The sequence below is a fragment of the Solanum dulcamara genome, chromosome 2, assembly GCF_947179165.1.
Source record: "Solanum dulcamara chromosome 2, daSolDulc1.2, whole genome shotgun sequence".
Lineage (NCBI taxonomy): Eukaryota > Viridiplantae > Streptophyta > Magnoliopsida > Solanales > Solanaceae > Solanum > Solanum dulcamara.
In genome coordinates this window covers 26,924,492-27,068,670 of record NC_077238.1, presented here as the reverse complement: position 1 = coordinate 27,068,670, position 144,179 = coordinate 26,924,492, and the positions used below count along the sequence as shown (strand labels likewise).

Genomic DNA, 144,179 nt, shown 5'->3' with positions numbered 1-144,179 from the left:
TACCATAATTTGAGAGTCTAACCCTACATAAAACACATAATCTTCGGTACCTCACCATTTATCATTCAAACCAAAATCAAACCTTCAGAAAAGTCATTGTTACATCCCTCATAAGTCTTATTTCTTCTCATTTCTTAGATGCTTTCCATGACGCAAATTCCAAATACCTTGAACTATCCATTATACCAGGCTCTTGTTCCTTTTGCTAACTCGTTTACCAATCTTATTCTTTGACCAACAACTCATGACATTTTACCTCATGTTCTAAATTAAAAATTTAAGTGGAGAACTTCCTTAGGCCCCTTAACAATCAAAAGTAACAACCTCTAAGACCCAAACCCTGCACAAGTATTTTCAATTGCTCAATATCTGATGTGATCGATCATTTCTCAGCTTACTAATTTATACCTTGACGAAACCTACTGCCATAATGTAGACTTACAATGAACAAATTGAATTTTGAATTCCAACCAGGTAACCCAATTGCCTTATCTATCAACATTAACTCGTACCTTGAAGATTCTTATGAATTCACATATTATAGATTATATTGATCTCCTCTCCATCGACCTCACCGTATTCTTTGTTAAAAATTCAACTGTACCAGTTACCAAAATCAACACCACCAAAGAACTTATTACCACACTCGAGTCAAACGTTTATAGAGTTATTTCTCAAATCTTATTCAATAATTGTTAACCCATAACACATAACACTGCCACCATAAACATAGCAAAATAAACAAAACCACATGTCACTAAATTTAATTCTCCCTTCTCTCTGAAGATACATTCGGCCCTTACAACCAGAGTAAATATCATTGTTCTCTCCTTGTTTCGAAGGCTAAACTACATTTCATTAATTATTTTCATTTATGAATCTAGATTCTTTCAATTCTATCAGAGCGGTGTCTCAACATATTCTACGACTTTTCATACAACCATGCCTCTCATCAAATAGTAAAAAATCGCAATTTAGATACCTGCAAGTCATTATTATCATATCGAATCTATTTAACCAAAAATCCTTAACGTATGGTTGTGTCCTGATCATAATCCATCACAAATTCTTATTACCGTTATGCTCAATAACCATTGCCATCATCTCGATGTCAACCTTCTCAATCGACAAGATACCTTAAATCCAGTTATACCAACCAAATCCAATGGAATAACCCAATTTTATGCACACTCTCACAAAAATTCTTAATTTCCTTCACACAAGTATACTCACTGCTACTTCCTTTATCCATAAGCTTATCATTCTGTTATCAATCCACTCCCTTGGAGTTTACGGTTAAATTATAAGTCCTAACTTAGAATTCTCAGCATACATTTCACAACCTAAACGCATTAATCATACCAAAATCCACCACTAAGATCTTTCCTATAAACAATGCTTACCCCAAGCTTCTGTAGTAACAAACTAATTGGTTTTTCAAATGTGAATGCAACATCAAATCTCATCATAAGAGAAGATGATACAACTGATAACTCCTTAAGTAGTTAGTAATCACACTTGATAATTGATGTATTTGTTTTTGTATACCACTAATACCACACTGTGAAAGTTTGATAGATCCACCACTAGAATACATCATACCCACCTTAAAGATCATACCTAGATAGTCTACACCTTCCTATCCATTACATAACTGTCATACATTACCAATGTATTTTAGTCTCCAGTCAAAATTGATATCATATTTCCGTAGGTAAGGTCAATAGCCGAAGCAACACAACCCATAACCCTAACCAAATAATCACAAATATCGTGGTAGTAGACTTATAATAACCCTTCCTGATATACATCCACCTATCAAACCATTGTAGAAATTTTGATCTCGATTGGCGCAAAATCATCCTCATCACACACTACGTAACTCATTCTTTCACGTCGAACTTTACGATCTGTAGTCTCCGAAGGCACAGTGCTCACAACATAGTCATTCCCCTAATTATACCATTCTCAATTGTAGAACCACTTCAAACATCGGGATAGGCCAAACAAGCATCATTCTCGATGCTTAACCACTATCCAAAAATATAAGACATTCATATAATCCTCTAAACCACTGTTCCTCTTCCTATATCATATCCTCAAAGTACATTATTGAACCATAACCTTACTCACTCTTTTAAAATCATCGTGCATTACAAGTCTCACCATACATCCTTTCCATAAGTCTATTACCTCCACCTCCAAATTAGATCTAGACCACGTGATGACATTTAAACTAAACGCGTATAGAATCAAGCAAGAGTCACCACTATATGTGAGAGAACGAAGTGAGGCAATAGAAAATAGATCGGATCAAAGACGCACGATAGAGAATCAAAAGGTGAAGATATTTTCTAACAGTCTTCATAGCCTCTCGAAGATAAGTACAGACGTCTCCGTACTGATCCTCAAGACTCTACTTAGACTCGGCTTGTATACACGTGAGACCTATGAACCTGGGGCTCTAATACCATTTTTTTCATGATTCAAATCTGGGTGTGATGACACTCATCTCAACCCACCGAGATAAGTTAGTCTAAAACTCAATGGAAAGTGAATGCGGAAGTAATTGAGATAAAGCGAGGCTTAACTTATTCAAAGACAAATAAATAATCGCAAATTCCCCCAAGACTGATTGCCACATATACAAGCCACTAATACATTGACGAAGTAAGAAAGGAAAATACAGCCACAATGTATTTGTCTCAAGAATAGGACTAAAAACATATTAACAAGTAAGAGGTGTTCGCTAGATGGATGTAACAGCTACCTCAACACTCGGTATGATAGTCGCGGATGTAGTAGAAAATAGTAGGAGATCAAACAGGTCCGGGCTCACAATCTACACAAGTGTAGAAGCAAGGGGTGAGTACCAAACAACACGGTACTCAGCAAGTGGATAACTAAACCTAGGCAAAGCTTAATAGATACAAGTACTCCTGTCCTCCCAACCGAATCTTCTTAACTACAACCTGCATAAAATCAGCCTAACTCTACATTGTGCAATAACAACAGTAATACAGTCCATAAATTCTCATCAATAGTCTCATCAATGAATCATACCAAGTCAAGTTCAACATACACAGAGCAATATAGGGGTGAACACAAATTCACAAATGTCAGAAAGGTGCAATGCAATGCAATAAAATGATGCATGCCTGTCCTATCGGTACACATCCGCTGAATCACAGTTCGGAACCTATGGGGGACATTTCTATCCATGTAACCTACCACGGAGCGTGTGGACCGACCCCTTAATATATATTTCCTACGACGGAGTGTGTGGCACGACCCCTTTGTTTCATAATATCTGCCACAGAGCGTGTGGCCCGACCCTTTTTATTTTATATTATTTTCAGTCTCAACACAATATGTCAGAATCAATGCAATTAATTCATGTTCATATAATTCACGATAATAACATGACAACAATAATAATTTTTCTTATCTCACATCAACATAGTCATTTCACATGTCCAAAATCAAAACATATAAATTCCACCAAAATATGTCATTAGATCACCATTATATACCCCTCATCTCCATTTTTAAGGCCAATCATACAATCAATAACCTAGTTTAATTTTCATCACTCTCAGTACACATAACACGGAAATACAAGCATCTACAAGCTTAAACTGAGGTTTAGAAATTCACTTGCCTTAATTAATCAAGCAATTACTCCGATACTTGAGCCTTCCTTTTTCGTTGGGCCTCTAAATAATTATAATCTAATCAAATAAATAACCACAATAAGATTTTGAAACTAACAACACCCATATTATTATATGTCTAGCCTAGACCCAAAACCTACCCAAATTTATAATCAAATTTCTAATCTTGATGTCAAATAACATGTCAACTCTCATATTTCCAAATTTTAAGCCTAGGGTTAGGTTCTAATTTTCCCCAATATCATAAATTTAATGGAATTCATAAAATATAATATACCTAATATTTAATTATCTATCTCAATATATCAAAAATTCGGGAACTAACTCATTCTATATCATTGAAGTCAAATCTGAAATTTTCTTTTCGATTATGTTCACTCATGATAAAATAAACTCAATGTTAAATTTCAGCTAAAACAGATCGTTATTCGACCCCCAAATCAAGATTTTATATGAAGAACTCTAGAGTCATATTTTCTTATTTCAGCATTGTTTCTCCACCAATATACCCTAAAAATATGTTCATAATCACATAAAAATTTAATGGAAAAGATGAGAATAATTATCTTAACGCTTTGGAATGAAAATCCCTATTTTTCTCTTCTCTTTTATTTTTCTTTTCCCCTTTCTTTTCTTTCTTCCTCCGTTTTTTTTCTCCAGTGTTCGTCGGCGTCGACGCTGTTCTCCTTTCTTTTCTTTTTTCATTACATCTGATGGCATTAAGCCATCAGATTATATATATATATAAATTATTATTTTTTTCCTTTCCTCTTCCAAACTAATTATGTATTAAAATTTACAAACCCTACTAACCTATTTTAATAAATATAAGAAAAGTGGTTAGGGTATTAAATAAATTAACACTTTAATCCATCAATTAAATTAATTCTCTAAAATTATCCCTCAACTAATTAATCAATTTACCAAAAGGTCCAAAATTTACAACTTAAATTTATGAAAAGGGGTCTTCTATGAAAGGAGGAGGACTCGTTCTCAAAATGACCTAACGGCTCATTACATTGGATAAGGTATGGAAGCGTGTTGGACCCTTGACTTTTTATTTAAGTTAAGATGTTATACTGTTATAATATTAAATTGTTCAGGAAAGTTACTAAATTTTTGATATTATGATTTCTTTAGACATAACATATTCCCCTTTAGGAGGATATAATAATAATAATAATAATAATAATAATAATAATAATAATAATAATAATAATAATAATAATATATCACAACCAGGATTTAAAAGACTGGCAGTAGTCCGCGCGCTTATCCAGATATTGCTTGAAACTATATCCTTAAACTTGTAGTTAGCAAGAAAATTTTATTTAGTTCAGGACTGTATGGAAGCTTTCACCTGAGCAAGGGGCCTGTCAGATATTCAGATACATACTATTATTAATTCGACAACTAGCAGTTCTAATAGTGTGAAAATACTGTCTCTTTTTTCTTACTTTTAACGTATCATAAATATTTAAACTGTATATTTCCCGTTGTAAAAAATCTACATATTTTTGTTTCATATGGATTAAAGCATTTATGTCTCTAGTAACTGCTCAGTTATGAATGAAAAAGTTATTTCTTTATTTTTATAATTGACAGTAAATTCTTTTGCATCTATTTTTAAAAAAGAATATATTGTATTAATAAAAGGAGTTCCAAGTATAATTGGAGGATATATTTGGTCTTTTAGTAATAAAAAAAATGAGGAATACAAACCTTATTTTGGCAAATATAAGTATTAGATAATTTATATTTTATATCTAAAGTATGTTCAGATGCAGATTTAACCAAATGAGTAGTTTTTTCAAAATATCTTGATGGAATTAATCCTTCTTGAATGCAGCTAACATCTGCCCCACTATCAATCATGGCAGTGTTAGTAATGGTGAATTCATTATTAATAAGAATGGTATATTTAATATACCAACGATGAGTTGTTACTATCTGAAGCATTCCTAAAAATGAATTTTTTTAGGTGAAAAGTCTTCATTATAACCTTTACTTAGATCTAAATCAGTGATTTTTTCCTTCTCTTTATTAATGGAAGAGGTTTCTGTATCATTAGTCTCTAATTGGGAGATCCTATGATCATGAATTATTTGATTATGTTTAAGAGATTTAATTTCTTTTTTAAGCTTTTCAACTTTAAATTTTAAATCATCTAGAGAAGTATCTCTTACTGTAGTATTAGTCTTTGTATCAAGACGAGCCAAAACTTCTGTTAGGGAGTATGGTTTTGAATCAATATCAATTTTGGATTTAAATTTATTAGACTGAGAGCTGGTTGCAGAAGTCATATTAATGATTTTGCTCCTAGTTTCTTCATCAAAAATTTCTTTCAGTTGTTCAATTACATTATCAGAAGTAATAGTATGCATATTCAAATCTTGAAATTGAGATTGTAGTTTATAAAACTCATCAGTTTTGCAAGAGCAGTTATTATCTGTGCAATTAACACCACATTTAGGAGAAACTTCATTCTCATTATCATAAAAATCAATGAGTGCAACTTCACTTTCAGATTCTTCAGTACTTGATTCAGACTCAGAGGAATAATCTGATTCAGAATTAGAAGTGTATAATAAACCATAAACTTTATCGTGAATATCTTCAGCAAGGTCTAAGTTAATGAGTTACTCTTATTACTAGTTTCATGATGATGTTATTGATGATGCATTAACATTTTTAATGAATTCTATTGGGATATTGACTAAGCACCGAGAGAACTTTTAGGTGGGTTTTGGTATGGTAACCAAAGATTTGTTACCCAAGGGAATCCTAGTAGCAACCTAATGTCCCAAATTGCTTTGCCCCCATAGTTTGCCTTTATGGACTAGCTAGTGGACCCACATATAACTCATGATGTTAAGATGCTCTCACGGAGTCTATCTTAGCAAGTAGCCTATGTCTTCTCGATATGGGAGCTACATCGAATTCCATGTTATAGCTCGCATGGTCTTAGATGTCGGTTAAAGGTTTTATTCCGCACAAGTTATATGAATGATGAAAGTTTTGCTATAAAGTTTTATGATGCATTGACCACAAGCTTTTACTATGATTCAAAATGCTTTTTAAGTCTTACCTATGTTGTCATTATATTGGTTATGCATCCTATGCCATATTGATTATGCTCTATTTCTTGTTCATGCATATCTTACATACGTAGTACCTTTTATGTACCAATGCATATTTTGCCTACATTGACTCATAATATAGGTACGGACGATCCTCACGCTTCTCACACTTGTGGCTAGAGTTGATATAGTATTCTAGGAGTGTTGGTGTGTCCTCATTCATCGAGGACATGGCTCTTCCTTTATGTTGCTACTTGATTCCTCTCATGTTAAGGTGCGATAGGAGCTTGTCCTAAGGGCCCGTCTAGTTATAGAGGCATGTTTAGACATAGAAATTGATGTAGCCCATTTTGTACATGTGTTTGAATTCCTTCTATCCTTAGACTTTCATGGTTATGAGTTGATATTTCGCCTGATTCATTATATTTATTTGACCTTACGAATGTAATGTATGCTAAGAGGCTTGGCTGGGATCTTTCGGGTTTCTGATCGTCATGTCATTTTTAGGGTCCAACTTAGGGTGTGACAATTACCTTTAGGTATCTAATAAATTTGGCAGTTCATGAAAAACATAAAATGCGTCTAATGGATGTTGTTACATCCTATTTATATGGCTCATTAGACCATGATATTTTTGTGAAAATCTCTGAAGCATTCAAAGTGCCTGAAGCATATAAAAGCTCACAAGAAACCTCTTTGATAAAGCTTCAGAAATCATTGTATGAATTGAAACAATCAGAGAAGATGTAGTACAATCGGCTTAGTTAATTTTTGCTAAAGGAAGCGTACAAAATTACCCCATTTATACTTGTGTTTTTATAAAAAGTTCTATATCTGAATTTGTTATAATTATAGTTGTGTATGTTGATGATTTAAACATTATATTATCACTCCTAAAGAACTTTCAAAAGTTGTTGAGTGTGTAACAAAAGAATTTAAAATGAAAGATCTTAGTAAGATAAAATTTTGTCTCGGCCTGTAGTCTGAGCATTTGACAAATGGAATATTTGTCCATTAATCAACATACATTGAAAAGGTTTTAAAGTGATTTTACATGGATAAATCACATTCATTGAGTACTCCAACGGTTATGAGATCGCTTAACGTAATAAATATCCATTTAAACCTCAAAAAAATGATCAAAAGCTTCTTGGTGATGAAACTCTACATTTTAGTTCCATTGGGGCGCTAATGTATCTTTCCAATAATACAAGTCCAGATATCTATTTTGTCGTAAGTTTGTTGGCAAGATTCATCTCCTCCCCAATAAGAAGACATTGAAATAGGGTCAAACCTATATTCAAATATCTTCGAGGGACTATTGATACGAGATTATTTTATTCTAATAAATTCAAGTTAGAAATAGTTTGGTTATGCATATGCAGGTATTTATCTGATCCACATAAAGCTCGATCTCAAATAGGCTATTTATTTACATATGGAGGCATAACTATATCTTGGCGTTCAATGAAGCAAACTTGTCACGATATGATTTCTCAGGTCATGATGGCACCTACTATCACCCATCAATAGGTAAGCCTAACCCCATAGTCTGGAACCCTAGACAACAGACCATCACAAGCGAAAGGAAAGAAACAAATAATAATAGTATTAATAATAAGAAAAGAAGAATGATAACAATACAACAAGATAACCCCCAAGATCTAGTATCAGTCGGTAGTCGAGCTACTAAATTAAATAAGAAAGTACAAGGTTTATACAGATATAATGATAATAATAGTAATACAGACTATCTCTGAATACAAAATAAAGACTAGTCCAAGCCTAAACAGAGGGAGATAGGCAACTCTAATCTATAAGAGCTCACCTAAATCTCCAAAATCCAAGAGTTGCTCCGCAAGATATCCAAATCAGCAAAGAAAACCCATACTATGATCTACATGGTGCAAAAGTGTAGTATAAGTACCAACAAGTGGCACTCACTAGACATCGGCAGACTGAGCTCTAAAGATAAAATTAGTATAAAGAACATGTAAGCAAGGAGTATGTATCACAAGAAACTAAAAACAATAATATGTAAGCTTGCAATAAGAAACATCTGATACAAGGAAGGGAGAAGATAGGGAACAAGCAAGGAAACAACGGACGTGCCTGGTGGCGCCAGCTCAAAACGTAAACACGATAACACACTATGAAGGAGGACAACTAAGTGACAACCTACTAACAAAAGTAAACACATATATCACATAAAGGCCCAAAGGACTGTATCAACTAAATCTTTTCACAAAAAGGTTAGATAAATAAGAACAAAGGCAGTAACTACCTTCAAACAAGAGACCACCCTTTCTACCGCCACAAGTTTGCAAATAATCTGACAATACCTCTCGAGCCCTGTATGCCCATGATGTTCACTCAAAAATAAGTAAACCCGCATGGCATCTCATATTACCGACAGGTACAAACAACTATGCTAATGATAGGCAATGCATATATGAATGAGAGCCATGCAATAAAATCAGTAGTACCATCAACGCCAAATGCCTCATACCAAAATATATACACCTACTTCCAGTCCCGCTAGGAAGTAGGACCCATGTGCCTCTCTAGATCTTCATGGGGGGCTCAGAAATGCCCTTATATACCTATTTGATCCTAATTTAGGTTTTATATCAATATAGATATCAAGTTGTATATCCGATCATCTAGAATCCACTTTTTTGTGGTGATCGGAGATAAAAAGTTAAATTAGTATAGAAAGGGTTGGGACTCTATCTAGCCGAACCAATATAAGAAAATGAGTGCATCCTTAATGCCTCTAGTCCACTGTAAATAGTAGTAATAAAGGTAGTACGATCCCTTATTCAGAAAATCAGTATAAAATAGTTTAGGTTTCAACCCAGCTTTCTCAAATCAATGCCAAGAGCCAATGCATGCACCAGAGTCGACTACATTCATGAGAAAACAAAAGTCCAATGTAATGCATGCCATTACCAGTACCCAAACACGTACAATCACATACAATAATAATTCCACAACAACCTTACACTCTAGAGCATAGAAACAGGACTATCACATGCAACTGACCTCTAACCAAGGCCTAGAGCTCAAATCTACTCCTCTAACTCAACAACAAGGCCCAAAAGGGAGATCAACCCTATATGGGTAATAAGAAAGAGGATATGAGCAAATAAGTGCTTAACTAGTCAATCAATAGCTCCAAATTCAACCAAAGTACAACCTCGAGAGTACAAACACAACTAGCCCCGCCAAATGGCAACAAGAAAGCATAGAGGACTCTAACTCTAGATCTAGAAGTGGGGCCCAACAGTAATTCACAAGCCTAACTGGTAAAAAGCACTATACCAAGGCTCCCATAGATGCTATAAAAGTGAAGGATGCTAAGACTCAGAAATTCCCGCCAACAATGACTACATCAATTAAGGACAAACCGAAACTCAATTCTACGGCATAATTTTTCCAACCACCATAAATATCTCACAAGCCACCTAAAATAGGCTAAACAAGGCCAAACTAAAGCATAATCCATAATCTTACCAACTAGACTGGAAGTCTTATAAGGGCAACCTAGCCTAAAGCTCATACCGGCACAAAAAAGGAAACTAGGAATTGAGCCCAATCCATCACATACAATCCAAACCACAAGAAATAAATATTATAAAATACCTTATAAAGCTCAATCAAAAGAAAGGATACCGTAGCCTACCTCAAACACAAACACGCACGCTTCAAGTCCACTTCCTAGTAGCTTTCCACTCCAAAACAACTCCAATTACCTCTACGCTATCAAAATATTGATCACCTCATCAATACGAATGTTTTGACACTAAAATTGTATATTTCGAATACGGTTTCAAAATTATGTCAAAAATGAGATTGTAGGACCCACGATGAAAATCCCAAAATTAACTTCATAAAAAAGTTCTATATGTATTATTGAGATTGTACCCCAAAATGGAGTACAAATTGATGCTCATAACAGAAGAAATTAGCCCAACAATAGATTCACCATTAAAGCATTAAAGCTAAGGTAGGGAAGTCCCTTTGGGGCAGAAAATTACCTCAAGCCACCGCCTTGCACACTTCTCCGAACACTTCCACACATAGCCACGATCAATATGAACCCCCCAAACTTAGAATCACTCAAAATGGAGCTCTCTAGCTCCCAAAATCAAAGAAAAGGAAAGGGGGTTTTCACATCTGGTCTCAAATTAAAAGACCATACAAACAATGCATTGCGATCGCGGAGCACTAGGCTCGCGATCGCAAGCTACAAGGAAATTGCCTTTTGCGATTGCGGTAGTGACCTTGCGATTGCAAAGGCCTAAAAAGGAGAGCGTCGCGATCACAGCAGAAGGCATCACGATCGCGAAGTCCAAAGGTGGCCTGCACCAGCAAGGTGCTGCAATAACATTTTTGTCTAAGTCCAAATTCTCCATGGGGTGCTCGGGATTTGCTTGGAATTCTGTGCATGCAAATGAACTATGCTATCCCTCCAAATTCGATGTTTCAAACTCAACGGCGAAGTCAAAATTTCCATCCAAGGTCATATCGATAAAAAAATGGATCCCACACCCAAGCGCTATTTTTGTCAAATCTACAAGAAGGCTTGGAATGAGACAGGAAGCCTTGGAACCGCATGAAAGGTTGTTTTAGACCAAACTCAATATTTTAGAGCTAACCGCGCTGATAGAATTTCAATTTGAGTGCGTTAACCAAGAATGTTAATCAAAGTCAACTTTAGGCTAAAGCTTAAAGGATAAAATTCCTAATGGCTCAAACTCGTACCGAAAGGCTCGGGACTCTAGCCGAATATGCTACTAGCCTAAAATGACCATGTCGAAGCTGATGAAACCATCAAAATTCCATTTTGAGGTCGTCTTCCTAAATTTTTGACCAAAGTCAACCATTCAAACTCCAAGAGCTTCAAAATAGGAAAACGGGCATAAAACACAATGAACGACCAAGAGACCGAACTGTTAGTGCCAGCAAGTCATAAATGACTTGGGGTCGCTACATGAAAGCTCTAAATGCTAACAAGATCAAAAAAAGATAAAAATGACCTGGAGGGTCATTACAAAACTTTAGCTGCTACTTCTTCAAATCATGCAGAAATAATAGTCATCCACAAAGAAAGTTAGGAGTGTGTTTTTGAGCCGAGGGTCTCTCGAAAATAGCCATCCTGCCTCGGTAGGAGTAAGGTCTGCGTACACTTTATCCTTCCTAGATCCCACAGTGTGGGACACCATTGGGTTGTTGTTGTGTGGTCTTTCTTTGAAAAAGGATATTCCGACTATATTGTATGAAGAAAATATTGCAGGTATAGTTTAACTGAATGGAGGATACATTAAAGAAGATAAAACAAAACACATTTCACCAAAACTCTTTTTTACTCATAATCTTGAAAAGAAAGGTGAAATATATGTTCAACAAATTCGCTCAGTTGATAATTTAGCGAATCTATTCACTAAAGAATTACCGACCTCAACATTTGAAAAGTTGGTATTCAAGATTGGAATACGTCGTCTTCGAGAAATTAAATGATGTTTGCATCAAGGGGAGTAAACTACGCACTGTACTTTTTTTCTTTGACCTAGGTTTTATCCCAATGAGTTTTCCTGGCAAGGTTTTTAACGAAGCAACAAACAATACATATTACAAGATATGTGTACTCTTTTGTCCAATAGAATTTTTTCCAACAGGGGTTTTTTCCTAGTAAGATTTTAACGAGTCATATTATCTATCAATGTTCATCCAATGGGGAGTATTGCAAGCAATTTGGTGGTTAATGGATGACAATAAATCCTAAGTTAATTCCCTCCATAATTTGGTGGTTGAATGAATGACCATAACTCCTAGGTTATTTAGGTATTTATATGTCACGACCCAAGCCTAGGTCCTAGACGTGACATGGAGAATGAGGAACCCGAAAGTAACTCAATCAAGCCTCTTAGCATTCTTTTAGCCTTTAATAGGTAATGATGATAAATAAACAAGAGGAAATCATAATAGTAAATATTCAACTTACATATGTCCAACAATACCTCTAACTATTAGATTTAACGGGGCTAATACAAGTCCCTATCTCACCCTCAATCATAATAGAAGAAATGCCAGAGTAAAATATCTTAGCATATCATAAGCTAGAAAGATAAAGGAGTATTATTCCCGGAACATGGGAACTCACCAAAAGTAGTCTTCAATGGAATATCAACTAGCCACGTGGAGAAGAACGAGGAGGAGCACTGGTCCCTACATGGTGATATCATGTAGGTAAAAGAGTATGTGTTAGTACTTTGAATGTACTAAGTATGTAAGATTGCATGAACATTGAGAAAACATTAAAACATTTATGTAATATGGAACATAATTTAATGTATGCATAATAAATCATATAGATATACTTTAAAACATTCATTTTGTGGGAAATTAACCATAACCGACATTTAAGACCATGCGAGCTATTACATGGAATCCAACATAACCCTCTACGTTGGTCGGGGAAACTACTTGCCAGGTAGAACTCCGTCAACTTCATTTATTACTTTAATTTTAACTTTAAGGGCTATTTATGGATCCATTAGCCTAAGCCTACAAGGGCTCCTATGTTGGCACATAGTTAATGAGACAAGGGGTTGCTACTAGGATTCCCTTACCGAATCCCACCTCAATGTCTCATTCGGTGCTAAGTCAATCCCACGGAATAGTTTAATACTTCAAAATATTCATAGGATATAATTTGAGAATTCAAACATCATATTCGGTAGAATAGCTTATTAAAACATTTGATAATTCAAATATGCAAGAATTGTCCTTATTGCATAAAGAATCCATTATTCATATCATTTCATCATTCTTTCATTTCATAAGACTCCCTTTTTAATCATAGATATTGCTTTCATAAACATTTATTTGGAGTCAAAGCTTTCAAGTCAAACTTTATTAAAAACATAGTAAAACTAGATGGGTTCAAATCACTTCAACTTGCAAATATGTATTTAAATAAATATACATAAATACTTTGAAATCCATTAATTAAAAATCATGCTTTAAACAACCACCATGAATTTCAAGAACCTTTAAATAGATAAATAGAGAAATTACTTGTAAACCATCAATTCATACATATGAAATTATGTTGCATCAAAATAGAGCAATAATCATTAGTTTAACCATGATTCATATGATTAAGTAAAATTAAAAATTACCATAAAAAAATATTACTTGAAATCAAGAGACTTAATTGAAAGAGTTTTTGGACTACATGGGTGGAAGAACCCATGGATAAACACCCACATAACTTAGAGTAAAGCTTAAAGAAAATAAATATAATTTATCATATAATCAAAATAATTTAGACATGAGAGTGGAAGGAATACTCTCATTGAAGTCTTACATACCTGGAATCCGAAGCTTTAGTCGGTACCGAAAGACTTAATGAACACTCTTGAGTCCTAACTTTTCTCCCCGCCGAAACGTTTTGTGTACTACCCGGAGTATATGAATCACCGGAATAGTATTTCTTCACTACTAAGAACTAAAACTATATTTGAGAATGTGTAAAGAAGTGTATAGAGAGAATACTTGCTTGAGAAAGTTTGATGAATAAAATGAGAAAATAAGATGGGTATTTATAGGTGGGAAAGAGGGACCTAACAATAAATAAAATAATTATAAAGAAAAAACTGGAAATTTAATGAAATATATTGATGTCATGGATGATGTTAAATGGAGGACAATTTATGTCATGAGTGATGTCAAATGTATCTAGATCTTTCCATGGTAGGTGAGATGAGTTCTTTTTAACAGAATACTCTTTTTTGGAGCTGCGTTTGAATAAGATAAATTCCTTATTAGGATTTAGTGTCTTCATAAGAATTGTAGATATAGAAGTCTAGTTTCACATCGTTCAAGAATCAATCAATTTGGATAAACTTACAGGGAGATATGATATTTCTTCTATAAATACTCCTTTCCGTCACAACATTCTATCTTACAACAATTAATTTATTTGACCTACTTAACCTTCGAACCTTAAAATATGGTCTTCACAAAAGTTGTAGGTAATTATCTTGTGGTTACTCATAAATTTGAATCACCCAATTTAGACAGCCCTATTAAAAGTTATGCCCAAAATATAGAGGTTGTATCATTTTTAGGCGAGAATTGAAACATCGTAGACAACGTTTTTAGGGGATGTTACATTATCTCCCCCTTAGAAACATTCGTCCTCGAATGAGGAAAGACTTAGCTTGACTAGAGTAGAGTGTAAACCAAAAACCCATCATTAATGCAATAGTGTACTTTAAAACATCGTTTAAAACATATTTTATAATTTTTCAAGCATATGACAAGAAAAGTTGAGATACAAGGATAAGTAATTGAGCAAGGACAACTTAATACCTTAGGTTTGGGTAGAGGGGAAAAGATGAGGGTATCTCTTAATCATATCCGCTTCCGCTTCCCATGTTGCACTTTCTATTTGTTGATTCCTCCAAAGGACTTTAACAGATGCAACTTCTTTGTTCCTCAATCTCTTAACCTGTCGGTCCAAAATTTCCACAGAAACTTCTTCATAGGTCAAGTTTTCTTCAATATTCACTACTCCCATAGGTACAATGGAACTAGGATCACCCACAATGTTTTTCAACATAGACACGTGAAACACCAGATGAATCATGGCCATTTCCAATGGTAATTCCAACTCATATGCAACTTTACCAACACGTCTCACGATTCTATAAGGTCCTACATACCTAGGGCTCAATTTCCCTTTCTTACCAAATCGAACCACACCTTTCATGGGTGAAATCTTCAGATACACCCAATCGTCCACATTAAACTCAAGATCCCGTCTTCTAGTGTCAGAATAGGATTTTTGACGACTTTGAGCTGTCTTCAACCTTTCTCTAATGATCTTCACCTTCTCCAGAGCATCAAGTACCAAATCGGGGCCCAACAAGGTTATCTCGCCTACTTCGAACCAACCAACCGGTGATCTACATCATCTCCCATATAAAGCCTCAAATGGCGTCATCTCAATACTTGAGTGGTAACTATTATTATAGGCAAACTCGATGAGCGGTAGATGATCATCCCAATTTCCTTTAAACTCCAACACACAAGCCCTTACAATATCCTCTAGTATTTGAATCGTCCTTTCGGCTTGCCCATCTATTTGCGGATGGAATGTTGTGCTCAACTTTACCTTAGTACCGAGGCCTTTTTGAAATGATCTCCAGAAGTGAGAAGTGAATTGGGTACCACGATCCAAAATAATAGATAACGGCACACCATGCAATCTCACCAACTCCCGAATATACAACTTGGCATAGTCTTCGGCACTATAGGAAGTTTAACCGGTAGGAAGTGAGCTGACTTAGTCATTCTATCAACAATTACCCAAATCGAGTCATGACGCTTTCGGGTATGAGGCAAACCCACTACAAAATCCATATTCACATCTTCCCACTTCTAAGTTGGGATTTTAATGTCTTGGGCTAGGCCACCCGACCTTTGATGTTTGGCCTTCACTTGTTGGCATTTCGTACATTCGGACACAAACCTTGTTATGTCCTTCTTCATGCCACCCCACCAATACAACTTCTTTAAGTCTCGATACATTTTCGTTGAACCGGAATGAATAGAGTATGTAGAATTATGAGCCTCCATCATGATCAAACTCCTTAGGCCATCAACATTTGGAACACATATCCGACCTTGATAGTATAGTACCCCATCTCCCCCTTGGGAAAAGACCTCTATCATCTTTTCCTTTACCAACTTCTTTAACTCGATAAACTTTGGGTCAAGATCTTGCTTGGATTTAACATCCCCCACCAAAGAGGATTCAGACCTATTTTGAACAACCATACCCCCATCATTAGTACCACACAACTTCACCCCTAATCTAGCCAATCGGTGAATATCTTTGACCAACTCCCTCTTTCTTTCATCCACATGGGCCACACTCCCTATAGACACTCTACTAAGTGCATCAGCAACCACATTAGCTTTACCCGGATGATAGTGCACACTCATTTCATAGTCCTTAAGGAGTTCTAGCCACCTCCTTTGCCTTAGATTAAGATCTTTTTGGGTGAACACATATTGAAGACTATTATGATCAGTATACACATCCACATGCACCCCATAGAGGTAATGCCTCCAAATCTTCAGAGCAAAACCAACGGCTGCCAATTCAAGGTCATGGGTAGGGTAGTTACGCTCATGCACCTTTAATTTCTTAGAAGCATAGGCTATGACCTTGCCATTTTGCATTAAGACACAACCTAAACCAATCTTTGAAGCATCACAATAAACTACAAACCCTTCTAATCCTTTTAGGAGAGTCAAAATAAGAGCAGAGGTAAGTCGATCTTTTAAGGTCTGGAAACTCTTCTCACACTCATCTGTCCATATGAATTTGGATTTCTTTTGGGTCAATTTTGTCATAGAAGATGAGATGGAAGAAAAGCCTTTGACGAACCTTCTATAGTACCCGGCTAGACCTAAGAAGCTCCTAATGTCTGAAGGAGATAATGGTCTAGGCCAATTTTTGACTGCCTCTATTTTTTTAGGATCAATCTTGATCCCATCACCGGACACTACGTGACCAAGAAATGCTACCTCCTTTAACCAAAATTCACACTTACTAAATTTTGCAAATATTTGCCTATCCCTCAATGTTTGAAGCACAACTCTCAAGTGATTTTTATGTTCTTCCTCACCCCGAGAGTAAATTAAAATATCATCAATGAAGACCACCACAAAGGTATCAAGGTAAGGTTTGAACACCCTATTTATCAAGTCCATAAACACCGCCGGTGCATTCGTTAACCCAAAACTCATCACCACAAACTCATAGTGACCATACCTTATTCGGAAGGCCGTTTTGGGAATGTCACACTCCCTCACTCGTAGTTGGTGATAGCCGGACCGAAGGTCGATCTTGGAGAAGTGACTTGCCCCTTGCAATTGATCAAACAAGTCATCTATTCTAGGGAATGGATACTTGTTCTTAATGGTCATCTTATTTAATTGTCGGTAGTGTATGCACATTCGAAGTGACCCATCCTTCTTTCTCACAAATAGAACAGGAGCACCCCATGGCGAAATACTTGGTCTTATGAACCCCTTCTCTAATAAGTCCTTTAATTGTTTCTTCAACTATTTTAATTCTGTCGGGGCCATACGTTAAGGAAAAATAGAGATAGATTGGGTATCGAGGAGGAGATCGATACCAAAATCAACTTCCCTTTTGAGAGGAACACCAAGAAGGTCTTCGGGAAAGACATCGGAGAATTCATTGACTATAGGAACCGACTCAAGAGGTGGACTTTTGGAGTTGACATCCCGAACCCTCACAATGTGGTAAATACATCCCTTAGAAATTATTTTGCGGGCCTTAAGATAAGAAATAAATGGACCTTTCACCACCGAATCATGACCCTGCCATTCAATAGCAGGCTCATTTGGAAATTGGAATTTGACTCGACGATTCCTACAATCTATGGAAGCATAAGATGCATGTAACCAATCCATCCCAAGAATGACATCGATATCTATCATGTCAAGCTCAATGAGATCACAAGGAATAACTTTATGCAAGATAGACACAAGGCAACTCCTATAGACCTTTCTAGAAATATTTGACTCACCAACAGGGGTAGACACCAAATAAGGCTCTAATAACATTTCAGGTAAAACATCAAATCTATTAGCAAGGAATGGAGTAACAAAATATAAATTTGCACCCGGATCTAATAGTGCATACACATCAAAAGAAAAGACCTTTAACATACCGGTAATGACATTGGGTGCATCCTCAACCTCTTGTCTCCCATGCAAGGCGTAAAAGCGGTTGGTGCGTTGGACACCTCTTTGGACTTGTTGACCATGAGCAATTTGTCCTTGAGTCCTACCACTACCATCTCTACAATCCTTAGCATGGTGGCCCAGTTTGCCACACTTAAAGCATGCATTGGAGCCGACTAAGCATTCCCCTTTATGAGTCATTCCACACTTCTTGCAAGCGAGGAAAGTTTGAGTAGCAACATTCTCTCTTGGAATCATTGGTTTACCACTCTTATCCTTGTTGAACTTTGGAAGAGGAGTATTGGTGGAACCTTGTCCCACAAATTGTTGCCCACCTTGGACTTTGCCATTGTTACCATAATCGGACCTTTGAGGGTTAAACCCTCCACCATCCACTCTAGCCTTTTTGAACCCCCTTGATCTCTCTCTAAGCTTCTCTTTTTCAATTTGTTTTGCGTAAGTCATTAACCGAGAGATATCCATCTCTTTGACCAACATGGCCGTTTTGCACTCCTTGGACACCAAGATTGACACACCGGAAATAAACTTGCTCATCCTAGCTCTTAGGCCAGAGACCATGAAGGGAGCATACTTGGACAACTTAGTGAATTTGAGAGCATACTCCCTCACGCTCATACTCCCTTGACGGAGGTTGATGAACTCTTGGATTTTGGCCTCCCTTAGCTCCAATGGGAAGAAGCGGTCTAGGAAGGCACCTTTAAACTCTTCACATCCTATCGACCCTATTTCTTCATCCCTCTCAACAACCCATTATTCATACCACACTCGAGCCACACCTTTGAGTTGATAGGCTACTAGCTCGGCCTTCGCATTTGGTGTCACACCCATGATAGCCACAATTCGGTACACCTTATTAATGAACTCCATAGGGTCCTCATCTAGTTTAAAACCATCGAACTCAGGCGGATTCATCCTTTGGAAATCCCGAATTCTAGAGGCTGAATTTTGCATTGGGGGAGGAGGAACACCTAGATTCCCTTGGTTGGCTACGACTTGAGCTAACAAAGTAATAATACTGCGAAACTCAGCATGGGTTACCCCGTCCTCATGATATTGGGCATTGGGAACCGAAGGAGTTTGGTCCTCATCGTCAACCCTTGCTCTTCGAGGTGGTCTTCCACGAGTCATTATCTAAAGAACACAAAATGGGTCGTTAGTTAAAGGAAAGCTTAGGACACTCTAAGGCATGACATGGATTTGAAAGAAGTGAAAACTTTCCTAAACGCCTCATAGTTTCCTATTCATAATTGTGGCGCGCTTCACAACTATGAACAAGACCCTATTTGATGCAGTATGTTGGACTTCCAAGGATCATTTAAAACCTCGGGTTCTGATACCAAGTTTGTCACGACCCAAGCCTAGGGACTAGACGTGACATGGCGAATCAGGAACCCGAAAGTAACTCAATCAAGCCTCTTAGCATTCCTTTAGCCTTTCATAGGTAATGATGATAAATAAACAAGCGGAAATCATAATTGTAAATGTTCAACTTACATATGTCCAACAATACCTCTAACTATTAGATTTAACGGGGCTAAGACAAGTTCCTAGCTCACCCTCAATCATAATAGAAGAAATGCCATAGTAAAATATCTTAAAATATCATAAGCTAGAAAGATAAAGGAGTATTATTTCCGAAATATGGGAACTCACCAAAAGTAGTCTTCAATGGAATATCAACTAGCCACGTGGAGAAGAATGAGGAGGAGCACTGGTCCCTACATGGTGATATCATGTAGGCAAAAGAGTATGCGTTAGTACTTTGAATGTACTAAGTATGTAAGGATGCATGAACATTGAGAAAACATTAAAATATTTATGTAATATGGAACATAATTTAATGTATGCATAATAAATCATATAGATATACTTTAAAACATTCATTTTGTGGGAAATTAACCATAACCGACATTTAAGACCATGCGAGCTATTACATGGAATCCAACATAACCCCCTACGTTGGTCAGGGAAACTACTTGCTAAGTAGAACTCCGTCAACTTCATTTATTACTTTAACTTTAACTTTAAGGGCTATTTATGGATCCATTAGCCTAAACCTACAAGGGCTCCTATGTTGGCACATAGTTAATGAGACAAGGGGTTGCTACTAGGATTCCCTTACCGAATCCCACCTCAATGCCTTATTCGGTGCTAAGTCAATCCCACGGAATAGTTTAATACTTCAAAATATTCATAGGATATAATTTGAGAATTCAAACATCATATTCGGTAGAATAGCTCATTAAAACATTTGATAATTCAAATATGTAAGAATTGTCCTTATTGCATAAAGAATCCATCATTCATATCATTTCATCATTCTTTCATTTCATAAGACTCCCTTTTTGATCATAGATATTACTTTCATAAACATTTATTTGGAGTCAAAGCTTTCAAGTCAAACTTTATTAAAAACATAGTAAAACTAGATGGGTTCAAATCACTTCAACTTGTAAATATGTATTTAAATAAATATACATAAATACTTTGAAATCCATTAATTAAAAATCATGCTTTAAACAACCACCATGAATTTCAAGAACCTTTAAATAGATAAATAGAGAAATTACTTGTAAACCATCAATTCATACATATGAAATTATGTTGCATCAAAATAGAGCAATAATCATTAGTTTAACCATGATTCATACGATTAAGTAAAATTAAAATTACCATAAGAAAATATTACTTGAAATCAAGAGACTTAATTGAAAGAGTTTTTGGACTACATGGGTGGAAGAACCCATGGATAAACACCCACATAACTTAGAGTAGAGCTTAAAGAAAATAAACATAATTTATCATATAATCAAAATAATTTAGACATGAGAGTGGAAGGAATACTCTCATTGAAGCCTTACATACCTGGAATCCAAAGCTTTAGTCGGTACCGAAAGACTTAATGAACACTCTTGAGTCCTAACTTTTCTCCCCGCCGGAACGTTTTGTGTACTACCCGGAGTATATGAATCACCGGAATAGTATTTCTTCACTACTAAGAACTAAAACTATATTTGAGAATGAGTAAAAAAGTGTATAGAGAGAAGACTTGCTTGAGAAAGCTTGATGAATAAAATGAGGAAATAAGGTGGGTATTTATAGGTGAGAAAGAGGGAACTAACAATAAATAAAATAATTATAAAGAAAAATCTAAAAATTTAATGGAATATATTGATGTCATGGATGATGTTAAATGGAGGACAATTTATGTCATGAGTGATGTCAAATGTATCTAGATCTTTCCATGGTAGGTGAGATGAGTTCTTTTTAACAGAATACTCTTTTTCGGAGCTGCGTTTGAATAAGATAAATTCCTTATTAGAATTTGGTGTCTCATAAGAATTGTAGATATAGAAGTCTAGTTTCATATCATTCAAGAATCAACCAATTTGGATAAACCTACAGTGAGATATGGTTTTTCTTCTATAAACACTCCTTTCCGTCACAACATTCTATCTTACAACAATTAATTTATTTGACCTACTTAACCTTCGAAACTTAAAATATGGTCTTCACAAAAGTTGTAGGTAATGATCTTGTGGTTACTCAGAAATTTGAATCACCCAATTTGGACAACCCTATTAAAAGTTATACCCAAAATATAGAGGTTGTATCATTTTTAGGCGAGAATTGAAACATCGTAGACAACGTTTTTAGGGGATGTTACATTATAGTAATTATATCTTAGTCCTAGATAATTAGCTAATTAAATTCTTATTTTTTCCTTTAAACTCATATTATATTATCATAATAATTAAAAAAATATTAGAGATTCTTATAGATTCAGTTATCCAGGTTGTCCTTATTTGGAGTAAGTATTAGTTAATTATTTTATTTTTCTTATTTCATGTTAAATATCCCTAAAATTAGAAATTGAATTATTTTGTTTCCCTTATTTCACTTATTGGATATTCCTAATTTTAGGTATTCAATTATTTCATTTTGTCCATTTTAATTTGCAAGTTACCAATTTGTTAGGTGAATATAAATTAATATTTACTAAGGCAAATTTATATAGATACAATGCAAATAAATGTATATCAATTTATTAATGAATATGAATCAATTATCCAAGTATAAATGTATATCAATTTATTATGTAATACGTACCAATGAATATAATTTGCAAATAAATCTATACAAATTTATGAAGTGAATACAAATCAATGCATACCAGTGCAAAAAAAATGTACAAATTCATCATATGAAGAACTAGTATATATCAATATACAATTATAAAGATCATTTATACATAAAAATCATGAGTGTTGATATGTGTAATCATAATGAGAGAGAAGTTGGGAGTGTGCGAAATTTCCAAAAATGGACTCGCTGGATTGGGAAGAGTTCATAGTCACCGGAACTTTCTAAATAAGACCCACTGAGAAGTTGTCATATCTTTGTAGACATCACTGACCTTGGAGATGCATGCCTCACAATTTTCACCTTCTGATTTTTTATTTATACCCTTTTTCCTATACGTGTGCTACACATATATATCAAATTTTGGTAATATGTTGTGTTTTAAAATAGTACTAAATTTTTAAAATTAATTTTGAGAAAAATAATAATTTTTGCATGAAAGAATAAAGTAATTTTTCTGTGAATTATCATAACGTAAATCGACATATGGTTATTAATTTGTTAATTTCATGGTGTGCATCTACATAGAAGTAATAATTGTTTGTGATATAAAATTCTCATTTCGGGAACCCTTAGATTCCATATCGCCTCAATACCAATGATAGCATGCCCCGCATATACACACATAAAGTGCATTATCGAGATAAGAAAATAAATTAGCGATCAATTAGAAGGCCAAATACATCAGGTATCTAAAGATAGAGCAATCCATCCTCAAACAAAAAACTCAACTCCAATGGTTTAAGGAAGGGGATGCCAACTCCAATTACTTCCATGCTATCATTAGAGGGAGAAGGAGAAGACTGTATATTCACAAAATTGAGGATGATCAGGGTAATAGTATTCAGGGAAATGAGGAAATTGCCAAGGCTGCATGTCATTACTTTGAAAAGATATTCACTACAGACAACAAGAAAATCAATGAAGATTTCCTTAAGTACATACCTAGAAAGGTCAGTGACAATCAAAACCACATGTTGCAAAAGGTACCTACTAAAGAGGAGTTACAGAAAGTGATTTTCTCTATGAGTGGTACTTCTGTTGCAGGTCCTGATGGGATGAGTGGCAAGTTTTTCCAGGTATGCTGGGACATTATCAGTGAGGACCTTTTGGAGCTGATTCTGTTTTTCTTTAATGGCCATGACATCCCAAAATACGTCTCCCATGCATGTCTGGTTCTAATCCCAAAAGTTGAACATCCTAATAGATTATCTGAATTCAGACCTATATCTCTCAGCAATTTTAGTAGCAAAATAATCTCCAAACTCCTTAGTAGCAGACTAGCTCCCATCCTTCCACATCTTATTTCTGATAATCAGTCTGGATTTGTCCAAGGAAGGAGCATATCTGAGAACATTATGCTAGCTCAAGAAATTATACATAACATAAACAAACCCAAAATTGGAGATAATGTGGTTATTAAACTTGACATGGCCAAGGCTTATGATAGAGTCTCATGGTCCTTTATCTGTCTTGTCATGAGAAAGATGGGATTTGGAGAAACCTTCATAGACATGGTATGGAGAATAATGTCTAACAATTGGTACTCTGTCATCATAAATGGCAGCAGGCATGGTTTTTTCCACTCAACAAGAGGTCTCAAACAGGGAGACCCACTCTCTCCTGCTCTCTTTGTTCTTGGTGCAGAGGTGCTGACCAGAATGTTAAACAACCTTCATCAGCACTATCTATACACTGGTTTTCAAATGGAGAAAAGGGGCCCTCAAATTAACCATTTGAGTTTTGCAGATGACATTATTATTTTCACCTCAACTTCCAAGTATTCTCTTCAACTCATCATGAAGACTCTTCAGATGTATGAAGGCATTTCTGGGCAGCTTATTAATAAGGACAAAAGCCAAATCTTAATCCCTACCAATACACCTGTTGATATAATGGATAGAGTAGTGACCATCACTGGTTATAAATGCACTTATGGGCCTATGACATACTTGGGATGTCCATTGTATATAGGAAGACAAAGGGTCATATATTTCACTGGTATAGTTTCAAAAGTGATTGCTAAAATTCAAGGGTGGCAGACAAAGATGCTAAGCTATGGGGGGAGAGCCACTCTGATCAAATCAGTGCTTCAATCACTTCCTATACATCTGTTATCTGCCATAACCCCTACCAGAACCACTTTGAAACAAATAAAATGCCTTATAGCTGACTTCTTCTGGGGTTGGGATAAGGAGAAAAGGAAGTACCACTGGGCCTCTTGGGAAACCCTTAGCTTACCATATGAGGAGGGAGGTATTGGTGTAAAAAACTTGGAAGATATATGCCTGGCAATGCAATACAAACATTGGTGGTTGTTCAGAACTAAGAGATCTTTATGGGGGGATTTCTTGAGAGCTAAATACTGCCAAAGAGCTCACCCTGTCACAAAAAAGTGGCATACAGGTCAATCTCTCATGTGGAAGAACATGATGAAGAACAAAGGTGACATAGAACCTCACATTAAGTTGAACTTATGTTCAGGAAACTGCAGTTTCTGGTGGGACGATTGGCTGGGTATTGGCCCTCTAGCCAATCACTATGAATATATTCCAAGATTCAACAACTCCACTGTCTCCATGTTCATGACAAATGGAAAATGGAATGAAGAGAAAATCAGGCAACAGGCCCCTCAACACATGATACACACAATTCTCAATACTAAAATCATGTACCAACAAAACACATTAGATCAAGCTCAATGGAAGCTGCAATCACGTGGAAATTTCACTTGTAAATCAGCTTGGGAAAATGTGAGAAAGAAAAAAAACAAGACATTGATAGATAGGATGACATGGCATGCTAACATCTCTTTCAAGGCTTCATTCTTGCTTTGGAGAACATTGAGACACAAACTGCCAACCAATGATAAACTGATTTCTTTGGGGAGAGAAACCGCAGAGTGCTCATGCTGCTACAGGCCTGGTTTGGACAACATAGATCACATATTTGTCTCTGGAAGCTTTGCTAAACACATCTGGACATATTTCTCCAACTGAGGGGGAATCAGGCAGGACCACAGCTCCATTAGAGACATCTTGATGAGATGGTGGACCTACAAACCAAACAATGCTGTACATAAACTCATGTTGCAAGCCCTCCCTATATTTATTTGCTGGAATGTCTGGAAGAACAGGTGTGCAAGTAAATATGGAGGAAAGAAATCTAGTACTACTAGGGTGAAGTTCAATATAATCAATGAAATATACATGCTTATTACTACAGCTTTTCCATATATCCAATGGCCACCAGCTTGGAAGGATCTAATTATTTGGATAGAAAACTGTAAGCATGACATAAAAGTAACCCAGGTTAAATGGCTCAAACCCCCCCCCTAACATAGTTAAACTTAACACTGATGGGAGTGCCATAGGCAACCTAGGAAAGATAGGAGCAGGAGGCATAGTAAGGGATCATAAGGGTAATCTGATATATGCTTTTGCCTCTCCTTTGGGAGTTGGAACAAATAATCAAGCGGAAGTGCAGGCAACCAGTTTTGGCATTAATTGGTGCATTCAACATGGTTATAATAGAGTAATATTGGAAGTAGATTCGGAACTTGTGATCAAGTGGCTGAATCTGGACATCAAACCACCCTGGAACATTCAAAACTACGTTAATGAACTCCAACAACTGGTCCAACTGCTAGAATACTTCCAATGCAAACATGTTTTTCGGGAAGCAAATTTTCCAGCTGATACATTATCTAAGTACAGCCATACACTTGATAATACACAACACTTCTACAACCTTCAACAACTTCCACAAGAAACCAAGGGCTACATAAAGCTAGACAAGATAGGAATGGCAAGCTTCAGGAGAAGAAGATTAAAAAGGATAAAACAACCTTCTTGAATATTTTTTTTTATCTCTAATTTTCCTAACTTGGCTACGATTGGTGTTGCTGCAACTTTCCTTGGACCTACTTGGTACGACATGTCTAAAAAGAGCAAAGATGAAAAGAATTTCTCCAACCCATGCGAGATAGAAGGTTCGTATACTTGTTCTTGAATAGGACTAGTGTAGGCTACTTTCTTGTATTCTCATGGAAGGGGAGAGTCTCCCTCATTTATGCTTTCTTAGTTGATTTGTACCGAGAGGAGTCCTCTCACAGGTTTAATGCTTTCTAGTTATAGTTAGTCTCTTTTTTGTATCGGGGATGAGTTAGTCGACCTTAATAGGTTAGCCGATTTATGAACCACCATAGGATCGGAGGTAAGGTTTATGTCCCCCTCCTTGTATTTTATTTTGATTATTTATGTTAAGGCTTGGGGGTGCTGCTCAACCCCTGACTGTGCACGAGAGGTGGGAGCCTCGTGTAGGGTCTGTTCCCATAAAATAAAAAAAAATAAAAAAATAATAATAATAACACAACAATTGCTGATATAGGAAAATAACTTAAATTGTACTTATTTGTGATTTTGATAGTAACATGTCGGAGTTCCATTGCATGATCATTAACATTATGACATTTTTTTCATCAAAGAGACTACATCAATTAAGTGCACGCAAAGAGTGTTGACAAATGATGTTAAAACCAAAACTTAATACTGCTAATGTATGTAAATTGACACAAGACGGCAATGGGTTGAACATCTGAATAATGAAATTTTGAGAATGAAACAAAAATCATAGTTACTTGATTACATTAGTAATGGCATCAACAGGGTCTGATCTGGGTGCTCATATACCAAGTGACTACCTTCAATTGTTTGCACGGTATTATCGTCCACAATTAACCATCAACAAAAAAATGGTAAAAGATCTTTTCACGAAATGCGAATGTACAAGAAGGAAAATATTATGCAATATTGTGTTGATGAGAATTTGAGCAATCATGTCCAATTTTCCTTTCACAATAAAAATGGGTCTCAAATGAATAACACACATAAGTGTCAATTCTTTGTAAATCATAGGCAATTATTTAACATGTAAAGCCGCATCACAACTTCAATAACAACCATAGTCATTTTTTTCATATATGAAGCATTGACATATAATAAAATATTAAAAATAATTAGTAAAACTACAGCATACTTTCTAGGAGTGAGTAATTTTCTTAAGGGGTATACCAAAGATAAAAATAACATTTACTATAAAATGGAGGGAGTAATTAGTAGAAAAGGCCAAAATAAAATATACTTTATATTTATACATGTGTCAACTCAAGTTCCTTAAACTAAACTTTATACTACCAAAAGCATAGATTTAATTTAGTTCCAGTTAGAGATGATGACCGTAAAACTAAGATAATTGCAAAGTATAAGTTAGAAAAAGCGAACTATCGGCCTGAAAGATACAACTATTAGCATTTTCACTATTTTCGAGACTAAGTTTATCGAACCACTTACAAAGAATGTCACCATCCAACTTGTCGATAACTTTTAATACAATGAATAGTCGATACTTGTTTACACTCTTTGAAATCATAACATCTATTTTATTAAAATCGTGCATACTATAAAAGCACAGTGTTTTTTTTTACCAATAGTCACCAACGCCAAATCCGATAGCTATAAAGTTTTAGAATATTGTTGATAATAAGTAAATTACAAGTATCTGTCTTCCATATATATATGGAATGGTCTAGATGAAATACTTCAAAATATTTTAGTATGTTTACCATGAGTGTAAACATATTTAAAGTAACACAAATCAACTCTAAAAAACTGGAAAAATGTAGTATGTTGCTTCCTAAGAAACCCTAATACTGCTGATAGAAGATGAACATTTACAAAAGTCTTTTTTTACGAAAGTTGAATGAGACAAATGATAAGTTGCATCTTATGTAACAGGGAATACCTGTTCTTCTTAACATTTAATCTTTGCTGGATAGTTTTGATGTCACAATTCGAAAACTGGGGACATGATGGCACACATGTAACACCCCCTAAAACGTTGTATGTGGTATTTCAATTTTCTACGAAAATGATAATGCTTTTCTATTTTGGGCATACATTTTCATAGAATAGTTCAAATTAGGTGATTTAAATTTTTGAATAACCCCAACGTCATTCCTACAACTTTCATGAAGAAGATATCTTAATATTCGAAGGATAAATACGTCAAATAAATTAATTTTTGCAAGACATGGTGATGTGATGAAATGGAGTATTTGTAGAATAAAAATTATATCTCCTGTTAAAATTCTCAAAACTGGTTAATTCTTGAGCGACATGAAAGTAGACTTCTAGATCTACAAGTCATATTAATACACCAAATCCTAACTAGAAAGTTATCTTGTTCAAACATAACTCCGAAAAAGGATATTTCATTAAAAGAAGGTTCATCTTACCAACCATGGGAAGATCTAGATCCATTTGACATCACCCATGACATCAATAGTCCTCCATTTAACATCACCCATGACATTAATAATCCTCTATTTAACATCACCCATGACATCACAATCCTCCATTGAATTTTCAAGATCATCCTTTGTAATTATTTTTATTTATTGTTAGGTCTCTCCTCCACACCTATAAATACCCACCTTATTTCCTCATTTTATTCATCAAGCTTTCTCAAAAAACTCTTCTTTCTAGACACTTCTTTACTCATTCTCAACTATAGTTTTAGTTTTTAGTAGTGTAGAAATACTATTCTGGTGTTTTCTATACTCCGAGTAGTACATCAAAATGCTCTGGCGGGGAGAAAATACTAGGGGTTCAAGAGTGTTCATTGAGTTCTTCAATTCGGACTAAAGCTTCAGATTTCAGGTATGTAAGGCTATTCATAGCATTGGATTGAGTTCGTCTATGCGCTCAATATTTAAATTCATCGTAATTTGAGTTATAGTTGAGTTTTACCCTAATCTTGAATTCTAAATAAATTAATTCTTCTTCTATTGAGTTAGATATATTTATGCATTGAGATTATTATTATTATTATCTCTCATATTATTGGAATTATTGTTCATGGCTGCTTTCCCATGAACCCTAATAGATTTGATGTTCTTGAATATTTTTACACGTGTTTTGAGTAAATATGTTGGCTTTTAATATTCATTGACAAAAAAAGTGATTTGAATTAATATTATATATTTATTTTATTGAGTTTTAAAATAGCAAAAGAATTGAGTTTAAATGAATTTGATTAAAGGATGTTTTGAGAAAGATGTTTTGATGAGATGTAAATGATGTTTTAAAGTGTAATGATTGATAAAGAGGTAATGAGATGAGTTTGATGTTTTAAATAAAATTCTAATAAGACTAGATAATGATGTTAATATGAGCATATATTTAAGGAGTAGTATTGAGCACCGAGTTGGATAAGATTTTAATTAACTCAAACCCTAGAACTATGTAGCCAGCGTAGGATGGAGGCTATACCTCTTAAGTCCCCAAAAGATGACTTTGATGATTGGATCCAAGATGGTGATGTCCTTCACCCCGGTAAGGTATTGGATGGATGTGGCAACAACATCGCTTCGTTGTATCATCATTAGCTCATAAGTGATGGTTATCAGTTAGAGAAACTCCTAACTGAGTAAGCATTGCTTATTATTATTATTTTTAAACTTGCATTATATATTGATATTGAGATGATGTTGAGCTTTGAGCTGAGTCTTTCTGAGAGGAGTTTCTTGATATTTGTCCTTACTTTCCTTCTATTTTACATACTCGTACATTCCATGTACTAATGTCATTCGATCTACATTATTTTATGATGCAGATACAGATGTTAGAGATCCTCAATAGACGCATCATTGAAGATCATTACTTTTTAGCTATTTGGTGCATTCTTCTTATATTCGGAGAAACTCTTTATCCTTTTATTATTATTTAGTATTATGTTTCTTTTGAGGTAGTCATGGACATGTCATCGGCACCATCTGATAGTGTTAGAGGCTTCATAGACAAAGTTTAATTATGTAATTGGAGTAGTTCTACTTTGAAACTACTTCTTCTAAGGATTATTTATTTCCTTTGATATTGATGATGGTGAGCCTACATAAGTATTCTTATTTTACTTAAATCTTCCGCTGATGAACAAATAAGTGATGAGATTAAGTGGTTTTCTTAGAGTCCAAAGATGGTTTTTGAGTGCCGATCATGCCTAGGGTACCCTATTAGATTGTGACAAACTTGGTATCAGAGCACAGAGTTCAAGAGTCCTAGGGTGTCTATGAATCCGTGTCTAGTAAAGTCTTCTTATAGGTGTGTCATGCACCACATTTATAATCAAGAGGCTATAAGACATTATGAATTGTTTCTCTTCTTTTATAATCTGAGTTTATGCGATAGAGTTTAACTCTATAAAACTTCCTTTCTAATTCATGCATATGCACGTTGCAGACCATGCCTCTTAAACATACAGCTAGTCAGAGAAACACTGACAGCATTGAGGTTCCACAGTTAAAGATGCCTCCACCGAGAACTAGGGGATGACCTGCAATGTCTATTGAGGTACCCCAAATACCTATTATTCAGACCACTCCTACTTTGGAGGTAGAATTCAGAGAAGCTATTGCCATGCTCACTCAACAGGTAGCTACCAAGATGGGTAACCATAGGTCACCAACTCCTAGATCTAGCTCTCAAGAGTCGTCTTCCACCACAAGGATTAGAGATTTTCTAAGGATGAACCCACCAATCTTTACAGGGTCTAAGGTTGAGGAGGATCCTAAAAAATTCAATAAGGAGATGTGGAAGATCTTGAAAGCAATGCATACTACTGAGGTTGAGGGTGTTGAGTTGCTTTTCTACCAACTTAAGGATGTGGTAAACGTGTGGTATGACCAGTGGGAGAAGAGTCGCGGTAAGGATGCTGGACCTATAGTTTGGGATGAGTTTGAAAATGCTTTCCTTGACCATTTCTTTCCCCAAGAGCTATAGAAAGCAAAAGTTGAGGAGTTTGTGAACCTAAGGATGAGAGAATGACTGTAAAAAAGTATAGTTTGAAGTTTATTCAAGTGTAAAAATATGTCCCACAAATGATTCCTAATATGAGGTCCAAGATGAGGAAGTTTGTCTTTAGCTTAGGAAAACATATAAAGAAAGAATATAAGGCAATACTAATGATTTCTAACATGGATTTTTCTAGATTGATGGTGTATTCTCAGCGGGTTGAGGATGACAAGAAAAAGGATTGAGAGGAACACTTAAGCAAGAAGGCTAAGTCTGTTGGATATGAGAACGAGCAGAAACAAGGGAATGGTAACAAGTCCTTCTTTCAGAAGAGCTCTTCTAATTATGCACCTTCCTCAAAAAGTGTTTTTACACCTAATCAGAGGTCGCTGAGTCACCATAACTATCGAGCTCAAGGTTCTTAGTTCGAATTAAGTGTGGCTCAAGGTTCTAGAGAAAAGCCACCGGGTGCTAGATGTGGGAAGCTTTATTGGGGAGAGTGTCATATGGGCACCAATACTTGCTAAGGATTTGGAAAGACAAGTCACTTCTAAAATGAGTGTCCTTCAAAGAGACAAGAAAATGGAGGTAGTAGAGCTTAGTTTTCTTCTGCAGTACCATCAAATAGAGGTAATCAGAGAGGTGCATCTTTAGGTGTAGGCGGGGGAACAAACTGTCTATATGCTATGGGTAGTCTCTAAGACCAAGAGAATACACCTGATGTTGTTAATAGTATGCTCCAAGTCCTTTCTTTTGATGTGTATGCATTACTTGATCTGGGTGCTACATCATCTTTAGTGACTCCTTACTTAGCTAGTAAATTTGAGATCCTTTCTGAGTGTTTTCTTGAGCCTTTCAGCATGTCTACTCCTATTGGTGAGTCTATCTTATTTGAGAGGGTCTATAGATATTGTACAGTGTCAATCTATCATAGGGTACCATGGCTGACTTAGTTGAGTTGTATATGGTTGATTTTGATGTCACTTGATATTTCCTAGTCCTTTCGAATTAGGATTTCTAAATCTGATTCTTGGCATAGACTGGCTTTATGCTTTTTATTCCTCAATTGATTGTAGAACCTGAATTGTTAAGTTTCAATTTTCAAATGAGCCTTTCTTAGAGTGGAAGGGGAGTTCTATAGTGCCTAGGGGTAAATTTATTTCCTAACTTAAGGCCAGAAGGTTAATCTCTAAGGGATGCATATATCATATAGTCCGAGTCAAAAATATTAATGATCGGGCTATATCTCATGAGTTAGTTCCCATTGTGAGTGAGTTTCCTGAAGTCTTTCTTTAGGATCTAGCCAGAATCCCTCCTGATAGAGAGATAGACATTGGTATTGATATCCTTCCTAATACACAACCTATATCCATTCCTCCTTATAGGATGTCTCCCACTGAGTTGAAAGAACGGCTAAAAGACCTCATAGATAAGGGATTTATTAGGCTAAGTGTCTCACCTTGTGGTGATCCTATCCTATTCATGCGAAATAAAGACGGGTCCCTTAGAATGTGCATTAATTTTTGGAAATTGAACATGGTCACCATAAAGAAAAAGCATTCTCTCCCCAGGATAAATGATTTATTTGACCAACTTTAGGGTGCCACATGCTTCTCTAAGATAGACCTCAGATTAGGCTATCATCAGTTGAAAGTGAGAAAATGTGACATTCCAAAGATGGCTTTCTAAACCCGCTATGGTCATTTTGAGTTTCTTGTTATGTCCTTTGGATTAACAAACGTCCTGCAGCTTTTATGGACCTCATGAACTGGGTATTTAAGCCATACCTGGATACGTTTGTGATTGTCTTCATTAATGATATTTTGGTCTACTCTAGAAGTAAGAGTGAGCATGATAACCACCTTACGATTGTCCTTCAAATTCTCAAAGAGAGGGAGTTGTATGCTAAGTTTTCAAAGTGTGAGTTTTGGCTTGCGTTTGTAGCATTCCTAGGCCATATTCTATCTAGTGATGGAATTCGAGTTGATACTCAAAAGATTGAGGCAGTTAAGAATTGGTCCTAACCCACCTCTTCAACTGACATAAGGAGTTTCTTAGGTTTGGTTGGTTACTATAGGAGGTTTGTTTAGGTATTTTCATCCATATCCTCTCCATTGACTAAGCTAACTCAGAAAAAGGCTAAGTTTCAATGGTCTGATGCTTGTGAGAAAAGCTTTTAAGAGTTGAAAGCTAGATTGACTACTGCTCCAGTATTGTCCCTACCCGAGGGAACAGATGGTTTTATAATCTATTGTGATGCTTCCAGAGTTGGATTGGTATGTGTGTTGATTTATAAAGGTAAGGCCATTTCCTATACCTCTAGACAGCTTAAGACCCATGAGAGAAACTACCCTACTCATGACCTTGAGTTAGTAGTTGTGGTATTTGCTCTTAAGATCTGGCGTCACTATCTTTATGGTGTACATGTGGATGTATTCATAGACCACAAGAGCTTGAAGTATGTATTTATTCAAAAAGAGCTGAACTTGAGGCAGAGGAGATGGCTAGAGTTGCTCAAGGTTTATAACATGTGTCTTCTTTACCACCCAGGTAAAGCAAATGTAGTTACTGATGCTCTTAGTAGGTTATCCATGAGAGTACGACCTATGTGGAAGAGGAAAAGAAAGAGTTGGCAAAGAAAGTGCATACACTTGCACATTTGGGAGTTCAACTTATTGGCTCTAGTGAGGGTGGTACAATAGTCTGGAATAGAGCTAAATCATCTCTAGTTGCAGAGGTGAAAGGAAATAAAGGTTAGGACCCCATTCTCCTTCAACTAAAAGACGAGGTTCACAAGAAAAAGGTAATGGCTTTTGCCAAAAAGGGAGATAGAGTGTCGAGATATCAAGGGAGATTATATGTTCCAAGTGTTAATGGAATTCGAGAGAGAATCATGGAAAAAGCCCATAATTCCAAGTATTACATCCATCTAGGTTCGACAAAGATGTACCACGCCTTGAGAGAAATATACTGGTAGAGTGGAATGAAGAGAGATATAGTAGAGTTTGTGTCCAAGTGCCCAAACTGCTAAGAAGTTAAAGTTGAGCACCAAAGGCCTTGTGGAAGGCTCAAAATATAGAGGTCCCAGAATGGAAGTGGGAGATGATCAATATGGACTTCATTATCAGTTTACCACAAACCCGCAAATAGCATGACTCTATTTGGGTGATTGTGGATAGGATGACCAAATTATCCCATTTTTTGTTGGTTAAAACTACAGACACTGTAGAGGATTATGCCAAACTGTATCTTAGAGAGATTGTTAGACTGCATAGAGTTCCTTTTTCTATCATCTCAGATAGGAGAGCTCAATTCATTGCTTAGCTTTGGAAGTTATTTCAGAAGGGTTTGGGTTCAAGAGTGAACCTTAGTACTGCTTTTCATTCGCAGACAGATGGCCAGGCAGAGCGTACAATACAGACTTTGGAAGATATGTTGAGAGTATGTTTCATCGACTTTAAAGGTAATTAGGATGATCATTTACCTCTTATTGAGTTTTCATACAATAATAGATTTCAAGTATTCAAATGGCTCCTTATGAAACTCTATATGAGAGGAGATGTAGATCACCAATTGATTGGTTCAAAGTTGGTAAAGCTGAGTTGATTGGACCAGACTTGGTTCACCAAGCTATGGAGAAGGTGAAAACCATCCAAGAGAGATTAAGGACTGCTCAGAGTCTTCAGAAATCCTACACTGATGTTATGAGGAGAGATTTGGAGTTCCAAGTGTATGATTGTGTATACTTAAAAGTTTCACCCATGAAGGGTGTAATGAGATTTGTAAAGAAAGGGAAGCTTAGTCCCCACTATATTGGTCCTTATCAGAATGTGAAGAGGGTTGGTAATGTAGCCTATGAATTGGAGTTTCCCCCAGAATTAGTTGTTATTCATCCTGTGTTTCACATCTCTATGCTTTAGAAGAGTTTGAGAGATCCTTCACTTGTTGTCCCGACTGAGAGCATTAGGGTGAAAGAGAGTTTGAGTTATGAAGAGATTCCAGTCCAGATTATTGATCGTTAAGTTCAGAAATTAAGAACTAAGGAAGTGGCATTTGTCAAAGTCCTACAATGAAATCAATTTGTTGAAGTCTACATATAAAGCTGAAAAAGATATGAAGACTAAATATCCACATCTATACGTGCCTTACAAGGATGATGTTCAAGGTAATATTCCTTACTTCTACCTTTGAATTGATGTGTATTATTGAGTTTGAGTCATTGACTATTTGAGTATGTGTTGTTTGAGCATTTGAGTATCGGAGTTTTTGAGAAATGATCCCAATGGGGAATATTGTAACAACCCCTAAAATATTGTATGTGGTGTTTCAATTCTCTATGAAAATGATATTGCTTCTGTATTTTGGGCATAACTTTTCATAGGATAGTCCAAATTAGGTGATTTAAATTTTTGAATACCCCAACATCATTATCTACAACTTTTATGAAGACCATATCTTAAGATTTGAAGCATAAGTATGTCAAATAAATAATCTTTTTCAAAACATAGTGTTATGATGAAATGGAGTATTTGTAGAATAAAAATCATATCTCCTGTTAGAATGCTCCAAATTGGTGAATTCTTGACCGACATGAAAGTAGACTTCAATAGCTATAATTCATATGTAGACACCAAATCCTAATTAGGAAGTTATCTTGTTCAAACACATCTCCGAAAAAGGGTATTCCGTTAAAAGAAGGTTCATCTCACCAATCATTGAAAGATCTAGATCCATTTGACATCACCCATGACTCAATAGTCCTCCATTTAACATCACCTATGACATCAATAGTCCTCCATTTAACATCACCCATGATATTACAATCCTCCATTGAATATTCAAGATTATCCTTTGTAATTATTTTTATTTATTGTTAGTTCCCTCCTCCACACCTATAAATACCCACCTTATTTCCTCATTTTAATCATCAAGTTTTCTCAAACAACTCTTCTTTCTATACACTTATTTACTCATTCTCAAATATAGCCTTAGTTTTTAGTAGTGTAGAAATACTATTCCGGTGATTTCTATACTACTGGTAGTACACCAAAACGCTCTGACGAGGAGAAAAGGCTAGGGGTTCAAGAGTGTTCATTGAGTTCTTTAATTCGGAGTAAAGATTTGAATTCCAGGTATGTAAGGCTATTCATAGCATTGGATTGAGTTTGTCCATGTGCTCAATATTTAAATTCATCGTAATTTGAGTTATAGTTGAGTTTTACCCTAATCTTGAATTCCAAATAAATTAATTTTTTTCTATTGAGTTAGATACATTTATGTATTGAGATTATTATTATTTTTATCTTCCATATTATTGGAATTATTGTTCATGGTTATTTTCCCATTAACCCTAATTTATTTGATATTCCTGAATATTTTTATGTGTTTTGAGTAAAGAAGTTGGCTTTTAATATTCATTGACAAAAAGAGTGATTTGAATTAATATTATATATGTATTTTATTGTGTTTTGAAAGAGCAAAAGAATGGTGTTTAAATGAATTTTATTAAAGGATGTTTTGAGCAAGATATTTTGATGAGATATAAATGATGTTTTGAAGTGTAATGATTGATAAAGAGGTAATGAGATGAGTTTGATGTTTTAAATAAAATTCTAATAAGACTAGATGATAATGTTAATATGAGCACATATTTAAGGAGTAGTATTGAGCACCGAGTTGGATAAGATTTTAATTGACTCAAACCCTAGAACTACTCGCCAGCGTAGGATGGAGGCTATACCTCTTAAGTCCCCAAAATATGACTTTGATGATTGGATCCAAGATGGTGATGTCCTTCACCCCGGCAAGGTATTGGACGGATGTGGCAACAACATCGCTTCGTTGTATCATTACTAGTTCATAAGTGATGGTTATCAGTTAGAGAAACTTCCAACTGAGTAAGCATTGCTTCTTATTATTATTTTTAAACTTGCATTACATATTCATGTTGATATGATGTTGAGTTCTGAGTGAGTCTTTCTGAGAGGAGTTTCTTTATATTTGTCCTTACTTTCCTTTCATTTTACATACTCGTACATTCTATGTACGGACGTCATTCGACCTGTATTGTTTTATGATGCAGATACAAGTGTTAGAGATTCTCAATAGGCGCATCATTGAAGATCATTACTTTCTAGCTATTTGGTACGTTCTTCTTATATTCGGAGAAACTCTTTATCCTTTTATTATTGTTGAATATTATGTTTCTTTTGAGGTAGTCATGGACATGTCATCGGCATCGTCTGATAGTGTTAGAGGCTTTATAGACAAAGTTTGATTATGTAATTGGAGTAATTCTCCTTTGAAACTACTTCTTCTAAGGATTATTTGTTTTCTTTGATATTGATAATGGCGAGCCTACATAAGTATTATTATTTTCAGTTAAATCTTCCGCTGATGAACAAATGAGTGATGAGACTAAGTGGTTTTCTTAGAGGCCAGAGATGGTTTCTGAGTGTCGGTCACGCCTAGGGTATGGTATCCTCTTGGGCATGACAACAAATCCCAAACCCAACCTGATGTGTAAACTTAAAAAGTAATACTCATATGAAACTCCCAAAGGGAAGTTAGTCCACAATTTAATTGAAAAGAAAGGCAATTAAATAATTATCTCAAAATCTGGTGTCATAAGTAAAGAGAATCTAATACAAGAAAATAAAATATAGAGCTAGTGGTGATCCGGACCCCAAAACCTCACCACTAATCTGATAATGTAATATCCATGAGAATATTAGCTGCTACGCGGAACACCCCTGCTAGAATATACATCAAAAGAGACGTAGAAGTAGGGGTGAGTACAATCCACACGTACTCAGTATGTTTAGCCGACTAAGTATAAGGAATTATCAAACCTATAAAATAAACTAAGGAATACTTTCACCTGCATACAGAAAAGTCTCAGTCCGACATCGGTGCTACCAATTTAAATAAAACGGTGTGAGTAAACTAAACATATAAGTACAGTTCAGTATCATAATTAATCAGATAATTCAAGTATCACATATAGAAATGCAATGCAATGCAACGTGATGAAGCAATGATATGGTGGTACAGTTGAATAAAGGTTATCGCACAACCTATCGCATACACTTGTCGAGCTAAGGCTTCTAGAAAATAACCCATGGGGGACTCAGTGTCCATATACTGTATCAAAATCTCGAAATCACATGAACTTTCCACCTAGCTCATGCTCAAAAGTCGAAAAGGTTCTACATTTTCTCTCTCAAAAAGACTTTCACAGTTCTCAACTTCCTAAGATCAATGCTGTAACGAATGAGGATGAATGCAACACAATACATATGGTATGAAGGTAATATTCTACTCAACATGTAATACAAGGTTCAAGTTCTCTAAACTCAACCTAAACATGATATTCACCCTCAATAGATAAAAATGGGAAGGAATATTACTAAAATAAGTGTTCACCCTCTTCCGGATACATTTCAACACTCAATTACACTCAAAATCCCCAACTCAACCTCCGAGGCGGGCATATCAAGTAAAATAGTCTTGTCACACCTCTATCACAGACAATTCATGGGTTACATATTCTCAAAGCAAATAAGATAGCCAACAAGATCCCCTCATGGGGTTCACAACATATTTAAGCCATCACACTGGCATCGCAAAGTAATTTCACAGACCCAATTTATACTACAATCTCATTCCAAAGTCTACAATATAAGAATGATTAATTAACCCATCCCAGTCTCAAGAAGAATAGCCAAGCCTACCTCGAATGCCGAAAACTTTGCACGAATGCTCTAACTGGAGCACCTGCGAATCTCGACTTCGAAAAAATTATCCACTATCAAGAATGACAATATTACATTAAAAAGAGTCTATTGAGACCCAAATAGTCTGAAATTTTATTTTTAAAACATGTTCTACACATCAAGGGGGCATTTGTGATGAAAAACCCATAAACATTGGCCAAGAAACGAGATAGAAATGAATGAAAACTGAATTTGAATTCTTTGGATAAAAACCCCCAAAACCCACCTTGAAATCATGACTTTTAAAAGATTTTATAAGATAAAAATGATGTTACATGATTTAGGAATGAAAGAAATACTTACCCAAATGAAACCCTCATGAAATTCCTCCAAGAATCTTCTTCCCAAAGCTCTAATAGATTAAAAATATAGGAAATGAGAAAATTAGAACTTTTTCCGAAGTTGGACACTATTCTGGCAAAATTTGTGAATTTGCGAGCCACTAACTCTTGCGATTGTGAAGAACTGGAAGCTATACGTCACGATCGCAGACACCCCCCCTCGCGATCGTGAAGAACACTAAAATAGGGAACGCCCTTCGATTGCGGAGCCTCCTCACGATCACAAAGCACAATGAATCAACACATCGCGATAGCGTGACTTTGAGTCGTGATCGCGATAAGTAATTCAAGATGCACCAGAACCAGAAACAGCAGCTAAAACACAACTCAAAATGACTCCAATTGGACCCTAAGAAATCATTTAGGGTCCAAAAAAAATAAATTGAAGTGCTACTACACCGAATTTGACATTCAAGACTCAATGGAATCGTCGAATTTTCGGAAAGAAGTTTTATGATAAAATTAAGCTTCCAAATGCCTTTTTGGCCTAAAATTAAACTTTTAGCCTATTTTTTCAAAATGAAAACTAAGGTTCCGGGCTCTAAATCAGTGCTCAACTAGACCAAACTCGACGTTACGGATGCAACAAAATTGACAGAATTCTCATCCGATACTAAGATCACAATATATTGACCAAAGTCAACCCTTCTAATGAAACTTCCACTCAAGCCCTCGAATCGACAAAATCCCGCCCGATTACATTAGGAACAGTTCCAATCATTCCCATATCACAAAAAGAGTATGAAAGCACTATGAGAAAAGGCAAAATGGTCATTTTTCATAGAAAGACAATTCCTCGAGAATTAGGACATTACATCATCCACCACTAAAACACACGTTCGTCCTCGAATGAAAAAGTAAAGTAAAGTACATGTCGGGGTAAAAAACTAAAGATATCTACAATTCATGTTGGACTCCACATCCGATGTAGCCTCCTCAATAGGCCGATGTCTCCACTGCACTTTCACTGAATTAATATGGTTTGATCTCAACTGTCAATTATGTCAATCCAAGATAGCAACAGGCTCCTCCTCAAATGACAGGTCTGGATCCAAAGAAATGGAGTCCCACTGAAGCACCTAAGAATCATCACATCGGTACCGCTTAAGCATCAACATATGGAACACATGATGAATAGGTGAAAGGCTTGGGGGAAAGGCCAATCTATAGGCCACCTCCCCATACATCTCTAACATCTCCAAAGGACCAATAAACCTCGGACAAGGCTTTTCCTTCTTCCCGAATCTCATCACTCTCTTAGTGGGCAATACCTTAAGAAAGACTCGCTCACCAATAGCAAAAGACACATCACAAACACGCCTATCCGCACAACTCTTCTGCCTACTCTAGGCATTCACAAGGCATTGTTGAATCAACTTCACCCTATCCATAGCATCGCTCAACAAGTCGGTACCCCAAGGTCATACCTCAAAAGAATCAAACCATCCCATCAGAGATCTACACCTTCTCCCATATAAGGCCTCAAAAGGTGCCATCTAAATGTTGGAATGGTAATTGTTTTTATATGCTAAATCTAAAAGAGGAAGAGACTGATCCCAATGACCACCAAAGTCTGTAACACAATCTAGGAGAATGTTTGAAAGCACCTGAATAGTCCGCTCCGACTGACCATCAGTCTGAGGATGAAAAGTTGTGCTCAACTCAAGTTTGGTACCCATTTGCTCCTACATAAAACTCCAAAAATGAGAGGAAAGTTGTGTACCTTTATAAGACACAAGGTAAATGAGCACTAACAGAACTATCTTGCGGATGTAGATTCTAGCCAACTGCTTCACATTGTAACTAGTCTTCACCGGAATGAAATAAGCTGATTTGGTCAACCAATCCACAATCACCTAAACTGAATCACATTTACCCAAAGTCAAGGGCAACCCCGTCATGAAGTCCATGGTAATGTGTTCCCACTTCCACTTGAAAATGGGCATCCTTTGCATAAGACTACCAGGTTTCTAATGCTCATACTTCACTTGTTGGCAATTTAGACATTTAGCCACAAAATCAATAATGTCGTACTTGGAATAATGAGCCTCCTCCAATATCATGCATACCCAATTTCAAACCTTGGGCACATAAATGCAACTGCTAATCCTCAAAACTCCCTCGAGATCAAGAGAGCTTGATTTACCATTACCTCTCACCACTTTGCCTTGAATGATCCTTAACTTGTCATCATAAAACTAGTATGCATGGATATGATCCATCAAGGTAGACCTAGCCTCTACAAAGGCCAAAATGCTACGAGGTGTAGAAATATCAAGTCGGACTAACTGTCTAGCCAATGACTGAAACTCCAAAGCCAAAGGTCTCTTATCCGCCTTAAGAAAGGCCAAACTACCCATGATAGGTGCATTCCAACTCAAGACATTTTCTACCACATTAACCTTACTCGGATGATAAATAATGGTGATGTCATAATCTTTTAATAGCTACATCCACCTACACTACCTCATGTTCAGGTTCGACTGAGAAAATATATATTTAATACTACGGTGATCGGTAAAGACCTTACATGCACACCATTGCGATAGTGCCTCCAGAACTTTAGAACAAATACCAACTCCAAGTCGTGAGAAGGGTAGTTCTTCTTAGGTATCTTCAACTTTTGAGAAGTGTAAGCTATAAGCCTCCCTTTTTAAATTAATACACCATCCTAACCAATTCTCGAGGCATCACAAAATATGATAAAGGTTACACCCTCTTCGGGTAAAGCTAAAATAGGTTCTAAAGTCAATAACTCCTTGATCTTTTGGAAGATCACCTCACACTCATCAGTCCACTGAAATTCCATGGTTTTTTGAGTTAGCCTAGTCAATAGGGCTGCAATAGAAGAGAAACTCTAAACAAACTGACGGTAATAGCCTACAAACCTAATAAAGCTTCGAATCTCGATAATCAAAGTAGGCCAAATCCAATCACGAATCACTGTAACTTTGGCCAGATCATCCATAATACCATCCTTGGTCACCATATGACCCAAGAATTCCATGGACTCAATCCAAAACTCATATTTTGAGAATTTTGCAAACAACTTCTCTTCTATCAATCTCTGACGTACGATTCTCAAGTGACTAGCACGGTCGACCTCATTCTTGGAGTAAACAAAGATATCATCAATAAACACAATCACAAATAAGTCAAAATAAGGCTAAAATAATCAGTTCATCAACGCCATAAAATTCACCAGGGCATTAATCAACCCAAAGGACATAATCACAAACTCATAATGCCTATAACGAGTCTTCAATGAAGTCTTCAGGATTTCAGATTCCCAAACTCTCAACTGATGGTAGCCCAACCTCAAGTCGATCTTAGAGAACATTGATGCATCCTAAAGCTAATCAAATATGTTATCAATGCGAGAAAGCGATACTTGTTCTTGATGGTGACTTTGTTCAACTATCGATAGTCAATACACATCCTCATAGTACCATCATTGTTCTTCACAAATAAGATTGGTGCACCCCAAGATGATACACTAGGTCGAATAAACCCCTTCTTCAACAAATCTTCCAATTATTCATTCAACTCTTCCAAAGCCATCCGATATGGAGAAATAGAGATGGGCTTGGTGCCTGGCTCTAAATCAATAATAAGATCGATATCAAAGTCAAGAAGAACACCTGATAAGTTTGTACAAAATATTTCCATAAACTCTCTCACCACCCTCGTGGTCTCTAAAGGAGATGACTCCTTAGTAGGATCAGGTACACAAGCCATATAAGATAAGAAACCTTTATCCAGCATACGACAAACATGAATATAAGATATTACCCCCTTAAGATACGAACTTGGACTACCCTTCCACAACAAAAAAGGAAAACCGAGATAAGATAATATCATGGTCTTCGCATAACAATCTAATATAGTATGGTAGGGAGATAACCAGTTCATACCCAATATCACATCAAAATCAAGCATGTCTAATAAAATCAAGTCTGCTTGGGTCTCTCTATGAAAAATACCACCATACACCCTCGGTATACCTGATCCACCACCAAAGACTCACCTACTAGGTAGAAATAGTACTAGGCACAACAAGGGGCTCGCACACATAATTACTATCCACATTAAAATATATCGATACATAAGAATAGGTAGACCCTGGATCAAATAATATTGAAGTAGAATGGTGGCAAACCTGAACAATACCTATAATAACTGCATCAAAGGCCTCTACCTCAGATCTACCTAGTATATCATAGCATAGATGAAGGTCACCCTTAGCTGGCGAACCCCCACGAGCGCCACCTCGAACTCCACTTTTGGCACCCAAGTGCATCCTCTTCTATTATGTGAAACACCCCGAATATCTGAAGTAGGTGTAGAATGAGCATTCGGTGTCCTAGTCCATCCAGTAGAAGGATCACGTCTGGGCAAATCTTGGGCCTTATGCCCAAAATCATCATACATATAACAACTTCGAGGACCTAATCCATGTGAAGGATAACCAAAAGTACCAAGACATCCTTTGGAGCCCAAAGAACCGCTATAACTAATCTGACCTGATCTAGATCCACATGTACTATCAATGCCTGAATAGCTACCTGGACAGGTCTACCATGATAACAATAGGTGTCTGGACCCGAATACTCTCTACCTTTGGAGGAATGACCATTAAGCTGACCCTACCAATGGAACCTCGTAGCTCCACCCTTTCTAGTATGTCATATACTCTCTATCATCCTGGAGTGGTTAATAATACACTGAAAGGTACCACTAGATAGCACAAGAGAGGTTGTAGCCTCCTAAACACAGCCGGTAAATCTCTTCACCAGCTTGCAAATCCGCTCAAACTAGGTGGAAATACTTGACATAGCATAAAAAGATTCATGGAAGTGAGCCTCACACTCAGATACTGATAAGGAGACCTACTTTATCCCTGCACAGATTGCGGAGGCTATAAGGCACAAACCTCTTAAGGAAAACCTCAGAAAATTGCTCCCAACTCATCATAGGAAAACAAGCAAGCCTACGAGCAAGAATCGAGCTCCATCATTTCTTTCTACTCTTATAAACTGATATGAAGTATAAGCTACTCCATGTGCCTCAAGAATACCCAGGTTAAACAACCTGTCCTTACACTCACTCAAAAAGTCATAGGCCTTCTCTCCATCCATACCATTAAATTTGGGAGGTGCTAATCGAACTAACCTCTTAAAACTATTCTACTCAGCCACTGACATGGTGGCACTAGCAGAAACTGGCGGAGCTACAAATCTCAAAGGTGCAATAGAAGGAACTAAAGAAGAACCCAGAGTCTAAAATACAACACTAGGCCTCTAAACTGGCGGTGTGGCACCAACTATGATAGGAGATCTTGAAATACCTAAAGAAACACCAGAAGTAGGAGAACCATCCAATCTATCGAATAGTCTAACCAGTAGCTCCTGAAGTATCTGTTCCTCAGTATACTGCTCATAATCATCATCCTGCTCATATATGGACTTAGGTGACGGCTCACTAGCTCATCCACGAGCAGGTGTTGCTCATCCCATTCGACCTTGAATCCTAACTCTACCGCATACTCTACCTCACCCTCAGTGACTCTAGATCTAGTCCTCACCATATGTGCTATAGAAATATATTAGAGGTATACAATACTTGATATGAATAACTCGCACAAAAGGAATCAAAAAAAGGAATTTCTCTTAATAAGTATTTGTATCCCCTCAAAGATAAGTATGGAAATATACGTACCGATCCACAAGACTCTTTTATACACCCTACTTTTTAAATTATGAGACCGATAACCTAGTGCTCTGATACCAATTTTTCATGACCTAAAAATCGGTCATGATTGAACACATTTCAAACTCAACCTGATGTGTAAACCTAAAATGTAAAGCTCATACAAGACTCTCAAGCGTAATCAGGCCATAAGTTAAAAGAAAAGAAAGACAATGAAATAATTATTCCAAAATCTGGTGTCATAAGTGTAAAAAGCATCTAATACAAGATTTAAATCTAATAATACAATATAAGTCTCTGAGTAGTAATAAAGACTGAAAAATGAAAGATAGAGCTGGTGGCGATCCTGACCCAAAGACCTCACCACTAATCTAATAATGTAATATCTGTGATAATATCAGTTACCACGGGGATTATCCTTACTAGGATTTGCATCAAAAGAGACACAGAAGTAAGGGTGACTACCATCAGTAGGTTTAACCGACTAAGTATAAGAAATTAATCCAACCTTTGAAATAAACTAAGGAATGCTTCCACCTGCATATAGAAAAATCTCATTCCTACATCAGTGCCGCCAATATATATAAAACTATGCGAGTAAAGTAAACACATAAGTATGGTAGAATCAAGGCTGCTGCACAACCTATCTTATACACCTATCGAGCTAACACTTCCAGAAAAAGACCCATGGGGGACTCACAGTACATATACTGTATCACAATCTCGAAATCTTATCAACTTTCCACCTAGCTCGTACTCAAGAGTCAAAAAGGTTCTGTATTTTCTTTCTCAAAAAGACTTTCACAGTTCTCAACTTCCTAAGATCAATGTTGTAATGAATGAGGATGAATGCAATACAATACATATGGCATAAAGGTAATATTCTATTCAACATGTAATACAAGAGTCAAGATCTTTAAACTCAACCTAAACATGATATTCACCCTTAATAGATAATAATGGGAAGGAATTTTACTAAAATAAGTGTTCACCCTCTTTTCGGATACAGTTCAATACTCAATTACGCTCAAAACCTCCAACTCAACCCCTCAGGTTGGCATATCAAGTCAAATAGTCTTCTCACACCTCTATCACAGATAATTCATGGATTACACATTCTCAAAGAAAATAAGATAGATAATAAGGTCCCCTCACAGGGTACACAACATAGAAAATCCCCTACACGGGCATCACAAAGTAATTTGACAGACTCAATTTATACTACAACTACATATCAAAGTCTACTACATAAGAATGATTAATTACCTCATCCCAGTCTCAAGAAGGATTGTCAAACCTACCTCGAATGCTGAAAATTTCACATAAACCCTCTAACTAGAGCTTAAAATATCGACTCTAAAAAATTATCCACTATCAAGAATGACAATATTACATAAAAAGGAGTCTATTGATACCCATATTGATAGGTTTTAGCATCGGGGGTAAAATCGTCTAAAAAACTTAAAATTTGAAAAGAGCAAAACTAAAATTTTATTCAAAAACATGTTGTACACATCAAGAGAAGTTTGTGGGTGAAAATCCCTTAAAATTGGCCAAGAAACGAGTTAGCAAGAATGAAAACTAAATTTGATTTTTTTTTGGAGAAACACCCCCAAAACTAACCTTGAAATCATGGCTTTTAAAAGACTTTAGAAGATAAAACTGATGTGAAATAATTTAGGAATGAAAGAAATACATACTCAAATGAAATCACACGAAATTCCTCTAAGAATCATCTTCCTAAAGCTCTAACAGATTGAAAATGGTGGAAATGAGAAAATTAGGCCTTTTCCCGAAGTTGGACACTGTTCTGACAAAATTTGTGCATCACGATAATAAGCCACTAACTATCATGATCGCAAAGCACTGGAAGCTATACGTCACAATCGCAAACACCCCCTCGAGAAAGCAAAGAATACTGAAATAGGGAACCCATTGCGATCGCGAAGCCTCCCTCGCGATCACGAAGCACAATGAATCAACATATCGTGATTGCGTGACCTTAAATCACGATTGTGATGGGTAATTCAGGCTGCACCAGAACCAGAAACCACAGTTGAAACACAACTCAAAATGAGTCCTATTGGACCATTGAAAATTGTTCGGGGTCCAAAACAATAAACCGAATATGCTACTACACTGAATTCGATATTTCAGACTGAATGGAATCATTGGATTTCCTAAAAGAAGTCTTTATGATGACATTACCCTTCCAGATGCCTTTATGGCCTAAAATTCAACTTTTAGCCTATTTTTTCAAAACAAAACTAAGGTCCTAAGGCTCTAAATCAATGCTTAACTGGACGAAACTCGACGTTTTGAATGGAATAAAACAGACAGAATTCTCATACCATGTTTGGATCTCTATATAGTGATCAAAGTCAACTCTTCTAAAGAAACTTCCCACTTAAGCCCTCAAATCGCCAAAATCCCACCTGATTGCATCGAGAACAGTGCCAACCATCCCCATATCATAAACAAAGTATGAAAATACTACGAGGAAAGGCAAAACATTCATTTTCATAGAAAGATAATTCTTGAAGAATTGGGATAATACATTTGAAGAATGTAAAATGATAAGTTTCTTTTTCTTAGCATTTAATCTTTGTTGGATAGTTTTGAAGAGTGTAAAATGATAAGTTGCATTGTTTTAGGGCTTGAGAGTTCAAGGTGATGAATCTAGCAAAAGAGTTTGTAGTGCGGGGTTGTAGTATTTTTCCAACGATCTCCTGCACCAAATTCGGTAGCTATAAAGTTTTAGAATATTTTTGATAATAAATAAATTACAAGTATCTTTCTCTTATATATAGAATGGGTTGGATAAAATAAGTCACAATATTTTAGTATGTTTACCATGAGTGTGAATATATTTAAAGTAACACAAATCAACTCTAGAATTATGGAAACAAATGTAGTATGTTGCCTCCTAAGAAACCCTATTACTACAATACAAGATGAAAATTTACAAAAGTCTTCTTTTTGTGGAAGTTGGATGAGACAAATGATAAGTTGCATCTGATGTAACAAGGCATACATGTTCTTCTTAGCATTTAATATTTGTTGAATAGTTTTGAAGAGTGTAAAATGATAAGTTGCTTCTTCTTAGTGTTTAATCTTTGCTGGATAGTTTTGAAGAGTGTCATATGATAAGTTGCATCTGTTCAAGGCTTGAGAGTTTGATGCGATAACTTTGACAAAAGAGCTTGCACTGCGGGGTTGTAGGATTGGGAAAGAAATAGCAAGTTAAATTTCAACTAAAGGGGTATTTTTAGTGAGGGTATTTTGGTAATTTACCATTTTAATTTTATAGTTCATGCTTTTAAGGTAGTATAGATAGACCACTAATGCTAAGACATCCTCTGAGTTTGACTTTTCTATCGTCACCGGGGATTGATTTGTGTCTTATGTATTATCATCACTAGAGGAATTTTTTATGGCAGTTAATGTTTTCTTCACAACTTGATCAACATTCTCAATTTATTCTGCTTTTAGGGGCCTGATGTCTTTTTCTATTGTCGGGATTCCTTTTTCTCAAATTGTCTTCTCTTTTCGGACCATCTAAAATAAAGTGATCTGAATTTTCACATCAATACATCTTTTTGTAGTATTTTTTGCAGCAACAACTTATTTTTTGAGACTTTTTGTGTAGGACTGAGAACACTATAAGTACTTTGTATTTGGGTGTGGTCCGACTCCAAAGTTTGATTGATATATTTTTTATATAAGAGTAAGTCATTGCCCTCTAGTTCTTCAATTCAAGTTAGATTTAGTTCAAGACTTGCGAATAACCCAATTCTACTTTGACTTGGTCTTTCTTTTGTTGACGCACATAGGGATTTTGTAACACCTTGTAGACGCGCATAAGGCTTTTGTAACACCTTGTACCTTTGGGATTTTCTTAAACCATTATACATATGCAATTAGATCCAAGCCTAATGAATTTGATAGTACCTAGGTGAGAAGGTCAAGTGTTAAATATGGAAAGTGTGTTTGATATGAATTAAGATTCAAAGGGAACTCTGGTACGAATTTAGGTTAAAAAGATTCCTTACCAATGAAGTTTTCTTATGAGTCTAAGCAAGGTCCAATTTCAAACAACATATTACATGGACCATGACCTACCAAATTAAAGATATTTGAGTCTAGTTTCCAATGCAATAAATCATTTGTAAATTTGTTATTTGTACAAAAAGTAATACGCATTTAAGTAGAAACTGCATAGTGTGCATAATCAGTTGCATGACTACGGAGGAAAGGCAGTGTTACTACCATTACAATGTGATCAGGGCATCAACTACACGACTGAGCACGTGGAATACGTTATAAAAGCATCTTAAGGTCGTGGATCACCCTCAAGTCTGAAAATTTGGCTTAGAAAAAGAAACTCTTAAGAACTCAATTTTTTCCATGGCTCATCCATCATTCAAGGTAAGATTTTGCCATAGAATACTGATGATTTCTTTATCTAACATAAACTACTCATGAATCCATATATTCTTAAGAAAACTTATCCAGAACTCACTCATATAGTTCAAGCCATGATTTTTAGCAAGACTCACCATATATCAAGAAGGTTATAGTTTCTTCCACATCAAGGCAAGCATACTCTCATGATTTCCCACTGATTCTAACATCTGATTATGAATCATAAGCAGGAATCTACAATCAAAATATAGGGTTTCTAAGAAAATTCATCTCAAGGTTTAATTATGGAGTTTTGAAATTCTTGTTTAATGCTAGAGTTTCAATTGGAGGAATTATCTTTTTTCATGTTTTCAGAGTATCTTCCATGAATGAGTTAGGATTAGAACAAACCTCATGTTCTTGAATTGTTATTGATTCTTTATGAAGCCCTAAGAACTCTCTATGAAAGCATCATATTCTCATGATAGTTCTCCTATTCTCTTGATAATTTTTACCCCTGTGAGTTTTACAAGATTTTCTCCATGAAATTATGAATGATTATGAAAGTAATGCTTCATACAATAAAACATAAGTATAATTATTTTTTAGTGACATTGTTTTTGATCAAACTGATAATTTTTTCATCCAACCAAAATTTCCGTACAAGACCAACTAGTTCGTTTGGACTTAGAACTAGTTCTCCGACTCAACTTCCTATACATTTTGCAAATTCAAAGAAGTGAATTGTCATCTATATAAAGAAAATTACAATTTAACAAGGATAGCCTATGATCTACTCCAGGTAAGGCTTCCAATTTTGGTGTCTTTATCCCTCATTATGCATCTGTGCGACAATTTCCTTCAATTTCTGTGCAATGATGATTTTTTAAGTGTTAAATCTCCTGTTGTTCCTTTCATTCCATATGTTATAGATGGTTGCTGCAAAACAAAATCCTATTATGCCTGCTCTTAGTCTGCTATTTTTTATCCTGTTTATCATCTATTGTACTTCAATATCCCAGCTGCTTATTTGTCTATGATAGCCTAACCATCTCAATATTGATGTCCGCATTTGTCAAAAGTAAGAACATGTATAAAATAAGTGATCAAATGTCTCCACTTGGTTAGTACTGCATAGGACACAATCTGTTTCTATAGCTTTACCCCATTTCATAACTTTGTTTATAGTTGAGAGCTTTCTTTGTAATTCCAACCACAATATAAATTGATGACTTAGAAGTACACCCTTCACCTGAGCTAAGTTTTTCCACTCAACCTGAGGGTACGAGGTCTAAGCATCACATAGTTTTTTCAGATGCTAGGGACCGATCTGCTTCTTCTACCAGCCAGCCTAGTGGTATTGGTATACTAGTTCCTTATATCAAACAACTTTCTTATGATCCAACAATCCTGCTTTGGTGTGGTCATATTAGTTAGGTTTCTATCCTTAACATAAAATGTATGCACCCATTCAATCCAGAGCTTATGTTTCTACTGTTCTAGGGCCCATAGTAGTTTAGACAATGCTGTTTTGTTCCATGCATGCCCATCAATTACACCTATACCACCTGTTGCCTTAGGCATATAAATTTTCATCCAAGCTACTAGTGCTTTCCTTGAGCAGTTATTGCAGCCAGTCAATAAAAAAATTCTACAGATAGTTGTTATCATTGTCATAATATTCTTTGGCAATAGAAAGATTTTGTCCAATAAGTTTGCATCTCAAAAGAGGACACTTTTGATGAGTTGTAGTCTTCCAATGTAAGAGAGGAGCCTTGATGTCTAGCATTTTACTCTAGCTATCATTCTTTCAACTAGAAGTAAACATTGATGAACTGATAATCTTCTTGTGGGAAGAGGGACTCCTAGATATTTGAACGGTAGCTCACGGTATTGAATTTGTAGTTCACCTAACATTTGGATCCTTATCTGATCATTCACCCCTACTATATAGATAGAACTCTTATCTAAGTTTGCAGTCAAACATGATACAATACAGAAATGCTGAAATTTCTTAAGCATCAATTGTATAGACACCATAACTGCTCTACAGCACATGATCAAGTCATCAACAAAAAAAATATGAAACACCCCAAGCTTTTGGTAGTTAAACTATGGATCATGTCTAAGTTTTTGTAATTTTCTACGCAGACATTCTATTAAAAGCACAAAGAGGTAGGGTAACATAGGGTCACCTTACCTCAGTCCCTTATTTGTCTGAAACACAGGTGTTAAACCTCCATTAATCAGTATAGTATACTGTACAGTAGTCACACATTCCATTATAAGAATCACTAATTGAGTGGGGATGCCATACTCCAGTAGTACCATTTTGAGGAAGGGTCATTCCACATAATCATAGGCCTTTCTAATTTCAACTTTGATAGTGCACCTAGGAGATATATCCTTCTTTGAATATCCTTTGACTAGATCATGAGCTATCATAACATTGTCTAATATATTTCTCCCCTCAATGAATGTAGATTGTGATGAGCTTACAATGTAGTCTACCACAGTTTTTAGCTTATGAGTCAGAACCTTGGAAATCAGATTGCAGATAGTTGTGTAGAAGTCTATTGGTCTATACTCATTCACTAATGTAGGAGTAGATACTTTTGGAACTAATGTAATTATTGTGACATTGATGCACTTTAGCAACTTTCCAGATGTAAAGAAGTGTAGGATTCCTTGAGTAACCTCCTCTCCAATGATGTCCCAATGAGTCTTGAAAAATTGAGCATTGAACCCATCAATTCCTGGTGCTTTATGCAATGGTAGTTCTTTTAGGGCCATAACAATATCCTCAGCTTTTACAGGTTGGAGCAATTGTTGTTGTTGTATCAGTGTTAAATAGGGTCTATCTCTCACAATATTAATATCTATACAAGGCAGTGTCTCAGCAGCTTGCCCAATAATATCTTGAAGAAGTCCAAAAACTCCTCTTATACTAAGTGTGGCTCAGCTACCTTCTTGCCTTGTTCATTATAATTAGACTTGATTTTGTTCCTGGCTTGTCTAGATTTTAAGTATGCATAAAAGTATTTTGAGTTCCTATCTCCATGTTGTATCCATACGTCTCTTGATTGCTGTCTCAAAATTTTCTCATGCACCCCTTCCCATTTTACTATTATATCTAGTATCTCCCTTTCTTCCTTAGTCAGTTATTGGTTGAATAGATCTGTGGACATTCTGCTTTGAATTTCCTGTAACCTCTCTCTAAACTGTATCAACTTTTTATCTATTGATGAGTACTCTTTCTAGATGGTTTTTGCTTCATGTGCTAGTTTCTGTAGTTTGGTCCATATGCTAAACATGGCATACCCATTCACCTGCTAATTCCATATAGATAACACAAATTCCTTAAAGTTGTGGTGTTTTATTACCACATTTAATAGTCTAAATGTCTTCTTAGACTAATTTTGAGTAGTGCCTATATTCACTATAATTGGTGTATGATCAAAGCATCCTGGATCTACTAAATCAGCTTAAATATTTTCATAATTGATCATCCATGTAGTATTACCAAATGCCCAGTCAATGTGAGAATATATTCTATTTACACCATCTCTTTTATTACACCAAGTAAAGTGTCTGCCTCTTTTTAGCAACTGTTCAACCCCTATATCATCAACACAAGCCTAGAATTCCTCTGTTTCCTGAGGTGTCACTAGTTAACCATTAAGTATATCTTCATGAGATAATATAGCATGAAAATACCCCAATATCATCCAGGGCTCATTGCCAGTTTAATTAAGCCCTTTGAGGGAGTCCCATAGTCCCCTTCTATCATTAAGAGTATTAAACCCATACACTATAGTAATCAGACTTGAGAAATCAGATTCTTTGTCTTGTACCTTACAATGCACCAGTACTAATCTGAATTGTTACCTCTACCTTGTTGTGTTGCCAAATAATCCATATCCTTCCATTCATAATGGTAGGATATTTTGCATATATCTTCCAGCATATAATGGTAGGATAATTCGCATATATCTTCCTGTCCTGTCCTAGTTTATTCTTGATTTTCTCAGCTTTGTGAGCTTGTATCTTTGTTTCTGTACATATCATAAAGTCTACTATATACTTCAGCAGGAAAGCCTTTAGCCCCTTCTGCTTATAGGGCTGGTTCTGCCCTCTGATGTTCCATGAGCTGATAATCATGTTATATTGAGTTGCTCAGGTGCTTTATCCCTGTGTGTTCATGCTTCTGAGTCATTATGATGATCCGTAAACTTGTTAGATATTGGGGGTTGCCCTCCTTAGGTTTTATGTAATTACCCCTAGTTTTTGAGTTAAGAATATGGAACGGAGTAGATGTCACTTCATTGCCCTCTTCCTTATCATCTTCCTCATTTCCCTTCTCTTTTTTGGGTTGTTCCTAATTCTTTGTAGCTATAGCTTTCCATACAGGTGGAGGGGGTCTCCTTCTTCTTGGTAATTGTTTCTCTAGTGGTTCTGGCTTTTCCTTCTTACAATCACATGTCTTACTTCCCATTTTCATATAAATATGACAAAATTGTGGTGTCCACTCATACTCAATGGCTTAAGTGATCACATATCCATATGGCTTTTCAATGTATAGTTCCCATGGTAGTTTTTGAGTTATATCGATCTCTATTAAGACTCTAGCAAATGAGACCCTTTCAATTTCTGCAGTCATTCTATCATCACATACAGGCTTTCCAATCTAACTAGCAATACGATCAAAATTATCTTCAGCCTAATAATATAGTGGAAGGCCTGGGAACATCATCAATAGTGTGATGATTCTAAGCATTTCCATCTGGAATAGGAAGTCCTTCAGTCCATTTTTCAATATCATTGGTCGATTATTGTATGTGTAAGGTCCCTCTGCGAGTACATAATCATTATCCTCAGATATTTCAAATAGAAAGGTGCAATATCCCTCGTCTTGTGGATACACTCGTGGAATAGTAAAAAAGTCCAACACTTCATAAACAAATTCTAACATCTCTTTGAACACTAGGTATCACCAATAACATAACCGATTAGGGCATTTCCCCATTTTATACATTTTGTTTCGACCTCAATAGGATCAATCTTCACTATCTTCTTCCCATTTTTCACAATTGGAGGATACAATTGAAGACCCATACCATTTTGAACCTGTATATTTCCACGCACTACCTCTATAGATGTTCTCTGATTCGCTAGAGAGTTTGGGGCACTGTGAGGACCTACTGAAAAAGTACGATTCCTAGCAGCATGAGTGTCCTCCAATACCTCATCATCAGAATCCGATTGCTGATGCTCTGCTTCCTCCATTGGTATGACTTTTGGGTGACTGCTTTCACCAGGTACCCTGCTTCTTAGATTCATTAGTGCTAGGGTATTTGAAATGCTTGAATCGAGTGTTACCATTCTCCCTTGTGATTTCTCCACCAATTCATGCGGTGGTCGTGGAATCTTCCGTCGCCTAGCCATTTTCCCCGGTGCACGTTAGCAAATATTACTTAATATGTGCTGAGAGACTTTCTTTTCTCTAAATAAAGCCAAAAGTAGTTTTTGAGGCTTTTAGTGATTTCTTTATAACTTCTTAACGACTTCTTACTAATTTCTTGTTAAATTCTCGAATATTTCTTATGTTATTAACCCTAGAATTATGAATTATGAAATTCCCCAAATGTAAGTCTTATGATGCTATAGCTCATTTGAGCATTTTCAAAATGCGAGTGTGGGAGATTTACAAGTCCAAATTGGGTGATTTAAAGTGCTATAGGTCTTTAATTTTTTTTTGATACATGGATTAGTGATTGAAAAATGTCGGGGAGGCTTTATCGGAGGTTAATTTTTATTTTGAGTTGTTGCCATGTCTCTTTAATAGTGATTTAATTATAAAATTATTGCATGTTCATGTTTGGGTTGTTCCAAGCCCGGAATTGTGTCACAAGTTTGGGAATGTATTTAAGACCTTTTCACAGAGTCAATTCTGGATTTATCAGAGTGGGTCCCACATTCTCATTTTTTACTTTTTGTCCGCCTATGATTTTCGTAATTTTAATGTCAAAACAATTGTATTAACGTTGAGTACCTATATTTGATAGCTTGGCATTATTCGGAGGGCATTCAGAAAGGGAAAGCTCTGGTTTTGGGATTTTAGAGCGTGCTGGTCGGCCTATAGGTAGCTACGACTTCCCCCTATTTAGATTTATCTTAAGAATGTAAATGCTTGTTGATTAGATTGATTTTGGGTTAGGTAGCTATTGAATCATGCTTAGATGTTTAGAAATCATGTTTTAGGCCTATTTCGGGGATTTATCGGGTACTTGTGAGCATGCTACTTGACTCTCATGATCACCAATGCCTTGTGATATATTTGAATACTTGGTATGTTGTTTATTTGAAACATGTTTGGCCTTAGTCTAGATTTGACTAGTGCTTGCCTTAAAAATGCATGATTTGGACCCAATAGGCTTTAGTTTTGCCCCAACGTCGTTTTGGTCGTCTTAGATCCTTCTAGACTGATGTAGAAGACTTGAGTCTAAGAGTTTAAGCCTTAGCTAGGTGGTACGCTTGCTCCAATAAAATTCTATCCTTACTTCCTTGATTCTACGACTTTATGAATTTTGACAGCGACACTGATTCCTGTTCTGCGATTTAAGATTAGTTTAGGGTTCAGCTCAAATAGGTTAATTAATTGGCTAGGTGTGGACGACACTCCATGAAGATCAATGACTATTGAACGTTGGGAGCACTTGCAGTAGCTATATTGACACTTTTGTCGAGCCTCCAAATTCAAGCTACGGCCTCGACCACATTGAGAATTTCGAAGAGCAACCGGTTAGAGGTACGGTCTCGATTATTCAGATCTTTATAAGAGCATCCAGTTAGAGTTCTGGCCTCAATTACTTGACACTTATGATATGTTGCTTTGATACTTCTGGTGAGCATCCGGTTAGAGGTTAGGCCTTCATTCTGTCAGATTCTACTAGTTCGGTTTGAGGTTTGGTTCTACATTAGTCAGTCTTTGGTTCTCAGATTTAGTTCTTGATAGTTATTGCTATTGTGTACTAGTATGACTTATTGGGTTCCGTTCGGGTTTTTATTTAAACTTGCACATGAGTGTACCTTCTGGGCTTATAGGGTTCTAATTAGGTGTAGTTAGCTTGTAGAGTACTTTAGTTAGAATCCTTTCTACACTCGTGTGTATTTAATTACTTTACTTTAGACTTCCGTTCCTAGCCTCTGATATGCTCTATTCCTTCTTTTCATCTTGCTTTTACTTTTCAAACTCAGTCGGCTTATGATGCCTATTGGGTACCTGTTGTCTTGGTACTTATACTACACTCTGCATCTGTTTTTGTGATGCAGATCTGAGCACCAGTGGCCAGTGCAACCTATCATCACCGTTCAACTGAGGGAACCTCTGACTGCCCAAACATATCTCCCAAGAGTTGTAGTGACCACTACAGGTTCTAGATAGCCTGAGTATGACACCAAAGCACTCCCATGGGACTATAAAGCAGAAGCCAGGGGCAAGATGATTGACGTTGTTGTGGCTCATGGAATGACTAGGTCGTGAAAGTGTTATGATCCAGAGGATCTAAATCGAGAAGTTCTTGGGAAAGAAAAGAATCCAAAAAGGAATATTACCGATGCTGAAGCCTCTGAATTTTTGTAGAAGATGCAACCTAAGGACTATTCAGTCGAAGAGCAGCAGAAGAAAACGCTAGCCCACATATCCATAATGTCTTTGCTAATGAGTTTCGAGGCACATAGTAATGCTTTGATGGAAGTGCTAAACGGAGTCTGAATTCCAAAAGAGACCACAAGTGAAACCTTAGCTACAACAATTGGACGAATAGTGGAAGCCAACAAGATCTCTTTACATGATGATGAGCTACTGGCAGAAGGGGCTGGACACAGCGAATCACTTCACATCGCGGTTAAATATTGTTATAAGATTGTGACCCAAGTTATAATTAATGGTGGCTCTGGATGCAACATTTCCCCTTTCACCACTCCTAGAGATTTAGGTGTGAATATGGGAGAGATAGGGGAAAGTTGTGTGAAAGTTAGAGCTTTTGATGGAGCCCAGAGAAGCATCATTGGAGAAATCTATCTCACATTTCAAGTAGGGCCAGAGGAATTCTCCATCTAATTTCAAGTGATGGATGTGTCATCCAACTATAACCTATTGCTAGGAAGACCATGGGTCCACATGGCTAAAGCAGTTTCCTCGACTCTTCAATCAGTGTGTTAATTTTGAGTGGGGTCACACAGAAATTACCATTCATGGGGAGCTAAATCACCCTATCTATTTTGTCAATTCTGCTCTAGTCACTAGGGAGTTAGATAGAGCCATTTTTCACACTTTAGAAATCATACAAGCTGTAAGGGTTAACGAGAAAGTAGAGTCGGTTGATGTGAAATTATCGAGAGAAGCAAAGATGGTCGCATTAGAGATGTTCAAGTATGGTATCAGCCTAAGACATAGCTTGGATCTAAGTTCAATTGGATAGTTGAACATATCCAGCTGAAGCATCAGAAAGGTACCACCGGAATCGGATATGAGCCTACATCGAGAGAAGTCCACAAAGTAGGATCAAGTAATACAATGTTTGTACCAGAACAAGATCCAATTCTAAATATAGCAGTTGATGATGACATCATAAAATAAATGGGAAATTTATTCGTGGCCATGATTGGAAAAGAGAAAGAGATTGACCTCAGCAAATTGACCATCCGTGATGTCAAGCCTGGAGAAACCTTGTAGAATTGGACCATCAATCCGTCCTTGCTTCGGCAAGAGTCCTGGTAGTGTGAAAATTAGTTTTTCTTTTTAAAAATTTTCATGATCAAAATTGAGGCTTGAATTATGCCTGATCCTTTTTGTCGTTTGCCTATTCTGAAAGCTAGAACACTTTTAAATAAAAAGTCTTTATTTTTCTAAAATATTGTCTCATTATTTTGAAATATATATTTATTCTTACTTACCATTTACACTTTTCAGTTCTTATATTAATAAAAATTATCGCTCAACGGTTATGACATATAACGAATCCACCGAGCAAAGTAAAACAAATGAACATGATCACGACGAATATGATGAAAGCATGATGCTTGAAAATCTATCACATGAGATTGAGCAACTTGAAAGTCAGAAGAAACCCAATACAGAAGAAATAAAGATTGTCAATTTAGGAGACAAGAAAGCGTGAAGGAAACACGAATTAGCATATATTTTGAGGCTGAAAGAAAGAAGGAGTTAATAGAGTTGCTTAGACAGTTATTGACATATTTGCTTGGTCTTATGATGATATACCGGGATGAAGCACTGATATCATCTCGCATAGACTACCAACTAATCCCACTTGCCTATCAGCTAAACAAAAAACAAAGTTCAAGCCAGATTTGAGTTTAAGGATCAAGGAGGAGGTCACTAAGAAGATTAATACGAACATTGTAAAGGTTACAAATTACCCCACTTGGTTGGCCAACATAGTACCAGTGCCAAAAAAAGACGAAAAATCAGAATATGTGTAGACTATCAAGATCACAACAAAGCTAGTCCTAAGGATGATTTTCCTCTTCCGAATATTCATATACTCATCGATAATTGTGCAAAACATGAGTTGCAATCATTTGTCAATTGCTTTGCAGGATATCACTAGATTTTGATGAATGAAAATGATGTATAAATGACAAAATTTATCACTCCATGCAAAGTGTATTGCTATAGAGTAATGACATTCGGTCCCAAAAATGTTGGTGAAACACACATGAGGGCTATGACTACTCTTTTTCATGATATGATCCACAAGAAAATAGAATTATATGTGGTGATAATTCAAGAGGAGTTCGTACCACCTCGATGATTTACTAAAGTTTTTGAGAAGTTATGAAAGTATAATCTAAAATTGAATCCAGCAAATTATGCATTTGGAGTACCCATAGGGAAACTGTTAGGATTCATCGTTAGCAGGAAAGGCATAGAGTTGGATCCCTTAAAGATCAAGGCAATCCAAGAAATACCTCACCCCAAGACCAAGAAGGACATGACGAGTTTCTTGGGAAAACTTAATTACATCAGTAAGTTCATAGCTCAATCCACGGTTATCTACGAATCCATATTTAAATTACTAAAGAAAGATGCTGCCACAAAATGGATAGAAGAGTGTCAAAAGGCTTCTAATAGAATCAAAGAATACTTGTCCAACCCACCAGTATTGGTTCCACCTGAGCCTGGAAAGCCTTTGCTACTGTATCTATCTGTCATAGATGGTGCATTTGGATGTGTATTGGGACAACATGAAGAGATAGGTAGAAAAAAGTAGGTCATTTACTATTTGAGCAAGAAGTTCACACCATATAAAACAAGATATACCTTATTGGAATGAACATGTTGCACTTTCACTTGGATCGTGCAAAAATTTAGGCATTACCTATCTGTGTAACCACATACTTAATCTAAAGAATGGTTCCACTTAAGTACACCTTTCAGAAGCCAATGCCTACAGGTGAAATGGCAAAGTGGCAAAATTTTGTTGAGAGAGTTTGATATTATGTACGTGACATAAAAAGCCATTTAAGGATAAAAAATGACTTGGGATCGCTACAAGAACAATCTAAAAGACGAAAATAAGGCATTAAGGTAAAAATGACATGAAAGTTATTACAACATCCACCACTTAAAAGGACTTTTGTCCGTAAAAGTAAGAGTCAAGAAGTACCTAAAGGCTTAAATAGGCTGGGAAACTGCTCCCACGTCTCCCTCTCGGTATCCTAGGTAGCCTCCTCGACTGGACGGTGCCTCCACAAGACCTTAACAACAAAAATGGTTATCGATCGCAGTTGCATGACATCTCTAACTAGAATGGCCACTAGCTCCTCTACAATGGTTAGGTGATCATCCAACTCAACTAAATCATAATGGAGCACATGGGACTTATCTAAAAAATATCGTCGTAGCATCAAACCATGAAAGACTGGGTGGATAACTGACAGTGCTAGAGGTAGGGCTAACTCATAGGCAACCTCTCCAACTGTCCTCAAAATCTCAAATGACCCTATATATATATATATGGGGATGAGCTAGCCCCACCTCTAAAATCTCATCACATCCTTCATGTGCGATACTCGGAGAAATACCCAGTGGTATAATAGAAGCTTACATGTAATGACATCGCAAAATGCCTTAGCCACTTCCCTTACTAGAGTTGCATAGAAATGGCCTTGAGCACCTCTGCCCGGTGCGTCTGTCTATCGTCTGACCTGCCTCCCTGTGCTCTACCTCTAGCACCCTGTTGGCCGCCCCAATGATCCTAATCTTAGACTCCTTTTCTAACTGGAGGAGGTACTATTGTCACTAGTCTAGCTGCTGAAGGAACTGGTATAATCACCTTTCACCCTCGCTAGAGGACTCTAAGACCAATGATCTAGGTTGTTGTAATCATAGTAACTTTGAGAAGACTGATCTATAGGAATATAGCTGCCACAGTTTGAAGAACCTGCATCCACTTGCATCAAACTCTGGCTCATGCTAGGAACACCCTATTGATGCTGGCTTCCCTCAGAAGCAGGTAATGCCACCTAAATAGGTCGGCTGGACTGACCCTACTAAAATATCTGGCGGGGCCTATCATATAAGTCTCTCCCTCTAGTCTAGGACCCGTTGTAGCTGCCCTAGTAGTAAGGCCTCTTATCGATACCCCTTTGAGCCTCGCGATGAATATGCTCCATGGACCGGGCATGGTTGACCACATCCAGAAATGAATGGCCTGTTGAAGTCAGATGCTCCATATTAACCCTCAATTCGTACCGTAATCCACACACAATACAACAAACTCCCTCCTTCTCTATAGGCAAGATCATGGTGACATAGCAGGATAACTCATGGAACCTTGCCTCATACACTAAGATGGTCATGGGGCCCTGCTCCAATTTAGAGAACTGATCACGAAGCCTATCCCGTATGCTCCATGGTATATATAGCCTAGAAAGTCTTTGACAACTCATCTCAAGACACTTGAGGCAACCTAGTTGGCCTAGACTATAAGTGCGAGTGCCACCACTGTAGGCGAGCCCATAGAAATGATGTGCGGTAAAGTCGTCTCCTCTCAACTCCACGAGGCCTAAGGACTGAAGCTGTTTCAAGAATGTAATCAAGAACTCATGGGTGTCTTCCTCAATCGCCCTAGTAAACATCAATGGTGAAAGCCTCTAAAATACCTCGAGCATCTTCTGCTAGCGTAGTAGCATAACCCCATCATCTATACCTGGTTGCGTGGCCACGTGAGCTGGTAGGGGCTAGCTTTTTGGGGCTACTATTGCAGGCTGACCCTGTAGTGCTAAGGCTGGAGTTGTAGCTGGTGCCTACCTCATCTCACCTATAGATGCTAAAATTTAGGTGAGTATAGCATAAAGCTCTGGTGCTGCAGCTGGTGTGGGTGGTGGCTGGGCTGGCCTCAGCCCCACTGGCTGTGGAGGTATAAATGTTGCCTATGGATCCTCCTTAGTCTCAGGATCCTCCTCTCGATAATGGTCCGGTGCTGCAACCTTTGCATGACCTTTAGGTCGGCCTCTACCCCTAGTTAGGGCTCCATTTATGGCCCGATTTCAAAATCCTCAGCTGTTGTTCCTCGCGTTTGAGCCATCCTGCGAAAGTGTAAAACAAGTGAGATTTTAAGGAACCAATAAGACACACGTTGCACGAGAGTGAAATAAAAGGTGAAAACGTCCTAGCGAAATTATGTAGCCTCTCTAATATAAGTTACAGATGTCTCTGCATAGATCCGCAGGACTCTACTGAACATTAGCTCTGTACAAGTGAGACCGGTGAACCTGAGGCTATGATACCAACCCGATTTCTCAGGTCATGATGGCACCTACTACACCTACCAGTAGGTAAGCCAACCCTTATTCCGAAACAGCTGGTAATAGGTTCAAGGTAAGAAACTAAACAAGAATAAGAAATTCTAACATAAATAGTATAGATAAGCGGAAGACAAACCAAAATACATATATACAACTAATCCCTCCCAGAACCGAAAGTTACTAGTATAGAGTTGACTAAACAAAAGAGTGCTACAAAATACATATATACAACTAATCCCTCCCAGAACCGAAAGTTACTAGTATAAAGTTGACTAAACAAAAGAGTACAAAAGAGTGCAAGTCCCAAGTGCTCACTCCCATCTCTAAATCAAACTACTCCAAGCTCGAATCAATGCTAGCCATTGGTGCTCGGACCTACATCATGAAAATAGATGTAAAGTGTAGTATGAGTACCAAAACAACAGGTACCCAATAGGCATCATAGGTTGACTGAGCTTGAAAAGTAAATAGCACAAAAAATAGGTCTAGAACGAAAGTCTAAAGTAAAGTAAAGTGATGCACACAAGTGTACAAAGAACTAACTAAGTAATCTACAGCTAAATTACACCTAACTAGACCCCCATAAGCCTAGAAAGTACACGCATGCACAAGTTTAAATAAAAATCCGATCGGACCCCTTTAAGCCCAATAAGTACACATTATAGCTATAATTACTGAGAATTGAATTGAGAACCCAAGATCGGAGAATGTAGAACCATATCTTTATAGCGAACCAGAAGAATCTGAGAGTATAGAGGTCGGACCTTAAACTAGATACTTTTCAAGAGTCCAGTGAGGTTGAGGCTAGACCTTTAATCTGGATGCCCGCCAAATGTATCAAGGTGGTCGAGGCCAGACCTTGAATCTGGATGCCCGCCGAAGATATCGTTGAGGTCAAGGCCAGACATTGAATCTGGATGCCCGCCATCAGTATCAAGGTAGCTGTTGAAAGTGCTTCTAATGGTCTATAGTCACAAATCTCTGTGGATCGACATCCATACCTACTCAATCAATTAAACTAGTTGAGTTGAACTTTGAACCAAATCTTGAATCGCCGAACAAAACTCGATATCATCGCCGAAACTCGTAAAACTACAGAGTCAGGGAGGTAAGGATAGAAATTCATCAAAGTAAGAGCACTGCCTAGCTAAGGCTATGACTATTAGACTCAAGTTTGCTTCATCAGTCTATAAGGATCTAAGCCAGTCGAACGACGTTGGGGAAAAACTAAGGCCTACCGGGTATGAATCATGCATTTCTATGGCAAACTCTAGTCAAATCATGGATAAGGCCAAACATGCTTTAAATAGATGATAAAATAAGTATACAAATACATGAAAAGGCATGGATGACCCAAAAGGCAAGTAGCATGCTTACAAGTACCCGATAAGATCCTGAAATAGGCCTAAGGCATGATTTCTAAACGTCTAAGCATGATTTAATCACTAACCAACCCAAATTGGAGCTAATCAACAAGCAATCATATTTCAAGCTCAATCTAGAGAGGGGGAACCATAGCCTACCTATAGGCTGAAAAACGTGCTCCAAAATCATAGAATCGGAGCTTTCCCCTTCTTAATGGCCTCTAAATGCTGGCAGACAATCAAAAATAGGTAAACAACATTAATATTGTCGTTTTCACATTAAAATTACTAAATTCAGAGAAAGGCTAATTTTGGAGTAAAAATAGGAATGTGGGACCCACTCCAAAAATTCTGGAATTAACTCCGCAAAACCATCCCAAAAACTATACTGAACTTATGTTCCAAAATGGAATAAAATTTGAGGCTCGAATCAGCACAACATGCATAAATATCATATTTTAAAGCTTTGAACTCAATAATGACAGCAACTAGTAATGCATTTTTACCTCAAATGGCGGGTCTCCTACACTTTTCAATCACTAATGCATGTAGCCTTGACAAATACAAACCTCCAACATTTCAAAGCACCAAATTTGGACTAGTATAGCTCTCAAAATCGAGTTCCAAAATGTCAAGCAAATGTTGAGTTCGTCCTTGGTCTTTAATTAAAGACCAGGTGTTTGGCTATCCCGAACGCGGCCTAAGTGGCCTGCTATCGCGAAAAAAAATGGTCTAGACCTCTGCAAACTTAGAGGGTATCTTGCAAATGTGGAGGGAAAGGAGACAAAGCTCCACGAACACGGCAAGGCACTCGTGAACGTTCCCTATGCCCGTGAATGCAAAGGGTAAAATTCCATTGCACCAGCAAGGTGCTGCATCAACTATTTTGTCAAAGTCCTAGTCACCGATGGGGTGCTCGAGATTCGTTTGAAATTCCGTGCGTGCAAATAAACTATGCTACCCCACTAAGTTCAAGATTTCGGACTCAATGGACCATTTGAAATTTCCATAAGAGGACATTTTAAATAAAAATGGGTCCTACACCCAAGTGTCATTTTAAGCCAAATTTTATAATGGGCCTCGAGGTTGGACTAAAAGTCTCGAGAAATGAATGAAGGGTCATTTTAGACCAAACTCGATATTCTGGAACTAACCACGCTGATGGAATTTTCATCCGAGTGCATTTTTTTAGAATGTTGACCAAAGTCAATCTTAGGTCAAATTTCAAAGACTAAAGCGCAAAATGGCCTCAAACTCTCACTAATTGCCTCGATACTTGTGCCGGCCATGCTACTAGCCTAATTTGATCATTCTGGAGCTGATGGAACTGTCAGAATTCTGTTTCTGAGATCGTTTACCTAATATTATGACCAAAGTCAACTTTTTAAGTTATAAATACTCCAAAGCAGGGAAACATGACTAAAACCCAAACGAATGACTAGGCAATTTAAAAGTCAGTTCCAGAAAGACATAAACAAGTTGGGGCCTCTACAAAAATGCTCTAAATGATGAAAAGGAGGAATTAAGGAAAAATGACCTCGAGGGTCATTACATCTTGAAATTTACTTGAGGAAGAAGAAGAACTTTGAAAGAGAGCTTTAGAGAGAAGAATTTTTGATTTGGGTGTTATGCTGCGAGACAAAAGGTACTACCTTCGTCCATCTCTTCACTTTGTGTTGTTTTTGTTTTAATATGGGTGTGTTTGTGTCGTAAATATGATATGTGTAGTTTGTAATAGATTTTACTAGTTCACAATGATAAACGAGTGTTGATATGGAATTCGGATCACTAATTGGGTCTGGTCATGTCTAGAATATTAACCTTAAGAGTTAGAATTTTTAATCTTCTTTACTGTTTTACTGATTCACAAGTAATTATTTATCGTTATTAGTCCTACACAAATAATATTAAGAAAGAGGACCTGTTAGCTTATAATTCGAACTAGTGTTTAAAACTAGTAGATAATTCGTCTTAACATTGTTTTCTTTGAAAATAATGAATACCTTTAAGATCGATATGAATGGTTCAAAGCCTTATGTTTGTTTGAGATATCACAAGCTTGTTTTTCAACTAAGAATCAGAGAAGACTAGTTTTCAATTATACTTGTTTTTAACTTTTCTTTATGTTTGGGTCGGTGTGTCATTTATTCCATATTTCGTATGTGTTGTTTACTCTTTACAAATTCAGCTTTAGAATATAATTGCAATTTGAATTTCATATATGTCTTGTGTCTGAATATATCATCAATCACCCTCTTCTTTGGTTACATTTCAGTTTGTAGATTTAAATTTAGTTGATTGATTACTTTAGTCGCTTGTTCAGTTCTGCCCACTGAGACAGCTTGTCCCCTTTGCTTACTATAAGTTAATGCAGAAATTGATCGATATGGACTAATAATACTTGAAGGGACTATCGAATAAGCTTGTCGAGTTTGTGTTGGGTTTAATAGATAGTTTGAATGGAAAATTGAGGAAAAAGAAATGGAGGGAAAAATGATATGTTCTCTCTTACTTTATGAAATAATCTTTGGTCCCACATAGGTGGTGGAAATGAAAAATCTCCTACTTAAAAGTAGAAGCACTCCTTCATGTTGCTAAAGGGTCAAGAAGAGGGTCTCCCCTCGCGCCGTCGTCGTCGTCGCTCGGCTACGGCTACGGCTTCGGAATCGGAATCCGAATCTTTTTGGACTAAATTTCCTTTAAATCTTAATTAATTAATATTATTTATTTATTTATTTAATTAATTAAGTGAAAAAATACTGACCCGTGACCCGCGATCCATTTCTTTCCCGGATTAATTTAAACAAATCTTTCCCTCCATTTTTCCAACAGATTTTTGAAAGGTTGCAACCTTGTTCGAAAAGTTGCAAATCTTTTCTCAACAGGCAAATCTTTTCCCAACATGTGCCTTTTCTTAAAAGGTGCAAACAGTCTATATATGTCTCTTAATCCTCAGAATGTTCCATACGAAATTTCTGAAATAACATCTTCTTCTTCTTCTTCTTTCTGCACTTCCTAAAATCGTGTGATATACAGCCTTCGAGTGGTTCGCAGTCACCAAAATTTGCAGTACCTCTACTTTGGTGAGTAAATCGTTCTATCTGGGAGAAAAGATTCCAAAACCTCGGGTACTTTGAGGGGAATAATTTCCTTAAGGACACACTGTGTATATAGTGGGCTCGATTTTCTTCTTACAATAATTTTTCATATACTGTTATTATTTTCAAATTCATTTCAGATTCTGTCTTTATTACTTTCAGAAGTTTTGTTACTATTTAATATTTTCCAATACAGTTTTCTAACAATCTTAAGGAAATAACTGTTATTTTTGTTTTTCTGATTAAATTGTATTATATTTTTGGAGACTAAAACCTATGTGGTTTTCTACTCCGTATAAAATAAATATTCTGACTTGAAGAGTATAAAAACTTCGTTGGAATATTAAAGTTCATATTTGTACAACGATTTGAAGAGTATAAAAACTTCATCGTTTTTTTTTTGTAAAAGGTCTGATATTCTGAAATATAAATACAGTTTGTCTATTTTGACAGTGAAAAGAAATGACGAGTGATACTGCTACTACTTCTGCGACTATTTCTGCAACAAGTCGCACTTCTGTGCCACCGACAGAAAAATAAAAAAAAAAATCTGGAGCCAACTTCAAAGGATGGCAGCAAAGGGTGTTCTTTTGGCTTACCACTCTTGATATGCAGAAGTTCACCAACGAAGACCTTCCTGTGCCCGCTGCTGATATGTCGGCCAATGAAAAAATTATGATTATTGAGGCATGGACACAGGTGGATTTTCTATGCAAGGGTTACATCTTAAGTGCTTTGAATAATGATTTGTACAATGTCTACAATGCTGTGAAAACTTCTAAAGAATTGTGGGATGCACTTGAGAAGAAGTACAAGACTGAAGACGCATGGTTGAAAAAATTTGTGGTTGCTAAGTTCCTAGACTATAAAATGATAGATAGCAGAACTGTTGGAACCCAAGTTCAAGAACTACAACTTATTTTTCATGACCTTATTACTGAAGGTATGGTAGTTAATGAAGCATTTCAAGTGGCTGCAATGATAGAAAAGTTGTCTCCTTCGTGGAGAGATTTCAAAAATTATCTAAAACACAAGCGCAAGGAAATGAAGTTGGAAGATCTTGTGATTCGTCTCAAGATTGAGGAAGATAACAAAACAGAAGAAAAGAAGTCACGTGGAAATTCAACGATTATGGGAGCGAACATCATTGAAGATGCTGCTCCAAAGAATAAGAAAAGGAAGCAACCTTTTGGAAAGAATCAGGAGCAGAACAAGAAAAAATTCAAGGGAAATTGTTATAATTGTGAAAAAGTTGGCCACAAAGCTCCAGATTGTCGTCTTCCGAAAAAGGACAAGAGAAAGGGACAAGCCAATATGGTGGAAAATAAAGAAGGTATCGATGATCTGTGTGCAATGCTATCAGAATGCAACCTAGTAGGTAATCCCAAAGAATGGTGGCTTAATTCGAGAGCTACTTTGCATGTGTGTGCAGTCCGAGAAGCCTTCTCTACTTATTTACCTGCAGCACCTGATGCGACGATCTATATGGGAAATTCTGCAACTGCTAAGGTTGAAGGATATGGGAGAGTATTTCTGAAAATCACATCCGGCAAGGTGGTGACGTTGAACAAAGTTTATCATGTTCCAGAAATGCGAAAGAATTTGGTGTCTGCCGGTCTTCTTATCAAGAATGGATTCAAGTGTGTTCTAGTTTCAGACAAAGTAGTTGTTAGTAAGAATGAAATGTATCTAGGAAAAGGCTACCTCACTGAGGGTCTTTTCAAACTAAATGTAATGGTTGTTGATAATAATAAAATTCAAGCTTCTTCTTACTTACTTGAGTCAAATAATTTATGGCATTCACGTTTAGGACATGTCAATCATAAAACCTTGCGAAAACTGATTAACTTAAATATATTGCCTAACTTTGATTGCAATAAATCAAAATGTCAAGTATGTGTTGAATCTAAGTATGCTAAGCATCCTTATAAATCTATTGAAAGAAATTCTAGTCCCTTAGAATTGATTCACACAAACATTTGTGATATGAAGTCTACACCAACTCGTGGTGGAAAGAAGTATTTTATAACTTTTACTGACGATTGCACTCGATATTATTATGTGTATCTGCTTAATAGGAAGGATGAAGCAATTGATGCATTTAAGCAATACAAGAACGAAGTGAAAAATCAATTGAATAAAAGGATAAAAATGATTAGAAGTGATAGGAGTGGAGAATACGAATCTCCTTTTGAAGAGATATGTTTAGAATATGGAATTATTCATCAAACTACTGCCCCTTACATACCACAATCAAATAGAATTGCAGAAAGAAAAAATCAAACATTAAAAAAAATGATGAATGCTTTATTAATAAGTTCTAGTTTACCGCAAAACTTGTGGGGGGAAGCTATCCTTACAGCTAATCGAATACTCAACAGAGTGCCCCACAGCAAAACACAAACTATTCCATATGAACTAAGGAAAGAAAGAAAACCCAACTTGAAATATTTTAAAGTGTGGGGTGTTTAGCAAAGGTCCAAGTTCCTTTGCCCATAAGGGTAAAAACCGGACCAAAGACCGTGGATTGTGTTTTTATTGGCTATGCTACAAACAACAAAGCTTGTCGATTTTTGGTTCACAAATTGAACAATCCTGGAATTCATGTTAATACGGTAATTGAATCAGATAATGCTGAATTTTTTGAAAATATTTATCCGTATAAAACTAAATGTGAGTCCTCAAGTGAAAGATCTAAATGACCGCGAGAAGAACCAAAGGAAAGTAAATCAACCGAAGAGGATCCAAGGCGTAGCAAACGTCAAAGGATATCTACTTCCTTTGGATCAGATTTTGTGACATTCTTGCTTGAAAATGAGCCTCAAACATTTAAAGCTGCAATGTCTTCTTTTGATTTAGCATTTTGGAAAGAGGTAATCAATAGTGAGATTCAATCAATTTTGAATAACCATACATGGGATTTGGTTGATCTTCCTCCTGGAAATAAACCTTTAGGATCAAATGGATTTTTAAAAGGAAAATGAAAGCTGATGGCACTATTGATAAATATAAGGCAAGACTTGTGGTCAAAGGTTATAGATAAAAAGAAGGCCTTGATTACTTTGACACATACTCACCGGTAACAAGGATAACATCTATTCGGATGTTAGTGCCACTTGCAGTTGTATATGGTCTTGAAATCCATCAAATGGATGTTAAGACGGCTTTCTTAAATGGAGAATTGGAGGAAGAAATTTACATGGAACAATCTGAGGGTTTCGTAGTTCCAGGTAAAGAAAAAAAAGTGTGCAAACTTGTTAAGTCACTTTATGGACTTAAACAAGCACCTATACTTCTTCTTCTTCTTTCTGCACTTCCTAAAATCGTGTGATATATAGCCTTCGAGTGGTTCGCAGTCACCAAAATTTGTAGTATCTCTACTTTGGTGAGTAAATCGTTCTATTCTGGGAGGAAAGATTCCAAAACCTCGGGTACTTTGAGGGGAATAAATTCCTTAAGGACACACTGTGTATTCAGTGGGCTCGATTTTCTTCTTACAATAATTTTTCATATACTGTTATTATTTTCAGATTCATTCCAGATTCTGTCTTTATTACTTTCAGAAGTTTTGTTACTGTTTAATATTTTCCAATACAATTTTCTAACCGTTTGCAAATAACTTTTCACTTGGATCATTCTCTGTTTTAGTCGTTTGGTAAATCTTGGGTGTTTCCTTATTGAGTAGTAGGAATCCGTATACAAATGGTTGATGAAAGGGGCATCATAATTTATAGGAGTTCAAATTATATTTCTATGAGGATAAGTAGCTCAAACTAAAGTTTGTTACAAAGTGATGCACGTTGTTGTTTAGGATCTTAATATTTTCTTAGAATCTGTGAATAGTGTTAGAACATCCACTAAGAAGGGTTTAAGTGTTCTATGTCATTGTGATTAAACTGAAGGGCACTAGCCAGCTTCATTAATGAGTTTGAGTTTATTTAGTTTATCACTTTTCACTCTTTCCATCATTATTTGTATTTAAGTAGTTTAGATGATGATTTATTGATTTTTGTCTGCTTGTCAAAGTAACTTTGAAATGACAGGGCATTTGATAGCTTGTAAGCTTGGCCCTTTTGATCCATGAGCCTCATTGCTATAATGTATGAATTCAAAGAAAACTTTTGATACAACTAAGAAAAGACAATCAGAATTCAAACATGTTGCATTTTAATAGTTTAAAGTTAGTCAATATTTGTTAAGATTGTCTGTCTTGCCTTGAGAAATATGACTCTTTATCTTCATTTGGATTAATTACTATGTAAAGCTATAATCATCCAAGTTCAGATTTCTAATCTTTCTCTTTTCTTTATTTTACGTGTACATTTGGGAGCGGTTTGGAGTTGTGGTGTGACTCCATCTCTGTCAAAATCAGAAAAGCAGTCTATAATTTGCAATTCCGCTTGCGTCTAGCAGCCCTCGTTGCGTCAATAGTGTCCAGTACTTCCTCTTCACTTCAAAGTTTCATATTTTTTTTAATTAATGAAAGTTTTCTTATCATCATTTTCTAAAGCAAATAAATGAATAAAATATCTCTAATAAATTTTTCCTAAAATTAAATTTAAGGACTATCTTCAAATAAGCTCTGAGGGATGCTTAACAACTTCCCCTCAAGTAACCAAAATCCTTATCTAGATCCCACTGGTTTCGTAAATCAAAACAAAGTTTACGCTTACATTTTTCAAGCAATGATTTTCCTAGTCTTTTCCTTAAAATTAGGTGGCGAGTCTAAATAATTTTCCGAATCAACGGCATAGCCATATTATGTTGCGACCTATTTCGACCAGTTTGAAAATGGGGTGTGACATCGGGTTTTGATTTAGAAGTAGATTCCTAAGTCGGGTTTGGGGCTGAGTCCCGATTTAGAAGTTGGGTCACGCATCGGGTGTTGTATTTAGTTTTATCATATAATAAAATTTAATAAAATATTTTTTACACTTTTCATTCAAAAAAAATTAAAATATTTTCTCCATATTGAATTTTAAAGTAGTGTACTATTTATTCATAAAAATATAAGTAAATATGAGTAAACTAATATTTTACCCAATTCATTTTTATCCGTATAAAATATGGGCGGATTAAATTATTATCCATTTTATATTTACCCATTTTCAATCCGTCCAAATTTGACTCAACCTGTACATTTGCCATCACTTGTTATATATATGCTAAAAAGTGTACCAAACAGCTTACTAATAATACAAAAATTAATGTATGAATAATATTTTCTAATACACTCTATCAAAACGAACCCTTAGTGATTATTTGTCAATTTTTTTCAATTTTTTTTAGAAAAAATTACACAAATTAAATTCATTAGGCAAAATATTTATTCAAATTAGATCCAATCCAAACTATTTATCCAAGTTGGACCCACAACCCTATTATTATTATATATATATATACACTTTGATAATAATTATATACTTTGATTGTATCAAATAGTAATTGAGTAATCTTTTTCACTAAACACTGTCTGTTATATATATATATACTCTAATGATATTAAAAAATAACCGAGTAGTGTTCTCCATTTCTTTTTAATACCATCGGAAAAACACTAAACGTAAATTAGCAATTAAAACACATGAAGTATGAAAGTAAGGAACAACTCTTTGTAAATAGTTTTCATTTTTAGTTACAAGTGTTTTATGGGCCGAAAGGTTGACTACATAGTCAAAGCCCAAGTTCGTGTCTCAAAAACTCAACGTCCTCCTTCCTCAGTCATTTTCACTTCAGTTCCAGAGTATCCATAAAGCTCTGACAGACGGCGAAACTGGAAACATACGACCAACAATGGCGGGAACTTCACGGGGAAGTACTCGAAGCAGAGCTTCGAAATCTTCCACCGAAAATCCCCGAATCCGTAATCCTAATCAGATGCCACGGAAGGATAAAACTAGAAATAATAGCTTAATTCACATTTTCAGCGTGAACGTCAAGTTCCTTTTAGGGTTTGGAATTATTGCCTTCGCTATCGCACTCTTTTTCATTTATCCAGTCATTAATCCCATGGAGAAACCTCAAAAACCAAGAGTGATCACTCCACTTCCAGCTCCAAAACTAAAGGATCTGCCAATGGTAAATTAAACTCACAAACAATTGATTTCTTTTCCATTTACAGATATTCTCTTTCATTTTGATAATTCTTTTCTTTCGTTTTCATTTTAAATATTATTTTAAAGCTGGGTTAAAGGTTACATTTTGCTGCAGTTTCAAGGAGAGCATAGAGAGAGCTTGTACTGGGGTACTTACAGGCCTCAGGTTTATTTTGGAGTTCGTGCAAGGTAGTACGTATATTCTGCTCACATGGTTTGATTTTCATTTTCTACCTCTTGGTATGCTTCTTGTGTATGGTTTTCCTTTTTTCCCACAACATCAATAATATATACTTAAATCAAAAATATATTTCCTCATTGGTAGAATTTGTTTTATTTTATATATTTTTGGGTTGTATCACCCTATAATTAAAAGGGATAATTATTGTTATACCCCCAAAAATGAAACTATTTACCATTGGATACCCCATTACTTTCATACCTTTTGTTTTTAACTATCTCAAGCATTTGATACCATGAGAGTATATAATATACTCTGATAGTATCAAACAGTTTTATTGAAGCACTGTTTCTTGATACTATTAGAGAATAATATACTCTGATGGTATCAAAGAGTAGCAGTGATGCTGACGTCAGCATGACGTCATGCGCGAAATTTAAAGGGAGAAGGTGGGGTAAGAGGGTAAATAATTTGGGTTTTTGGTCCAATTAGGGTAAATAAGTTGGGCTAGGTCTATTTTAAGTAAATAGTTTACTCCTTTGGTCTATTTTGTGTAAAAATCCCTAATTAAAAGTAGAAAGTATATTAATAGAGGTGTACATATGGGAAGTGTCATAAGTCTTGCTTTAGGTTCACTCTGAGTACAAAATTAGTTAACATACATGAATCCTCGTAGAAAGGAACGGATGTTGAGGATTGGTGAAGTTGATCCAACTAGTTTGAGATTGAGACATGGTAGTAATCGTTGTTGTATCTTTAGCTACAAGGTAAGGATTAAGCCTTCTAGAAAGTTTCATGCTTTTTGTGTATTGATTGGTTAGATGGCTCTTTTTTTTTTTTTAAATTGTCCATGAGTCAGGTTTATCTTCATGAGTCCTGGTTTGTGATGTAAATAGTCTGGTAACTGACGTATCACAATCTATAATAATAAAAATTATGCCCTTTTTTTGATAAGGAAGATCATTATGTCCTTTCATCTCAATAGTATTTGGGCACCAATCAATATCAAGATCTAGCAAACTATTCTCTCCCATGGGAAACGTGGATTTTTTTGAATTCTTTTTCGATGACTATCTTCAATGATTTTCTTAGTTAACTTTTGTGCCATTATGGCGAAAAGATTGTTCTTCTTAGAGCAAGAAAAATCTTTTGAACTTTTAGATATTAGTGAGAATGTTATTAGATGGTTTTTATTAATTGAAAAGGGTCATCGTTTCAGTGATGATTGAAAATTGACGAAACTTTCCTTAGGTGGGTATGTGACCAGTTTTAACATGCATCTTTGGGAAATGGGAATGGGAGATTTTTGTAGAAGATGGGGGAGAAAGATACAAGCATTTTCATATAGGGTGTACTTGAATTTCAATTGCTATGGTCATTTCGTGAGGATAGAATCATCCGTAGGATAGGGGAAGGCCTCCACCAAAGTTGGATAGACTATAGGATGGAGGGATACTGCTAGGAGAAATCTCCAGTTCCTAGGCAAACTTGAACTGTACTGTGTCATACCACACCAGAGTTTTCATGTACACATGTTGAAATTGAACAAGGTTGGTTAGAAAATGGGGTAAATGTTGCAAAAATGGTGGATAATATGATCAAAAATTGCACCCATTGGTGTAGCCTAGTGGTGAAAGAAGTGGATTGAGCACCATGAGGGCTCAAGTTCAAATCCTAGTAAAAATAAAAACACTAGGTGATTTCTTCGTATTTGTTCTAGTTTTGGTGGACAGAGATACCTCGTACCTATTGCTGGTGGGAGGTGATAAGTATCCTGTGGAATTAGTCGAGGTGCGTGCAAGTTGGCCCAAACACTACGGTTATGAAAAAATATGGTCAAAATTAACCTAACTGCAAAAAAAATTCAAATTTCCTGAAATCTCAAACTGCTTGAGTGGCACCTTTAACGATCCATTCCCTGCACCCCCTAAATCGAAAGTGATTCAAAGCCGACTTAACTGAAAGATGGCAAACAAGAATCTACGAGGGTTGAAGAAATTGAATGGTTTTGAGATAGGAGAAGACTTTCATTGGATTGGTGGTCGCCGGTGTTCATCACACAAATGAACAATGAACTCAAAACATGTATGGTTAGAGCCTAGGTATTCTTCTTCATGCTTGGTCAGAAGGTAATTGAAAATCCATTGAAGATCTTTTTGGTGGTTTTGTTGCGGTGGATGTTGAAACAAAAGAAAAATCGGATCTAATAATGTGGGCTCGATTATGTGTCAAATTTTCTCTCTTAAATCCTCCTTTAGGGTGGAGGTGGAAATAGGAGATTGAAAATATTGTGTCTTGATCGCGGATGACCATTCCCAGATCATTAGAAATGGGGTTGCTGAAGTAGCAGAGTCGACGGTTATAGGAGTGGGTACCTCGAGTCCCAAAACGCTAGTTTTAGCCAATAATAGGTACATGGTGGATGTAGTGGACGACCACGTGAGTTACAAACAAGGCCAAAAATTAGAACTAAACCGTGGAATTGGTCCTTTAGGTGAACAAACTCTGTCTTAGTTACAGATTAAAATGTTGCTAATGGACATTTTGGAACAAAAAACATAGATCGGGCCTATTATTTTAAAGAGTCCAAACGTTATAAGAAGGAAACGGGAGTTAAAAATTGGCTCAAACCAAGCAAGGCAAGCAAGTTTTTAAGGCAAAAGGGTCCTATTACTAATTCATCCGCCCCTCCTCAACCTCCATAGAACATTTAGATGAAGCCTGCACAGATACTGCACTCGATCCATGATCTGGTAGTTGACGATGAGGCTGAATGAAGGAATTATACTTTTTTGTGTGCCAAGGTCAGTCTCTAGCAACGCTCCTATAGTTGCCGACTCAGATTCAAAATTCTCACTACAATTAGAGTGATTGTCTGTTTCTTCCTTGGTATGATTCCGACGATCAAATTCAAAGTCCTAGAGTAATTGAGACATCAAAATGGAGCAAGCTAGTCATGGGGAAAGCATGCAAGACATTCAGAGTAAATGTTAATGGGTTTGAGCATAAAATCCTAGATATGATTCTAAGTATGGAGGAAAAGAAACAACTTTTCAATTGAAAATCTATGAAGCCTAAAGGAGGGGAAAGAAAGTTAAAAAGAAAGGGGAAACTAATGAAGGTTGGTATGTTTGGTGAATTGTGACTTGGGATAAGAAGAACAAGGGGAGGAATACCAATCCTTTTCTGGATGAAAATTAAATTCTTAGTTGGAATTTTAGGAGGTTGATCCGCTTGAATGACAATGAGAAGATTTTTTTTTTTTTTTAAAATTTTTAAAGTGCAATATTTATATATAGAAAAAGTTTCCAGTTTCAAAAATTTGATAAATTTATATATAGAAGGATGGGTGGATTGATATAAGCCCTCTCAAGGAGGTCTTCCCAGATTTTCACCAAATTTGTGTGAATCGTGAGGTAACTGTTTCTGACTGCTGGACAACACAGGGATGGGACATCTCTTTCAGAAGATTACTAAGCGATTGGGAGGTAGAAAGAGTGGCTCTACTACTGGGGAAGATAGGCCAAGTCAATATTGTCACAACAGAGGCAGATAGAGTTCTGTGGAAACATAACAATGATGGGTATTCTCTGTCTACAGTGCTTACAAGTGAGGCCTACAAGTGACAACAGGGGGATCCCAATACACTGGAACTACTTCTGGAGAAGTACCATTCCTACCAAAGTGAAATGCTTCACTTGGTTGGTTATTAAGAGGGCATGCCTAACTCAAGAAGTGCTGCAGAGGAAAGGAAGACAGCTGTTCCCAGGTGTTTTCTATATATTGTGACAGGGGAAACAAACAAAAACCTATGTTTGTATTGCAAGTTTACTACCTAGCTATGGAACCTCTTCCTGAACAGTACATGAACTAGTTGGATCATGCCAGAGCATACATCAGAGCTTCTGAGCTGTGGGATTCGGAGGGATGGAAGCAAGAGCCAGAAGAGGTGGTGGAGATTTATCCCATCATGTATATGGTGGTCAATATGGAGAGAGGAATGACATGTCCAATTCCATTCATAAAGTAAAATGGAGTTGTATTTTTATCTTTGCTTTTTTGGTGTAAAATGTTGTGTATAAAATATACTGATCAAATTATGGATTTAATAGGAAGTTTGTAATTGCATCTCTTTATTTTTTTTAGAGGAGTCCAGCATACCCTTAATGCCGGAGAATACAACCTTACCAGTTTCAAAAAAAAAAAAGATCATAGAATTAATGTGGATAGATAGACTTTCTTGGTTATTGTAACTCGAGCATAAGAATAAAACAAGTTCATCTTCTGCTGACATAATCTGAAGAAAGTATCTTACCATCTTACAACGTTGTGATGTCATTTCACCTTGCTTTACCTGATTCCTAATATCATGAAATGAATAAATGCAACCAGTTCCAAGCTGTGAGATCTGGTGCAGAGATTGCACAATACATGGTAAAGTTCTGCACTAATTGTGTATTAGTTTACCATTTCAATTTGAATATTTGAGGTCATGGAAAACAGAAAGATGTTGGAGATAAATAGAATGCTATAGTGCTAGCATCCTGGTGTTTATCCTATTATCCCATAGAAAATTTTGAGTAGATTTTGTTAGTTCAACTTGGGAAACACGACAACTAATTGTGTCACAATTGAACATTTCTGTCTAAGCAATGGAATTGTTGATGCATCAATTGCCATGGTCCGGTGTAGGAAATTAAAGTATTACTGATACTTGGGATGCCCATACTGGTGTTGTCTTTTTTTTTTTTTTTGGAAATACTGGTGTTGTCTTGTCAATTCTTCTATCATTTTCTCTATTGTTTGTGTACTACATGGTTTTTTTTATTTTGAAAATATGTTTGTAATATACTCTTTGATGCAAGGTAAGGCTGCGTACAATAGACCCTTGTGGTCAGGCCCTTCCCCGGACCCTGCGCATAGCGGGAGCTTTAGTGCACTGGGCTTCCCTTTATACTCTTTGATGGAACTTCATTTTATATCTTCTTATAATATAATATGCAGGACTCCGCTGTCATTAGTTGCTGGGTTAATGTGGCTTGGAGTCAAGAATGAGAGGTATTTCATGCGTCATGTATGCCAAGATTCAGATGAGTTGAAACAATATGGCTGGACTAGTCATAATGGACGGGATTATGGACATCAGGTTCTGATTGAACAGACAATGACCTTGACTACTAGTTTTCTGAAATCCAAGGATCGTGGTAGTGGCTATGGTGGAGACTGGGCTGTTCGAATTGGAGCGCAGAGCGATGGGTACTTCTCCTTACCATCTCTCATGATCTTCCTCTCTTAAGCCTTACATGCAAATACTCGGCTCTTGTGGATGTCGTGCCAGTCAAAGTAGAAATATGTTTATAATCAGGTTCTCTAGTGAGGAAATAGCACATTGCTTCGTCTTATGCAAAGCTAAGTCATTTGCTGCAGATTTCATCTGTTTTCTGCAATTAATGATATATAGGTGTCATTGGTTGATTGAATGATGACCTAGGCAATCAACAAAATGAGTTTGTCTTTATTTCATCAATAACTCCTTTCTTGTTTGGTATCATGTTGTGAATATGTCTACAGGTCCGTTATGCATTATGTGGACTGTTTGGTTGGAGAGGAACAGGTGTTAAGAGGGGAAGGATTTATCATATTTCTTTTGTAAAGAATAGATGTTTACGTAATTTATACTTTTGGTATAGGTTTATCTGGACGATTAAAAAAAATTGTACTTTTGGTATATGGGTATAATGTAGAAAATGTGAATCACTTTCTGAATTTTTTGGAAAACATGAGGATGTAGACGAGAAACCGTAATGTTCAGGTAATTTGTACTCCACAGAGTACCATCTTGGTTCTGATTTTAATAAAATTTACTTTATCGAAGCAAAAAAAAGAAGAAGGTATTTCTTGGAAGATATATCTGTATATTTTGGTCAAGAAGAGGAAGCTTCTTTATACTCCATCCATCTTTACTTGTCCAATATACTAAAAATAGCTGTCCAACTTTACTTGTCTTGTTTGGAAAACCAAGAGATAATTTATCATATTTTTCTATTTTACTTTTGCTATTAAATACTATTTTTTATATATTTAGATGACTTATAATTAATAGGGGTGATATAGTAAAAGTACTCCTCTATTTATTGTTTCTTAAGGAGTGTGCCAAGTCAGACATGGACAAGTAAAGATAGACAAAAGGAGTATTTCAGTATACTTTTTACATCCCATAAAGCAAGAACATTTATACAAAGAATCCTATGATTAAAATAGGAAAGACAGTGAATTACAGCTAAATAATAAAGATTCCTATGACTAAAATAGGAAGACAGTATATTACAGCTGAATAGTAAAATAGATCGTCTCCTAAAATTAGGCTAGAGAGTAAAATCTCCTATAATCATGCTAATCAATAATATCTAAGATAATTTCAAGTTGAATATTTTCATGAGTGATGGCATATCTTAACTTAAAGTGCGCGTACAACACATTAGAAAAATGTGTGGTAAAATTGCTGAATGAGATTAGAGTGCCTGGACTCTTGGAAATTTGTTTGCAGAGTTGCATCTTTAAAGCAGTGGGATCGGTGATTGTCGCTGTTGGTTATTTTTTCACATATGATCATTATAACCATAAGCAGAGTATTGTGTTCTCTTATTAAAAGTCTTTACTGCATTTACTTCGCAAGTTAATTTTAGTATTGCGACCACTAAAAGCATGAATGATATTCTTTTCTGAAAAGCTGTATTTCCAACTGAAATCTAATGATAGTGCATTGATTTATATCTCCATCTCATGTTTTCTATCCCTTAAACAATTGTCGCTCAAATTTCTTCACAGATCTGTCCCTGATGAAGAAATGTTAAATACCGCGCACTTGTTTTTTTATGTGGCTGATGAAGGCGGGAAAAGTCTTACTTTGGGTAGCAGAGTCTTGGATATTCATGGTGATTCTATATTGGCGTCAGGATCACGCAGTGATATTGGAGAATGGCAGCTCCACTTATTTTCAGAGGTAATTTGCTGACTGATTTTCAATTGCAATTGAAAAGTCAATTGTTTCAGTGAACTTCAATCAGCTGTGATAATGCATCTATTCATATGGTTCTTTGACCTTTTAACTATTGCCTTATACATGTCTCCTGAAGATGCGAAGCTCTTCAGAGACAAGACTCGGGCTAAAGTATCTCTTCTGATTTTTGTAGGCTTCTTATTTTAAGAGGATACTGATCTATTTAAAAATTGTTTTTAGAGGGCGCTGAATATTTGAAGTGACAATGCTACATTGAGTGACCTTTCTCCTTTCTTTTCCTTTTTTTGTGTTCTTGTAGGAGGGTTCTATGTCGTTCATTTTTGTTGCTTTGTGAGGATAGATAAGCAGGAGGCTAGGAGGTCTGTTGTGGTCCCAGGGTAAGGTTAGGCACACAATAATCACTCTTTCCGATTGTTTGTCACGTACAGCTTTGGAGGTGTGTTGCAGTTGGTTAAGTTGCTGGTTAGATGCTAATGGATTCATTACAAAATATATATCGAGGGCTATTGTTTGGTTCACATGAAGATGAACCCAGGAGATGGCTGCTTTAGTGTGAACTCAGGGTGAAGTAACCCTTCAGATAATTGAGCTGGAGAAATGTTTGTGAAAAGTACCTGTTAAAACCAAAACTGACTTGGCTCTTGTGTGTTGAGCTATAAGGATGATGGTTAACGTAAGGATATAGCTTGGTAGAGAAATAAAAGAGTGCAATAAGGAGGGCATGGCTAGGAGTACAAAGGTGTATTACAAAACTTTTGAAAGAAGGTAAAGTTAAGGAAGATAAATGCTAACCTGTAATGCTTTGCATTTTCAGTCCTTCTAAAATTAGATACTTTGGAAATCAAAGAAAAAGAACCTCAGTCATTTCTTCTTTATATACTAGTTTTAGTTGGGTAATTAGAATGTTAGTTTCCATGTTTCTAGAGGAAAGGATGCCAGGAAACAAAACAGTGGGGCCTGATAAAGGAAGGAGAAAATGGTGGAATAATGTACCAGCTTGTATATGTTGGACAATTTGGAAAAAAAGAGAGGAACTTGAGGTGTTTGAAAGAAAAATATAGTTCCATTCAGAAGATATAGGCTAACAACACTTTTTGTTCTATCTTTGGTGCAAAATTGAACTTGTAGATGCAGTGCTCTGTTTTAGAGCTTCTACTATCCATACATGTTTAGGATGGGACATACTCTTCTTTTTTTCTTCACAGAGTTACCAGCACTCTCTTAGTGCTGCTTTGGATACAACCATTCACATTTCAAAAGAAAAATTTCTATAGGGAAGGATGTAATCTCTCAGGTAGAGGTACGCCTTTTCTTCTACCAATTTTCAGTCAACCGCGAAGAGAGCTTAGCGAAGGGAAGAAATTTGGCAAACTTGAATTAGCATGTTGGCTTTGAGGTTGCTTTATACCAAAGTGAGGTTGATGATGATGGCTTAGTTGCATCTTTAACACCTTGTACATATGTTTGCACTGCTTTCATCAATAAATTTTACTAACCATAAACTCCATGTAAGGCAAGGGATTGTTAGCGTTTTAGATGTTTTTTTAAGACGCTTGTGTTTTGGTCATTCAAAGCATGGATAAAAAGCTCCATTTAACTAATATTTCTGCCTTCTTTTCTAAAGATAAGGTATACATAACTGATATTTCTGGCTTTATAGGAGAAACTGATCCCTTCTGCTCTGAGGTGTTGTAATTATATGGGAGAAACCTTGATTATGTTATCGCTTTCTTTCATGAAGGCTGCATGACTGAGATCCCTTTGTTATAATGTTGTTTTCCTGTAGTTTATTGCTAATTCTAGAAGATTGCTTTGACATCGTTTTGACATTCTTTTGAATTGTGTGAGAAATATAGGAAAAAAAAATACTATTGAATTGTGTAAGAATAATATTACACAAAGACCCTATTTATAGACACTATAAAACAATCCTTTTCCAAGTAGGATACTATAAACTATTCCTAGAGCCCGTTTGGATTGGCTTAAAAAAAGTAACTTTTATGTATGAAGTGCTTTTAGAACTTTGAAGTGCTGAAAGTTATTTTTATAAATAAGCAGTTGAGTGTTTGGATAAAAATGCTTATGATGTGAATTTTAGGGTTAAAAGAATAAAAAAGGTAGTTTAGGAATTTAGTTAAAATATAAGGGATATAAAAGTAATTTCCATGGTACACCTAAGTAGGATTGTGTACACCTATTTCTATTTTAACAAATTGCAAATCAGTACTTTATATTTTAACAGGATAAGAACTGAAATGGTAGTTCTGCATTGTACTCTATGACCCTCTTTTTAATGTTTCAACAGGTGGTCTTATTGTTTAGCATTTATCTGCGCTAGATTTTTATTTGAATAACTTCTTGTAGGATGTTTCTGGAGTACATTATTCTGGCTTCAAGACGCCTCACATTCACAATCTCTCTGATCTTGTCCAGGCAAATTTGGCAGTCCAAGTACTCATACTATTCATATTTATAGCTACATTGTCGAAAGTGATGTCAAATCTTATATTTTGCCTTCTACCTTACGTAGTTGGCCACTTAATCTGTTGCTTGCTTTTCGTCCATGTTTTGTTAGGCAAGAAAATTTGGCCATTTGCAGCTTTCGGACTCATCTGATGATTCTCCCAACATTTTAGTATTTCAGGTACGTTCTCAGTCAATTATCACTATCTTCACTACTGCTGATCTATATCTTGTAAGTAGGTTTTCTTTTTAATGCAGATCTCTGCTAGGATTCCTTTCAAAACAGACATTGTTTTTCTTTCTGGAACCAGTACTCTTGATTCAAGAGTTGAAGAACGGGCCAGCAGGCTGACAGGTTTATGCTGAGTTCATTAGAGTATGATTGGCATAAAATGGAAATCTTTAGATTTTTTTTGTTGATAAGTGAAAATCTTTAGATTCTTTTTGTTGATAAGTGGAAATGTTTAAAAAGAAACTCTGAAATTATTCTGACTTCAACATGTATCTAACGAGGAAAGTAGAAAGTCATCCTATCCACCAATGCTACTGAAATATGAGATGGAGGTCAAAGGGGATTAAATCCATTTGCTTGTCATAGGTAATTGAATGTAATGTTGACCTGCAGTCTAGTAGAAAAGAGATTTGCAATTGTTCGCCGGAGATGGAGAAGCAGGGATGACAAAGGACCAATGGGCAAAGAAGCTGTATATTGAAAGAGCTAGGGCAAACAGCTGTGTTATAGAGGAGTACAAGCACGTGGGTACCTGTGACTTGTGAGGAAGTTTTTCTAAAAGCAGCTAGCAAGGTTCCAGAGACACGTGTCTTGGGGGGGGGGGGGGGAGGGGGGCTTATGCAAAATTTGGGCAATCATCAGTTAAAGAGCGAAGGAACCACCTTTTAAAACAGGCCCAATTTTATTTACCGAGGCTCATCTCCTTATATCAAACTAGTTTATCTTTTGAGCAACATGCAAATAGTTCAAATGCTGGTAGAGTTCGAAGCAAACTGTCTGGATGTGGGTTCTTCAATAGTAATTCTGGAGACTTGCTGACTAAAAATTCAGAAGAGAACCAACCACAAAAATTGTATGAAAGGGTGAACCAAGAAGAATGGGATGATCACGAAGATGCAATGACAAATATAGAAGGGGAAGGAACACAGATTCATAGTAATAAAGACAAACAAGACAATAGACATGCAATTAATTGACCCATCTGAAGCTGCTGCATGGGTTGTCGAGGATGCTGAACCATTAAATTTTCAGCATCAAGATGAAGAGTTTGATGGGGAGATGGATGCATTATTAGGGTTCTTCAAAACATAATCAAATTAAGCAAGCACTTCGGGATTGAATTTCGGGGATGGGAAAAGGAGACTACACTTTTCAAGAAGATTGACAGTATCTATTATGTAGGAACCTAAGCCAGGGGTTATGACAATGCCTAAAATAAAAGGCTTAAAAGAGTTGAAAGGGCTGGTACTAGACATGAAGTCCCAGACTACAGGGAAAAGAATCAGGGGAAAGAAACTTCAACTGGTATATGATGAATGCCAAAGTAATATCCTGGAATGTGAGGGGGTTAAATTGTAGGAAAAGAGGAGGGTGATAAATTGTTTAATTCAAAAATGGAAAGCAGATGTCTTCTGTTTGCAGAAAACAATGGGGAGATAATGAAGCAGTTGTGGGGGAACAAAGGAGCTAGGTATGGGCAATTGGGGGCTAGTGGAACTAGGGGAGGCATCCTAATGGTTAGGGTAGTAAAATTTGGGAAGAAGGGGAGTTGTTGGAAACTGGTTCTTATAATCTGACTTACAGTTTGAAGTCAAGAGCCAAGGATTTCACAAGGGCACATGACAGGGGTTTATGCTCTAAATTGTAATAAGTCAAGACGAAAAGTTTGGTGGGAGATTGGGGATGCAAGGGGCTTGTTTTCAGGGCCATGGGTGGTAGGGGGAGATTTTAAAATTTGTCAGATTTGTCTCAGACATGACTGAATTTTTTTGATTTTGTTGAAGATATGGAGATGACTGATCCTAAGCTGGAAGGTGGAAGCTACACTTGGTCCAGATGGAAACGTCTTCCAGAATTGTTAGATTTCTTACTCCACATAATGGAGCAAGATGTTTAGCAATATCAAACAAGAGATTCTTCCAAGAATATGCTTTGATCACACTCGGTTTGTGGTACAGAGTAGCTCATGGGTGCACACCAAGTCTTGCTTTTAATTTGAAAGTTGGTGGCTAGGTAGTGAAGAATTTAAAGAGAGAGTAAAGGAATGATGGACTACTTTTGACATTGAAGGAAGGCATGACTATAATTTAGACTAAAGCTTTGTAAGTTGAAAGATGGAGCTCAAATACTTATGGAAACTTGGAGAAGAGTAAGAATTTGATCCCAAGTCAAATTGTAGGCGTGGATAGTATTCAACAACAAAGATGCTTGAATGAAGAAGTGGCCATCTGGAAAGCTAATCCTTTTATGAAATTTGAAGACTATGCAAACAATGAAGGGATAGTCTGGAGATAACGATCCAAAACACTGTTGATAAAACAAGGGGATAAAAATACAAAGTTTTTCCAGAGAATATCTAATGGTCATAAGAGGAATATCCACATTGACCAACTGGTAGTGGAAGGCGAGGACATTGTAGAGGCAACAAAATCTCTATTCTGAGACTGAGGAGTGGAGACCATCTTAGAATATGAACTTTTTCCCAACTATTAGTACAGAGGAACAACAAGAGTTACAAACCTTTTGAGAAGACTGAGGTATTGGATGACCTCAAGCTATGTGTAGTAGATAAAGCCCTAGGTCCAGATGGCTATACTATGGGATTCTTTATTAAGTTCTTGAAGTTTCTAAGGACTGATGTTATGACTGCTGTGCAGAATTTTCATTCCCCGGAAGTTTTTGAAAAAAAACCTTTAATGCCACTTATGTGGCCTTAATCAGTAAAATGAAGGAATTTCTGACTAATCAGTCTAATAAGGAGAATTTACAAGCGAACATCCAAGATTCTCACACAAAGTTTGAAGAAAGTGATGGACAAATGGGTAAACACACAACAGATAGGCATTCATAAGAGGAAGGCAAATTACTGATGTTGTTTTCATTGTTGATGAGTGCATAGATTCCAAATTGAAAGAAAGGTTACCAGGCATCATGTGCAAGTTAGATATTGAGAAAATTTATGACCATGTAAATTGGAACTTTTTGCTGGTAATATTGCGGAAATTGCGGTTTGGAGGCAAATAAATTGGATGGATGAAATTTTGAATAAGCACTGTCAGATTTTCCATTTAGATAAATGGATCCTTGGAAGGTTTTTCCCTTCTCAAAGAGGATTGAGACAAGGTGACCCGTTGTCACCTTTCTTATTCATCTTAGCTTTGGAGGGATTGAATAACATGGTAAAGGCTACTCATAGAAATGGATGGATAAAGGGATTCAATGTGGCAGAAAAGTATACAGAGAGGGTGGAAGTTATACATCTTTAGTATGCAGATGATACTTTGATCTTCTGTGATGCATAGGAGTGACAATTGAAGTTTTTGAGAATCATACTTATTTTATTTGAAGCTACTTCAAGTCTCCACATTAATAGGAGGAAAAGTCAAATTATTCCGGTAAATGAGGTGATAAGGATACAACAGTTGGCGCACCCAAGGGTGTGGCCTAGTGGTCAATGAAGCGGTTGAGAACTTTGAGGTCTCAGATTCAAAACTCAGCGGAGACAAAAAACACTAGGTGATTCTTCCCATCTGTCCTAGCCTTGGTGGACAGAGTTACCTAGTACCTGTTGTTGGTGGCAGGTGGCAGGTATCTCGTGGAATTAGTCGAGGTGCACGAAAGCTGACTCGGACAGCATGGTTATTAAAAAGGATACAATAGTTGGCTGGAATTCTGGGTGGAGAAATAGGAAGCATTCCAATTGTATACTTAGGCATGCCTTGAGGAGCCAAAAGCAAGTCCAAAGATCTTTGGACTGGTGTACGGGAATGATGTGAGTAAATTTTTACTAGATGGAAATCTACATATTTATCTTTTGAGGTAGATTAGTTTTAATTAACTTTGTCTTATGCTTTACCTTCCTACTTGGTGTTCATTTTCCTCTTCCTGGAAGTGTGGAGAAAACAATGGATGCTCTTAGAAGGAACTTTCTTTCGCAAAGAAACAAGGAGAGAAGCTTTTCATTTAGTTAATGAGAAACATTTACTATGGCCAAACAACAAGGAGGACTTGGAACTAGAATCTAAGAAAACAAAATAAAAGTCTTCTGATGAAATGGCTCTGGGGATTCCCAAAGGAAAGAGAAAATTTTATGGGGCACTGTGGTGAAGGAAAAAATATAGAAAGGAGGAATCTTGGAAGACAAAAAGGATGAACAATACATATGGCACTAGTATGTGGAAATCAATAAGAAGCTTGTGGCTTGGGTTTACAGAAAAACTTAGGTATAATGTGAGGATAATTGGTTGGGGATTGACAACCTTAGGCAGTTGTACTCTGACATTTTCAACTTGAATCAGTGACACAGGACTCTGAATGAAGTATGGTCCAGATAAGGATGGAACCTGACCTTCAGAAGGATGCTACAAGATTGGAGATGGAGAAATTGGCCAATTTTGTTGTTCTACAGAGAAGAGGAAAGAATACGCAAGTCAAAATATTCAGCTTATTTTATTCATTCAATACATGGAAATAAATAGATGAAAGACTCCTATTCTATTTCAACTAGGGTACTAAATAAACTCCTATTCTACCCTTACTCAATAACTAAATTTCAGAATTAGAATACTAAATTAAAAAGAAATAACAGTAAATATCTCAATACATCAACACTTCTCCTTGATATGTTTGCTGGTAACTCCAAGTTGCTCATGAAGAGTTTTGAATCTAAATTTGGGAAGATCTTTGGTAAATATATCAGCGAGTTGATCCTTGGAACAACAATGAACAAGCTTGATTTCCTTTTTTTTCTCAGCTTCTCTAATGGCGTGAAACTTGACAAAAATATGCTTTGTTTTACCATGCTGCACTGGATTTTCTTAATTGCAATTGCTGATTTGTTATCATACTTGATCTTAGTTGCAACTTGCAATTCCATTCCAAGATCCTTTAGAATTTTTAACTTGCAATTCCATTCCAAGATCCTTCAGAATTTTTCTCAACCAAATAGCTTGATTTGCTGCTGTAGATGTTGCTACATACTCTGCCTCTGCAGTTGATTGTGCCACTAGTTCTTGCTTCTTTGAATTCCATGAAAACACACCAGAACCCAAGGAAAAAGCATAGCAGTAGTGCTCTTCATATCATCAACATTTCCACCCCAATCACTATCAACAAAGCCAAGCAAAGCACCTTCTTGAACCAGTCTGTATCATATTCCAAGTTGTACAGTTCCTTTTAAGTACCTAAGCATTCTTTTCACAGCTGCAAAATGAATGTCGCTGGGACTTTGCATAAATCTTGAAAACAAACTTGTAAATCAGGTCTTGAAGCCGTCAAGTACTATAGACTTCCAATCAAACTTCTATAAAATGAAGCATCACGCTTTTCGGCTCCATCTTCGTTTGAAAACTTGGTATTCAAAACCAATGGTGTAGGAACTGGTTTGCAATTTTGGATTCTGAATTTTTTCAGAAAATCCAAATCATACTTTTTCTGATTGAGAAAAATTTCAACCTCTGATTGGTATACTTCCATCCCTATAAAATACTTCATCTCTCCCAAATTTGACCTTTCAAATTGTCTCTCCATTTTCATTTTTAACCTCTGGAACTCTTGCTCATCACTGCCTGTAACAAGCAAATCGTCAACATATAAAGAAACAATTAATGAGCCATCATTAAGGAGTGACTTCACATAAAGTGTAGCATCATTCTCACTTTTTAGGAAACCTTGGTTGCATGATTGAGCATCGATTTTGCTGTACCAAGCCCTTGGAGCCTGCTTCAACCCATATAGAGATTAAAGCTTTACACCTTACCTTCACTTTCTTGAACTACAAAACCTTCGGGTTGAGCTACATAAATCTCCTCTTCTAAAAACCATTCAAGAAGGCAGATTTGACATCTAAATGCCAGATTTTCCACTTCATTTGTGCTGCCAATGCAATGCAATCAAAATTCTGATGGTGTCCATCCTTGCAACAAGTGCAAAAGTATCTGAGTAATCAACTCCAGGCTGTTGAGAATAACCTTTAACGACCAACCTTTCTTTGTGCTTATTGATAGATCCTTCCGCATTCAACTTCACTCTGTACACCCATTTAACTCCAATAATTTGCTTAGTTTCAGGTTTGTCAACGAGTTTCCATTTCTTGTTCTTCTCAATCATGGCTATTTCCTCCTCCATTGTTCGCTTCCATTCTTCAATTCCACTGGCATCTTGAAAGTTTGAAGGTTCCAGGACAACAAGATTACATCTTTCATAAATTTCTGCCAAATGTCTAGTACCTCTAACAAAAAAATCTTCATCATTCTCTGCTTCCAAGTCTTCATTTGAATCTTGCCAAGCAGGTTCAACACCCATCTTTCTGACTTTGAGAGATATTCCAATCCCAATAAGCATCTTCCTCCACCTTCACATCTCTACTTATAAAAACTTTTCTAGATTCAATATTGTAAATTCCATAGCCCTTAGGGATAGAGCTATAACCAACCAAAATTCCTATTTCTCCTTTTTTATCAAGCTTGCTCCGTTTGACAGCTGGTACATGAGTATAACACAATGAACCAAACACCTTTAGATGTCTAATTGATGGTTTTATGCAATTCCAAGCTTCAACTGGTGTCATTCCATCCACGACCCTTGTTGGTAATCTATTTTGCAAATAAATCGATGTTTACCCCCTCTACCCAAAAGGATTTCAGCAACTTTTCTCAAAAAATCATACACCTGGATCTTACAAGGGACTGAAAGAGGGGGAAGAGACTCTAAGATGGAACGATCATAGTAAGTGGCTCTTTACAGTAAGTCCTGCTTACAAGGATTTGAATCAAGTGGTTTCAAGTTTATGCCTTGGAAACCAATATGGAAAGTTAAAATTCCATAAAAAAACTAAATTCACAAAAAAATTCAATAAAAAGTGTCTTATCTTTACTTGGTTGGTTTTGAAAGAATCTATGTTAACTCATGAAAAATTAAGGAAAAAGGGAATCCATTTGTGCCAAGATGCTAATTGTGTGAACAAAACGAAAGACAATTAGCCATATGTTTCTACATTGCAAAGTGACTAGTCAGTTATGGGACCTGTTTATCAACTTCAGAGGTATAAGATGGACAATGATAAACTGGAAAATAGAGGGGAATGGCAACACAAACAGACAAAGACAAATGTAGTATTGTCCTTGCATCAATATGGTTGACAAGAAAAGGAATTCTACGCGTTTTGAAGGTACTTGTAGCTCATCGCGAAGGATTTAAATGAATTGTGTTCTTACTCCTTGCAATTGGTGCAATTTAGAGTACAAAGATGATCCAGTTTTTGTAAATAGACACCTTAGGTTCCTCATAAGATGATGAAGGGCTTTTGTGGAAGTATTTCCTTGAAGGTTGGGGATGGAAGCATGATTAGTTTCTGGGCTCATAAGTGGTGTGGGGAGAACATGATGAGAGAAGTTTTTCCTAATTTATATTGTGTATCTTTCCAAAGAGAAGAAGACAATCCAACAAATTCGTGCGTCTCATGAGGGGTTATTCACAGGGACTTAAAATTCAGAAGGAACCTGCAGGATTAGTTGATGGAAGAATTTCACAATCTGATTGAGTTTTTGTATGGGTTAGCCACTCCTAATAATTTATCATTTGTTTGGTTTTGGCGAGAGAGTGGATATGGATTATTCATTGTTCGCATTATAAGAGGTTACTAGTGAGAGGGGAAGTTACTTTCTCCCATGACTCTATTTGGATCCCTAGAGCTCCAAGGAAGGTATGTTTCTTTGTATGGTTGGCGGTGAGGGGCGCGACCTATGTTTCTTTGTATGATTGGCGGTGAGGGGCTCGATCCAGTGTTGTCAAAGGCACACTTAAAGCGAGGCTCAAAATGTGTTGAACGCTTCAATGTCATCATCAAGGTTCTAAGGCATGTTTTTCCTTGCCAATGAGCCTCTTCTGAAGAGGTGACACTAAACAATTGATATTTCACTTTATCATTAAAAAAGGGACAATTTCAAATATATACAATAAACTAACTAGTTTACAACAAATATAGCTACGTTTTATGTACATAAAAAATAGCCAAAAATCATAGAAAATATATAGTGACTATACAATATAGCTTGCAAAAGACATAGAAAGTATACACTAACTATACAATATAGATTACTTAGACATGAGCGATATACTGAATATACATTATGATATATTCTATACATGAAATATACACTAAGTATACATAAATATACACCGAATGGCGATTTTTTTGGTAATTACAATGACCGAATGACCATCTACTGTAATTATTCTTTAAAAAAATTCAATTTCTTTGGTCATATATATGTCATTCATGTTTATAATTATTAGTCCTGTACTAAACATGTACATTTGTATATTTTCTTTCTTTGCGCCTTTTTATATTAAAGCCCACGCTTTATTTGCGCTTTGCGCTTAAAGCCCAACAGACCTTAGAGCTTTTTTGCGTTTTTCACCTTTGTAATACTGGTGCAATCTTAACAACAAAAACTGAGGAAGAGGAGGATCACCTATGTTAGTTTGTGCTTTATGAGTAAGAGTGCAAGAGAAAATGCGGATCATCTCCTATTGCATTGCAAGGTGGTTAATCGGATATGGGCGGCCAACTTGTTTAGGATGCAATGGGTGATGCCGGACACAAAAAAGGAGGCTTTGCAAAGTTGGACTCATAGGAAGGAGAAGAGAATCCCAAGAGCATGGAGTGTTTCCCCTTTAGCAATCATGTGGGTCATTTGGAAAGAGAAAAATGGGAGAGCATTTGATGGGGTGGAGCAAGATTTTGTGAAATTGCAGAGTAGTGTTTTGTCTCTAGTTTCTTTTTGGTGTACTTAGGAGGTCCTTATTTGCATAGATGAATGGATCTCTTTTGTTGAGAACCATATTTTGTTGTAGGTTCTCTTCTTTTGGTAAACGGCTTGAAACAGGTGCTATCTTCTTGGAACAATCTAGAAACCATTAACCCTTTTTTTTTTCACTGCATTGTTTCATAATTATGAAATTTATTTCTGAATATGCTGTGAACTAAATGGATAATGCCTGAAGATACAACTGATTTGATGAGAAGCTGAGAAAGAAGGGGCATGTCAAAAGAACAGCAGAAATGGTGGAGAACTATTCTAACCTTATATGGTGGCTATTTTGAAAAAGAGAAATGTGAGGTGCTTTCTAGATACAACCAACTATAAACAGAAGATAAAAAAACAATTGTATACTTTTGTTTTCTTTTTGGTTGAAAGATGAATATATAGTGATGTAGAATCTGTACTAGACACACTTGAATACATGCTGATTTGATGAGAAGCTGGATCATTCTGTAAATATTTCGAGCACAATGCATGCGACATTTTAATACTTGCCATTTTCTCAACAAAAAATATTATGGAATTCAGTTGCTAAATTCTCAGGAGTCCCTACAATGTGAACTTTCCTTATTGACCATAGAATTAAATAGTATATTCCGTATTTCTTATATGTGTTTAAGACTAAGTATAACTGTCAATTTAAGTAAGCTTGCTTAACTACAACATCAACACAACATACTTGTATAATCCCACTTCCCACAAGTGGGGTCTGTGGAGGGTAGAATGTACGCAGACCTTACCTCTACCTTTATGGGGTAGAGAGGTTGTTTTCGATAGACCCTCAGCTCTAAGCTTGCTTAACTAGTTGGAATTATTATTAATTTTCATATCAGAAGCAGTCCAGAAAGTTATGCATTTCCCAATTCTATTGCCATGTCCCATATACCAATTGAAGTTTGACCTTGGTCATTGTTGTGTCTGATTCTAGGAGCAAAAGAAATGTTATTCAAAAAATTTCTTGTACCGAAAATTTTTACTAAACCCAAAATGGTAACTATATGTCGATTAAGTTCAGTTTGGTGAAATTGTCTATCTTTTATGTATTATTTCCTCTCCTCATCCTAAACAAAACTCTTCTCATTGTTCCAGGTACTTCGCTGACTAGTTTATTCTCCGAGAAGCAAAAGGAGTTCGACAATAAGTTTAAAAAAAGCTTTATCCTATCTGATGAGGTATCAAACAGTTTATAATCTGTGTCCCAGATTATGCGACAAATTGCACTGAGATTTAGTTACCTATTTTCAGTTCAAAAATGAACTGTCAACTCCTATACGTTCAATATATCAAGCACCAAAATACTGGAACATATTTTCAGTTTTTTACTCTCAAAAACTGTCGCAATTTGTGATGAAGGGAATGATCTATTGTGCAATTTCCTCTGATACCCTTCCCCCAATCTTCACCTGGGATCCAATGGAAGAGCATATGTTATTTTATTCTTCTACTTGCAGTTCATGTGATGTGCTTGAGTATGAGATTTTTTTAACCAAATTTACCTTGTACTGCAGAAATATGTATAGACCTAGGTATGTTACATCATGCATGTTATGAATGTGTAATTATTTTAACTGAAACTAGCCATTTTTACCGTAAATTAGCTGCATGGATCTGGGCAAGTATGCATACTGAATCAATTCAATGCTCCTGACGCAGTCAATGTAGTTATAGAGTTTTTCTATATATCGATACACGTCTAAAGTTCACTCTGTAATTTGATCAATTGGGGCTGAATTCAATTTCAATCTGTGAATACAAGTTCGTTCAGATTGTAGAAAAAATATGAATGTCTATCAGGCTTATAAAAAAAGGAATGATTATCGAGCTGATGATCTAATCGTACCACTTTTTGTATTCTGTATTACTAGCATTTGGAAGCCATTTTTCCTTGTAAACTTCCATGACACAACATCTCTCTCTCTCTCTCTCTCTCTCTCTCTACATATAATGCGGAACTTTTTATGTCTTATCTTTTCAGCTTGGTTTGGAGTCTGTGACTGTTGGTAAGGCTGCTCTTGGAAACATGTTGGGTGGGATTGGCTACTTCTTTGGCCAGTCAAAGATTTCACTTCCATCAACCTCCACTGTAAGAGATCCTAGTTGTGCTTCCCTGCTATTTTAGAAAACTCACGACATGTGCAATAACCCAATGACTAGTGTTAGATAACTCTATTTTTTCTCTTATGTGCAAATATCTAGAGCTCTATGATGAAGAGCATATCATCATATCTAAGCCTAAAGTATACCAACAAATTAAGCAAGATCCCAAAAATATGGCCGAACAAGGAAGTTACTCAAGTAGCTTTATTTTTTTTCTCTTCTATGCTTGTCAAGCAAGAATATTTTGGTAATACTGCATTTAAGAGTCACGTTAGTTAGTCTATGATGGGAGGATTTTAGGAATGGTGCTATTAGTGCTTGAGTGGTTGTAGGAATAATCTGCTGTTTTGCTTGATTTTAGACTAAAGTTGATGAGAGGAGAGGATATGTTACTGAAATCTTGAAAATAAAGAGTTTCAAGGTATTGATGAGGACACCTACGAATGTTCATGTTCTCATCTCCAGCTGCACACTTCTCTAGTGGAAAAGAACAGAAAATGTTCTAGTTAAAACTTAAAACTAATTGCAAATGTATTTCTTCATGCTAAAGTTGCAATATCATAACTTTTGACATCAAATGCCATTCACCTTCCCAAAAAGGATGAAAAACGGAAGGATGCCCCAAACTGCTATCTAGTTAAGTTGCCATTTGTTTCTTGTTTCCTTGGCTTCAGGAATCTAATGAGTGGGACGCTCACCTAAAAAATTGACTTCCCTGAACCACCCCAAGTATATACTTCAAAAATTTGGATATACTGATGAATAATTTGCTAAGTTGATAATTGGTGTAACTTTTACTCAAGACTAGTACCTGGTCGTAAAAGTTCTTTGAATGTCCAAAGCACTTCGTGTAGTTGAATTATTTTCACTCTTGGCTTCCTTCAGTTGTTTGTTCAATAATCATAACCATTTGGATGTCTAATGAAGTTCTACAATGGCCCCTGACTCGTACAGCTTAATGCTGGAGATAATTCTGTCTTATACTGGCCTGCTGAGCTATATACAGCAGTTCCAAGTCGGCCCTTCTTCCCAAGAGGCTTCCTATGGGACGAAGGTTTTCATCAACTGCTAATCTGGTCAGTCTCTTGTTCATTTTTATTATTTATTATCTACTGCTTAAAACTAGTCTTTTTAGCTGGTTTCTAGTCCCTTTGATTTGCACTTATAAGGGAAATCTTGAAACAATCAGGCGTTGGGATATATACATTAGCTTGGATATCATTGGACATTGGCTAGATCTGATGAATATTGATGGATGGATTCCACGTGAGCTAATCTTAGGTGCTGAAGCCTTGAGGTAATATATGGTGGATCTCATTAAGCTTAGTTAACTAGTTCATAGTTTTTCTTGTAATCCTATCTGAAACTTCTATGTGGTCAACCTTGCAGTAAGGTCCCAGAAGAATTTGTTCTTCAGCATCCAAATAATGGAAATCCACCGACACTGTTTTTGGCCTTACGTGGTATTTATTTCTCTACCTTTTTTAGGAACTTTCTTGAGAAGATATCCTTCTCTTATTGGAATAGTTATAGCTGCTACATGTAATTATACTGTCTTGTAAAGTTAGTATTAGTTGATAGTCTGTTTGTTGTTAGAGAGTAGTTACCTTAGCCTAACAGTTTGTTAGTTGTTAAATATCTCCTGTTATTAGTTAGTTAGTTTCTGCTTAGCTGGCACCTAGCTTTCCAAAGTATGTTAGTGGATTGGGTGTGTATATGTAGAGATCTCACAGAGAATGTATTTTTAGTTTTCGCTTTTCTATTTCTGAAACTTCTCTCTTTTTCTCTAATGGCTTCCCAGAATCCTCCATAGCTAGATTGGAGTTTGTTGTTTGCTTCCATTGTTATGGCTTGATATGGTATCAGAGTAGGAGATTAAATTGATCCTTGTTTTCTCATCTCCTGCTTTAGATCTACTTCTTCTACATTCTTCCCCTAATTGCAATTTTTCCCTAATCGCAAAATCAGTTCTCCAGATTTTCTACATTTCTCTTAAGAAATTGAGACACTCTTCAGATATCACTTATCATGGCTGAGTTTGAGAAAATGATGATTCCGTCATTGATTTTACTAGTCCTCTGTACATGCACCCATCTGATAATCCAGTTGCTATGCTAGTTCCTGTTCCATTCAGTAAAATAGGTTATCGATCATGGAGACAGAGTGTATTGCGAGCTCTTTCAGTGAAGAACAAGTTAGGCTTCATCAATGGTGAATGTGCGTCCAGCTTGTGAGTCCTCCAAGTATTGACCATGGGAGAAATGTGAAGACAGGGTCACTTCTTGGATCTTAAAATCTCTGATGAAAGAGATCGAAGATTGTGTGGAATACTCTAATAGTGCTACTGAATTGTGGAAAGAATTGGAGGACTTTCTATGAACAGACCAATGGAGCCAAGCTTTATCAGAGTCTAAAGGAAATAAATGATCTGTCGCAAGGAGCACTTGACATTACTAGTTATTACATAGAGATGAAGAAGCTTTGGGAGGAGTTAAATCCCTTGAATGCAAAGACTCAGTGCACTTGCTAATGCACTTGTGGAGTGAAAGAGAATCTGCACAAAGCATTCATTCAGTTCCTTATGGGACCGAATGAGGTGAACACAATTGTGAGAGGAAGTATCCTCATGATCCACTACCTTCGATGGCACAAGCCTTTTCCCTGCTAGTTCAGGATGAGAAACAGGGGGAGATGAGGCCCTCAAATCATCTTGTTGAGTCTACTGCTTTCAATTTCAATACGCGTGGAAATCCAAATTTCATGACAAACTATTCTGCCAATATCAGCTCCTTTGGCACTCTTTTGGGCCTCCATGTGGCCTTGATCTTCTCCTCTATTGGACTTGGACTTGGACCATGAAATACGTGACTCGTGTAGCACTTAGCCCACTCCTTGCTATAATTCTTTGGCTCATTCTTGAGTTTCTTCCACAAAAAGCATCTTCTAGATTTCCCATTGAAGTCTGTCAACCTTTAATGCAGGTATGCCACTGTGGATGCTATCAAGTCTTCTTCCTTACTTGAAGATCTTGAAAAACACAATAATCAGGGAAGAACTCGATACTATAACTTAGTTATTTGGTGATGGAGCTAACAAATATCATGTTAACATCAATGTTATCAAAAGCGAAAAGTGCAAAAAACTCTTAAGGTATGTTGGGGCTTTAAGTGCAAAACACAAATAATGCGTGGAGTTTATTGATAAAAAAGGCGCAAATGGAGAAAAAAATACAAATATGTATCTGTAGTCCAAGATTAATAATCACAAGCATGAATAATAAATATATGGATAAAGAACTTGAAAAAAATTATGATAAGGTGAAATATCAATTGTTTGGTGTCACATCTTCAGGATCACGCTCATTGGCAAGGAAAAGTATGCCTTAGAGCCTTGATGACGACACTGAAGCACCCGCAAATAAAGCGAGGCTAAACACTAGACATGTTTTGTGGCTCGCTTTAGGGATTAAGCGCACCTTTGAAAACACTGGTTAACATGAAACTCAGGCACATGAAGAATGAATGATAATGTAATATCAGGTGCACAACAACAGAAACTGTTCCAGAGATGGGGTTTAGAGAGCCATTGGCTATTCTGACATAATTCATGTTAGGACTAAAATAGTAATTTTGTAAGTGTTTAGAGGAGCCTGTCATGTGTCTATTATCACTAGAATTAACAAATGAAGAATCAAGGTGAGCATTAAAGGCAATACCTAATTATACACTTAATTAGATGTGGCAACAAAAGGTGAGTCAAGTTTTGTCAGGAGTGCGAAAATGCTGAATTTCATCTGAAGGCAGTTTCTCCCAAAGAAATTCTTCTGGATGTCTCCACATTTTCTAGAATATTAGCCAAACCCCTCGATGGACCTACATGCTTTTCCCCATGATTTATGTTGGTATGCCGTGTAATTTCCAACATGTCTCCTTTGTATGCTTTGGTTTTCCACAACAATCACACTGTATGTAACCTTTATCAAAAGTGCTCAGCTATTGGTTGTTCATGAGAGACAGTCCCTGATTTTTCAGTTGATGCCTGATGCAATATGACACCTCGTCGGCTCTCTTCTTGTTGATCAGAAGAGAATGCATTTTAGGAACCAAGTATTTGAATGCTGATTTGATCATACTCTTGGATCAAACCGGCCAGAAAATCTTATACGCTTTCCTTTTAAACCAATTTTTGAAAGAAAACTGCATCATCGGTGCACTCTGCTTGGAGATCCTGGTAATAGTCAATTTCTGGCCATAACCCACTTAAGGTGGAGTAATAATTGGTAGAAGTCAACTCACCTTGCTTAGTGGCATGCATTTTTTTTTTAAATCTGAAAGATCTTGGCATCATTACCTCTGCGAGAATAAGTGCGCCTAGTTGAATTTCAGATCTTTTCAGAAGTATCAAGCAATAAATATTGCTTAGAGATTCGGATCTGCTTTCAACAATGTGTATCTTTGTAATATTGTAGACCTTGAACATATTCTTGCACTTTCCTCGAGTCTGAGGAACAACTTGCTAACTATATGACAAATTTTCAGTTTACCACCCATTTGCTGCAAGTTCTGCTTTATCCATATCAACATTTTATGCATTGCTGACTTAATTAGACCCCAGTTTTCTGCATCTGTTCATAATGAAGTCTGGCTAAACAATTTTGAGTGGTTCGGTGGAACAGTGTGTGTAATCATAGTGAGCTATTCGTTTCAGATCTGATCTCCAAGCTGAAGAAAGAAAAGTTCGCTGCGACTGAGGCCAGGGATATCTCTGTCTTCTTGGATCGGGCATTTGTCCGCCTTGAAGCATGGTTCAAATGGTTTAACACAACTCAGGCTGGTAAGTTTCCTCTTTTGTGAATTTTATTTACGAAAGGTCCATCTTTACTGTTTTTACTAGTTGATAAGCTGGGAATGTGATGTTACTAGTTACCATAGTATCAGTCTAACTTCGGTTTGTTTACAAACCTTTTAACATTTAAGAAGATGGCCTTCAGTCTCGCTGTGATTTTTCTAATTCCTAGGTGTAGAATTTGTGGTGACCATGATTTACATTTGTCAGCTTAATTCCATTTGTTTCCGCTGTTAAGTTTGTGCCATTATGTAATTCAGAAATGACAATGTGTGTTTTTATTGGTACTATATAAGTTTGAAATATCTTTGTCGGTTCAAATGGAAACATGGCAAAACTGATCACTTACCAATGTAACCTTCAATTCTTAATATCTTGACGAGCTTGATATTATCTTTTATTTTACTCCTTCAGAACTGTATCAATGAGATCCCACTTGTGGGATTACACTGGATTTATTGTCGTTGTAAAACTGTATCAATTAACAATAACCTTCAATCTTGCTGCTGACGGTTGGCAGATAAGTCTTTGGAAGCTGAACTTTGGACGTTGCAATCTTCTTTGTAGAAGTGTTTAAATCTGCGGTAGCAGTAGAAGTACCAGTAGAGGAGGAAAACTTTCCAATTGGAAAAAACGTTTTTAGTACTTTATGTAATGAAAATACTACAGCAAGGTTTTGCATCAAAAGGAATCGATGTAAAAGCTATCAAGCCTTGATGGTTTGGTGGGAAAAAATGTTTTGGCTTAATTTACGGTGCTCATGCTTTTCCCCAGATTTTTGAACTGCACACACTTTCCTTTTTCTGATCTTCTCTTTGAGTTGCATGTGATTGTTTCTTACCTGTTAAGTTTTTCAATTGCAGGAAAGGAAATGGGTAGCTATTACTGGCATGGAAGAGATACTGCAACGACCCGTGAACTAAATCCTAAGGTTTTGATCTAAAATATATCTATGCTGAAAACTTCTCTACTGATGTATTTTTGTTTCCTTTTTCTTGAAACCTGATATGTAGTATCATTTCATGGGTAATTTTCATTTGCCTCTTGTGAAATGTAATTTCTGAAATCTTGGAGGACCTGTATTAGATCCTAATCACTCAATAACAAAACCTTGTTTTTCTTTTTGTAGTTATTATTTATGTGGGCCAATAAATGATATGTGTAGAGAATAAGCTAGAGAAGAAGTAACAAGTTTGACAAAGCATGAGAGCAATGTCCTTTAGTCCTGTAATATTTATATTATGCAGACTCTATTTAAAATGATCTCGTTAGATTGTAAATCTCTTCGCTTCACATTTTTCTGGCAGTAGATAGACAAGTAGAGATAGCTATGGGGGTACCACATCGAGAAATGTAAATAATGTACATGTCTTTAACCTATAAAAGGATATATGCATAAGACATCTTCTTGTGTTTCTCTCAGTCTCTCGTTTATTTCACACATGGGATCAAAGCATTTACAATCTTTGTGAAAATAATGAGTAGCTTCTGCCTGTGGTGGGAGGCTGATAGTAACCAGAAGTAAAGAACCGAAAAAATAGAACAAAGCAAGTAAATTTACTGGTAATAGTTTGTGCAAGAATCTTAAACACAATTATACCAATAAAGTTGTCCGTATGGAGAGGACAAGACTGCAGAATACAATAGTTTTAATTCTGAATTGCATACCCTAAATAACTAATCCTAATTACATGTTTATAGAGAACATAATAGGATAAGACTGACACCATAAACTACAAACTCGGAATAATAAACTGCTAGACCAACTGCTGGAGTAAATTAAGGGAACAGTTGCTAGACAACTGCTGTAGAAGTTGTGTTTGTCCAGAACTCTTCAACTCTTTATCCTTTTGTCAATATTTTCTTCTGAAGTACGTCTTGAGAGGTGGGTCGGTATCAAAGGCCTTACGCTGCTGCATGAACGAAGTTTTCCATTCTTTCACAATTAGTGTCGTCTCTTTTCTCGACCAGCTCTCTCTATCTATTCTCTGTACTTGAAGAATATTACTCACAATCAGAACCAGATATCATAATGGATCATAACAATTTGAGGCTTTCAGGGAATTTTAGGGAAAAAACTGGACATAATGAGGAGGAAGTCAGAAATCTTGTTATTTCAATCGGAAGAGTAAGTGAGATTTCATGAAGAAGAAAAAGCTTCTTTGTTTTTCTTGATGAATATACAACTCATGAGAATGGGTACTTATACAATGTGTCCTAAGACTAAATAAGGAGAGACAATATCACATAATCAATTGCAATCCATTACATTCAATACAAATTACAATATCATTCTACTCCCGTAATTAAGCTATTAGTATCAATCAACACTCCCCCTCAAGTTCGTGCAAAGATGTCTCACATGCCCAACTTGCAAACAGTGTATGAAAAGTTTGTTTGTTGAGGCCTTTAGTAAACACATTAGCTAGTTGCTTTTCCGATGATACATGGACCAAACTCAAGATACCACTCGTAACTTTTTATTTGATGAAGTGTCTATCAATTTCAACATGCTTTGTTCGGTCATGTTGAGATTTTTGAGCTATAATGATTGCAAGTCTCGTTATCACAATACAAGGAAAGTTCCCTTTTTCAGACAATCTGTTGAATATTTGCTTTAGAATTATTAAATTATTACTGCAGTAATTTTATTAAGATAGACCTAGTCAACTAGTTAGCCCTTTTAATTAGGAGTTGAATTCTATTTTAATTTTGGATAAGTAGTATTTTCAGCAGATGTTTTTGCTTATTTTTAGGTTTAGAAGTTAGTAGTTTTATTATAAATTGTATTTTTAGACTGCAGTCTAAAATATATCGATTTCAACTTCAGTTTATATGTTTTCTTTCTTGTTTTTAATTCTTTAATATTTTTATTCGTTTACTGCAAATTCTTCTTTTTAAAACCAACAATTGGTGCCTAGAGCCATTTTTCTTGAGGGACTTGTGAGTGAAGAGATGGGTTCTAAAAATAGTTTTTCACGAATGGCACCATATGTTTTTGATGGTGAAAATTATCAATTATGGGTTGTAAGAATGGAAACTTACTTGGAGGCTCTTGATCTTTGGGAAGTTGTGGAATAGGATTATGAAATTAATCAGCTGCCAAATAATCCCACCATAGCTCAAATCAAGAGTCACACGGAAAAGAAAACCACGAAGTCTAAGGCAAAGGCAGCATTATTTCCTGCTTTTTCGACTACTATTTTCACAAGAATTATGTCTCTCGCATCATCAAAAGAAATTTGGGATTATCTGAAGAAAGAGTATGCGAGAGATGAAAGAATTTGAGGAATGCAAGTATTTAATTTAACAAGGGACTTTGAGTTGCAAAGAATGAAAGATTTCGAGACAGTCAAAGAATATTCAGACAGATTGCTTGGCATAGTTAATAAGGTAAGATTACTATGCACTGAATTTAAAGATTCAAGAATTGTTGAACAAATTCTTGTTATAGTGCCAGAAAGATATGAAGCATGTATAACTATCTTAGAAAATACACAAGATCTGTCCAAGATTACCTTGGCAGAGTTGTTAAATTCTTTTCAGGCACAGGAGCAAAGAAACTTATGAGGCAAGATGGTATGGTTGAAAGAGCCTTAACAGCCACCCATAAAACTCTAAACAGAGGTAAAAATTTCATAAATTATCCACCTTGTGAGCACTATGGAAAATGGGTCATCCACCATACAAATGTTGGAAAAGGCCAGATGCGAAATGTAGCAAGTGCAATAGTAGTTGCACTAACCACATGACTTATGACAAGAGTTTGTTTAAAGAATTAAAGCCTACTGAAATATCCAAAGTTAGGATCGGAAATGGTGACCAGATTCTTGTTGAAGGAAAGGAACTGTTGTCATCAAAACAAGTTCAAGTAATAAGACAGTTTCAGATGTTCTTTATGTACTGACATTGATCAAAACTTGTTGAGTATTTATCAGTTGTTAGAAAAAGGATACAAAGTATCTTTTGAGGATAAGCATTGCTTCATCATTGATGGTGTTGGAAAAGAAGTTTTAAACATTAAGATAAGAGGTAAACATTTTTTATTTGATCCGATGGAAGATGTTTCTATAGGCTGAAAAAATTAGAAGATGATCCTCCAATTGAAAAAGAACAAGCGAAATGTGTACTTGCTTGGTTTGATGGAGCTTTCTATGTTCCTAAAGGAATTGAAGCAATGGAGGAGTTATCTATGTTTCAGAAAAATAAAATGGGTAAGTTGAGATTCAAGTTGCAAACGAAGACATGTCAAAAAGATTTAGTACTCAAGCATTGCATTCAAGAGAAGAAGTGAATTTAGTTCACTACAAGCCCAAAGATGAATATGTAGATTTATTCATAAGGTCACTTTCGGTTATCAAGTGTGAAGATCCCAAGATTAAAGACCAAAATTTTGCAGTTCCTAAAGCAAGGAGGAGTGTTGAATATTTGCTTTAGAACTATTAAATTATTACTATAGTAATTTTATTAAGATAAACCTAGTCAAGTAGTTAGCCCTTTTAATTAAGAGTTGAATTCTATTTGAATTTTGAATAAGTAGTATTTTATAGACTTTAGGAGTTTGGTATTTTCAACAGATTCTTCTTTTTAAAACCAACACAATCTCAATTCCTCTAGTAGCTTTTGTAATCACAAAAGTTCACTAACACCTTGGTCCATAGCTCTATATTCTGCCCTCTGCACTTGATCTAACAACTGCACTTTGCTTTGTGCTTATCCAAGTAACCAGGTTCCCTCCTACAATTGTATAGTAACCGGATGTATATCTTCTTTCATCTAGAAATCTAGCCCAATCTGCATCTGTAAAGGCTTCTATTTGGAGCTGACCATGTTAAAGGAAAAATAGACCATTCCCTGGAGACTACTTCAGATACCGCAAATGTGAAGATAACTTGCATATGAGGATCTCGGGGATTATGCATAATGTGAAGATAACTTGCATTTGAGGAACTCGGGGATTATGCATGAACTAACTCACCATACTAACTGAATAGGCTATGTCTAGTCCAATGTGAGAGAGATAAATGAGTCTTCCAACCAGCCTATGATATCTCTCTTATCAACTGACTGCAACTCCACACTATAATTTGTGGTTACTTTCAATGGACGATTCTGCTGGTTTGCAACCTGTCATACCGTTTCTTTCAAGAGGTCAAGAATATACTTTCTTTGAGAAATAAAGATTCCTCTTTTTGATTTAGCAACCTCAATTCCTAAGAAGTATTGCAGTTTTCAAAGATCCTCGATCTCGAATTCTTGTGCCAACAACTTCTTCAATTGGGCTATTTCCTCTTTGTCATCTCCTGTCAATACTATGTTATCAACATAAGCTATGAAAAGAGTGCGTTTACCTTTTTGATGTCTAATGAGGAGGGTGTAATCAACACTGCTTTGTTGGTAACCGAAGGAGGTTATTGCTTTGCAGATTTTGTCAAACCAAGCTCTAGGAGATTGCTTCAGTCCGTACAAGGCTTTTGAGGATGCATAGTGTTTAGAAGCCATTCCATCACAAGGGAATAATCAGAATTCACGGACGGGGAACTTAGATGGGAAGGGTCAGAATAGGCCTGCAACCTGAGATCTTGAAATCTTTTTTGGGAGAAGTCGCTGGAAAGTTGTAGACCTGGACGGAAAGCTAGCTGCCGCGCCAGGACCCCAATTCTGGTGATCGGGAAAAAAAAAACTGGTAGGGATAGGCTCGGAATGTTCCAGTGACCCCAACAGAAAAAAAAAATCCAAAAGGAACTGACCAGAAGGGGATTGTGTTGCGGACAACCAATCATGAGAGAGAAAACTTGACCTCTTTGTTAAAAACGTAACCCTTGTGCTGCAAGAGAGATAACTCACCTCAACCAGACATTAATGGCTCTGATACCATGAACATTTCAAGAAGTAGAAAAAACTTCTTTCTATTTCTTGATGAATATACTACCCATGAGAATGGGTACTTACAATGAGTCGTAAGACCAAATGAGGAAAAACAATATCACATAATCAATTACATTCAATACAAAATCATTCTACTCCACCTATAATTAAGCTATCAGTATAAATCAACAGTAAGGAAGAAGCAACCGAAATGAAAGAGCACCAAAAGGCTGGGTGACTCTGTTAGATTATGATAGTAGAAACATCACAGAAAAACAGGGCAACTCTTAATCTCAGGACTTGTTAAGGGTTTGGTCTAGAAATTAGGAGTAGTATCTGCCTTTATAGACAGGATAATCTTTTCTTGTCTAGGTTGTTTTGCCTTTTGGGTAAGATATGCTCATTTAGTAAGGGTTGCATCCAGGGATGCTCTTATTTATTAAATAATAATATACCTAAAAAATAAGCTAGACACTCTTCAGGAAGCATGAGCAAAATTAAGCATAGGATAGAACAAATAAAGTATAAGTGTAATGGAAGATAATGACATAAAGAACAAGTAACCTGTTAAATGGAATGTGTTATCTCCCTAAGTCATTCCTGGGGCTGATATACTTTGTTTCATGCATGAATTGACCGTATAACCTACCATTTTTGGCTTCTTCAGACCTTATCTTCTGGACTGGATGATTATCCACGTGCATCTCACCCAAATGAAGATGAATGTCACGTGGATCTTAGATGCTGGATGTATCTTGCAGCAGATTCCATGCACTCAATAACAGAGCTTCTGAAGATGGATAAAGATATCCAAAAGGTATAATAAATACAGAAGTTTTTCAAAGCATCATTGTTTGCAAATTTTGCTGAGTCCTGCAATAACTCTTGCAGGAGTATAGTTTAACTGCAAAGCTTCTCTCAGATTTTGAACTTCTTAACCAGGTACAACTTCATCTAATTTCTAAGCGTTCTTATTTTCTGATGGTTTAAGGTTCTGTTAGTTGGTTGTAGCTCCATCTGGAAGGGTTTTATGATTGACTTGTAACTGTATATTAACATGGTAACTGCTGCACCTGTTAAAGTGTCGATAACACTTATTGGACACTAAAATTTATCTCAAATGTTCTTTTAATGTTTCAGATGCACTTAGACACCTCAAATGGAGCTTATTGTGATTATGGAAATCATACAGAGAAGGTATGTGGTTTATCATATTAACTTGTCTGACCGTCGTCTGGGGGCAGAGTCTGCATAGTTTACTGTAAATGATGATTGGTCCAGATTTTATTCGTGCTTGCTACATTCCAAACCTGATCAAGTTCGTCATGGTCTTATCCATGATTAGCTCATTGATAATCTTGTTTGATTTATTTGAGTGCGGTTTTTACCTTATTTAGCACATTGCACTTCAGAAAACCTAGGTGGGTTTTATCAGGCGAACGGCGAATCCCAAGGTAACGAGATATGCATGTAAATGTCTGAAACCTATATGAATGAATCTATAATCAACTCTGTTCTCCTATACCCATATTGAGGAATCCTGATCCAGAAGCATTCTCTTAACCTCACAGTGCAATTCAAAACAATATCATTAAGCATCTCAAGCTCAAATTCAAAGGAGCTCGTAGTAAATGCTTCTGGAGGAGAACATAAATCAATTCCTTTTTCTTTCAAGCAAAAGTGAACTAATAAGAAACCTACTTGAGTCCTTAATGACAAAACTTTAAGTTTAGCTCTCATGGTTGCTGTTATTCTTTTTTCAAAAGTTGGTTTCTCGTTATACATGCTTAATTTGCTTCCTTCACTTTGCTAAGTAATCAAAAAAGTAGTCAATAGATTGCTTTGTGTTTTCTTTTCTTTTCCACAGTCAGAACATAGACTTGAACTACAAAATTGATGGGAGTGGAACTCTATAGCCTACAAAACCAATACAAGTTCTTCTAAACTGAAAGACACCTCATAGATTTACTGAGAACCCTAGCAAAGATATTAGCCTAACTGTAATGTGTCTTGGCTTGCAGGCCAGTTGACTCTTAACTTGTCAATCTCCCCAAAATCTAAACCAAACTGCCCAACTGCCATTACCATATTGAAGGAACCATTGGACTAGGAAAGGATCTTATTATGTTGTTAGAAGATAGTTTCCTCCTCCATTTTAAGGGGTGTCCATAATGTTTATGCTTACACTGCGTTTTACCAATTTCAAGAATTTAAGCTCATGTATCTGTCTCGATTTTAAGTTGGAAAGGACCAAGTACAATTGATGTTCCAACAGGTTTCAACACATGGTGCTAATTCATCCATTTATGATATTTCTCACCATCTTTACAGTAACCCCTCCCCTCCTTCAAACACACAGCACGAATCATCCTCTGTCCTTGTAACAGTGGGTTATGGGCCATGAGAGGTAGTGTATCTTCTTTTTTCGATATCACTCTTTCCCTTTCAGGTTCAATTAACTTGGAAAATAGTGGAGACTGGAAGCAACTACCCAAGACGAGAGTTCGTACGAGAAGTCCTAGATAAACCTATTCTACAACTGGTTCCTCATCTTGGTTATGTTAGCCTTTTCCCATTCATCCTCAGGCTTATTCCACCTGTAAGTTCTTTAGCATTGTTTCAGCAATATAATATTTCTAGTTGTTTAACTCTTGATTTGCTTTATATTTAGATTCAGCTTTTTTGGCTAGTTACTGGCAGTAAAATACTCTATGCTTTCTTCCTTTTTTGGCATCTCTTGTTTGATCTGGTCATTTTGAATTGCTTGTGCATGCTTATTTTCATCCAGGATTCATGGATACTCGATAGTCAGCTTGACCTTATCTCCAATAGGAGCAATTTGTGGACTGATTTTGGGCTGAGATCCCTATCCAAAACAAGGTAATGCAGTTTCTGATATATGTGCTCACTATACTAGTATATTGATATGATACTATCTATTCGTAGTTTCTTCATTGAGAACATCTGAAGAAATATTATTTCTGTGTTTTTTTTTTGGGTTGTGCCAGCTCCATGTATATGAAACGGAATACAGAGCTCGATCCTCCATATTGGAGAGGGCCAATCTGGATACCCTTGAATTATTTGATTGTTTCGTCTCTTCATCACTACTCTCAAGGTATGAAATGAACAACAAAATCTTACTATAGATACTCTAGGTCCTTGGTAAATATGTATTCGTACCCGATGCATTCTTTGGTAATGGACACGTGTCCTGCATTTATTGGTTTGTGTAAATACTAGGTGCGGGTAAGTTTTTCACCCTTGATCATTCCTGAGGTCCTTATGTTAATTTATTTTTGTTTCAACTTTTGTAGAGCCTGGACCATACAGAGAGAGAGCCAAAACCGTCTACAATGAATTGAGGAGCAATTTGATAAGGTACTGGTGTTCTTCCACCTTAACTTTTCCTTGATATTCTTAATACATTAGGGTGGCTGCTCAGATGTGTGGTGTATACATGATAATGTTTGCATTTTTAACGTCACAGAAATATAGTTGGGAACTATAAACGGACAGGGTACCTGTGGGAACAATATGATCAGAAGAAAGGGAAAGGGAAAGGTGCGCGCCTGTTCACTGGATGGACAGCAACTGTGCTATTGATCATGGCAGAAGCTTACCATGAAGTTTAGTATCACCCTAATGCAGCAAAAGCAATCATTTTTGACATATTGAATTTAGACGTATACAACTACTAGATTACTGTCTTTTATATAATCCATACATCTCCAAAAGTTATCTTTTACTAAAGAATTTGAAGGTAACTTCTTTGATTACCTCAACAGTTATGTTGACAATACTGCAAAAGTAAAACTCGGACGAGCAATATAGCACTGATGTGCCGATTTAGTTCATCTTACACAAATTATTCAGTATGGTGAGGATTCACCATGAATTGGAAAAATTACCTTGTAAGGCAAACATGTGATGTGTTTTTTTATACCCAACTATAGTTTAAAAGAATTACATTTGTAGCTATAGTTAGGGTTTCATAGCATTTTTTTTATCTCCTCTCGCGCTCGATTCTCTCCCCTCTGTCTATGTTCTCTCTTGCTCGCCGCCTCTTTCTCTGCAATTGGCAGAATATAATTGTATTTTAGATATGACATTGATACAAATACAAATGGTAACAATCAATGATACAAATACGTATAGATATTGTCAACTATACAAATCTTTTTTAGTGACAAAATATAAACGAGATATTTTAATTATACAAATTCTTGTCTATGATTCAAATACAAATGGTATATTTCAATTATACTCATACAATGGTAACCTTTTTAAGGCAACAAATGGTAATAGATACAAAGATAAATGCAAACACATAAACATAAATACACAAATGAATATGAATATACATGAATAAAAATACAAATTTGTTACGAAATGTAACATTAATACAATTGTATTCGTTGATACAATTATATTTGTTAATACAAATTATTTGTTATTACACTTGATAAAATTGATGTGTATCAACAAATAAAATAACTTTTTTTTTACAAATTAATTGTATTCATTGATACAAATTGATTGTATTTGTTAGGGGTGTGCAAAAATCGAACCGATCAATAAATCGAATTGAAAAAATGTTATTAGGTTATTGGACTAATGAGTTTTTAATCGTTTTATAAAAAAGAATTATTGGGTTATTGGTTCGATATTTTTTTAATATTGGATTATTGAGTAAACTGATAACCCATTAAAGCATATTTAATTTACTATTTTACTCCGACATAAATATTAAATATTGATATCAATACCTTGTTGGTTATTATCTTTGTCCTTTAGCCTTCAATTCACATTATTGTCTTAGTTCTTTTATTTGTGTTGCACTTGTATAGTTCTTTTCATGTTAGTTACTACTGAATCTATTTCATAAGCACTCTGTAAAGTTATGTTATTGTCTTGTCGCGTTAAATTATTGAAGAAGTAATATTATTTTCTTATGAGCATTTTCTTATAGGTTAAATCGATATAGAACTGGTATGGACCAAAATCGATAAATTAAAAATTAATAAAAAATATCTTATTGGTTTATCATATTTTAAGATAAAAAATCGATAAATCTAACCAATAGTACATAAAATCGAACCGAACCGAACTGATCGATGCACACCCTTAGTATTCGTGACACATTTATCGATCAAATATACAGTTAATATCGGATACAATTGAATACATTTAATGGAACTATATCTCTTTCACCTCTCGCCTCCCTCTCCTTATATTGCTCGCATCTTTCCCTTTTTTAACATGTAGTTACGAATTGTAATCAAGCAAACTATAACTATAGATCTCTAATCAAGCTCAAACTATAGTCTTTCTTCTTTTTTTTTTGAAAATTTCTCTGATTAATTCTACATTGGATGAACTTTGTAACTCTCCTTTATTTAGTCATGAAACCGACAATGTGATAAATTCAAATTGCTAAACAGTTGACCTGATTCTGCAAAAGACATCATTTCACATTACATGAGCAAATTTTAAAAATTTGAAGTGGTTAAACTGGTTAAATATAAGTTTATCTTTATTTAAATCTTGCATTTTATAGAGTTAGGCGACATAAGTTGTCAAGTTCAAAAGCACCCGTAATCATTTAAAATTATTAAATATACATTTATAAAATGATTTAATTTATATTAAATTCAGGATATATTAGTCCAAATAAATATTATGGATTAATAAAATTGGATCAATTATTTAAGTTCAACAAATGTGGATTTAATTAAAAATCCAAATCCATTGATGTGGGCTACAAATGGTGAGCCCACTTTGCTAAGCCCAATATCATATCATCCTAAAGGTCCATTTTGGCACCACGTGTCAAGTGACGTGTCATGCCAAGTCAAACAAATAAGTCAATAGGATCATGCCATGTGTTAAAATGACAAGCCCATTTTGGTAAAGCCCATTTTCCATGTCACTAAAATTTGATTGGTAGAAAAGAAACTTGTTCTTATCACAACTCCTCTATTCTACAATTATAAATAGGGGTCCTCATAATTCAGAAAAGACACCAGAATTCTAACAAGAAGCCAAAGAGATCTCGTGGATCAAACGCAGCAGATTTCTCTACAAGCTACAAGTTCAAGAATTCAAGATCAAGTGCATCAAGTTCAAGAACAACTCAAAATCAAGACTACCAGATTCAAGAACAAGTCCAAAAGCCCTTGAATTCAAGTACAAGTCAAGATCAAGTTCAAGAACAAGTGAAAATCAAGATCGTCAAGTTCAAGAACAAGTGAAGTTCAAAATCATCAAATCAACAAATCAAGATCAAGACCACAAGATTCAAGATCAAGCTCAAAAGCCCTTGAATTGAAGTAAAAAGTCAAGATCAAATCCATCAAGTTCAACTAAATTCAAGATCAAACTCAAGATCCCTTGAATTTATATTCGAAAAGATGAATCAGAGGATACATAGAGATTGTAACACTCATATTCAAAAATCAAATACTACGATTGTTGCGATATTTTCCATTCTTGATTATTATTTTCTCGACGCGAATTTTATTGTCTACAAATTTTGGCACACCCAGTGGGACAATCTCTACCTCTCATCTCAACTTTTCAAACATCATAGAATATCAAAATGACTTCTAAGAAGATCAACTCCCAATCAACTTCCTCCAAGATTGCTGACTCCAAGTTCTCTGCTGATGTAGAAGGAATCCTTGGTGTTATCTTTGGAAGCTTTGGAGCTGTCACGAGGAGCAAGGACACTATGTTGGGACAACAAACACGTCAAGTGTCGTCCACATCAACTCTCGTTTTTGGGTCCTCGACTCCAAAAGGATCAAAGTCCTCCACAAATGCTTAAGAAGGAGGAAATAGTGTTGCTGAAAGGATCAAGAAGACTTTAGGTCTACTCGAGCACTTTGGCTCAAAAGACTCTACCACAAATGGGAATCATGATTCAACCGATAGATCCTCTCCACATGCACCGTGTAATGTGAGTCCATTGAAGATCAACTTATGCGATAATCCATGCTATTCTCCTACAACCCCAATGATCATGCAAGTAGTGGTAACTGACGCCTCATCCACAGAGGAACAACTTGCAAACCTGACGAAGTTAGTTGAAGGATTGGCGAAATATGTATACCATGAAGAGTCTCGAATTGATAAGTTGATGGATAGGATGGAGGGTCTCTTAGAAGGATATGCCAGTCATGCACCTGGAAAAGGGTATAAAAGTTCAAGAGATTGAAGATCTTGGAAAGCAGGCACCGCCTGTCAAGGATATGCCAGTCTCTTATGAAGGGATGATCCCACTCGATCGATTGAAAAAGTTCATCGAAGGGACCATCAAAGATAAATATGAAGTCTCCACCAAGTCTTACCATATGTATGCCAAGCCGTACACTACAAGAATTGATAGCTTCAAAATGCCTGTCGGTTATCAACCTCCCAAATTTCAGCAATTTGAGGGAAAAGGAAACCCAAAGCAACATGTTGCACACTTTTTTGAAACGTACAATAACGTTGGAACCTATGGAGACTATCTTGTGAAGCAGTTTGTCCTCTTTCTGAAAGGAAATGCCTTTGATTGGTACACTGATCTCGAGGCTAATTCTATTGATAGTTGGGAGCAACTAGAGCATGAGTTTCTAAATCAATTCTATAGCACAAGGCGCACTCTGATCATGGTAGAACTCACAAATACTCATCAAAGGAAGGATGAAACGGTCATAGACTTCATAAATCGATGGAGAAATGCAAGCCTAAATTGCAAAGATAGACTCAGTGAAGCTTCTTCCATCAAAATGTGTATCCAAGGAATGCACTGGGAGCTTTTGTATATCTTACAGGGAATAAAGCCAAAGTATTTTGAAGATCTAGCTACTCGCGCTCATGATATGGAGTTGAGCATGTCTTTTACAAGAAAAGATATAACGTTTGTCCATGATCCTCGTAAAGGAAAGGACAAATATGAACCCAAAAGGTGGACAAAATTTGTGCCCAGGAATGATAAAGAATCCATGAATACTAATGTGTTGCCTGTGAAGTTTACCACAAAGGAAAGCAAAAGGCAAAGTGTGAAGACGATTTTTCAAGAGTGTCCGAATTGAAATTCAACCTTGAGTGAGATGCAAGAAAAGAAATACCCATTTCTAGATTCTGACGTCTCTGAAATTTTTGATAAGTTGCTCGAACTAAAACTCATTGAGTTGCCAGAGATGAAGCGACTTGATGAAGTTGGAAAAACTAATGACCCACATTATTGCAAGTATCATAGACTTATAAGTCACCCTCTTGAAAAATGTTTTGTCTTCAAGGATAAAGTTATGCAATTGGCTAACGAAAAGAAGATTATCTTTGATGATTAGAAGGCTAGTTCTAACCAAATCTCTATCATATTCAGCTCGCTTGATCCAGTTCAAATATGTGTCTCTGAAAAGCATGAAGAAGAGTCGTTGGAGCAAGACAAATCCTAAGTTGATGTAGATGATGAGGAAGGTTGGATTCTTGTGACTAGGCAAAGAAGCAACAAGAAAAGTTTGCAAAAAGAATCGTTCGAACAACTAATCAAAAGAAAGATAGTGAGGATATTGAAAAAGTATAAACCAATCAAGCATCTGAAGAGGGAAAAGGTTGAAGTGCATCACCACCAGAAACCTCGACCTTCTATGAACCTAGAGGAATTCTTACCAAGTTGGTTCTATGCAAAGGCTACTCAAGATAGAATCAAGGTGTTACCCCCTACACTCTTGAGCTCGGAATATTTCTTAAGTTTCTTAGACATTATCATGTGATCCGGATAAGCTACGACACTATCAAACGACTCTAAGGAAGGGAGAATGTGTTACCCCACAGTAGAGAAGGTTGGAAATAGAGTCATAAGAATCCAGAAGGAATTAGAGGCCAAATAAGGAATCGTAAGACTCGATTTACCTACGTAAGCTACCAACTTAGAGGTCTTACATACTTGAGCTACTTGAGGACATACTAAGCTTACGTAGCATGGATTACATAAGCTCCTAAAATAAGACGAGATTACGAACCCATGAGGAAGGGGAAAAGATGACACGTGGCAGCCAATGGAGGAGTGGAACGTGGCAGCACCTCAAGCAAGCAGGTGACCCACCTGCTTGGGGGAGGTGGGTCCCACTGCCACATGGCAGCCCCTCCTTCAATGCATGGATACGATGGCCCAATAGAGGCTGGGCACATGTCCCCCTTAGGGGATGACATGTGTCACCTCTTGGGACCACATATATGTATGTATATGTAACATATACTTCAGTTCCTGCACCTAAATCTGCAGCAAAATAAAGAAAACAAACCCTAAACTTAGAGAGAAAAGTGTGGCGGCTAGGAGGAAAAATATAGGTAAGTCCCAATTTTATTCCGTAAATTAATTATACAGAATATACCACGATTATATGGAGGTATTAGAAGTATAAAATCATGACTTGGTGCAGCCAAAACGGACAGCAAACAGTCCATACAGTTTCAGCGCGACTAGAGAAGTTCCGAGGCGAGTTTTGGTGAGTTTTGGCTAATTTTGGGTAAGGTAAGCCTTCTCCTTTAAAGTTGGACTTTATGGGGTTGTTATGTAGTGTATTATGTACCTTGTAAACTTCTGTAAGTATAAAAAAAGTTGTGGAAATGCTTGACGATAGAAACAATCGAAAGTGAAGTCGTCGTAGTTAAATTGTAGATGAAATAGGGTTTTGTGAGTGTGGGGTGCTGCTGCAGGTGTGTGGTGATGTATTGAAGGGCCTAAATGTATTTTAAAAGGGGTGTGGGTGATTCTGGTTTCAGCCACATGACCCCTCATTTCGTATAATTAAAGGTTTTGCGAAACAAAGACTAGAAATCCTATTTTGGTATTACAATTTTCAGCAAGTTGGGTGGAGTTTATATTGTGTAATGTTGCCATGTTTTACTTGTATATGAGATGCAGATTGTTGTTGTTAGTTGGCTGTAGTAATTAGGTATATAATTGGGAATTCGGATAGGGCATATTATAGGGGAGATGCTGCCTAATTTCCGGTAACTCTTTAAATGAGTTAAGAAACTAGTCGAAGAGGCGAGTGAGGAAATGAGTTATGTGAATACTAAGGTGCAACCGAAGGCGCTAAAAAGTTTAGGGTTGTTGATACTCGCCTTGATTCCATGTTAAATAGGTTTGGAGGACGACGACGTGGACGTGATTAAGAGAAGTCCATACGAGGTATGTGAAGCTTTCTTTTGGCGTGTTTTTGGAATAAGTATGTAGAGATATCCTTCTTTTCTTTTGGCATATCTTAGGTGTAAGTTATGAATGATATGTATATGGTATTTGGGATACAATCCATTCATAAATCCCTGAATATAAATCAAAACTCTCATTTACTTCTTGATGTTAGAACTCTTGCAATAGCTGAGTTGTTGCCTTTAAGTCTTCTATGTGATGAAAAGTAGTACATGTAAAGCCTATCTCTTCTTTCCTTTAGAATGAATTAATTTTAGGTGAAATGATATATGATATGAGTTAGCGATAGTTCCATTTATAGATTTTGGATGTGATTCAGGACTTGTAATCACTTGTTAATGATAAGGGCCTTAAAGTAGTTGAACTACGACCCTTAAGCCTCCTATAGGTTGAATAGTGTTGGGATGTGTAAGCTCCTATATCTAAGGGCTCTTAAACATGCTTTATGATGATATATATGGGATGTTTGATATTTTACAGAGTTTTACGTACACGTATATGCATTATGATATATATGGATCGGGCCGAACGTAGCTCGGCATATTTTGCTATGTAAGGATCAGACCGTACGTTCCACGACATGTTATGTTATTTATGGATCGGGCCGTCATACCTTGGCGTTATTATACAATATACGGATCGGGCTATCGTTCCTCGGCATTATTATATGATATACGGATCGGATCGTCATTCCTCAGCATTGTTATACGATATACAGATCAGGCCGTCATTCCTCGGCATTATTATATGATACATGGATTGGGCCATCATTCCTCGGCATATACTTTCTATATACAGGGATTGGGCTGTACGTCCCATAGTGTTAATGGCATATATATACCTATCATGATAGATGATGTGTTTGTAATACTGAGTCCCCAAGCAGGCCGGATACGGTACGTGATAGTGGTATACATGACTTTATTTTGTGAGGTGCATGTACAGTACCCTATTAAATGTTATACTTGGTTTCCTGTATCCTTGTTTCAGTTGTTATCTCAATTATGTTATGCTTATATACTCAATACATATATCGTACCGACCCCCTTTCTTCGGGGGGCTGCATTTCATGCTCGCAAGTACAGATGTTTATTTTGGAGATCCGTCAGCTTAGGAGTTCCTCTCAGCTATGTTGGAAGTGCTCCACTGTTCTGGAGCCTAGGTTTTGATACTGGTCATTTGATGTACATATTTATTTATTCAGGGGTACGGTGGGGGCCCTATCCCGCCATATGATGCAGTTATTATTCTTAGAGGTCTGTAGACATGTATATGTGGGTTATTTATGAGTTTGTTCCGACTGTGCCTATATAGCACGTTGTAAATGTTTTTATATTATGGAAGCCTCGTTGGCTCGCGTGCCCTTTCATGATATGATACGAATAAAAGAGGCTACATGTATATGAAAAAGTTTTAAACCATTGAGGTTTTTATGTATAGTATCACATCACACACGGTTCAACTTAAGTATAGCTGATAGGTATGTATATGGGGGCCCAGGTCGTACCCCAGTCGCAGCCTACGAGGTTGGGTCGTGACAAAAGTGATATTAGAGCAGTTCATCCTTGGAATGTCTACAGATCGTGTCTAGTAGAGTCTTATTTATCAGTGTGTTGTGCACCACATCTATAAACAGGAGGCTACAGGATATTTAAGATGTTACTTTCTTTCATATCTAAGATCGTACGATAGAGCCGAGTCATAGGGAATGACATTCCCCATACTAACTTGTGATTTCAATAGAAGGGCAACATCGACAAAAAAAAGTAACTGATGATATTGGAAGATGCAGGTAAGGTGTTGAAATATGATTGACATATAGGGTTGAAAAGTGAAAGGAAAAGTAAATGGGAAAGTGCAATATGTGCAGTTCCAATGGACATACGAGGTAAGTCAATTTTTATACTATTGATATTGAGCACCCTGTGAGGCTGTAATATGATATGATATGAATATATGTGTTGGACCTGTGAGACATTGTTGGTATTTTCTGCGTGTAGGTGTGGAGATAGTAAGAAATACAGAGGAAACTCTGTCCAAATTTTCCTAAAAATAAGAAGAGAATGAGATACAGGGCTGTAGTATGTCTTGAAAGGTTGTGCTCGCAACAATGATGAGATTTGATTAAATGAGTATGGCTGACCTCGAGAAATAAGTTAATTGCTGAGTTAACGACAATAGAAACTAGGCTCCTTATATCATGTTACAACCCAGAGTGAGCACGACATCTCGCCTCAAATGAAGATTGATGAAGATTTAGGAGATATTGCCTGGTGCTATCACATATCTGTCAATGAAAATGACCCTCAAGAAGAGGAAGATGCTAGAGATGCTCCGCCAGAATTAGAAGAAGAAGTGAAGACCACATTAGATCCCTTAAAAGAAGTTAACCTTGGCACTGATGAAGATCCGAGGCCAACTTACCTTTGTGCCTTTCTGGAAGTTGATGAAGAAATTGCTCATATGGATATACTCAGAGAATATAAGGATGTCTTCACTTGGACTTATTAAGAAATGTCTGGCTTTAATCCTAAAGTAACAGTCCATCAATTGGCAGTCAAGAATGATGCTCGCCCTGTTAAGCAAGCTCGAAGATGGTTTAGGCCAGACTTGGTTCCATTGATCGAGAATGAAGTTAACAAACTCATTGAAGTAGGCTTTATTCGTGAAGTCAAATACCCTACATGGGTTTCAAGTATTGTTCCTGTGAGGAAGAAGAATGGCTAAATTTGAGTTTGTGTTGACATTAGAGACCTTAATAATGCATGCCCTAAGGATGAGTTTTCGCTTCCCATTCTAGAGATGATGATTGATGCTATAAATGGCTATGAGGCGATGTCTTTCTTAGATGGTTTATTCGGTTACAACCAAATCTGTATGGCGCCAAAAGATGAATAACTCCTTGCATTTTGCATGCCTAAAGGTATTTATTATTACAAGGTAATGCCTTTTAGTTTAAAGAATGCTGGCGCCATATATCAAAGGGCTATGCAAAATGTATTTGATGAATTACTCCACAAAAATATCGAATATTATGTTGATGATTTGGTGGTGAAGTCAAGAAAGAGGAGCGACCATTTAAAAGACTTAAGAATGGTGTTTGAGTTGCTTTGAAGATATCAACTAAGGATGAATTTGTTGAAATGTGCCTTTGGAGTTGCTTCCGGCATATTTCTTGGATTTATTGTGCGACATCGAGGGATTGATATTGATCAAGACAAAGTTGATGCTATCTTGAAGATGCCCGAGCCTTGAAATGTTCATGAGCTAAAAAGTCTTCAAGAAAAGTTAGCCTACTTGAGGAGGTTCATCTCGAATCTAGCTGGGAGATGCCAACCATTTAGCCATCTCATGATGAAGGGTGCTCCTTTCAAGTGGGACCAAACATGTAGCAATGCATTTGAAAGTATCAAAGCATATCTGGGGAAGCCTCCATATCTAGCAGCCCCTATACCTGGAAAGCCATTGATACTCTACATTTCAGCACAAGAAAGGTCTGTAGGAGCCCTATTAGCTCAAGAAAATAGTGAAGGCAAGGAAAACTCTCTTTATTACTTAAGTAGAATGATGACATCAAATGAGCTAAATTACTCGCTAATCAAAAAGTTGTGCTTAGAGCTAGTCTTATCAATCCAAAAGATGAAGCATTACTTTCAAGGTCATATTGTTCGCCTTGTGTCTAGAGCATATCCCATCAAATTTGTTATGTCAAAACCAGTCCTTAGTGATCGACTAGCAAGGTGGTACCTCTAGTTCCAATAGTTTGAGATTGTGTATATCCCTCAAAAAGCTGTGAAGGGGCAAGCATTGGCAGATTATTTGGCGGACCATCCAATACCAGATGATTGGGAGTTAACTGATGAGCCTCCTGATGAAGATGCAATGGTTATAGAAGTTCTACCTTCTTGGAAGATGTACTTTGATGGAGCAGCACATCGTGGCAGAGCTGGTGCTGGCATGGTATTTGTCACTTCATAAGAAGAAGTTCTACCATTCTCTTTCACTTTGAAACAATGTTGCTCCAACAATGTCGCAGAATATCAAGCATTAATACTTCTACTCAAAATGGCCATCGACATGAAACAATTGCAGTAACAAGTCTTTGGTGACTCTCAACTGGTAATCAATTAAATTTTAGGGAGCTATGAAGTCAAGATACCTAAATTATGTCCTTATCATTCTTATGCTCAGAAGTTAAAAGGATGGCTTAGAGATGTGACCCTCCTACATATGCCAAGGAAAGAGAACAAGAAAGCTGATGCCCTAGATGCCCTCGTTTTAACTCTGACTCTTTCACATCATACACAAGTCACTATCTATCAAAAATGGGTAGTACCACGACCAAATGAGTATGAATATGCAGAAAATGAGTTTTAGCATCTTATTACTATTTCTGAAGCCACATAGGAAGATTGACGACAATATATTACCGACTATTTGTGTTATGGGATACTTCCAGAAAATATGAAGAGAAGGACTGACATTCGTCGTCGTGCACCTCGCTTTCTATACTACAAGAACACATTATATAGAAGGTCATTTGAGGGAGTACTCTTGGAATGTTTGGGAGAGGAAAAAACAGTCCAATCTCTACAAAAAGCACACTCAGGAGTATGTTGATCTCATCAATCTGGACCAAAGCTCTACTTCCACATAAAGAGAATGGGGTATTACTGGCCAACCATGGTGAAAGATTGCTTAGACTATGCTCGAAGGTGCAAGGCTTGTCAATTTCATACATCAGTTGCCTGAAGTATTAAATCCAACTATCGCATCTTGGCCATTCGATGCTTGGGGATTAGACATTGTTGGACCACTGCCAAATTCTTCCAGTGGACACTTCTATATCCTGGCTGCAACAGATTACTTCTTAAAATGGGCCGAAGCTGTCACTCTTAAAGAAGTGAAGAAGGAGAACATTGCAAACTTCATTCAGGTGAATATCATCTACGGATTTGGCATTCCTCGCTATATACTTACAGACAATGGCAAGCTATTTGATAACAAGTTAATGAAAAATATTTGTGATCTCTTCGATTTCAAGCAGTGCAAATCTTTTATGTATCATGCTGCTGCTAATGGTCTAGCTGAAGTATTCAATAAAACTCTATGCAATTTACTGAAGAAAGTCGTCTCCAAGTCCAAGAGAGATTGGCATGAAAGAATGGAAGAATCTTTGTGGGCATATAGAATGACATACCGCACACTGATTCAAGAAACCCTATATTCACTTGCCTTTGGAGTCGAAGCAGTCCTACCACTTGAGCGCCAAATACCTTCCTTAAGACTTGCTATCCAAGAAGGGCTCACTGAAGAAGAAAATGCTCGACTACGTCTTGCCGAGTTAGAAGCACTTGATGAAAAGAGGTTGAAAGCTCAATAAAATCTTGAATGTTATCAAGCCCATCTATCTCGTGCTTTCAACAAGAAGGTTCGTTTGAGGTGCTTCCAATTTGGAGATCAAGTCCTTGCATTAAGAAGACCCATTATCACTTCACATAAGTCTGGGGGAAAATTCACCTCGAAGTGGGATTGACCATATGTCGTACAAGAAGGTACTATCCTTGAAGTGAGATGTCACTTCCTAAGGTACGAGTATAAATTGCAAGTAACTCCTGACCTACAAGAGTATAAACTATGTACGACACCCAAAAAAAAGTCTGCTAGGTTAAAAACCTCAAAAGAGGCATCCTAGGCAAAAGTTAGGGCACAAAAAAAATCACTCCCCTAGAACTACGTTGTGACTTGATCCTCTTCAATGAGGTACATAAGCACTTAAAATTATATTCTTAGTTCAATTGCATGAGTGTCAAAAAACCCACATGTTCCCGCTTGATCTATCACATGAATATTGAATCTATATACTCTCTCATCAAACTTCATACTTGTACCAAATGGTGGTGAATGATGGGGGAAAACCCTTATGAAATATGAGTTTCTCCAATAGAAATCGAAGCACTCAAATTTTGCATGTCTTAAAGTTGAGGTCCCAAATCAACCAAAGTTTTACAAATTAAAGTCCTCAAATTCTTCAAGTCTTGAAGTTGAGGTCCCAAATCAACCAAAGTTTTACAAATTAAAGTCCTCAAATTCTTCAATTTTTCAAGTTAGTTCTCAAATCAATCAAGTTTACGAGTTGAAATTCTCAAAAATCTATTAATTCTATAAGTTGAAGCACTAAAGTCCATAATATTTCCAAGTTAAAATTGAATGCACAAACTTAAAGAAAAGAAGAAACTTCATTATTCTTATTCTTATCGGCATGCAAAATACGGATTGAGTTTGGATTATTAGAAAATAAAAAAGTAAATTCAGAATTGAAGAGTGGAAATGAAAGAGCTATAAAAGGCATGGTGTAGGGAGAAAAAAAAGAGAAACTTTATTACCATAAAATCATCTAAACATATCAAACAAACTTTAAAGTAAATAAATGAAAAAGAAGATAAAAAACAAAAAAAATCTAATCTAGGCATAATTTGTAATTGATCGATTCTTGACGCATAGCTTCTAGACGCTCCTTCTTTTGTCCCAAATCATTCGATAAGTCAGTATCAAAGCATGCATTGAATTTCTTGACTTCAAGTGACGTGGCTAGCTTGGCTCCTTCGACTTCATCCTCAATAGCTGCTAAAAGGACTTCTAAATCCTGCGCCTTTCTACACAATTCTTTTATCTCCTTTTTCATATTACCCAGTGATTGATGAAGGGAGGACACCTCTTTAACTTTTTCATTCTCTTCAAGCATAAAATTTGAAAGGCATTCTCCCACTATTAAAAACAACTCATTTTTTGCGGTTTCCACATTCATATTATGAAGGGTTGATCGTGCTTGGTCATATGAAGTGGCAAACTCAAAGAAGGAGTTCAATAACTTTCTCAAAGGTGAGATATCCATATCCTTGTAGTCCACTCCTTGATAATTACTTGGATTTCATCTTTAAGAAAAGAAGCAGAATCTATATCACTTTTAGAAAGTTTGCCTCAAATGACGGCCCAAAGAGTGGAGACAAAATTCTTTTGAGCATCTAAGATGACCTTCTTTCCATCAAATATAGATACAACAATTGATGGATACTTGCGTACATCAGACTTCAAAGTTGTTTTGACCTCGTTACGAGAAATAGAAAGTAGCCCTTCACCCACTTTAGCCATGGAAGGTGGTTTTATCAAATCCGAAGTAGATATAGATTCACCACTATCTTGTGACTTTCCTCGCTGCAATGTCACAGTGTTGTTCTCTTGCATTAGAAAAAGAGATAGATAAATAATCAAGTAAAAAAAGTGTTAGGATATACTCGATAGAGTGAAGTTCTTAGTCTACCTCTTCAATAGAGACTGTTATGGTCCTTGAAGGGCTGTTCGTATCATCATAGATTTCAACCACAGCTATAGTAACATCTTTCAAATTGCTTGGGCTTGCTCTTATTCTCTTCCAACAACAATCTCTGCTGCTACTTTCACTCTCATCTTAAAGCACCCTTTTAGAGATATGAGCAACCTGAGCAAGTGTCCTCTCTTTCAACACCCTTGAAGACGGTTGAGATATTTTTGTTCTACGTTGTTGGGGCAATGTGGCATTCAAAGAAATAGGCACACCAGCATTAAGGACTTTTTTCATATGTACTTTGTTAGAACCCTCTAGATGTATGACAAGATTCGACCCAACAATATTCACTAAAGTCTGTAAATGATTATTAAGGAAACTCCCATTAATTTTCTTCCACCAAGTCTCATAGTCAGATCCAAAGGACTTTTCCGCATTAGGCGTGATTGAAGGAAAAGTTGTTCGTGATGAAGAAAGTGTCATAGTACAAATCCTCCAAAATATCAGTCCTTTGTCCAAAGAGGCACTGTGTCATTCCTCATGATGCCAGGAATATTCTGATAAAATCCAAATTGACGACTAAAGAGATGTGGGATATATGGCTTATTGATAAATGAATTTTTACATCTAAGAGGGAGATAGTTGAAGTGGATACTCATAAAATAGATTGACTCTAACTATGATGCGTGATCATTATCTACAAAGTAAGGGTACATTTTATCCAGCATGGTAGATGTCCAAGCCACGTCCTCTCCACCTCGAAGGCATTTTTTTGCGTCATTTCTGTCAAAATACTTTGCGCCATCCTCTCCAGAATATACTACCATAGTGGGAACAAAGGGCCCATTGGCAAATGCGTAATGAGTCTTGAAATAATTAGCAAGCCAACCATAAATATAGTGGATGGGGAAGAAGACTTTAATTTTATTAAGTTGTGATGAAGTCAAAATCATGTTCAAACCATTATAGATACTAGATAATATTGGAATAGCAAGGCTGACCTTCCTCCACTCGCCATCAAGCTCGCCATCTTGAAAGTCTCCAGACGAATGAAGTCACCTTCCCTATTGGGGAGAATAAAAGCGCACAACCAACAAGATAAGAAAGCTACCAGTTATGTGTCATCTCTTTTGTCAGATTTCACCCCAAGCTCAGCAAATACTCCTTCTTCGGTACTTGACCATCTTGCTGTATCAGGTAAAACTCCACTAGGATTATGTTTCAATTCAAGGAGAGTAGACTTCTTCTCCTGCCTTAGCGGAGAAGGTCCATACCTTAAAGGTTTCTTGAACCAGAATTTTATCCACTTACTAAAAGATACTTCTTGGTTAGAACCCCGAAGAAGATGAAAGGACGCAAATAGATATTCACAAGTCCAAGGAATGTATTTTACCTTCTTTTCATCTAGTCCCATAAGTTCTCTAGCCTCAGACACCATTTCTTCATAAAAAGAACCCCAAATTGGCAAGCCTTCGAAAGTATGTAAATCCAAGAGAGAAATAGATAATTCTCCAATAGAGGTAAGAATTGTGTTTGTTTTGGGACACCAAGCTTCACATAATTCTTGTAAAAATCTGAATTACGATCATAAGTGAAAAGAGATGCATAAAAGGCACCATAAATTTGTTCCATACCCAAGACTTCTTGGATTTTACCAAGTATATCTTCAGTCCACTCCCAATATCCTGAAATATGACTATACTCTTCCTCAACTATCATTGTATCTCCCCAACGTATCTCACCTTGGATTATGCGACAACCTCAACTTGGAAGAGAAGTTGCAATATTAGCATGATAATGATCTGATGCTCGAAGGGACCACAACCTGAGTAGCTTATTAGAACTATGGGTTTGCACCAAAGTCCAATTCTTCATAAAAAATGGGTTTTTCAAGGAAGGCCACAGACTCGCATATCGACCGACTAGTGGAGTGTGAGTCAAGAACCTAGTTTGATCCACTCCTTCCTCATTTTCAACTACAAGATGCCTAAGTTTGGTAGAGGGAGAGATGTATTATCTGAAAATAGTGATCTCTTCAAACTGCAAGGAGTAAAAGAGACCATTAGTGACAAAAATTGGATATACAAAAAAAACATCATGTCAAGTGAGCCCTTTGTTATTCTTAAGGCGGGTGTGTGTGTCCATTTCTTTGCACCTTCAAGATATCATAAAATTACCTTTCTCAGGGAGGGGATGTGTATCTACTTCTTTGCACCTTCAGAATAACATAAAATTACCCTTCTTAGGGCGGAATGCATATCCATCCCTTTGCTCCTCTAGAATACCATAAAATTACCTTTCATAGTGCGGGGATGCGTATTCATCCCTTTGCGCCTTTAGAATACCATTAAATTACCTTTCTTAGGATGGAAATGCGTATCTATTCCTTTTCACCATAAGAATACCATAAAATACCTTTCTGAGGGTGAAAATGCGTATCCATTCCTTTTCACCATAAGAATACCATAAAATTACCTTCCCTGAGGTGGGGACGCGTATCCATTCTTTCACATCTTAAGACCAAAATCTTGTGTTGTGATAAAACTCTCCATTGTGTGGCCTCCACAAAATACGAATATTAATTCCATGTCCCTGCCAAAAGGAGAGGGACGTACAAAGAAATGAAAAAAGAAAAGAACAAAAAAAAGTACGTACCTGCCCACTCATTCCAAAAGACTATGCAAATAAGGAGCGTTGAATTACTGCTGTTGATGATAAAAAAATAAGGAGAAGCATCTATTTATAGGTGCTAAATAACGTGAGAAATCCTTCTCCTATACTAATAGTAATTTTCTGTTCCGACTAAATTGCACAAATTCACAAACCGACGAAAGCATATTCCAATCCCTATTGGAATAAGTAACTGTCTTAGCAAAACAAACATACATGCTTGATTCTTCCCCTAATTCTAATTGGGTCAGGGAAGTGGCTAGTGGTCCACGTGACTTGAAGTCACTTTTTAGCAAAATACACAAGCATAATGCTTGTTATCCCAATCCCAATTGATAAAGGGAAGTGGCCAATGGCCCACGTGACTTGAAGTCACAATTCCTACCTCAATTCTTTACTCCAAATTACATCGGAGTGAAATTTTAGAAAGAAAAAAGCACACTGCATGCATGCTTGTAAATAATTATTGTTTAATAAATACTTCAAGTCTAGTCTTCAAAAAATAAAATATTTTGACAAGACTTGAAGCAGGGGCATTTATAATTATTTAAAATTTATTAAATATAAATTTATAAAATAATTCAATTTATATTAAATTTTAGATATATTAGTCCAAATAAATATTATGAATTAACAAAATTGGATCAATTATTTAAGTCCAACAAATGTGGATTTAATTAAAAATCCAAATCCATTGATGTGGGCTACAAATGGTGAGCCCACTTTGCTAAACCCAATATCATATCATCCTAGAGGTCTATTTTGGCACCACGTGTCAAGTGACGTGTCATGCCAAGTCAAAAAAATAAACCAATAGAATCATGTCATGTGTTAAAATGACAAGCCCATTTAGGTAAAGCCCATTTGCCATGTCACTAAAATCTGATTGGCCGGAGGAAGTTTGTTCTTATCACAATTCCTCTATTCTACAACTATAAATAGGGGTCCTCATAATTTAGAAAATACACCAAAAATATTACAAGAAGCCAAAGAGAGCTCGTGGATCAAACGACACAGATTTCTCTACAAGCTACAAGTTCAAGAATTCAAGATCAATTCATCACGTTCAAGAACAACTCAAGATCAAGACTACCAGATTCAAGAAAAAGCCCAAAAACCCTTGAATTCAAGTACAAGTCAAGATCAAGTTCAATAACAAGTGAAGATCAAGATCGTCAAGTTCAAGAACAAGTGAAGTTCAAAATTATCAAATCAACAAATCAAAATCAAGATCACAAGATTCAAGATCAAGCTCAAAAGCCCTTGAATTGAAGTAACAAGTGAAGATCAAATCCATCAAGATCAACTAAATTCAAGATCAAAATTCAAGAGCCCTTAAATTTATATTTGAAAAGACGAATCAGAGGATACATAGAGATTGTAACACTCATATTCAAAAATCAAATACTACGATTGTTGCGATATTTTTCGTTCTTGATTATTATTTTCTCAACGTGAATTTTATTGTCTACAAACCCTTTATACGTGGTTAGCACCCAACACATTATACATGGCAGGCGAACTAGAACTTATTTCAAATTAGCATTTATTTAAATACTAAGAAAAGAAAAAAATGTAAGTCCAAACATGTTTGATAATCAAGTAAAAATATAATTTTAAAATAAAATCATCAATAAATTATGAAAGTATAACTAAAATGAATAAATGAATTTTAGCGCAAATTCACTAGATCTCAAGGTGACAGGGCATCTAAAGACCACAAGTTGACTGTGCAAAGTCCAAAAGAAATAAAGAAGAAATAGATTTTAATAATAAGAGCTCACTCGACAGCCTCAATAAACAAGGTGGCAATTCACCTTAGCAATAGGATCAACTATAGTGAATTTGTCATCCACCAACTCTGTCGAGAACAACAATATTTGCATACATGTAGGCAAGGAGTGAGTTATACGTAAAATTAGTTGGATTCTTGACCTGTCATTTTGAATTCTCTTAGAATAAATATTAGAAAAACAACAAGTAAAGAAATAATATGCACAATATATATATATACTTATATAATCATCCAATAGAGAAAATCACATTTTACAATTTTACACTAAAGAACTATCATATTTGGCAGTGGAGAATATTATCCACACTCCCCATTGACTCTGCGACAACATATTTAATGCTTCAAAAAATTAATTTTGATCAACAAATCAGAATTTCCATTACCACCAACAAATGTTTCTTGGTAAAAGAGTTTTGAGAAGAACCCTAGAGCTAAACTTTTTCAACTCTTCATAATTTTTCTATGTTTTCATCAAAAAAATCTACTTATAGTCATGTAGTAAACCTAAATAAAAGGTAAGAATCATGACATTAACATGTTGAGTTGAAAATCTCTATTTTTTTCTTTCCTTTTCTCCTTTTGTTTTCTTTTCTTCTATTGTGTTTAGCACTATTTTGTTGATTGGACTTATTTTTCTTCTTCTTCTTCTTGTCGTCGTAGTTTTCAAATGATAAATAACACATTTAATTAGCACTACTATAATATCCCCCTGCTAAATATGTTCTTCATGAAACAATTCTATAATCCTATATTTTTTTTCATGACCAAATTAGTTTTCAGCAAAGCACAAGAGTTCTACAACAAAAACCGTTTTAAATAATTCATATCTTACATCAAAATTATTTTTTTGCATGAAAAAGACACTAACAAGGCTATGGGAAAATCACTTGAGCGGTATGAACCTTTACGAGTGAGTAGCACCAATACCAGGTGTACCGTGCTTGACTAGGTTTAAACCATTCAACTTGTAACCATATAGAATCTCAAACGGCGTTATCTATATACTCGATTGATAATTATTATTATTGAAAATTCTTAAAAAGGCGAATCATCATTTCAATGACCACAAAACTATATCGCACAAGTTCAACATGTTCTTCAAGATCTGAATAACCCATTTTAAACTATATATTAGTTTGCAGGTGAAAAGTTGTACCCAACAGCTTCTTATAGGACTTCCAAAACTCAGTGGTAAATAATGCACCTCAATTGAATATTATAAAAATAATTATATTTTGTGTGTTTGTTCATAACTATCCAAACAGAGTTATGCTTCTTAAAGGTAAGTAGAAACCCAACTATGAAATTCATTAGAAATTTTCTTCCACTTCTATTCTGGGATAATTAAGGTTTGCATTACTCCACAAGTTATTGGTGTTCATATTTAACTTATTGGCAATTTACACAATTAGCCACATGTTTCAAAATATTTACCTTTATATACTTTCACCAATACAATCCAAGTAGGTTTTTGATACATCTCTGTAGCACTTGGGTGGATAAAGTCTAACAAGCTTTGAGCCTCTTCAAGAATCAACAGCTTACATCACCAATTATGGGCTTACACAGTTTACCATATCGATGTAATACGTCTTCGCTAATAATAGTGAATGAATTGATGCCTCCATTCTGCACTCGATCTATGAGTATAGAAAAATGAGGATCTTCATATTGGCAAGCCTTTAGTTTTTTAAATAATAATGATTGTATCGCCATACCAACAAGTAATTTTACGCTATTACATAGTCAATCTGAACTCCTCAATGGAACAAAGACCAAATAACTTTAATCATAGTTTTCTCTTTAGAAATGGATTGAGGCAACTACCCATAAACTTTCTACTCAATGCATTCAGCACCACGTTTTCCTTCTCAACATAATACAAAATGGTTAGATCATAATCTTTAAGTAACTATAACCACCATTATTGTTTCAACATTCAAATCATCTTTTCTTGAATATGTATCACATACTCATTAATTTTGTATTCTCAGCTTCTCTATGGGATTTTGTTTTTTAGTGTCGGGGGATCACTTTCTTTTTCGAGCCCTTCTGGACAAGCAAGTGAGGCTGAGTTTATTATATATCTCACACGGTTCACCATAAATTAAAAATAGTGACGCTAGATTATAAATGCAAATACAACTACAATTACAACTAATTTCAAATCGTGAGTCAGATAATTTTTCTTAAGTTTATTTAGTTGTTGAGAAGAATACTCCACCATTTTACCATTCTTCATTAAGACTGTAACACCCCCTAAAAATATTGTTATGATGTTCCAATTCTCGATGAAAATAATATCGCTTCTGTATTTTGGACATAACGTTTAATAGAATGGTTCAAATTAGGTGATTCAAATTTTTGAATAACCCAAACATCATTACCTACAACTTTTGTTAGACCATATTTTAATTTTCGGAGGTTAAGTAGGCCAAATAAATTAATTGTCGCAAGATATGGTGCTGTGAAGAAATAGAGTATTTGTAGAAGAAAAATCATATCTCACTGTAGGATGCTCCAAATTAGTTGATTCTTAAATTACATGAAAGTAGACTTCTATAGAAACAATTCATATGAGACACCAAATCCTAGTGATGAAGTTATCTTTTTCAAACGCAGCTCTGAAAAAGGGTATTCCATTAAAAAAAGGTTCATCTCACCAATAATGGAAAGATCTAGATCCATTTGACATCATCCACGACATCAACAGTCCTCCATTTGACATCACCCATGACATCACAATCTTTCATTAAATTTTTAGATTTTTTTTATAATTATTTTAATTATTATTAGGTCCCTCCTTCATACCTATAAATACCACCTTATTTCATCATTTTGTACATCAAAGTTTCTCAAGAAACGTTTCTCTGTATACACTCTTTTACTCATTTCCAAACTATAGTTTTAGTTCTTAGTAGTGTAGAAATACTATTCCGGTGATTCATATACTCCGGATAGTACACAAAACGCTCCAGCAAGGAGAAAATTCTAGGATTCAAGAGTGTTTATTAAGTTCTTCGATTCTAAGTGACGCTTAGAATTCCAAGTATGTAAGGCTTCAATGAGAGTATTCCTTCCACTCTCATTCCTAAAGTATTTTATTATATGATAAATTATATTTATTTCTTTAAGCTTTACTCTAAGTTATGTGAGAGTTTATCCATGTGTTCTTTTACCTAGTAGTCCAAAAACTCTTTCAATTATAAATCTTAATTTCAAGTAATATTCTTTATGGATAATTCTTATTTTTACTTAATAGCATGAATCATGGTTAAACTAATAATTATTGGGCTATATTGATGCAACATGATTTCATATGTATGAATTGATGGTTTGCAAGTATTTTTTCTATTTATCTCTTTAAAGGTTCTTGAAATTCATGGTGGGTTGTTTAAAGCATGATTTTTAATTAATAGATTTTAAATTATTTATGCATAATTTTATTTACATACATTTTTGAAAGTTGAAGTGATTTAAACCCACCTAGTTTTACTATATTTTTAATGAAGTTTGACTTAAAAACTTTGACTCCAAATAAATATTTATGAAAGCAATGTCTATGATCAAAAGGGAGTCCTATGAAATAAAAGAATGATGAAATGCTATGAATGATGGATTCTTTATGCTATAAGGACAATTCTTGCATATTTGAATCACCAAATGTTTTAATGAGATATTCTACTGAATATCATGTTTTGAATTCTCAAGCTATATTCTATGACTATTTTGAAGTATTAAACTATTCCGTGGGATTGACTTAACACCGAATGGGTCATTGAAGTGGGATTTGGTAAGGGAATCCTAGTAGAAATCCCTTGTCTCATTAACTATGTGCCAACATAGGAGCCCTTGTAGGCTTAGGCTAATGGATCCACAAATATCCCTTAAAGTTAAAGTTAAAAAAATGAATGAAGTTGACGGAGTTCTACTCGACAAGTAGTCTCCCCCAGCCAACATAGGGGGTTATGTTGGATTCCATATAATAGCTCGCATGGTCTTAAATCTCGGTTATGGTCATTTTCCCACAAAATAAATATTTTAAAGGATATTTATATGATTGATTATGCATGCATTGCATTATGTTTCATATTACATAAATGTTTTAATGTTTTCTCAATGTTCATGCATGCTTACATACTTAGTAGATTCAAAGTACTAATGCATACTCTTTTTCCTACATGATATCACCATATAGGGATCGGTGCTCCTCCTCGTTCTCCTTCACTTGGCTAGTTGAGATTTTATTTGAAGACTACTTTTGGTGAGTTCCCATGTTTTGGGAAAAATACTCTTTTATCTTTCTAGCTTATGATATGTTGAGATCTTTAGACACTTACTATGACATTTCTTTTTATTATGATTGAGGGAGAGTTAGGAACTTATCTTATCCCTGTTAAATCTTAAAGTTAGATGTATTGTTGGACATATGTAAGTTGAAGATTTACTATTATGATTTCTGCTTGTTTGTTTATTGTCATTACCTATGAAAGACTAAAAGAATGCTAAGAGGCTTGTTTGAGGTACTTTCGGATTCCTCATTCGCCATGTCATCTAGGCCCTAGGCTTGGGTCCTGACAAAGACACAACTCAATTCAATCCCAAACGTATCATAATACTTAGTTAAACTACCCACCATCATAGGTAAGGTTAGGATCGAAGTCGTAGTCAACACAATATTTAATTTTTAAAAATCTTTGTATTCATCTGACCAAATACCACATCTTTTTGAGTTAAATATGTTAACGAATCAACTATCTTTTATAAATCTTCTACAATTTTCCGTAATATCTGACTAGTCTCAAGAAGCTATATATTTTTACATCAGTAGCGGATCGAGGACAATCTCAATCTACCTCTATCTTTTTTGGATCAACTAGAATCACATATCATGATACGACATGTTTCAAAAAGAAAATTATACTCAACCAAAACTCATATTTTGAAAGCATATCATATGGTTTGCTCTCAATGTGTCTATAGCACATTTTTCAGGTGTTGTTCATGTCTGCCTCACTTTGAAAGTTGACCAAACTGTCATTAATGACCGCAATCACAAAATGGCCTAAGTATGACTTGAATACCCTATTCATGAGATCTATAAAATATTACATATGCATTATGATCAGAAAGACATCACAAAAAATTTGAAGTTCTTATATCTAGTTTGAAAAATTGTCTGGAAAAGATCCTCAACCTTGATTCTTTGATGATGGCAACACATTCTCAAGTCAATTTTGGAAAAGTGAATAGTACCCTATAGCTAGGGGAATAAATTATCAATTTGAGGCAATTTTTATCTATTCATGATCATTACTTTGTTCAATTATCTATAATCAATGCATTTTCGTATCATGTTATGTTTCCAGATAACATAGATTCACCCAAGATGATACACTGAGCTTGATGAAATGCTTATCAAATAGCTTTTGAAGAAGAAAATTCAGTTGTCTTAATTCAGTTACAGCCATATAGTATGGAGGGATAGAGATATGTTGAGTTCTTGCACCACATTAATACTAAACTCAATTATTTCTCTCATCAGGGGTAGCCTCAATACATTTTCTAGAAATACATCAACAAATTCTCGAATAACTAAACATTGTCAATAGTGACATTCTCCACTCGAGTATTATAAATGATAGCAATCCGATCACCTATGATTGATCATTCGACATGCCTTTACATAAGATATTATCTTTCTTGAGTCATAAGATTTACGCAAATGTGGTTCCTTGGGAAAATCAAATTGTATAAGCTTAATATGTCAATCAACTAAAGAATAACATGATACTAATCAATTCAAATCCATAATTACATCGATGTTTGAAATCAAAAATACCATTAGATCAACTATGATATCCCTACTCTGAACATATATCATACAGACTCTACAAAATCCATATATAGATGTAATCTCCCTACTTGAGGTCACCACCAAATATGGCACATTATGAAATTCAACTCATCTTTCTAAGAATATAGAAAAAGTTGGAGATATATATATGAATACATAGAATCAAGATCAATACAAGAATAAGCTATATAAAAGTCTATAGTAGTATTACTTGACTCTATTGAATTAGATGCCAAGCATCCTAGCATAAGAAAGAACCTCAGTGGTCCTCCCACTCTTGAACTCCCCATGCATTTTGTCTTTTCTATCCATGAGCACTTTGTGGAGCAACTCTAAATGAATAAATCCAAGTTCTATAATTGTAGAAGTTCCCTATGGTTATGTAGTAGCCTGATGGGTACCAGGATTGACATTAAGATGATATTTAAGAATATTTCCCTTTTCACCACAAGTAAAACAAACACCAGTAATAACATAACCATCACCACTATCGTTTCTACCACAGGTAGAACATCTCAAATATTCTTTGGACTAAAATGAATTGTTACCCTTCTTTTGCATTTGTTGTTGACATTATCTTGCTAGATAATCACTTTCAGAAGATTTTACCACTAAATCTAATTAATTAGGCCTAGGCTTCCCATGATTATGACCACTCTTGTCCTTGAGCACCAATAAACCAGCCTAGGCTATAAGCCTTTTATTTTCTTGCTTGGCTTTATCCTATCATACTAGGACTCAAAATGGAGAACAATATAGACTATATATCATAATATACTACCATGATAATGATGCTATAAGTCCATATAGGAATCATGTCATGATTACCCTTTCATATCCAACCAAAAAGTATGCATATTGTTTAAACAGTGAACCTAGCCTTATATCCTATAGTTGTAGTATTGCTCTAATGCAGTTTCTCAAACTAATATATCATGTCATCTCATCTATTTAATAGAATGAACATGTACATAAGCATGGTTGAAAACTCTAACCAAGTGATAAGTGATCACTCTGCTCGGCTACCTCTATGAATCGTAATCCACTATGACTCTATAGACCCTAAAAAGCTAGAAAGTGGCAAACTCCACATCATGAGTCTCTTTCATCCCCAATGTAGTCTTTATATTTTCATAATGCGCAATGAACTTCTGAGGCTCAATAGAAGTTATTTTTTATGAAACTCTAGTGGCTAAAGCTTCATAAAATTCCTAAGATCTTTAGAATGACCTATAATTGCAATTGGTTGAGCAACCTTCTAAAAGGAGTCATCTGATATGTTTGAAGAACTGTAATATTTAGTTGAACTTGTGTTTGCATTTCTTAAGTAGCTTGAGGAGCTGGAAGTCCACAATGATTAGGAATAAATGACTCTAACACGTTCAACAATTCGATCACTACGTCTATAGGTAAAGCAACAATGAGTATAATAGATGACACTGGTTGTGGAACATCATAATCATAAACCACCTACTCCTCTACTTGCTCTAGCATAACAACTTGGGGTTGGCCTTTGTTCACAACTTTAGGCTGCGAAACTATCTATACTAAAAGCTCAAGCTCTAGCTTGATGAGCCCCAACTTGACTACCAGTATGTGTAATATAAGTACAGAAAATGCATATGATCAACCAATGGAAGAGGATATTTCAAGGTTAAACTTGATTAAACTCAATGCACAAATAAGGAGTGAAAGAAGGGAAAACATCTTAGATGACCCATAACACTAATCTATGTCCCATAATTAAAGCCTAAATTCTTATATGAACTTTGTTACATTCCAAAGTACTTCCTAAACCTGATTTACACCCAACACAATCTACCCTTCAGGCGAATCGGGATTTACTACACACTTGACATTTATTTAAACTCTAAGAGAATATAAATATAGGTCCAAACACATTTAATAATTAAGAATTTAGTTATTAAATAAATTATGAAAATATAACTAAATCGAATAGATGGAACTCTAGCCCACATCCAACTCTCAAGATAATGGAACATTTAAAGAATTACTCAAGTCTCACATACGTATGTGCAAGCCCCAAAAGAAATAAATGAATAAAGATAACTAAACAATGACTTTATTGACAACCTCCATAGATAAGATGAAAATTAATTCCAATGATAGGATCAACTCTAACAAATTCGCTAGTCACTAGCTCTATCATCAACAATAGTAGTTCATAAGGAGTGAGTTATATATAGTGCATATTATCTCTATACTTGTTGCGTTTGTATTTTATAGCTATTATTTCAAGAGTATTTAAATTGTTGAATCAATATATATATATATATATACACACACACATCACTGAGATGTCTATTATGCTTTCACCAAATTATATTTTCACAACTTCATGCTCCAAGCATCTTCAAAGGTGGAACATGTGATTGGAAAAGAACAAGGTGAAGAAGAGAAACAACATGATATTTAGGAGCTGCCAAACTGCAAATAGGTGAAGCAGAAGTCGGTCCTACCCGTCAATATATAGTCAAACCATTGATTCAATGTCACATCCCAAAAGAGTTTCCTAGGCATGGCTGGCACTCGGAGATCATTGTTGGTCCCAAAATAATCACCTAGTCCGATCTCTTATTCAATCACATCAATGAAAGACTTAATATAACTTAAAAAGGCGCTTAGGTGGGCTAACAACTCAATAACTCGAATAAAGAGTAATTTTAAAAGCCAAATCAATCTCATAAATAATAGTCTCAAAATACTCATGGTATAAAGTAGCTCAACCTCATTACTTAATACTAAAAGTATGATTTAAATAGACTCTAAAAGTACCATTCTAATTCAACTCTGACTCTATCTATGAAGCCTCTATAACGTATCTAGAAGGTGTAGAGATAAGCCTGTGACTATGTCAACAAGGAAATACTCAAAAAAATTTACTGAAATAAATATGATCCCTTCGGAAGCAAGGAGGTCTCACCACTATAGAAAGGAAATGATCTTTAACGAAGTCACCTATTGATAATATCTAGCACCTGTATCTGATGTAGGCCAAATGACGTCAATACATGGAATGTACAAGTATATAAAATAGCTGAATGATGTACCGTATATTTATGATATTTTTAATTCTTTAAAACTTAAGAATGTGCATGTCTTTTAATCATGTGTTAGCATGTTTGATGTTGGTTGTGCATATTTTGCAAGAAACTAAGTCGGAGAATTGGTTGAGGAATCATAGCACTGAAGGAAGGTGATTTTTGAGATTTATGAGCTCAGACTATAATTCGTCATTGGATATAGGGGTCGTAGGTGTTAAACGTCGAAGCAAAAATAAAGGAAGAAAGGAAAAGTGAAGGAAATGAGCACGTTATATGGATCGTCTACATTTTAATAAGGCGTAGAATGCAGTCGCAAGTGGTGAAAGAAGGAAAGTGTCTACGGTCCCAATTGATGAGTCGTCCTCAATATAGCGAGCGTTAGAGAGTGGCTGTGAAGAAGAAGAATTCCTCATTGCAATGTAAAAGATTACGAGTTGGGTCTACGGCCCTTCTGAAATCTTACGACCCATAGAAATGAGCCGTAGACCCAATCCAAATTTTTGTCTTCTATGGTTTCCAAATCCATATTTATTTAGGAAAGTTAGTCTATAAATACACTTCTTAGGTTCAGATTTTTGTATGTACATTTTTGGGTTTGAGAATATAGTTCAGACTACTTTTGAGCTTTTATTCTTGAATTTGGGATTTTATTATCGATATTTTACGTTCGGATTTTATTGAAGATATTTTGAGTTTTCATAAGTCTCATAGTAAGTTTGTGCTTTTTTTAAACTTGAATATTAGTGCTTGTGAACACATAGTTATGCGTAGTTAATTCCACAACTAGGGTTGTGGGAACCATGAAGAATTAATGACATAGGACTTAATAAAAAGTAATTCTTGAATAGTGTGCATGCATATATTATTTGTCCCTTTCAGTTTGATTGCTTTTAATGGTAGCCAACGTTAGAACTCGCCTTATCCTTACTTGCCGAATCAAGGAGTTAACGGATGGGGAAAAAGATTAAACAATGAGATTTGGGGCTAAGAATCCCCATCTAATTAGCTTGAACAGATCAATAGATAGTTAAATCTGGGATCATTGGTAAGGGTTAGTAAAGCATAAACTCGTAGACGGATCAAGTTGCATAGTGAAATTTACCTATTTGACGGATCAAGGACTTAAGTAAAATTAACTTACCGATTCGACATGTAATACACTAAGAAAGAATTTCTAATAAAAATGGGTCTACTTAGTTAAGGATTCATGGGGAACACATAAAACCCTTGTTTCACTTCTTATTGATTTAAACCACATTAAACTGTACTTTTGTTTGTTGACTTTTTCTATTTGATTTATTAGTTTATAAAAATCCCCCTTTGTTTTCTCTTTTTACGGGAATAACTTAATTCTAAAGTAAATAATAAACGATTGATCTCAAGTCTAAACCATATTCCTCGTGCGATCGATCCTAACCTTCGTTAGGTTCTATATTTAATTAATGATCGCTTTATACTTCTTTAGGAAGATGTAATTTGAGCATTTCAAATTTTTGTGCCGTTGCCGGGAAATTTGGATTTTAGATTAAGATTAATTTTATTATTTGATTGGTAGTTGTTATTTCCTTATTTTATGTTATTTTTATTTTTGTTTGTGCTGAAATAGATTTTGATTCCTAGTGTATACCAAATACGAGAACTCAAGGCATTCCCTTGATTCCATTAAATCCCAAAATTGAAAGAGCATTACGTAGGATGGCGAACAACAACAATAATAACAAAGGACACGAACTTGGGGATGGCGCGGAACATCTTGGAGAGAAACACGACAATGCACCACAACATCCTCCACAATATCAACCATAGAATGTCCTTAATAACCCACAAGTAGCAAGGCAACATCCTCCACCTAGACAACTCTCTGAATTCGACATATGGAACAACTATAGGGTCCATCATAATGCTGTCGGAACTATAGATGCGATTGTGTTATCTCTATTGCCTCTAGGAACTAAGTTTAGCATCACTAGTGGGCTGATTCAAATGCTTCATAGTAGAGGACTGTTTTTGGGATTGCCATCTGAAGATCCACGCATTCATCTCTAGAATGTGGCGTATATTTGTCAAAGCATTGGCGACCCAAGATTGAATATGGATATCATTGGATTGTGCATTTTTCCATTATTACTTACTGGCGAAGCTTCAATTTGATTGTTCGAACTCCCGTACAACTCCATCATAACTTGGGATGAGTTACACCTAGCATTCTCGGAGAAATATTTCCAATTATCTAATAAGTTGAAACTAACTGACATAATCAATAATTTCCAACAGTTGCCTGGAGAGTCAATTTGTGGAGCTTAGGAGAGATTTATAAAGTATCTATGAAGCGTGTCAAATCATAGGATAGCGGGCGTGTCACTTCTTGAGCTATTCTACCGTGCACTTGATGATAATGGAAAGACTGTCGCTAACACCATCACTGGTGAAGCATTTTTCGCTAACACTTTTCAAGAGGCACTAGGGACACTAAAACTTCAAAATGTTCTTCTGTTCGCACAGATCAGAATCCCAACTTACAAAATGAAGAGATACTTCAAGAGCTCGCTCAATTAAAGACGACATTAGTTGGTAGTCAAAAGCATGAGACAAGAGAAAGTTAATGCAATTGACCATCAAAATAGGGCTTCAAGTTATGACGATTATGGATATGAAGAAGATGCATATTATGTGAATGATCAAGTAGGGGGTTTCCGGACCAATGCCCAAGCATCCAATTAGGATTCTTGGCACCAAGGTCAAGGAAATCAAGATCAGAACTATAAAAACTTCAATCGAGAGGGCTATTACATTTACGATAACAATTACAATCATGATGGAAACTACAATCGCGATAACAATTACAGCCAAAATAGATACAATGATCGAAACAGCGGGCAAGACAGAGAAGGTGATTGGAGAAGAAGAGACAACAACAATAGTGGTGCATACATCCCTCTCGAAAATCGAGATAAGGGATCTAGACTTGTAAGAATCGAAGACATGATGGCTAAGATGATAAAATATTATGATGCAATAGAGGATAATATTAAGAGATACGCAATGATCTTTCCAGAATGAATCAAAAAGTTGAGTCACACTCTACATCCATAAATCTTATTGAGAAACAATTGGGGCAGATTTCTTCATCATTGAACCCAAGCCAAAAAGGAACTCTCCCAAGTAATACAATTCAAAATCCAAAGAATGAAGATAATGTATGGTGGTGACCACCCGAAGTGGCATTCAAATGGATGATCTACCTATGCCAACACTTGAGGATGATGTGCACGACATAGTTGTTGGTGAGGATGAAATAGAAAGAAAAATCAAGGAAAAAGCAGTAGGCGAAGAGCCAAGCACCAAACAATCTGAAAAAGGGGATGCAAATCATGATGAGAAAGCAGGCAACACAAAAGATATTGATACAACTCCAATTTAAATGCAAAGACCTCCTCCTCTTTTTCCGCAAAGATTGAAGAAAAAAGCCGAAGATAGAAAGTTTCTTAAGTTTATTTCCATGTTGAAACAACTTTCAGTAAATGTTCCCTTATTAGAGGCGCTAGAAAAAATGTCGGGTTATGCCAAGTTTATGAAGGATCTTGTCACAAAGATGAGAACGGTAAGCTTTGAACCGGCTAACAATTTGCATCATTATAGTACAATTGCCACTCACTTCCTTGTGCAAAAGAGAGAAGACCCAGGTGCATTCACTATACCTTGTACCATTGGGGTATTTAATTTAGCAAAAGCGTTGTGCGACATGGGTGCTAGAATTAACTTGATGCCACTCATGATATTCCGAAAATTAGGCTTGGGAGTCCCCAAATCAATGTCAATACAGCTCTTGATGGTAGTTCATACTGCGAAGAAGCCCGTGGGCATTATTTATGATGTCCTAGTGAAGATTGAATCATTTATATTCCCTGATGACTTCATGATTCTTGACTGCGAAGTAGACTTTGATGTTCCTATCATTCTGGGTAGACAATTCTTGGCAATAAGACATGCTTTGGTAGATATGGAAACTGGCAAACTAAAATTTTGACTAAATAATGAAGAAGCGATCTTTGATGTATGATGAGCAATGAAGCATCACAATGATCTATGAGTTGTATCCGTGATTAATATTGTTGATGATTTGAAACTAGACATATCTATAGAAGAGAGGTTGGGTGTTGAAGCTTTAGCTTCCGTTATCATGAACTTTGATAAACATCACATTGGAGAGTATAATGAGATCGTTTGCGCACTAAATGGCCTTAGGAATTTCAATCACACACCCAAGAGACTAGACTTAGACTTAAAGAATAGAGCAACTCTGCCCGCGAAGCCATCAATCGAGGAACCTCCAACTTTGGAACTCAAAGCACTGCTAGCTCACTTGCAATATGCATTATTGGGACCCAACAATACGCTCCTAATCATAATAGATGCCAATCTTCTTCAAAAGAAAGTAGAAGCTCTTACATCCGTCTTGAGGCATTTCAAAAAAGCAATAGGGTGGTCCATAACTGACATCATTGGCATACCACTAGGCGTCTGTACTCATAAAATCCAACTCATGCCGTATTTTAAACCAAGCATTGAACACCAACGACATCTCAACCCACCTATGCAAGAGGTAGTTAAAAAACGATCATCAAATGGTTAGATATTGGAGTTGTTTATCCAATCGCAGATAGTAATTGGGTAAGTTCTTTCCAATGTGTACCAAAAAAGGTGGTATTACTGTGGTTCCAAATGCAAAGATTGAACTTATTCCAATGAGGCCTATCACCAGTTGGAGAGTGTGTATGGGTTATCGCAAGCTCAACTTATGGACTGAAAAAAATCACTTTCCAATGCCTTTCATAGATCAGATGCTCGACCATCTCACTGGAAAAGGTTGGTACTATTTTCTTGATGGATATTCAGGCTATAATTAGATCTCTATAGCACCAGAAGACCAAGAGAAGACAACTTTCACATACCCATATGGGACTTTGCTTTCAAAAGAATGCCATTCAGATTGTGTTATGCACCGACAACCTTTTAACGTTGTATGATGTCTATCTTTTTAGACATGGTGGAGGATACAATTGAGGTTTTCATGGATTATTTTTTAGTGGTTGGTGACTCATTCGAGGATTGCTTGGCTTATCTCTAAGACGTACTATGAAGGTGTGAAGAGTGAAACTTTGTGCTAAATTGGGAGAAGTATCACTTTATGGTGAAAGAGGGCATAGTGCTGGGTCACAAGATTTCAAATAAAGGCATTGAGGTAGATCGAGCAAAGATTGAATTAATCGCAAAGTTACCTCATTCCACCACCGTAAAAGGTATTCAAAGCTTTTTGGGACATGCTAGATTCTATCGCCGCTTCATCAAAGACTTCTACAAAATAGCACATCCTTTATACAAACTACTAGAGAAGAAGACGAAGTTTGTTTTTAATGAAGCCTATCTAGAATTGTTTGAATAGTTGAAGAAAAAGTTAGCATCAACTCCTATCGTTATTGCAATGGATTGGGAGCATCCCTTTGAAGTCATGTGTGATACAAGTGGAGTATCACTTGGAGTAGTATTGGGAAAAAGTCACAAGAAGATTTTACATCCAATATACTATGCTAGCAAAGCACTTAATATTACTCAAAGAAACGACATCGTGATCGAACAAGAGTTTCTTGCCGTTGTGTTCACTTTTGAGAAGTTTAGATCTTACCTGTTGGGCACCAAAGTCATTTTACACATAAACATGCTGCATTGAGATATATCATGGAAAAAAAGGATGCCAAGCTAAGACTTATTCATTGGGTATTGCTGTTACAAGAGTTCGACTTTGAAGTACAAGACCGAAAAGGGATAGAAAACCAAGTAGCAGAACATCTCTCTAGGTTTGAAGAAGAGGCGATGTTAAAGTTGGAAGATGGAGTTGAGATAAATGACACCTTTCTAGACGAATACGTATTGGCAGTATCACATGGCTTAATTCCATGGTTTGTTGATGTTGCCAACTATTTGGTTAGCGATATAGTGCCATCCAATTTAAATGTTCACCAACGCTGCAAGTTCATGTCTGATGTACAGAAGTTGTCTTAGGAAGAACCATATTTGTTCCGTGTTTGTGCAAATGGGATTGTTCGTCACTGTGTACCTGAAGTAGAGATGATGAGTATTTTGGAAGCATGTCATTCGTCACCTGTGGGAGGCCATCATAGTGGTATCCGGACAGCCTACAAGATCCTATAATATGGGTACTACTGTCCAACAATTCATCAAGTCACTTATGATTTTTCTAAATCTTGTGATCATTGACAAAGGAAATGAGGAATTTCAAGAAAACATGAACTCCTACTCACCCCAATTCTAGTAATTGAATTATTCGACGTATTGGGAATTAACTTCATAGGACCTTTTGTGAGTTCAAGTGGAATGAAATATATCCTCGTTGTGGTTGACTACTTGTCTAAATGGGTTGAAGATATCGCACTTCCCAACAACAAAGCAAGGCATGTCACAGCCTTCCTCAAGTGTAACATCTTACAAGATTTGGTACACCAAAGGCAATAATCAGCGATGGAGGTTCCCACTTTTGCAATCGATTGTTCAAAGCATTACTTGAAAAGTATGGGGTTCGACATAGTGTAGAAACTCCTTATTATTCACAAACTAGTAGACAAGTTGAAGTCTCAAATCGTGAAATTAAGCAAATACTTGGAAACATGATTAGCGCAAGTAAAAAGGATTGGTCAAGGAAGCTTGATGACGCTCAATAGGCTTACCACACTGCATTCAAGTTGCCTATAGGTACGTCGCCTTATGAACTTGTTTTTGGAAAATCATGTCATCTGCCCATAGAGTTGGAACACAAAGCTATGTGGGCATTGAAGAAATTGAACATGGATTGGGACACTGCATCAAAGCAAAGGATGAATCAAATAAACGAGCTTGATGAGTTTCGCCTAAATGTATATGAGAGTGCAACCTTGTAGAAAGAAAGAATGAAGAAATATCATGACCAAAAGATTGAAAAGTGAACATTTACGCACAGAGACTTTGTCCTTCTTTTCAACTCAAGGATGCGTTTATTCCCTGGGAAACTCAAGTCTAAATGGCTGGAACCAGTTAGAGTGAGTCAAGTCCTTCTACATGGTGCGGTTGAGATAGAAAACAAGGATGGTACAAAGTTCAAAGTTAATGGTCAATGAATCAAAGCATACATGGGCATAAAGGATAAAATTAAAATCGTGGAAACATGAAAGATTAGTGAAGTCTGAGTAACTAAGTATATCTATGTTGTGCCGCGATGTTAAATCAAGCGCTATTTGGGAGGCAACCCAATTTAGTCATGTACTTTTACTTGTTAGCTTTTAGGATAACATAGACTTTGTTAAGGTCCGTGTCAAATTAGAGTCACAAAAAGAAAAAAAAATAGGCCAAAGGTTGAGTACGTGCCCATGCCGATTTGAAAATATTGGAAATAGAAGAGGACTCAAAAAGATACATGATTGTTGTTTACAGGTCGTAGTAAATTCTACGACTTGTAGAATTGACTCGTCAAACTCTAGATTGAATACAAGAAGCAGTTTTAAGCTACGAGTATACTCTACGACCCGTAGAAATATCTACGACTTGTAGCCTACACTCGTAGACTCCAGGTATGTTTTCTTTCCTTTGAGGCAAACTACGATGTAAGCCTAGGACCCATATCTACTCTTACGGGTCATAGCTTGCCTATTTCGCGGATAGTATAACTAAACCGACCCGCATAACCGAAAGGCATAAAACAAAAGACATTTGAAACATTACAATCTATCATCAAAATATTTTTTTCTTCTCTTCCAAATTAACCTCACCAAATTCTATCATCAATGCACACAATTTGAAGCTTAAAATTGTCAAAAATCTGAAAACCCCAACTCATTGAGCATCTAGGAATATCAAACCCAAATTCAGTCCAGTTTAATATTCAGAGGATTTACCTCTTGTGGTAAGTTTATCTTTCAATGATACATTTCATATTTACCTTGCTTAGATAGGCCTGATACAACTAAAAAATTAGTCAAAATGAAACTCTAAGATTGCAATAAATTGAGCTAATGCGTTAATTGGGGTTCTGAGTTGTAACAAATTTTATGTTTAATTGACTCAATAGGGGTGATTGAATCTGACTATTGGGTTGCCTATATAAGTTCACCTTCAAAACTTGAAAATCTTCGGGACTGGGGTTTTTCTATGAGTCATAGATAATTTTATGAAACATAGTTACCCCTTGTCAAAGGAGATTTAAAGTCCAATTGGGAACCTTCATAGGTAAAGAACAGTATGAGCTTACTTACGACTCGTATACTATTATATGTTTCGTTCATATGGGTCATCAATAGAATAGGCCACTACTAGAGTTTGGGGTTATTTTGTGGTTTCGAGTTTTTGATTTGTTTAAATGTGAATTGGGAGCACTAGGTATTGTTGAAATTATGCGTATGATTCAATAACAAGAAACAAGCATGAAATCTTTCTTTTGACATATATTTATCATCATTGAATCCTGCATGGTTCAAAAAAGGGTTTTCTAGGAT

The 144,179-nt window shown here is 36.1% G+C and overlaps 2 protein-coding genes across 3 annotated transcripts; both read left to right on the top strand.

The window, feature by feature from the left end:
* Nucleotides 1-65,192: 65,192 nt before the first annotated feature.
* Nucleotides 65,193-108,684, top strand: LOC129880478 (mannosyl-oligosaccharide glucosidase GCS1). 2 transcript variants are annotated; one of them, XM_055954522.1, is made up of 22 exons: nt 65,193-65,638; nt 73,302-73,375; nt 78,372-78,623; nt 80,196-80,370; nt 82,753-82,839; nt 82,964-83,032; nt 83,110-83,206; nt 92,998-93,080; nt 93,884-93,991; nt 94,960-95,081; nt 95,195-95,302; nt 95,395-95,468; nt 98,713-98,838; nt 99,714-99,781; nt 105,386-105,535; nt 105,610-105,660; nt 105,859-105,915; nt 107,168-107,317; nt 107,507-107,598; nt 107,727-107,836; nt 108,036-108,099; nt 108,209-108,684. In XM_055954522.1, the coding sequence occupies exons 3-22, from the start codon at nt 78,400-78,402 to the stop codon at nt 108,351-108,353; spliced, it is 2,160 nt and encodes a 719-aa protein (XP_055810497.1). In that variant the 5' UTR covers nt 65,193-65,638; nt 73,302-73,375; nt 78,372-78,399; the 3' UTR covers nt 108,354-108,684. The 2 variants fall into 2 exon arrangements, with proteins under 2 accessions (XP_055810497.1, XP_055810496.1); XM_055954521.1 differs by lacking the exon at nt 65,193-65,638 and adding an exon at nt 72,739-73,169.
* Nucleotides 108,685-139,189: 30,505 nt separating this feature from the next.
* Nucleotides 139,190-139,666, top strand: LOC129870996 (uncharacterized). The gene has a single exon (XM_055945866.1). The coding sequence runs from the start codon at nt 139,190-139,192 to the stop codon at nt 139,664-139,666; it is 477 nt and encodes a 158-aa protein (XP_055801841.1).
* The last annotated feature ends 4,513 nt before the right edge of the window (nt 139,667-144,179 follow it).

What these genes read in the sequence shown, in the direction of transcription:
- LOC129880478 (XM_055954521.1), top strand. Translation starts at nt 72,885, where the DNA reads ATGGCGGGAACTTCACGGGGAAGTACTCGAAGCAGAGCTTCGAAATCT. An exon ending in AACTAAAGGATCTGCCAATG is followed by an intron (nt 73,170 to 73,301) that starts GTAAATTAAACT and finishes ATTTTGCTGCAG; the next exon opens with TTTCAAGGAGAGCATAGAGA. An exon ending in ATGGAAATCATACAGAGAAG is followed by an intron (nt 105,916 to 107,167) that starts GTATGTGGTTTA and finishes TTTCCCTTTCAG; the next exon opens with GTTCAATTAACTTGGAAAAT.
- LOC129870996 (XM_055945866.1), top strand. Translation starts at nt 139,190, where the DNA reads ATGTCGGGTTATGCCAAGTTTATGAAGGATCTTGTCACAAAGATGAGA.